This window comes from Monodelphis domestica, chromosome 5, assembly GCF_027887165.1.
Source record: "Monodelphis domestica isolate mMonDom1 chromosome 5, mMonDom1.pri, whole genome shotgun sequence".
In the NCBI taxonomy this organism is placed as follows: Eukaryota; Metazoa; Chordata; class Mammalia; order Didelphimorphia; family Didelphidae; genus Monodelphis; species Monodelphis domestica.
Genome location: NC_077231.1, coordinates 218590930 through 218735108, shown reverse-complemented (window position 1 = coordinate 218735108; position 144179 = coordinate 218590930). Strand labels below are relative to the sequence as shown.

Here is a 144179-nt window from a genome sequence, read left to right as displayed (position 1 = left end):
CAGGGAGAAGTTGGAAGAGACTGAATCTGTAGGCTGATATTTTTTAGTCTGGATCATTCTCTTGCTACTGCAGAGCCAATGTCCCTGTCTTTTGAAAAGGAAAGATCATAGAATTCCAGAGCTAGAAATAGAAGGAGTCCCAGAGGCAATTTTGGTCCAATTCCCATATTCTATGGACGGAGAAACTGAGGTCTAAATTGTGACTTGCCCAAGATCACATCAGGAGTCATTGATAGAGATGAGATTTGAACACAGGTCCTTTCACTCTGAATACAGTATAATTTTCATGTGACATACTAAGAACAGGTCGGAACAGTGTAGCCCTTGGGGACTATTGTTCCTTGGATGGCTTTCCCTATGTGTTTCTTTATTCTGTGTGTGTGTGTGTGTGTGTGTGTGTGTGTGTGTGTGTGTGTGTGTGTGTGTGTAGGTACCAGACTCTCCTTCCAAGCTGAGGTCGTAGGTCCAGAGAACTCACTGAAGTACTTGGAAAATGAGAACTCTAACAGCTGTATATAAGACAAAACCTTCTGAGCCCTTCTCTCTCAGCTGTACCTCCATCAGAAGCTCTGAGACCACATAGTACCATGAGCATCATGGAGGGTTTTATGGAGGGTCTAATGAAGATGATACAAAGATTGAACAGCTGCAGAAACATCAGGGGGTAGATGGTCAGTTTGTGGCACAATGGGAATACAGGTGATCAGGCAGCTCCACCACCAGGGCTAACAGCTGCTTCAGTGTTACCTCTGGCTGAGCTCATCATTGGGTTTTTTCCCCCCTCCATCTATATTTCAGGGGCAAAAGGAAGGGTCACTAACCTCCCTAGGTCAGTGGAAGCTGGTCATTAAAACACAGCCATGGGGAGATAGGATGTTGTAGTTGAAATGGTTCACTTTAAAGTCAGATGCCAACTGTAATGATCCTGGGTATGTGCCTTATTTTCCCTCAAACTCTTACTAGCTGTGTGATTGAGCAAAACACTTAACCCTTTTGGCCTCAGTTTCCTCATCTTTAACACCCTCATTGTATGAATGTGGAAATTTAACATTGGCCTGCACCTTTTTTTTTTGGCATTCCAAGATAATCTTTGGATTTTAAAGGGAAAAAAAGTTTAATTTTAAGATTGAAGCTACATCTGGGTTTCTTCCCCCACTCCTTTACTGAACAAGGGTAGAAACAAAACTTTTTGTTTATCTGTCTATAAACAAGCCTCTTAAGATAGTTTGGAAGAGAAAAGTGGACATGTGAACTATGTGGCCATTCTAAAGGTCAAAGTGTGAAAGCGTGACTCGTAGCATCCAGAAGACCTGCCTCTTGTCCATCCTGACGTTTGAGTGTTCCAATCAAAGAGTCTTGGAAAAGGGATGTCATGAAGAGCATAAATGGGAGTAAATTGGAATACAGGGAGGAAGTAGGGGCTTTCCCCCTAGGAACCCAAAGTGAACAGATGTGTGATCCTGGCTCTCAGAAGGCAAGGCAGGCAGCCATCTGTAGCTAGTCCCTACTCCTCTGGACTACTTTTTATTATTTAATAAATAATTATGAATTAAGGTTTGTTTCCAGAGAGTTTTAACCATAGCAATAAGGAAGATAGACCTAAAGAAGTTAAGTGGAGGAATATTCAAGATTATTTAATTCAAAGTGAGTTTTTGTTTCCCTGTCTGAAAAATGGGGATAATAATTATCCACTCAATGGATTAGAAGACTCAAATGAGGGGGCAGCTGGGTAGCTCAGTGGATTGAGAGCCAAGCCTAGAGATGGGAGGTCCTAGGTTCAAATCTGGCCTCAGACACTTCCCAGCTGTGTAACCCTGGGCAAGTCACTTGACCCCCATTGCCTAGCCCTTACCACTCTTCTGCCTTGGAGCCAATACACAGTATTGACTCCAAGACGGAAGGTAAGGGTTTTTAAAAAAAAAATAAAAATAAAATAAAAGAAGACTCAAATGAGATCTTGTATTTATATATATTTGTATATAAGTTGACTATTGATATTACCCTGATGAGGAAGTATAGTGTACTATTGTAGTCATAAAGACTGGAATTCAAGTCTTGCCTCTGATCTGTGGTAGGTTGGTCTCTACATGGGGACCTCCAGTCCTATGATATCAGAGATCTCAATAAACTCCTCTTCATCCCCAAATTCCTATTATTACCCTATTTAGCACTCAGTTGTTATTGGTGTTCAGTCATTTCAGTTGTGTCTGATTCTTTGTAATCCCATTTGAGATTATCTTGGCAAAGATACTAGAGTGGTTTGCCATTTTCTTCTCTGGCTCATTTTAGAGATGAAAAAATCTGAGGCAAACAGCATTAAGTGACTTGCTTAGGATCGCACAGTTAAGTATCTGAGGCCATATTTGAACTTGGGTCTTCCTGATTCCACACCTAGTGTTCTATCCACTGCACCACCTCAAGGCCCCTAATTAGCACTTACCTAATTCAGTTATGCCAGTCATACTTCCTCTGGGACCTCAACATACTTTGGTTCCAACTGAACCAAAAAAAAAATAGAATAAGATATCATGGCCTTTGGAATGTGCCCATTGCCCTACCTCATCTTATACTCTGAAGGTGTGAAATTGAGCTGGTACTTCCCTTAAAGAAAGGCAGCATAGGAGTTGCAAAGGTTGCTCACAGTCAGTCAACTGGACAGTCTCTTGATCATTCCCTGGGGTTTCCATTTTCTAATTCTATTTATTTTATTCCCATTTAAGTAAGATCTAATTCATATTTATGTCTGTCTCCAGAGAAAGCCATAGGATGTCCAAAGATACAGTATTTTCGGTTCAAACATGCCCAACAATATTATAAAGCCTTGCTACGCTTTGAAAAAATCATCATAGGAAGCCACTACTAGACAGACAAGAAAGTTTTGAGCAGCTGGGGATTATCTAGCTACTGAAGGGTTCTCAGGGTTAGTGATGGCACATACTACAGTCAAGGACTCAGAGGTCTTGATCATTTACACTAGCACTAGCTTTGGACCCTTTTGTGGGACAATAGAAGTAACCTTTGAGAAAGCATGGAAGAGAAAGAGGGGTACCATTTGGGGTGATCTGGAAGCCCCAGGCATTCCAAACACAGCAGTAGTAGGACCACTGGGGTTGCATTTTCCGTACAGTATTCTTGGCCATATGGCCCCTTGCTATAGGAAGTGGAAGCTTCACCTCAATTGGAGACCAGAGCAAGTGCCCTCCCCCAGATCTGGCTCACAGTGTTGGATACAATATGATTGAGACTTTTTTGGAACAGGAGTCCAAATTCCAGGTCCATGAGGAAAGGACACAAGTGATGGTAAGTCCAACTGGAACTGATAGGATGATGGAACTGACCCTAAGCAAGTTGTGCTGAGGTCTTGAGTATAAGGATGAAAAGAAATTCCCAAGGGATGGGGCATTTAAATGCAGGCCTCTACTACAGAGGTGTAGGAGCCAGAAATTCATCCTCTGTATAGGCTCCAGGAATTACAAAAAGGATAGAGGCAATCATTGGAGTGTCCCTTAGAACAATTCAAGTATTTAAGAGGAAAAAAAACAACAACAAAGAGTTGTAGAAGAAAAGATGAGTGCTGGACAAGGAATAAAATAGACAATTATATAGTCCTTTAAAATTTGCGGAAACACCCTATCAGCATTTTCTCATTTGATTTGAGAATCTTTCATAGGAGCTAAATGGATTCTGTACCCATCCACCCTTAGCAAGGATCACACAGAGAGGCAAGGTTACTCTAGCACTCATGGTCATTGAAGGCTCATGGGACTTGCTTTTGACAGATTGTCCCCGATTTTGCTTGCCTCTGCACATGGGCACCTATCCTGCCGGTTCCAAAAATTATTCCCCACCTCAATCCCCCATTCCTGTTCCATTTGCATGCCACACCTGGTCCACATAAGACCCCTGCCACAAAGCAGATGGTACGTGATGTGATGCCTACCCTGTTTTCTATGTGATTAGCTAGCATTCTGTTAACTGACTGACTTACAATTTTGTACTACAATTAGTGCAGCTTTATGCCCTGACTGGCTTTCTTGTAACAGGACAGCAGGAGACAATAACACTATAAGGAAAAAGGACCCTCAGAGACTCACAGACCAAGTGTGAATCGGGAGGATCAAGGATGAAGCATGCTAACAACTTCCTCTGACAGAGAGGTGACAAACATGTGGTGAAGAATGAGATCTATATCTTCGGTGGAGGCTAATATGAGTATTTGTTTTGTTATAAGAGAAGGTTTGTTGTTGTCATTGTATTGTTTTAAGCTAAAAGGGGAGGGAGGGAGGGAGGAAGGGAGGTTAGTGGCAACGACACCAAAAATTATATTTTATATCTAAGTGTCATTGAAACTCTTCTAAAAAATGCACAGGAATACCCAGTGGAATTGCGGTTGGCTATGAGAGGGGAGGCAGGAGGGGGGGAGGAAAAGAAAATGATCTTTGTTTCCAATGAATAATGTTTGAAAATGACCAAATAAAATAATGTTTAAAAGTAAAAATAAATTAATTAATTAATTAAATTAAATTAAAAATGCACAGGAGAGATCAGAGGAGCTTCAGAGGGAGACAGAAGAAGCTTTGAAACAAACATGTTAAATTATTATTAAGCATTATTTAAAAAGTAAGTTACACATAATGGAGATTCAAGGTTCCATATATAATCCTCTCTTTTTCTGCTCTTTGTACATGGAGGGTTCATTTGTTGGTGTCTGTCCAGTTCAGAAGAACAAAATGAGAATTATTCAAACCAACCAGCCCAGTGGACTTGATTTGAGAGGCTCTGCTAGAGTGCTCTGTAATGTCTGTTTAGGATCGGATTACTTGAGAATGATAAAGGTCATGTGGATCAAGTCTATGACTTTCAATGATTCAGGCTTTTAAAAACTACATTGAAAAAAGCCCAGCACATTCAGCCAGTCGCTGGGGTTGTCTCTTGGCTTGAGAGTGGCTCTGTTCCATGGCATGTTGCTCATGTCCGAAGAGCATTTTGCTGTGGCATCACAGGCGTAACACTCTCAAGTTGCTGCTAAAGACTGTAGCTCCTAGAGCCATTGAGTTAGTTGTTCAAGGCTGTAATCAGAGGAGGGCCCATTCACACTGTCTCCATTTTCTGGGGGCACTGACAAATATCTTGCCAGGAAGTCTCCTCCACTAAGAAGAGCAGTTGTGGGAGATTCAGGCAAAGGAATACCTACAGTAATAATGTTCTAGTGTAGTCTCCCTGTCAGACAAGTCCTTCCTTGGCTCAAACCCACACTTTGAGTAAAAGTCCAATTGGACTAGTGTAATTGGCATAGTTAGCACTTGATGCCTCCATCAAACTGGCATAGCCGCTACCATCACAACCACCACAAGGAGGAAAAGATCTTAGAAAGGGGATACAGTTACCACAAAGTAAGGGCATCTGGGCTGTAGAAATGGTGAACCAGATAACCCTGGGTACTGCACCAGCCTCTTATGCTCTGTGACTGGCTGCAAGGTTGCTAATAAAAAACAGAGAGAGGTAAAATTTCTAGATTGATGCTTGTTAGGCTGCCAGTTCTATTGATATTGTAAAGCTGTTCGTTTTTAAAAGGAGGCAGTCAGATGAGATGTCTGTATGAAAGAACAGTCCAGTTCAAGGGGTCTTATGGTCCTTGGGTAGATTTTTCTCTAGTTCCCTATATTTCTCTTCTGTGTATCCTTGAGGAAGTTCTGTGTGCCAGGCTGGTCTGTGAATTCCCTGAGGTTCCAGGAAAAGAAAACATCAAAAGGTTTGGGCATTGATGAATCTGAGTCACAAGATCAGCAACAATGTGCCCTGAAAAGCATCAAAGCCTTTCCCTATTTATTTTCTTTGCATACACCTATAAACATGTAGTGATCTTCCCAGTCCTTAAAGTGTTCTCTCTACTTTTCTACTTGTATATAATATTCTCTCATCTCTCTCTTCCCTTTCATTGCCAAACTTCTTGAAAAGTAATCTGTATTGGGGCAGCAAGGGAGCATGGTAGAGGGAGAATCAGACCTTGGGTTGGGAGGACCTGAACTCAAATCTGGCTTCAGATACTTCCTATCTCACCACCCTGGGCAAGTAACTTAACCCCATTTGCCCATCCTTTGTCACTCTTGTCTTAGAGCTGTTACTAAGACAGAAAGTAAGAGTTTAAAAAAAAGAAAAGAAACTTGTGTTTTCTGAATCAGAACCAATGCATGTATGAGCTAAGAAAGGATTTTCTTTTTCAATGATATAAAGTCCTGTTGGCATTGTAGAGTTAGGCCTGTGAATTTTAGTTATTAAGAGTTTTCATTATAGGGGATTTCCCCAGGAGGTACCTAATCAAAGTTAACACCTTGTTAATAGGACTAAAAGATATGGCCTTTGCTTTGACATTGAAAATGTTTCCATTTCCTTAACCTGCTCATAGGCAGCAACTGAGGGCAGTTGGTTGGCACAGTGGATAGAGTACTTTGTCTGAAGTCAAGAAGACTTATCTTCCTAAATTCAAATCTGGCCTCAGACACTTCCTAGCTGTGTGATCTTGGGCAAGTCACTTAACCCTGTTTGCCTCAGTTTTTTCATTTGTAAAATGAGTTGGAGAAGAAAATGGCAAATCACTCCAGTATCTCTGCCAAGAAAACCCAAATAGGATCACAAAGAGTCTAATGCAATCCTTTTTAGAATTGACTACAAAGTATTGGTTCCAAGACAGAAGAATGGTGAGGGCTAGGCAATGGGGGTTAAGTGACTTGCCCAGGGTCACACAGATAGAAAGTGTCTGAGTCAAAATTTGAACCCAGGACCTCCTATTTTGGGACCTGAATCTCAATCCACTGAACTACCCAGCTGCCCCCCCTAGGGGAGCCCTTTTACTCTAAGTTGTCTAGATTGTCATTTCTGGAATGCTCTCCCAATTCAATCAAGTCATTATGGCAGCCTCTACAGAAATAATACCAGCAATGTCAGATGATGCAGGAGCTGGTATTTTCACTGCTAAAGTAGAACTTTTCTAGCTTTATCCTGCACTACTCTATACTCTAGTCAGTCATACTATTCACAACTTGTCTTGCTCACTAGCTCTTTCCCATGTAAATGTCTTTGCTCTGGCCGCTGTGCCCTTAAAATGCCTTCCCTGACGCACCCATAAGGTTTTACCTGTGGAAATTCTATCCACTGCCAAAGACCCAACTCAAATATCATTTCCTCCATGAAGACTTTTCTAATCCATCCAATCCACAATTAGTTTTCTTTGCATGGAATTGCATGGCTTTTCGTGTTCAGCATAGGCTGTTCTCAGGTTCCATTTTGAATTATAGCTCTTTGTGGGAGAGGTAGTGCAGTCCTACCTCAAACGCATCCTGGTTGTATGCCTAGACAAGTTAATTATTTAACCTCTGTCTACTTTAGGCAATTGTCTCAGACTATATACATTGGAGAATAGCTGGAGAACTGTCTCAGGAGCAGGGGTTTTCTCACCAAGCAAACTGGGGTTCATGGACCTCCAAGGATTCCAAGGATAATTTTCATGAGATCCCTAAACCTGAGTGTTGAAAAAAATGGCGTCTTCATTTTTGCTAACCTTTAATGTCTTTCAAGTATGAATGTTAAAAAAAAAATTCTGAGCTTCACCAGACTGCGTAAAGGGGTCCATGAACAACACAAATTTAAAACTGACTGTGCTTTAAACCAATGAATTCTCAGGTCTAGACCATCACCATCACCACCAAAATGTTATTTATGTATCAGACATTTTCTTTCTAAAAGACCTTAAGTTCTATGAGGGCAAAGATTATTTTATATAATCCTTATATCTCATCTACTCCCAGAGGCATTTTTAAATTTAAAATTTTTTATAATAAATATAAATTTAATTTTTTTATTTCTTTTTTTATTTGAAAAATTTGTATTTAATTTAGAATATTTTTCCATGGTTACATGAATCATGCTCTTTCCCTCCCCTTGCTCCCCCATAGCCAATAAGCAATTCCACTGGGTTTTACATGTGTCATTGATCAAGACCTATTTCCATATTATTAGTATTTGCTCTAGGGTGATTGTTTAGAGTCTACATCCCCAATCATATCCCCGTTGAACCATGTGATCGATCCTATATTTTTTTCTTCTGTGTTTCTGCTCCCACAGTTCTTCCTCTGGATGTGGATAGCATTCTTTCTCAGAAGTTCCTCAGAATTATACTGGATCACTACATTGCTGCTAGTAAAGAAGTCCCTTACATTCGATTGTGCCACAGTGTATCTGTCTCTGTGTATAAGGTTCTCCTGGTCCCAGAGGCTTTTTTAAGCCTTGGAATTGCTGGGTCCCAAGCCCATAAGAGCAGTAAGGGCTATGCAACTGGGGTTAAATGACTTGCCCAAGATCACACAGTTGAGGCCAAATTTGAACCCAGGACTTCCCACTTCTAGGCTTGATTCTCTTTCCATTAAACCTGTTAGGTAACCCCCTACTCCAGTGCCTATGGCAGTTTTTTAATTGAATTGATTCAAACAACAGTTCTACAAACCAGTCAATTATGCCAGTCCTAAAATCTAGCACTTTTAATAAAGTTCTGATGAAGCACCCATATTAAATGTCAATGACTAATTCCACAGAGTTCTTGCTGGTGACAACATATTTGTAAAAATTGGCTTATTATTAGCTTCCTGACAATTGATTGTCACTGATACTCTTCGAGACCTTCGCTATTCCCATTCAGGGGAATTTTGAAGGAAACCTACTCAGTTTATGACTCTTGCTGTTACCAGTGTTTGTAATGTTTCATGGAAACTCAGCCTTCTAGGATTCCAGAGGTAGTGTAGCATTAGGGGAAAAAATAATATTGATAAGTTTTGTTCCTATGACACCAAAATTTTCCATATATATATATCCCTTCCTCCCCCCTCCCTCCCCTACCCAATGAGCCAGCCCTTCTAATGGCAGAAAGAGGTAGAGCAATGGGGCTTAGGGTCAGAAGGATGTAAGTTCAAATTTGGCCTCAGACTCTTATTATCTGTGTGATACTTACCCTTTTCCTGCCTCAGTTTCCTCAAATGTAAAGTGGGAATAATAATTGTTTCACAGAGTTGTGAGGATCAAATGAGATATTAACAACAACCAAAACAGTGCCCGACATATAGTAAGCTCTTAATAAATGCATGTTCTTTCCCTCCCATAGAAAAAAGAGAAAAACATTCAGCAAAATCAACAACCATGACAATATTTAGTACTATTCCACAACCAGTCCTCTACTTGTAGAAAGAGAAAGAGGTTTCTTTTCTCTGCTGTTCCCCAAAGGCCACGTTTGGTAATTATAATTGCATTGGGTTCAATTCTAGGACTTTTTTTTCTCTTTATTTACATTTTTGTAGTCATTGTGTGCATTATTTTCCTGAGTTTACTTGTTTCAGTCTGTATCAGTTCACATGTCTTCCCTTGCTTTTCTAGTTTCATCATATTCATTTCTCATGGCCCAGTAATATTTAGATACATTCAGGTACATAGTGTTATAGTTTAACAAATTCCTGATTGTGGAATCAATACAAGGTCAACTTAGAGAAAGACCTCAGGTGGTCCTAAAATTATTTCAATTTTAAGTCTCTCCTTCCATAAAATGATTAATATGGGAAAATTATGTGATTGCACATGTAAAATAAATATATATCAGATTTTTTACTGTCTGGGGAAGTACAAAGGGAGGGAGGGAAGTGGAAGGGGGAAAAGAATTTAGAACTCAAAATTTAAAAAAATGTTAAAAAATAATAACTGTAAAAATATTTAAACTAGGTATCTGAGTAGAAAGGAAAATATGGAATCTCAGGGTCAAGTTTTGCCCTCTGAAGCAATTACACTATTGGTACCAGTCTTTGCCTCTATGGGTCATATACAAATCATGTCATTCCTACTTCAAGGAGTGATTTCATGGGTAGAGAGAATTTCTTCTGCCAATGAAAGTTGCCATCCTCTTAGCAACTTATAGTCTTAGAAATATGCCACTGGGAGGTGAGGAGAGGCACCAAGATAGGACAGTGGATACAGCAGCATGCCTGGAATCTGGAGGATGTGGGTTCAAATTTGACCTCAGATCCTTCCCACTTATTTGACTCTGGGCAAGTCACTTAACACCATTTGCCCAGCCCTTGCTTGCCCTTCTGTCTTAAATTTGATATTAAGACAGAAAGAGGTTGTTGGTTGTTTTTTTTTTTAAGTTGCCTAGGGCATTGAGAAGGTAAGTGACTTATACAGGAGCACAAAAACAGTGTGTCAAAAGTTGAACTTGAACCCAGAACTCCTTGGCTTTGAAGCCAGTTTTCTATCATGATGTGCCTATAATATACCTACTTCAAAAGCAGAATAAATTCTTCCTGTGACTGCTCACTTTTGTACCACATTTTTCTTCCCAAAAGGCTGAGTCATTTTTTTTCCTGATGGAAAAGACAATCTGTCGTGCCCAACTTGCTGGTAATGAAATGAGTTCTCGCAAGTCTAACAGTTCTGAATCTGGATTTGTACCCTTACCATGACAAACCAGTTCTTTTTAAAAGAACTTTTAAACCCTTTTCCCTTGGAATCAATACTGTGTATTGGTTCTAAGGCAGAAGAGTGGTAAGGGCTAGGCATTGAGGGTTAAGTGACTTGCCCAGGGTCACACAGCTAGAAAGTGTCTGCATCCAAATTTGAATCCAGGACCTTCCATCTCTAGGCCTGGCTCTCAACCACTGAGCCACCCAGCTGCTCCTAACAGAACAGTCCTTAACCACAGACTACCACAAAGGTGTCCATGGCTTCTTCCTCAAGAACATGTCACCCACCCAATGCAACTCTGACCTTTGATCATCACAGGAGTCGAGAAGTTCCATAATGCCCTCTATGACTGAGATGTTATGTTTGTGCTGATAACAAGCCCCCTGTGGGACTCTTTTCTGAGGATAGTAATTATGTCAGCATGTACGCAGGCAGCTGATTCCACTTTTGGACAGCTCTAATTGTTAGGAAGTGGTTTTTTTTCTCTTCTTTTCCTGACATCAAGCCTAAATTTGTCTCTTTGCATCTTCCACTCGTTGCTCCAGGTTCTGCCCTCTGGGGTCTAGAAGAATAATTCTAATCCCTCTTCTGCATGGCAGCCCTGTAGGTACCTGAGCAGAGTCATCATGTTTTTTTAATCTTCTTTCTCTAGACTAAATATCCTCAATTCCTTCACCTGATCCTCATGGCCATAGAACAGATTCAGGGTACTCCATCATCCCACTTAGTTGCCCTCCTCTGCTTGATCTCCACCTTCTCAATGGCTTTTCCAGATGTGATCCAAAGAGGACATAATACAGAGAATCCATTAACCTGTTGTTCCTGAAAACTATGCCTTTCTTTTCTTTTCTTTTTTTTCTTTTTTCTTTATTTATTTATTTATTTATTTTTAATTTTATAGTATTTTATTTGATCATTTCCATGCATTTTTCATTAAAGACAAAGATCATTTTCTTTTCCTCCCTCCCACCCCCCGTGGCCGACGTGTGATTCCACTGGTATCATATGTGTTCTTGACTCGAAACCATTGCCATGTTGTTAGGATTTGCATCAGAGTGTTCGCTCAGAGTCTTTCCTCTGTCATGTCCCCTCAGCCATTGTAGTCAGGCAGTTGCTTTTCCTCGGTGTTTCTACTCCCTCAGTTTGTCCTCTGCTTATGGATAGTGTTTTTTTCTCCTTGATCCCTGCAGATTGTGCAGGGGCATTACACTGCCACTAATGGAGAAGTCCATTATGTTCGATTATACCACAATGTGTTTGTCTCTGTGTACAATGTTCTCCTGGTTCTGCTCCTCTCGCTCTGCATCACTTCCTGGAGGTCGTTCCAGTCTCCATGGAACTCCTCCACTTTATTATTCCTTTTTGCACAATAATATTCCATCATCAACATATACCACAATTTGTTCAGCCATTCCCCAATTGATGGGCATCCCCTCGTTTTCCAATTTTTGGCCACCATCTTTTTTTTTAAACCCTTACCTTCTGTCTTGGAGTCAATACTGTGTATTGGCTCCAAGGCAGAAGAGTGGTAAGGGCTAGGCAATGGGGGTCAAGTGACTTGCCCAGGGTCACACAGCTGGGAAGTGTCTGAGGCCTATTTTGAACCCAGGACCTCCTATCTCTAGGCCTGGCTTTCAATCCACTGAGCCACCTCAATGCTTCCTGAAGCCATTTTTTTGAGTCCGTGTAATACTTTCCATTTCTTCCTACTGAATGCTATTTTACTAAATTCATCCCCATGCTCCAGCTTGTCAAGATCATTATGGATCTCAATCATCATCCAAGTTTTCAGATGTTCCACCCAGCTTGATGTCATTTGAAAATCTGATGAGTAGGCCTTCTCTGCCTATATCCAAGCCATTGATAAACATGTTAGTCAGCACAGGGAGAAGCACAAATGCCCAGTGCACTCCACGAGAGACTCTTTTCTAAGTTGGCATTCAACCTTTAATGATTCCTCTTTTAAGTTCAGTGAGTTAAGCAGTTCTGAATCCATGTAGTCTGCACCTCCCCATCTTTTCCATAGGAATGGTATGAAATACTTTATCAAATTCTTTATTAAAATCGAGGTGAATCATTTCAACTGTATTCTTTTGTTTTATTACTTTAGTAACTGTCAAAAATAAAAAGGGAAACAAAGTTAGTCTAATGTAACCTGATTACTTTATCATCCCTTAGAGAACATGCATGGAGGTTCCTCCTCTTCTGGAAGAGTCTCAAATTTGGTTTTAGCTCCAGGGGTACAATTGTCCTTTTCCTTCTTTTCCTCCTGTATGGGCCATTAAATCACTCTCCACTCTCCTGACAGCTTCCCTCATCACCTGTTTTATTGTATTTAAGCTCAGATATAGGGCTCTCTATGAGCAATCTCTTTTCTTTCCAATTCATTCTTCTTGTCTAACCAAATAATCTTTTTCATACATAGGTTGCTAAACAGTCTTCAGTTGCTCCCTATTGCCCTTAGGATTAAATGTAAATTCTTCTATCTGTCATTTAAGATCTTCAGTAATCTAATTATATAATCACACAATCCTAAATTTATAAAGCACATGAGAAGCCATTCAGTCCAACCTCTGTCTGGACAAGAATCTCCCCTACCTTATAACTGAAAAGGTGTGAATCCGTTTTTCTTGAGTAAGAGGGGAAATCCTTATCAGGAGCAGCCTATTTCACTTTTGAGCAAGTTTTTCATTACCTCAAGCTTAAATGTGTGTCTTTGCAACCTTCACCCATTGTTCCTAGTTCTGTTCTCTGGGACCAAGCACTCTTTCCAGGGAGTATAACCTTTTAGTTCCCTGTTCCTAAATCTCTCATCTAAGCCAAACATTCCCAATTCCTTCTTTTTGTTTAGCAAAAAAACCCCAAACCCTACCCTTCTGCCTTAGAATGGATACAAAGTATGGATTCCAAGGCAGAAGAATAGCAAGGGTTAGGCAACTGGGGTTAAGTCACAGTGCTAAGAAATGTCTGGGGGCACATTTGAACCCAGGACCTCCCATCTCCAGGACTGGTTCTCAATCCACTCAGCCACTCAGCTGCCCCTCTACTACTATGGCATTTATGAACTGTTGACTTGTACGACTTACCTGGCCTCGGACTCATCACTGACCAGATCCTTGTGTTTAGTGTATGCTTCACTTCCAAGGTCCTGGCATCCTGCCTCCTCTTCTCAGCCAACTGCTGCCCATGATCCAATATGACAGTAAACTAAGGCTATCCCTCCAGTTCTCAGTTGGGGAGCGCTATAGATAGACTGACCATATTTTCTGAACAAAAAATTGAAACATATGTACACTGAACCACCTAGCTGCCCTCCCCAGTCCTTTCAATTGATCCTCAAATGGCATGATTAATCTCCAGGCCTTCCACCCTTCCATTTGCTCCCCTCTGTATAGTCGGATTTGTAAATCAGACTTAAAATGTGGCATCAAGAGATGAACATGACACTCCTGATGTGGCTTGACCAGGTCAGAGCTAGCACTCTTACCTCTCTAGTCTTGCCACTAAATGTCTTCATGCTATCTAAGACCACATTGGCTTGACAAGGTGCCCTATTAAACTGTTGACTCATATTCTAGCTCTCACTCATGTTTCTTGGAAAATTGTGGATCTAGCCAATGAAGGAATTGGTTTTTCTTTCTTCTTTTTTATAATGGGGTGGAGGGTGGAAAAAAGAGACCTGGTTTCCAAAAGGAAAAAAAAATCTTAAATAGAGAAGTTGGTAAAAATTGATAATAATGATAATAATAAATTTTAAAATAAAACAAAAATAGAGAATTTGGGGATTACTACAGTTGTGAATGTAAAATGGGGATGATGATAGTGCTGTAGTGAGGATCAAATGAGATATGATCTGTAAGGCACTTAGCACAGCACCTAGCACATGGTAGGTGTTATATAAAGTTAGCCACTAGTTATTATTGTGAATACACTTTCAGATGAGTGTATTTCTTTCACTGTATTGTTAGTTTGACAGGATTGTTTTACTTTGCTACAAGAGAGCGTTCATGGCATGAGGGTGATCTGAACATATTTGTAATAGAAAACAAAACTCATCAATAATTTTTTTTTTTTAAAATCTTAAATCTCAGAGAACTTAAGTGACTTGCTAAGGGGCTAACCACCAAGTAAGAGCCAAGCTGCTAATTGAAGCCTAGGCCTATAGATTCTTTAGCTCTTTCCACCAAAACACACACTGTGCTTCTCTACTTTGGCTCCTTTGTATAAATATGCAAATTAATTGTTTTAACAAAGGACTAGTATGGTCATATATTTATTCAAGGAGCATGATCGTTTGAAGAGAGGAAGAGCCTGATACTTGCTAAAATTTAGACTGTTAACTGGTCAGACCTAGCATTCTCAAGCCTAATCTTTTAAAAAAATAATCTTGGTCAAAATCCTGTCTCCCTAGATGTTGTTCACATAATTTATTTTTTATTCAAAGATATTTTATTTTCCCAATTATATGTAATAATACTTTTCCACATACATTCTCTGAAATTATATAATCTCCCTCTCTTTCCTCACCCTCCCACTCAGAAATATTACAATTTGACCTGGGTAATACATGAATTATCATGCAAAACATATTTTCATATTGGTTATTGTTCTAAGAGAGCACTCATATAAAAGCAAACCCCAAAATAAAATAGTAAATAAATTTAATACTCATCTAATTTATCATGGGATTTTTTTCAATCATTACCTTCCAGCTTAGATCAACACTAAATATTAGTTCTAAGGAAGAAGGGAGGGAAAAGGTAGGCAATAGGGGTTAAGTGACTTGCCCAGGTTCATACAGATGGGAAGTGTCTGAGGCCACATTTGAACCCACAACCTACCATCTTGAGACCTGGTTCTCTATCCAGTGAATCATCTAGCGGCAGCCTCTTTATTTTCTCATGAGGCAATCCCTTAAACTCCTTCAATTTGTTGGGAGTATTTTTTCTCTGTCATTTTCAGGGTAATCACTTCATTACTTTTACCAAATTTCCTTCCATGGAGATTACATATACCAAAGTATATGGAAGTAAGGTGTCTTGGCAAATTACACCCAATGATGGGGATATGTATTCTGTCCAAAAGTGGTATACAGGGTGTCCCAAAGGTCTTAGTGGAGTGCTAAGATATTAAAGCTTAAAACTGCAATAAAACTTTAGGGATTCCCCATTTGACAAATTATAACCAATTTGTCAAAAGCAAATGCTATATTTCCCTCACCCCAAACCCACCTTTCTTCTGAACTTCCCATTCCTGCCAACAGCAATGCCATATTTCCAAACAACCGTATTCACATTCTGAGAGTCATCCTCAATAACTCATTCTCTCTCACCTCACACATTAGTCGATTGCCAAATCGGTACAATTTTGCTCGTAGCACATCTCTCACATCTGTGCCCTTCTCTCTGCTCCCACAGCCACCTTCATTCAAGCTGGTGTTGCTTTTTGTCTAGACTAGTTACATAGTTCCTTAGTTGGTCTCTGACTCTAGTTTCTCCTACCACCATCTTTTCTCCACAAAGCAGATAAAATGATATTCCTAAATCACAAGTATGTCCATGCCACTTCCCTTCTTGATAAACTCCCGTGGCTCCCTATTATCTCTAGACACATACACATGCCTCTGTTCAATGAAGCCCTTCACCTCCTGAATCTAATCTACAGTCTGACCTTATTCTAGAGAACTCTCCTTCTTGCACTCCATGTTTCAGCCAAACTGGGCTGCTTGCAGATTCTCAGAGAAAGAAAGTACCATGTTCCCTCTCTCGATGATTTTGCATAGGGTGCCCCCCATTCCCTCCTCATGGATGCCTCTGAGAAGTTTTCTTCAAAGTTCAGAGTTAGAGAGCTACCTTCTTCTTCATGAGATCTTTCCTGATTCTTCTTGCTAAATATTACTTCATATTTATTTTGAATATATCTTGCATATATTTATGAATGTACATATTCTTTCCTCCAATGGAACCTCAACTCCATGAGGCAGGAGACTCTGTGTGTGTGTGTGTGTGTGTGTGTGTGTGTATACCTAGCATCCAGCATGGCGCCTGGTACATAGTTGGCAATTAACAAGGAAATTGTTTAGTGAATGATTCATAGCAAGTGACAATCTCACTGGAACAGAGGTTTAGAGCTGAAAGGGACCTTTGTGTTCACCTAGTCCAGCCGTTCTCAAAATGAGCTCCAGACCCCTGGGATCTCTGAGACCTTTTAAGGGAACCTGAGAGGTCAAACTTCTTTTCATCCTAATCTTAAGACATTTTAATTTCTAATATCATGAATATTAAAAGATTGAAACCACCTAACCAAAAAGTTCTTTGAGGTCCTCAGTCATTTTTAGGAATGCAAAGGAATCCTTAGACCAAAAAAATGTGAAAACCAATGATTGAATCCTTCCCACTCTTTTTACAACTACAGATAGGAGGGGACAGCTGGGTTGTTCAGTGAATTGAGAACCAGGCCAAGAGATGGGAGATCTTAGGTTCAATTCTAGCCTTAGATACTTCCTAGCTATGTGACCCTGGGCAAGTCACTTCACCCCCACTGCCTAGCTCTTACTACTCTTCTGCCTTGGAACCAATGCAGAGTATTGATTCATCTGCCTTGGAAACAATACACAGTATTGATTCTAAGATGGAAGGTAAAGGTTTAAAAAATATACAAATAGGATCATAGATTTAGAACTAAAAGGGATCTTAGAAGCTAGTGGGTCCAAACATTTTTCAGATGAGGAAACTGAGGCATAGAGAAGTGTTTTGCTCACACAGCCAGTAAGTATCTAAAACAGGATTTGAATGCAGATCTTCCTATTCCAAATCCAGTGCCCTATTCTTTATACTACACTGCTTCTCCAAATGACTTCAGAGGTGTTCTTGCTTTATAATGAAGAAACTGAGCCCCAGTTTGGAAGTTGTGACTCCACTAGTTATACAAGTAATAAGTGACAAGGCTGATATTCAAACCCAGTCTTTGAATTCCAAATCTAGTGCACCATGTTTTCAACAGCACCATGTTGCCTCCTTCAGAACTTCTTGCAAAATAGAAATGACCATGTATTTATTAAGTATACTTAGATCCTTAGATAGGTCCCACTCTTTGAGACCCCATTTGGAGTTTTCTGAGCAGAGATACTACAGTGGTTCATTATTTCCTTCTCTAACTCATTTTACAGAGGAGGAAACTGAGGCAAACAGGATTAAGTGATTTGCCCCAGGGTCACAAAGCTAGCAAGTATCTGTGGTTAGATTTGAACTCAGGAAAATTAGTTTTCCTGACTCTAGTCCTGGCACTCTATCTACTGTACTACCTTATATTTATTCCCCAAATATCTGACAACTTTGGTTCTTCTCAATTTCCCCACTAATACAACAATCCTAACACTTTTCATCTTTTGTAGTTCTCTCCACACCTTCCCAAAATTCTCCATCCAGTCTCCTAGTCAATTTAATTTTTTAATATTTCAAGCAATCTGTGCTACACAGAGTCTGTATGTTACCTCTCCCTCTCACCACATAGCTGACTGGCTTACGTTTCCCATCTTTCCTAGCCATAAATTTGCTTTTAGGCCATTTCTTATGCATCATTGGTAATACACTACAGCCTACTTACACCCAAGACACGTCTTTCCATTGCCCTTTGGATAACCTGCAATTTTTAATCTTCAGAGATTGTGAGGTTGCAAGATTTTCAGCCATAGAATATCACTGGGAAAAAAATATTACTATGAAAAATGTGGGCTTTTGTGTCAAGGAGCATCCTGAGAACACTGGAAGCCCTGCACAATTTCCCAAGTGAAATCCAGTCTGATTTCTCCTTCATATTTACGCCTGTCTCATTCACTGTGGCTCTGTAGTGCCTGCATAAGCCATATATCTCGATGGCCTCACTCACCAGGCTGTTCAACCTGCTGCCTATCAAAATCAAAAAATATATATATATTGCCCGCTTTCATTTTTCTTTTTACATTTTTTAAAATTTTTATCCACTTAGTTTTTAGTGTAGTTAGTCAATTTAATATCTTTCATTTTGTTTGAAGAGGCTTTGCAGTGTTAGGAATGGGAACAAAGGGAAGGAAACAATCCCTAATACCCACTACAGCTGTGCTGATTTAAGCCCTTTCAAATATTATCTCATTTGATCCTCATAACAACCCTGGGAAGTCCAGTGGTGCCTTGATACATGAGCACCTTAAGTCATGAACTGTTTGAGACATGAGCAGTGAGGATTGGATTTTTTGCTTTAAGTCAGGAGCAGATATTTGAATGGCCCGAGGTGGATGAAATAATCAGTGCAAGGGAGATTAAGGAAATGCTGAATATTTGGGGAAAAATTAAAGGGTTTATTGAAAAGGCACACCCAGAAAAAGTTGCAACAGGTCATGCTTTGGCACTGTGTGATGACACTTGTTTCATACATTATCAAGATGTTCTGAAAGGGAGGAAGAAACAAACTTCCATGGAAAGGTTTCTGGTGAAACAGCCTCTAAGTGAAATGGAGGAAAGTGTGGCAAAACAGCCAAAATTCAATGAAGAAAATTATGATAATTAAGTAAAGTAAAAAAATAGCAATTAAGTTTAGCAATAAAGTTACACATCATAAGAAATGTATAAGGTCAATTTTGCATTTAAATGTAGCATTATGTGTGTAGAGAGTAAATTATGTTAAGCAATAGTGCACAAAATGAAAATCTTCTCTGCCAGCACCTTTGCCTGACCTTGAAGGTAAATAACATTTTACAAGCAAGTTTATTTCTTTATATTCTTCCTTTTCATCTATAACTATATTTATTTGTTATTTATAAAGTACATTTTTGAATTTAAAAGCATATGAAACAAAAATTTCATGTGATTTGGGGGGCCAGAATGGATTAATTGCATTTCCATTTATTTAAGTGGGGAAATTTGATTTGACACGAGCAAATTGAGTTACAAGCTTGACCATGAAACAAATTAAACTTGTGTGTCAAGGTACCACTGTAAGTATAATTATCCCCACTTTACTGTTGAGAAAATGGAGGCAGAGGTTAAGCGATATCATCTTCCTCCTCATCATCATAATTTTAGCATTTATTTAACTCTTCAAGGTTTGCAAAGTGCTTTACAAATTTCTCATTGTTACATGTTATAACCCTGATTAGATTGCTCACCATATCCAGAAAGGGGGAAGGAAGAGAAGGAGGGAGACAATTTGGATATTATAATTTCAGAAAATGTATGCAGAAAATTGTATTACATGTAATTGGTAAAATAAAGTATCTTTAAAAACAAATATGTTATTTCCTTAAAATTACCCCTTAATGATGATTATGATCCCTATTTTACAGCTGAGGAAACAAAGGCAGAGAGAGGCTAAGGGACTTCTTGAGAGTGATATTGCTAATAGGTATCTTGGACCAAATTTGAACTCAAGCCTTCCTGACCTAAGAGATCCAGTGCTCTAAACTCTATACAATCTAGCTGTCTGTGTTTCACTGTATTTCATGTTACTAACAAAATATTATCTGTGACTCAGAGTATTTGGATACATCATCAAAAGGGAATCTTCTTTGACTCACTAGAATGAATCAACCAAGTATTTGTTAAGCTTTTATTAAGTTCCCAGCACTGTGCTAAGAGCAAGGAATACAAAGCCTAGGAGGGCCCCCTGGAAAAGTGTATTTTCTGCTTTGTTCTATATTCTTAGAAGTACTTTCCAAGCAAGTTGTAGTCTCCCCTTCTACTTCTCTTTTCTGATTTGGGGATAGATTTGTCTATCTGCTCTCTCTTGAACTATAGTACCATCCATCTTCCTTCTATATATGTGTCTTCTTGGAATAAGAATGTTTTTCCTGTTAGAAGTTATTAAAGCCAGGCTGCTTACTTAGGAGATAGCTCTAGTAATGTCCTGGGAGATTACTTAACTGATTCCATAATTCTGTAACTGAGCAAATTCCCCTCTTTTTGATGAACAATAATTTATGTAATTGTCTTCCAGTTAAAATTTCTGCAAAGAAACCAAAGCATATTCTAATATTATAGGTTTCAATCCTGAGAAGATACAAATAGATTGCAATTTTCACTAATGGAAGAAATACCCATATTATCTATTCATGTAAGAATCCATTGATGCTTCTTCATAATTTGTAGGTTACTGAGTTATTGAAGGTTATAGTGTCAGATTTCAAGTTCTGACAGGTTCTAAAAAGGTACAAATACTTCAGATATAGGCCTAGGAAGAGACTATCTCAGCTGTCTGAGGACAAAGCAAACTAAAGCTGAAGAAATTCATCCCTAAGTGAGATATAGATAGAAGTGGCTTTAGAGTCAATTCTCATTAGTCCTCTTGGCTGGAGAGGAAGGTTTTGGTGGGATGGAGGTAAGGTACCCAGAAATCTCAGGTTCCTTTTACTCTAATTCTCATGGCTAGGCTGGCCAGTTGATATTTGTTTGCTTTAAAAGTAGATGAAATCCTCCAATCTACCCATTATATTTGTATGAGCTTGTTTTTTTAAAGAAATCAAGAGTAAAAGGCATTCATTACAGTTAGTATCCAAGATGAGACAATGAAATTCATTGAATCAAAGAAGTTAAAGGATGGAAAGGAACTTAGAGATCAGCTAATACAATTTCTCTACTTTATAGAAACTATCTCAGAAAAATATGATTTTGTGCCCAGAGCCTTTGCCAAAGGTTACTATCAAATACAGGGCAGCTAAATGGAGCTGTAGATAGAGCACCAGGCAAGGAGTCAAGAAAACTTGAGTTCAAATTCGCTATCAGACAGTAACTAGCTGTGTGATCCTGGGCAAGACACGTAATCTTGTTTGCCTCAGTTTCCTCATTTGTAAAATGAGATGGATAAGGAAATGGCAAACCACTCTAAGTTATCTTTGCCAAGAAACCCCCAAATGGGGTCATAAAGAATCAGACATGACTAAAATGACTGAACGACAACAATGAACAAATACACAGCAGCAAGACTCAGGTAATAAATAACAACAACTAACATCTATCTAGTGCTCTGTGTAGTTTGCCAAGTACTTTACATACACTATTTCATTTAATTATCACAAAAGCCCTCTGAGAAAGTGGGAGCTATTGTTATCATTTTACAGGTGAGAAAACTGAGGCTGAGTGATATTGAGTGACTTGCCCAAAGTCCCACAGCTAGTAAGTGTTTAAGGCAGGATTTGAACTCAATCTCTCCAACTTTAATTGCAACACTCCAGCATCTGCTTGCCTCGGGTGACAGATGTTCTGACATTAGAGTTGCCAACCAGTCAAGATTTCCTACCAAAGACAATTGCTTCTTACTACCCTATTGTGTTATGTATTTTTTAAATTTAGTTTCAGCAAATCTACCTGACTGGCAACTAGTCAAGTACACATGAATATGATAGTAATATTCTTGTTCTTCTCATCTTTTATTTTATGGAAGTCAGTTAGAAATAACTGGGACAAATTATTATTCTACTATCTTTTTTTTTAACCTTTATCTTCTATCTTAGATACTAAGTACTGGTTCCAAGGCAAAAGGCTAGAAAATGGGGAGGTTAAGCAAAGTGCCCAGGGTCACATAGCTAGGAAATGCCTGAGGCCAGATATAACTTAGGACCTTACCTCTTCAGGCTGGCTCTCTAACCACCGAACCACCTAGTTACCCCACCTGCTAACTTTTTTGTCTATTATTTAGTGGACTATTGCATAGGTAGACAATGATGATATGCGCCCTGTATGGTTCTCACACATTTTGATGTCCTATGCTACGTCTCTATATTTCAAAAGCTTTTCACTCCACATAGCTTGGAAACTATGAGTATTTGGCATGGTGACATATTAAAAATATTGTTCATGAATTCTTACAGATCAACATTCTTAAGTTTTATAGATCATGTCTGCATTGTTGGGCAACAGTTTTGACTTTGTTAATGGTCTAGAACAAATGATTTGCACAATTCTCAAGGAAGACCATCATCACATCATCATCACGTTCTCCTTTTTGTTCTTTGGAGTTCAGATGGAAATGGTTTGGGGATAATTCACTGTTCTTCTCTCATTTTAATATTCTGTGGACTCTTGGACAGATGGATAAAGTAATAGCTTTTTGCAGTTGAATAAAATTCTAGGATATAAGATTATCTATGAGCTCATTGAAAGCATCATTGGTACAACTCCCAAAACAGACAGGATGCTGCAAATTCTATGGACCTCATCCTGTTCCTACACAATACACATATTTTACTTATTTTGTTAGGTTTTTATCTTGTTTTATTCTATGTAGTTTAGGAGATTTTGAGTATTTGGCATGGTGACATTTATTAAAACTATTCTAAAGGTTTCATGGATTAATACTTTGCTTCCAATAAAGTTTATTTTTTTCTTGAATTCTCAAGAATATTTTTCAGTCTTTACTTGAAGTATTGAGATTGGCAGCATAGGGAAAGCTTCTGATGCATAATTCTAGCCATCTTAGCATATCTTATTATATTTTAAATAAGTGCTGAATTTTTTAAGCAATACGAAATCATGTGCTGGAGCCAGCTCTTACCTTAGGAAAGTCATTGTTAAATTTTCACCTTTTTATACTTTTGTACTTTGGAAATTACCAAATGCTATTTTTTAGGGCTTGGTTTATTGTTTTTCTATTTGTCTACACTTTATAAAATGAAAAACAAAGAGCACAGAGGGAGAAAGTAAAAGAAATGAGAAAATGTTAATGAAGCAAGTTAAATTTAAAACCATTATGTGTACAATTTCCCCTCAAAAGCCAATTGTTAAACATTTACCAGTACATCCCTGGTTGTTAGTGATATATTGAACAGTTTCTATAACTTCTATCATAATATGCATTGATTAAATTTGTACTTTTAAAGACAACCCATCTACAATTTCTAGTGGCAAAAATCTGGTCCTGAATTGCCATAATGAACTCCATTTCCACAAACAAATCTGCATAACAGACATTTGTTCAATGACTCTTTGTCTACATATTGTTGGCTGCATATATGCAGATGTTACCCACAGCAGTTCTTTCGATTCTGCCCTTGCATCTTAGCTATCTCATTGGCTTCACCAGGAATTAATTCACTTTTGGTTATCTTTTAGAGTCTAAAATTTAGACAAACTCAATGCCATATAATTGATATATGCCTAAATTTATTATTATTGTGGTAGTTGTTATGCTGAGAGTACTATTGCCAAAAAGTTTGTATGAAGCCCTTACTTAGAATGTATGGTGAGATCTGTTTCCAATTTTGTTAACATAAGCTACTGACACACAATGAAAGTACTTGAGTCTTCAGCCCCTTTCCTGTGTACTCACTTGCCCACTTTGGTGGTCAGTGCCATCTGCACTGAAACATTTCCAGCATGTGGAGTAGTAGTATTTCTGATTTGATCTGACTTCTTGCCTTTTATGGGACCAGAACATGAAAGGGTGCCAGCCACTGTGCTATATGCTATGCCACGTTGATCATTAAGATGGTTTTGAATAGGACCAGCCAACAATCGTAGGTTACCCTGTCTGTTTCTATGATTCTTAGGGGCAGTTTAATCATACGGACTAGGGTGCTCACTCCTTCAGAGAGATTACCAGAGCCCTATTCATCGGTGCTTTAAGATTCCAGTCAGGCACTCACTGCTCCTATGATGGTTTCAGGATACATGAAATTCCCTTGGTTGACATTCTCTTATTTTTCTCCCCCTCCTTCACTTGCTGCATCCATGGCATGGACAGTGGGTTGGATTTTGAGGGGAGTTATTATTTGTCATCATTATTACTGTTGTTGTTAATAATAATAGTCCTACCCAGACTTTTTTCATTGTCTTATCATCACTGTGGGGGCCATAGAGTCCAGGTTGTTTCCACAAAGGGAGCCAGATGGAACAGTCTGTGAGTAACATATGATCAGAAGGGAGATTGTCCCATTTCTCTTTAGGACAGAAAGAGGAAAACAGAAATTGTTCTGCCCCAAGTGCATTCCAGGGAAGGAATCCATATGATAGGGGGAGCAGAGGGGGCGGCGCTGATCTACAGCTCTATGCTATTCTTGACAACTATAGAAATAGCTTCCTCTTTTCCTTCTACTCACCTTGGATTTAGATTTCTGGCCAGGTATGCTGTAGAGCAGAAGGACTGTGGTTCTGGTTAGGACATTCAGCATTGCTGCTGCTGTAATGGTCAAAAACATGACCATCCTGTGAGTAGCAGGTTGTCAATGATCTCTTACTTGACAAACATGATGGACTTTTTTCAGGTGTCGTCCTAGACCGAGCTGCTGCAAATGACACTGTTGGCACCTCCTGCATACATATGTCACCTCTCTGAGCTTTTGTGACATTATTCTCTGATTTTTCTTCTCCTTGTCTGACTGCTCTTTCTCAGTCTCCTTTGCAGAGTCATCATCCATGTTATGTCCCTAATTATAGGTGTTCCCCAGCATCTGCCTTGGGCCCACTTCTCTTCTCTCCCTTCACTTTCAATGACCTCACTAGTTTTCATAGATTTAATGATCATTTCTATATCAATGATAGATATCTATAAATCCAGCCCCAATATCTTCCTTGAACTTTAATCCTACACCATCAATTACCTCCTGGACATTTCAAAGTGGATCCCCTAGAGCAGTACTCCGGGAGCTGCTCTGTTCCCCCTCTTTCCTGCACCAGAGGACATTTTTTGCATGTCCTTTCCCTCTGTCCAGCAGCCCAGAGAGAGCACTTCCTCCTTCTGCTCTTTGGGGTAATGCTCAGGCTCACAGGCAGCTTAAAATTGCAGTCTAGGCATGCGGACTTAAAAACCTTTGCCAATGTTGCCCTAGAGGTATTTTGGACTCAATATGTCCAAAAGAGAACTCGTTATCTTTTTCTCCAAACTCATCCCTGTCCCAAATGTCCCTATTGCCCTTATGGAAGGGGAAAGATCATGGCCTGAGAGGAGTGAAACTGTCTCCTTGCTCTCCTTCCACCATTGACTATTACTTGTCTTTTGTCATTTTTGCCAGTTGGCTAGATATTTAGTGAGACTTTAGTTGTTTGGGGAGATACTGAACATCTCCAGATCCAAATCCTAGATCATTTCCCCCGTATTCCCCAAGATTCTGCCTCCTTTTCCTCTCCTTCCCAAAAAGGTTGTTAACATAACAACTACAAGTCAATGTTTATATAGTGCTTTAACGTTTGCAAAGTGATTTACATGTGTTATAATACTTTATTCTCCAAAACTCCAGCAAAGTAGGCATTGTAAGTATTACTCTCCCTATCACAGAATCTAAGGCCAGGAAAGAAACTTAAAGGTATCTGTAAATAGTATACAATGTCACTTAGCTTCTCCATATGGAAATGTGTCTGGTCAGAAGGGTAGGATATGGTGACTCATGTGGTCTTCAGTAATCCACCCAATGTGAGAGATCTAGACTTCATGTATCTGGGACCTTTTATGCCCTTGGAGGAACAGGATGCTGCATCAGAGAACTAAGGACCAATTAGATCCCCAGGGAAGCATTATCTTTTTTTAGATAAAGCTTTAAAAAAAGTGGGGTGGGTGGGTGGGATGGGGTTTCTAGAGGTCATTCTTCTCTCTCAGAATCTTCCTTTATAACACAGAATTTTTTTTAAAGAGTAAAATGAGGTGAGACAGGCAGTTGGCTCAGTAGATTGAGAGCCAGGGCTGGAAAATGAGATATCCTGGTTTCCAATCTAGCCTCAGATACTTCCTAGCATTATGACCCTGGACAAGTCAGTAAACCTCCAATTGCCTAGCCCTTACTGCTCTTCTGCCTTGGAACCAACACTTAGTATTGGTAAGAGTGAGAAAAAAAAATCAAGCATTGAAAAAAAAAATCTAAAATTAAATAAAATGCTCATGGACCCTCACCTCTCCAAAGAAGCAAGGGGAAGCATTTTCTAAAATATGTCTTCGTTGAGGTCAAGCTTCTTCCTTGTAATTTCCTTAGAAGTTACTAGTCTTAAGAGGAACAACTCATACCTGGGTGAGTTTAAATTCAGTGCCCAAATGAAAAATAAGACGATGCCAGCATCTTCCTGAGCCATAGGCTGGTAGGCAGGTTTGGAAAAGAAGCTGAAATGAGCTGGCAGAAAACCCCCTGAAATTTGGGGAGTTCACATCAAAAATATTCCAGCAAAAGATGGTAAGGACAGCAGACTGACTGCCAGAGAATTCATCAGTAGCAGCTGTTCTGATATGGGCTCATCAAGTCACCATTGGCCTAGAACACAACTCTACCCAGAATGTTTTGGAAAACTTACACCTCGTTGGTTTGATAGGCATATGGTGGAGGTGGCTATAACGCCAGCATTCTCTCGGTTCAGGTTCAATGTTGAAATGAAATTAGACATGCATGCGTCACTGAATGGTTAATAGAAGGAGGTTTACTTTGCCTTAGCACAGCAAGGCTATGTGAGTGGTATACAGTGTCACTTAGCTTCTCCATCTGGAAATGTGTCTGATCAGCAGGGTAGGATATGGTCATGGCTATGGTGACTCATGCGGTCTTCAAAAAAGCACCCAGGCTGAGAGATCCAGACTCCATGTGTCTGGGACTTTTTATGCCCTTAGATGATCAGGAAGCTGCCTCAGAGAACTGAAGACCAATGAGGTCCCCAGGGAAGGTTTATCCTCCTTTTAGACAAAGCTTTTCCATATTGGAGGTAGGAAGAAGACTCTGCATCAGGAAAACAATGGTCCTATCACAGCAGACTTCCTGGATTGTCGGAGATCCATCCAGTATTTATTCTTCCCTAATTTCTCTCCAAACCATCAAAGAATTAGAAATTCTACTTTTTAAAATAGTAACTAAATGAACCAAATCAGTAAGCACTGTGATTTTATATACATATATATTCAAGAAAGTCTAAGAGCTAGAGAAGATGGAGAATCACAAGCTGAAGAAACCTCATGATTACTCACACACACAAAATCAAGCAGAAAAGCTGAGCCCATATTGTGAACAGCTAGAGCTGTGTACACACATGTCCGTGTTGTGTGGGCAGCACAGATGGTGGTAAGGGCTCCATTTCTAGGGTGACAATTCACTGAGGCAATGCTGCTTGTAAAACCAGTGAGACAACACTAGTTGCACCATACAAGAGCTTGTAGGATTGTAAAAGCTATCAAGGTCATTTCTTAAATGCCTAATCGCAACAATAGCCACAATAATAGACAACATCTCTATGGCCCCACCAGGTTTGCAAAGTGGGGGATTTCATCTTATACTTTGGTAAGACTTTTCACAGTCTAAAGTCACAGATCAGAAAAAAAGTCTTATTAACTCTATGAATCCCAGATTGTGTGTTTTAATTGTTTGTTCAGAAAATATGGTCAGTCTTTCTATAGTGCTCCCCAACTAGGAGCCAGAGGGAGAGCCTTAGTTTACTGTCATATTGGATCATGGGCAGCAGTTGGCTGAGAAGAGGAGGCAGGATGCCAGGACCTTGGAAGTGAAGCATACACTAAACACAAGGATCTGGTCAGTGATGAGTCAGAGGCCAGGTAAGTTGTACAAGTCAACAGTTCATAAATACCATAGTACTGGGGTGGGGGTGGGGGGCAGCTGAGTGGCTGAGTGGATTGAGAATCAGTCCTGGAGATGGGAGGTCCTGGGTTCAAATCTAACCTCAGACACTTCCCAATTGTGTGACTTAACCCCCACCTTGTAGCCCTTACCACTCTTCCACCTTAGAACCAATACACCTTTTTGGTTCTAGGATGGAAGGTAAGGGTCATTCATGTATAAATAAATAAATGTCGTAGAGCTTAACAAAACCAAATCAGCAGCCAAGAGATCAATGGCAGTGAAGAGCAAGGCTGGTAGTCCAATGGTCAGGCAGACAGGCTGTCATAGTAATGGAAATAGTATAAAGCACTTTATGGTTTGAAGAGCTCTCCAAATATAATATCATTTCATCTACACAACAGTCCTGTGAGCTAGTTGGCAGCTAGTATTACGAATATTGGGGTGCAGGGAGACCAGCTGGTGAACACATGCAAATCCAAACAACAAAGACAGAAAGAATATCAAAAAAACATATTGCCTTGCAATAAGGTGGCCCAAGAGATAGAGTGCCAGACCTAGAAATGGAAGGTTGTGGATTCAAATTTGATCTCAGACACTTCCTATCTGTGTGACCCTGGGCGAGTCACTTACCCTTTGATTCTAAAAGGATGGTAAGGGTGGGTTTTTTTAAGCATATTACCCATACACAGAAAGCATATACTGATGAATGAATAAATGAAGACCTACTATTAATGAGGATTATAAAATGCTGGCTGGAGAGTAAGGTGGGTGGAGCATAGCAGAGACATTTCCCTGGCATTTGTGATGATTATGCTATTCATATGCAGCAAATTAACTGTTGTAAATTTTATTTCATTACAATAGTCAACTCCATTCATATTATCTCAGTCTTCAGAGCATGTTTCCCAGAGAGAGTCTGATCAGATGCTTTCAATGTAGTCACACATATTCATCGCCCCAACTGGATTACAAACTGCACTAGGGCAGGGATACAATATGTAATTCTTTTCAGTCCCTATCTTGGGGTCCCTTTCTTCTTTTTTCTTCTTTTTAAACCTTTAACCTTCCATCTAGTATCACTTCTAAGCAGAAGAGTATCAAGGACCAGGCAATCAGGGTTAAATGACTGGCCCAGAGTCACACAGCTAGAAAGTATCCAAAATTGGATTTGAACCCAGGTCTTCCTGACTCCAGGCTCTATCTGCTGTGCTACCTAGCTGCCCCAGACCAACTGGGTCAATGAGACATCTCACAAGCCAGTGAACAGTGACTGGATGCAGGGCCATTGGTGAGCTAAGCTCCCCTGGTCTTCCTGGAGGCAGAGGCAATGCCCAGTTGTTCTCTTCTAATTAGGTGTCTTACCCATTTCATCCTTATCTGGAAATTCTGCTGAGTGAAATAGGTCTTAGCCAATCAAGAGGAAGAAATATATGAATAGGATTTTCCTGCTGGCTAAACCTAAAAGAGGAGCATGGTAGATAGAGAGCCAAGCCTGGAGTCAGGGAGACCTGAATTCAAATCCAGATATTGGCCAGCTGGTGTGACCCTAAGCAAGTCATTTAACCCCTTTTCCTTCAGTTTTCCTGGAAAATGAGCTGGAGGAGGAAATGGCAAATCACTCTCATACCTTTGCCAAGAAAACCCCAATTAGAGCCACAAAGAGAAATGACTGAAATGGCTGAACAAAGGCTGACTATTGACTGATGATAGCACATACATGTCTGCAACAAGTTGGCTATGTTTCCTTATTTTTTGTTCAGGTATCAGGACCATAGAATCATGGATGGGAAAGTGGAAGGGGTCTCAGGGACTGATTGGGGTCAAGGTACTCATGGAACTGTGGAAGGATGAGTCAACCCCTCTAGGACTGTTGGGAGCAAAGAAACTGTAATGCAGGTTAGGGGTAATTGGGAGTAATTTTGTCCCCAGGGAGCTTGCTCTAAGATGTAGCTGAGGCCCCTTTGCCAAGAGGAGTATGAAAGCTGTTTTTAAGATTGCTGCAGGGGGTCAACTAAATAGTTTAGTGGATAAAGAACCATATCTGGAGACAAGAAGTCCTGGTTTCAGATGTAGCCTCAGACACTCTGAGACCCTGGGCAAGTCACTTAGTCCCATTTTCTTAGCCCTTACATTCTTCTTCCTTGGGGTGAATACTGGATTCTAAGACAGAAGGTAAGAGTTTAAAATTTAAAAAAAAAGAGATTGCCAACTATCTTTCCTCTTCCTGCTAGAAGATCTTGTGTCTTTATCTTTCTGAAATACTTCTAACGCTTTGGGAACTGCTTGTATTTGGGAGTATTAGAATATTTTTAATAAATGGATTTGAATTTTGAGCTCTGAATGACCTACTGCGATAACTGCAGATCTGTAACCAGGAAAGAGCCATCTTGTCCAACCCTTTCCTTTTACAGATTAGGAAACTGAGACCCAAGGAGGAGGTCAAATGATTTGTCTGAAGTCACAGGAAATAGGCATCAGAACTGGGATTTCAATCCTGGTCCTCTGAATCCATAGTGAAAGCTTTCTATACTGTACCATGCTACTGATGCCCCCGAGAGCATGGGTATACCAACTTGCCAATTCTCTAGGACTTCAATTATTTAATTATTTTGACACCCAGCCCTTAGAGGTGAGGTTAGGGAGAGTACTGAGATGAATTAACATCTCTCCCTAAATTTACGTGGCAAACCAGAACTAAATTTCAAATTGTATCATTTTCTCTTTTTAGTGTTTTCTTCCCTTTAAAGACTGTGGAGGGAAGAGAGGGAATAAACTCTATAGTGTTGGGCGCTAATTTCAGAGAAGGAGGTTCAATAGAAGAGTTAATGACAGGAAAAGAGCAAGTGACTCCTTGGAGTCAGCTCAAGGCAAAATTATTTAATAAGCCAACCAATGTTCTAGGCCTCCAGCTTCTTTTTATGCCCGAAATGAGTCTCCTTCTCCTATTCTGAGAGTGGAGGACTCATGTTTTTCTGGTTCTCAGGTTTTTCACTCGCTACAATCTACTAATACAAGCTTCAAGTGAAACCTTCCCTGGGCTATTTATGTTTAAACAGGGATCAAGAACTTTAAACTAAAGGTTAATGGAATTTAAAGTATTAGCTTACCAGAAGAGGGATCACTCAGCGAACCCACCACTGGATACACCTTCTTCTGGAAAGGTAGAGCCTCAAATGAAGACAGAATCCACAGTGTTGGCCTGGCCATCAAGACCAGTTTGCTCAAACAGCTGCCAGACTTGCCTGTGGGCATCAGTGAGAGGCTCATGAAGATCCGTTTGCCTCTCAGCAAAGACCGGTATGCCACAATCATCAGCACATATGTCCCTACACTGACCAGCACAGAGGAGACCATAGAGCAGTTCTACTCTGACCTGCATGCCGTCCTGCACTCAGTGCCCACAAATGACAAGCTGATACTACTGGGAGACTTCAATGCCCGCGTTGGCCAGGACCATGAAAGATGGAAAGGAGTGCTCAGCAAACACGGCGTGGGCAAAATGAACAACAATGGCCTACTGCTACTCAGCAAATGCTCAGAGTTTGAACTCACCATCACGAACACTGTGTTCAGAATGGCGAACAGATTGGATGGTGCATCCATTCAGAATGGATGCACCCACGATCAAAACAGTGGCATCTCATTGACTACATCATTGTATGCCGGCGAGACATCCAGGATGTAAAGATCACCAGAGCCATGAGAGGAGCTGAATGCTGGACAGACCACCGATTGGTTAGAGAGACTCTACAAATGAGCATTGCACCTTGCCATCCAAAACGCGCCCAGACAGTTCGTGCATTTTACAACGTGAGTCGTCTTAGAGAGCTATCTTATTTGCAAACATTCCAATTCTGCCTGGACGACAAGCTGTCTGCCAAGGGACCACTCACTGGAAGCTCAACCAAGAAATGGAACCAGTTCAGAGACGCAGTGAAGGAAACATCAAAGGCAGTCCTAGGCCCAAAACAACGCAACCACCAGGACTGGTTCGACGAGAACAACACTGCTATTGAAGACCTATTGAGCAAGAAGAACAAAGCCTTTATGGAGTGGCAAAATAACCCAAACTCTGCTCCTAAAAAGGACAGATTCAAGTTTCTCCAAGCCACGGTGCAGTGTGAGATCAGGAAGATGCAAGACTGATGGTGGGAAAAAAAGGCAGAAGAAATCCAGCGCTTTGCTGATACGAAAAACTACAAACAATTTTTCAGTGCCCTCAAGACTGTCTATGGGCCATTAAAACCCACCACCACTCTCTTGCTATCCTCTGACGGTGACACTCTCATAAAATATAAAAAAGGCATCAGCAACAGGTGGAAAGAACACTTCAGTCAGCTTCTCAACCGACCCTCTTCAATCAACCAAAGCACCCTTGACCAGATCCCCCAAAACCGCTCCATTGAACAACTTGACGTCCCTCCTTCAATAGAGGAAGTCCAAAAAGCCATTAAACAAATGAGTGCAGGCAAGGCACCCGATAAAGATGGGATCCCAACCGAGGTGTACAAGGCCTTAATTGGAAAGGCACTCCAGGCATTCCACATAGTGCTGACCAGCATATGGGAAGAGGAAGACATGCCCCCAGAACTCAGAGATGCCTTCATCGTAGCCCTATACAAGAACAAAGGCTCAGGAGCAGCCTGTGACAACTACAGAGGCATCTCACTACTCTCCACTGCTGGAAAGATCCTCGCCCGCATTATACTCAACAGACTCCTGTCATCTGTTTCAGAGCAGAACCTGCTTGAATCACAATGTGGCTTCAGACCAGATTGCAGCACCATCGACATGGTCTTCACAGTGAGGCAAATGCAGGAAAAATGCCTTGAGTAGAACCTGAGTCTCTACATTGTCTTCATAGACCTGACAAAGGCTTTCGACATAGTGAACAGGGACGCATTGTGGGTGATCCTCAGCAAGCTCGGTTGCCCAGCAAAATTCATCAAACTGATGCAGCTCTTTCATGTCGACATGACAGGGGAAGTCCTATCTGGTGGAGAGACTTCCGATCGCTTCAACATCTCCAATGGCGTGAAACAAGGCTGTGTCCTCGCTCTGGTGCTATTCAACCTATTTTTCACCCAAGTATTACGACATGCTGTGATGGATCTAGACCTGGGCGTCTACATCAAATACCGACTGAATGGCTCACTATTCGACCTTCGCCACCTGACTGCAAAAACAAAGACAACAGAGAGACTCATCCTGGAAGCTCTCTTCGCAGATGACTGTGCTCTCATGGTCCACCAAGAAAATCGTCTTCAAACCATTGTGGACAGGTTCTCTACCACAACAAAACTGTTTGGCCTGACTATCAGCCTCAGCAAAACAGAGGTGCTGTTCCAACCTGCACCAGGGAGTCCAACTAACCAGCCGTGCATTACAATCGACGGCACGCAGCTTTCTAACGTCAACACTTTCAAGTACCTGGGCAGCACCATCGCCAACGACGTGCCAGGATCCAAAAGGCCAGCCAGGCCCTTGGGAGGCTGCGCTGCAAAGTCCTCCAACACAGAGGTGTAAGCACTATGACGAAGCTCAAAGTGTATAACGCAGTGGTCCTCAGCTCGCTCCTGTACAGTTGTGAGACATGGACACTTTACCAGAAGCACATGAAACAGCTGGAGCAATTCCACCAATGCTCCCTCTGGTCAATCATGAGGATCCGATGGCAGGACCAAATCACCAACCAGGAAGTCCTCGACAGAGCCAACTCCACCAGCATTGAATTCATGGTCCTCAAAACCCAGCTACGATGGTCTGGACACGTCATCCGCATGGACCCACAGCGAATACCAAGGCAGGTATTCTATGGTGAACTGTCAGCTGGACTCAGGAAACAAGGCTGACCAAAGAAAAGATTCAAGGATCAGCTAAAGTCCAACTTGTAGTGGGCTGGCATTAGACCAAAGCAACTAGAACTCGCTGCCTCTGTCAGAAGCAGTTGGCGAACCCACAATCACCATGCCGCCACCACCTTTGAAGATGAACGACATTGACGTCTTGCCACTGCGCATGAATGCCGACACCAGGCCATAACTGCACCTCCCGTAACAACTGGCGTCCCATGCCCCACGTGCCACAAACTCTGCGCCTCAGCCTTTGGACTCCATAGCCACATGAGGGTACATCGTAGATGAAACTGCACAAAGACAATAGTCATTCTCGATCACCGAGAGACTACCACTACTATTAGCTAAGGAAGAGAAAGGGATTTAGGGAAACTCCCTTTGTCCCTGAAATCCTTCAGCAAGGGCAGCTATCTGCTTACCTGACACATAAAGCTAGTCCTGGTATTCTTCATCAATTCTGCCCCAGGGAGGGAGCTTCTGGTCTCTAAGCCCACCCAGAATGGCCTCCTATGCAGTGATCTAACACCATTGGCATCTACTCCTTTTCCTCCTTGATGGAGAGAAGATAGGGCAAGAGGAGTCTATGATAATCCAGTCCCAAGAAAGAGACTGAAATGGTGGCCTTTGAAGCAGTGCTTCCATGGGGATTTCCAAGGGAAGTGTGTGCAAAAATGAGTATGGGACTCAGTCTGAAATGACAGACTTCTCCACAATCAAAACTTTACCAGGAACACATATTCCTCTCCTAGGAATTAGGTTGTTCTGAAAGGACTGTCTAGATTCCTTCCCCACTTTTTGTAGAGGACTCAGTTGTTCCAGTCCCTGGGGATTGACTTTTGGCATCTGTGTGAGAAAAAGCTTCTTCTTGATAGGATATATTAATTTCAATTTAATAAATCTTTATAAGTGCCTTCTATGTGCCAAGTACTGGGGACTTGATATATGTATACAAGGTAGCCCTAAACAGGTATCAACTATGGACATGGAGATCTCATTAGAAGCAGAGTCAGAAATAATGGTAGCAAAAATCTTTTAGAATCACATTCGCTTTCTATGCAGGTCCTTCCTTATCACCTTATCTTTCCAGATAGCTATTTTGGAATGATCTGGATCATCTCTTCCTTTTAAAAGGACTAAAATAAACAGCTTCAGGGTACATTTTCATGGACTGGAAGGATCAAAGAATCATAAATCTAGGGCAAGAAGGGATCTCAGAGATCCTCTAGTCCAGTAGGGTCAAACTCAAATAGAAATCAATTCCTACAAGTCTCATATTGACTTAGAAGACCACATTATCTCTGTTGTATTGTCTTTTTATTTATTTTGTTAAACATTTCCCAATTACATTTTAATATGCTTTAGTTGCCTTATAAACTTCTGGTTATGAGTTTAATATCTCTGATCTAGCTCAACCCTCTCATTTTAATAAAGAAGAAACAGACTCAAAGAAGCTAAAGTACTCTTACCAGATCACACAGGGAAGAAGCATTGAAGGCAGACTTTGAAGCCAGGTCTCATATCCTAAGATCAGTACTTTTTCCAACATCCACACTGCCTCCTCTAAGGTGGAAAGACAGTCAGAGAGAAGGTGGATGCCAGCAAAGCTCAAGAATCAGTTGGAGATGTCACAAGCAAGAGCTCAGATCCTGAGTGGGGCAGGGTGGGGAGGCAAATGGCTACAGACTTAAGAGTAAGTCATTTTTACCTGGGAAACAGAGGTCACTGAGTGATTCAGGAGAAAGTAATAACTTTAAGAGATCTTTTGTGTCAAGGGTGAGACCGTAGGACCTGGATATGAAACAACAGGGAGTTAGAGGCATTCTGGGATAGAGGCAGGAAAATGCTACTTCTGAGTCAACTGGGACTCAAACATCAACCCTTCATTGTTCAGCTGTTGTTCAAGAGGCTGTTGAAGCCTCTTGAGGTTGAGTTCAAGACTCAAACAGGGGGAGCAAGAATAGGCAACATTGACCTCACAGAAAGAAGAACTTATGCCTTTGGCAGAGGATGAATAATAATGGCACAATTCTCACATAAATGCAATATTGCAAAAACCCCAAGTGATCACAAGTCATGGTGGATGATAAAATTTCCTAGAGGAAAGATGGTAGCCAATCAAGAGGAAGAGGTCTCTTGATACTCTTGAGCTCTTATATGTTTTATAAATTTATAAATTTATAAATATAAAATATATATAACACATATATACATACATATACCCACACATGTACATACATAAGCAAAGTATGTAATACACATATGTATATGTACACACTATGATGTATACTGATACACGCAATTAAACCACTTCTATATTTGAAGCTTTGGGAGCTTGAGTGGCTGTAAAGGAAACTGGTGGTGATCTTCAGAGGAATACCAGTTTCTGGAGGTCTCAGATTCTACTTGTGTAGGGGCTATATGATCAATCAGTGAAAGATCCCCAAAGTGTCCCCGATTCATCTTGTCAGAAGAATGCCTCTGAAACAAACATTAAAAAGCTGACTAATTAGGAGCAACTAGGTGACTGAATAGATAGAGAATCAGCCCTGGAGACAGGAGGTCTTGGATTCCAATTTGGTCTCAGATACTTCTTAGCTGTGTGATCAAATCACTTAACCCTAATTGCCTAGCCCTTACCACTCTTCTGTCTTGGATGCATACTTAGAATCAATTCTAAAACAGAAGGGAGGTTGTTGTTATTATTTTTAAGCTGGTTAATTAGTTTGATATTTCATCCTAAAGTTAATCTTCAATTATCTGTGCTAATATGGGGGAATGGTAAAATAGTAGATAATCCAAAAATCACTTACACAGTAGTATGACAGTTTCTGATAGAGTAGGAATAATAAAAAATAGCTCAATTTGAGCTCAATAGCCCAAATCATACTTAAGTTGTTATAAATTGCTTTTATATACATTCTCATTTTAGTATCATCGCCCCCTATAAGTAATTATTATTCATATTTTACAGGTTGGGAAGGGAAGGGAAACTGAGGCTAAATAGCTAAGGCTCAATAATTCTTCTGAGGTCACACAATCAGTGGTCAAGCTGGAATCACAGAATACTGGAGCTGGAAAGGAATTCAGAGGTTATCTCCCCATCTCATGCCTAGAATTTTAACCCAAGCAATTTGACTCAAAGTCCTGTATTTTTTCCATTTTACAATGGTGCCTCTTGGCCACCCTAAAAACATAATAACCGAATACTAGAAAAGCTTGATACAACACAATTTACAAGGTAAGTATTAATTTTATTCCATAAACCTTGCTATTTAAAAGTTTCCTTTGTATTTGATTTGAATATCCAATATAGCATTCAAAATAAAACAAAACATTGTTATCTTATATCTCTCATTTTGTCTGGTATAAAAATATATTAAAATGAATCTTCTTTCCTAGAATACACACCTGTTGACACTGGGAGTTAAGGTCATCGAGAGACAACTCAAAGTTTAAATGTACTATAAGCTTCAACAAAACCTGATCACTCTGAAGAAGAAGCTTTTGGTTCTGAACTGTTAAAACTTTCTAATACTTGCCAAAAAACAGTGTTCCTCTTCCAAGGTTAGACAGCGATCTCTCGTGGTTTATGGCTCCTGGATATCTACAGGGTTATCCCATTCCAGGAATTCATGTCCATAAATACTGAGAATGAATTTCCACCTTTGCTTACCCTATTGAGAGAAACCTTGTATCACATGAGATATAATGATCCCTTAACATAACCTGTACTCCTGATTACTCTCCAGGGTACCCATCCCACCACTGAAAGTTTCATCCAGTGTTGTTGTGAAGCAGTCTTCATCCATTCTCTCCAGAGAGACTCTGTGCACATTGATCCTACTCTGTCTTCCTGTAGAATAGAGGGCAGAATCAGGGCCTCTTCCTCTATAAAACTACACTGTCTTTTCAGTAGGGACCTCTGATTATCCATTTCAGGCTGGAACACTGGCCTTTATTGTGGTTTGGGATAAGTAAAAAGTCAAGATATTCTTGACCCATGCTGGTGAACCTATGGCACACTTGCTGGAGGGGCTGCTTTCTCCCCCTCCATGTACACCTGAGGACATTTCTCCCATCACCTGCCCCTCTGCCCAGAAGCCCAATGGGAGTGCTTCCTCCCTCCCCTAGCTAGAGTAGGGATGGGGGTTCACATGTGGCATGACGGTTGCTGTTTGAGCACTTGGCCTCTAAAAGGTTCACCATCACTCTCTAGGCAGACAGACTGTTAAAAATGTGTATAATTTGGAAAGGGGGTAGGAAAGTAATACAGTGGGAAAACAGTACATATAAAATTACTGAATTTATTTCACAGAGAAGGGATGAAGGGAAGGAGAGTGGGAGATGGTGAAATCTAAATGTTTTACCATTAAATCAATACTATCTATCTCACGCTAAACTAAAACCTAAGTTCCTAAGGACAAGTTCAATAGGGAACCAAAATCTCACAGATAGAGAGTCCTTGGTAAATCAGATACTGAAGTCCCAGGTGTGATGTCCACAGATGGTCTCATCAAAGAAGAAAGGTCAGCTCTCTATCCACTGTCCAGCAGAAGACTGAAGATAACTTCTCACTACAGTCAGTAGATATTCAAAAGCCCAGTAGCTTCATGGATGGGTTTCAAGATGTCTCAACCACACACCCTTTCTCCTTCACCTCCCAGATTCAGAGTGACAGTTGGGGAACTTTTCCTAGGAGTTCTGACTCAATCAGGCTCAAGAAGATTCTGATCTCAAGCTCCTGTCAATCATCCCTTGCAACCTTTACTTCCCATTGCTACAAGACAGAATTGATGAATCTAGCAACTCAAGTAAGAGACATCTACTGTAAAAACATCAGTCTCACAACTTATGGAGCTTTCTTAGTGAGTCCTGGAGAATGCTAGAATAGCTATTCTTTAAGTATAGATTCAGTCTTGGGTTAGGGATTTTACTGGGGTGTCTCCACCGTGTGTGTGTGTGTGTGTGTGTGTGTGTGTGTGTGTGTGTGTGTGTGTGTGTGTGTGTATTTTGGGGAAGGGGGAGTGCTTAGCTATTACTTTATGTTGGATTAAGGTTACATTGTATTTAATGTTTGGGGTAGCTCTATCCAGATAATTTAAAAATTAGTTTCAAAAACTCTACAATAATTTATGAATGTAACTTCCATGGTCATAGTTGAAGGCAAGAAGTGTTCTCTAGTAACTGTACTGAAGAGATTGGAGATCTATGGAAGATCCTGGGGAGGAGTATTAAATAGTAAAAATGAAAAAAGAACAGAATCTGCAAAAGTAATAGGAAGAGGCAGATGGATTCATAGTCTATAAGCAGAAAAGCAGTTTGACTCAGCTTTGATTATAAATTAGTCAAATGCAATGTAAATCAAAAAGATGCAAAGAAGACTGCAGTTACTTGAGCCTGAGGGAGATTTGCATCCTTTTTTTCATGGATGAGAAGTACCTTGAATCAAAGCCCTATATCTTTCATTTCTAATTCTATGATAGTGTGAAGTCACCACAGAGTCCAGCAGAATAGTTTGGAAGAGAAGAGTGTTCTCTAGACATTTATATCCAGCAACCTCCATCCTCCATTATTTAGAGATCTACGGACTTTTGTACCATATGATAATGGGAAAGATACTCCATTAAAGATCTGCTTGTATGCCTCCTCATGATTTAGAGATGATCCTGGGTTCTTAAATTAGGTCAATAAAGGTCCTCTTGGGCCCTGCCAGGTCATTCAAATTGGGGCAAACAAAGGACTATATGTCTGACATCCAAAGATCAGCCTAGTTACTGAAGCTCATCACTGGGGGCTGGCAGCTAAATGGATCTCTTGATTTTTTTTAATGTATCCAACAGTTCACAAAGATTATCTAATAAGGTAAGGAGAAGTTGAAGTCTGCAACAATGGAGGGTGTATGCATACTGATGAAATAATAGATCCCTGAAATATTGAAAGAGACTACAGGTAATAATAATAATAATAATAACTCCCATTATATTTGGATATAAGATTTGAGTAGGTAAGAACACTGTAGTGTGATAGAAGAAACCAGTAGGCTCAGGCTCAGTATACAGCCCTCAGATAAAACCACTTCAAAAATGTTACAACTCTAAATATATATATATTAAGAGTCTAAATAAATCTAAATATAAATTGTTGCCATGGTCATTCTTCCACTTCTCTGGCTTCTTTGGGCAAGCAAGGAGAGGATCAGGTTTGAGGATGCCAGTAATAGAATGCCTAAATGAGGAATGGATCATGGAGGTAGTAAAAAGGCTTCAAAGTGTTATTTAGTGTTTGTTCTTGGCATGTGTCACAAGTGACTGTGAAATGGAATACTCCAAGAAGGTCCAAGACTTGGGCAAGGCCAGTGAGGCATGACAGAAAGTATGGAATACCCTCAAGCAGTCATAATCAGGTGATTATTACTCGAGACAAAAGGAGAGACAGGATACCATGGAGGGAGAAAACAAAGACCAATTTAAAGCCCTGGAATGTCCAGATAGAGAAAATCGATATAAAATCTAAGTAAGCAGAATGGAGAGCTAGACTGGGGGAAAGACCACAAGAAGAAGCAGAACTTAAATGTATACTCAGAGAAGGATGCCCAAAGTTCAATAATAGGCTGGGGGGGAGGGAAATTAATTAACATGGAATCGAAGTATACAAACAAGAGTAGAACTCCAAAGACAAGTATAAAGTTATAGACTTAAAAGGGAGTACAGGTAGGAAGATTACAAAGATTAGCCACCTACGAATATAACTAGGGTTTGACTACAATGTCTATTTGCCCACTGCCTGGTTTTAAGCATCTTATTGTGAGTAGATAAGGATAATCAAATATGTAGAATTGAGAGTACATAATTCCCTACTCAGGTGACTTTCTTCATTCTTCCTACTGATATTACATGCATTTGTGGAAATGTGTGCCCCAGGACTATATGGGGAAATGTCCTATTGTTATTACTATGCTGATTTAAACTTTTGCTTTGAACTGATTGTGTCCTCTGGTGTGCTGGTCAAAACCTGAACACATTGGGAGGATACTTAACATATGGTTTTGAGTGAATGCAGATCACAGTATACCTTGAACTTAATAGCTTGGGGACAGGAATCAGTATGTGGTGGCATCTCCAACTTCTCCAAAAAAAATATATTAGCAAAAGTCATTCCATAATAGATAAATGGTCAAAAGATATGAACAACCTTCAACAGAAAAAAATGCAAATGTAAACAACCATAATTTTTTTTGTTTGAAATCACCAGTAATAAGAGAAATGCAAATTAAAACAAGCTTAAGGTTTTACCTCAAAACTACTAAGTAGCCAAATTTCCAAAGGATGGAAATCATCTATGTAGGAGGATCTATGGGAAGACAAGAACATTAATATCCTGTTGCTGGACCTATGAAATGGCATAATCACTATGAAAAATCATTTGAAATTATGCGAGAAAGTCACTAAACAGTTAAAGTCTTTTGACTTAGCGTTACTACTACTGGATACTTTTATGCTAAGGAGGGAATAGTCCTTAATACCAAAATATTAATAGTAGCTTTAATTATGGTAACAAAAAATGGAAATAAAGTGAATGCCCATTGACTGGGCAACATATAAATAAGTTGTCATGTATAAATTAAATTGAATATTAATTATGTTATAAAAAAGTACAAATATGGGAAATTCTGAGAAATTTGGGAAGACACATATGAACATAGATCAATCAATATGTTATTTATTAAGGTCTTATCATGAGTCTGACATTGTTCTAGACACTGGAGATACAGACAAAAGTGAAACAGTCCCTGTCCTTAAGGAGCTTACATTCTAATGAGGGTTGAGAGGGACAATATACATATATGTGTATGCATAGAGAATATGCATATATGTGTGTACAGAAAACAAAGGAAAACATGCAAGGTGCTGTTGGAAGGAAAGACACTAGCAGCTAAGGAAAGTAGGATAAACATCATGCAAAAAATGACACTTGAGCTGAGTCTTGAAAGGGATTTCAAGGGACAGAAGGGGGGAGGGAATACATTCCAGGCATGAAGAAAAACTGAGGAAAAAGCAGACATGAAAGATGGATTTTTGTTTGTGAAACAATAACATCAACAAAAAGGCCAGTTTTGGTGGGGGCTCAGAGCATTTGCAGAAGAAGGCTAGAAAGGTAGCCTGGGGAAGGACTGTAAGGAACTTTAAATGCCAAACATAGAGATAATAAGGAGCTTCTAGAGTTTATTGAGTGATGTGGTTTTATGATCAGATTACTCCTCTTGGAAAAATCACCTTAGCAGACTTGTGGAAGATGGATTAGAATAGGGGATAACTTGAGACAGCAGGACCAATTAGGAGGTTATTGCAATAGTTCAGCTAAGAAGTGACAAGGCACCCAACTCATTAGGCCCTCAGATTACGGATGTGTTCATGGAGCAAAAAGGAAAGAAGCAAGAGATGATGGGGAACATATGAATTGGCAAGTTACTGGATTTGGAGGGTAAGAGTGAAGAGTTATTAAAACTAAGGTTGTTAACCTGATTGATTCATATGACACAGAACCCTAGCCAGAAATAAGAAAGTTCAGGAAAGGGGTAGGTTTGGGGCAAAAGATAATTTTTTTTAATGCTAAAATGAGCTGGATATTGAAAAACAATTATAAGTGCCCAATAGGCAGTTAATATGGAACTGGAACTTAGTAGAGAGACTACTTAAAAGTACATGCATTGCTCCAGGAATTATTTACATAGAGATGACTCTTAAACTCATGGGAACTGATGAGGCCATCAAATACAAGAGCAGAGAGAGAAAAGAGAGAATGGTACAAGACAGAGCCTTAGGATGCATCCAAAGTTAGGAAAAGTAGCTTTGAATAACAATCAAGTAAAGACTAAAAAGATATCATTGGACACAGAGGAAAGCCAAGAGAGAGCAGTGTTATGAAAACCCAGAAGGTCAATAGTGCCAATGCTCTAGAGAGATCAAGAAGAAGGATGGTTGAGTTTAAGACTTTAGACCTGACATTTAAAAGAGTTCTGATAATTTTGGAGAAGTAGCTTTAACTCTATAGTGAGGTTAGAAGTCAGATGACAGAACCTTTAGAAGAGAAGAAGTTAAAGCAATGAGAGTAGACAGCTTTTTAAAGGAGATTGGTTTAAAAATGGAGGAGAAATTATAGGACAAAAGCTGGTAGGAATTACATGGTCTAGTGACCCTACAGTAGTCTAGCATTTTTTTTTTAAGGATGGGAGAGACTTGGATGTATTTATAGACTTCAGGTAAGGAACTTATAGAAGGAAATTAGAGGTGGGGAAGGAATACTAGGGGATGGAATCTGCTGGAGGAGGTGGGAGGGTGTGGAATTAAGGGTACATATCGAGCGATTGGCTTTAATGAAGCCACCTATTCATGAGAGACTGCACTAAAGAGCTAAAGCAAAACAAGGTAGAAATAAAAGAACAATATTCATGAAATAAACAGTTGACATTAAGGAAATTAACAGTAAAAGTTATCAGAATTCAGAGTTATATAATGACCAGTCTTGATTCCAGAGGGTTCTTGATGAAACATACTTCTTTCTTCTTGAAAGAAAGGAGATGGACTTTGGATACAGAATCATACATGCATTGTCAGAGGTTGTTGATGAATTTTTTTTAATAACCTCTTTTTTGTTTTTGTTTTTGTTTTTGTTTTTGTTTTTTGCTACAAGAGAAAGTTCTATGAGAGCCAGAGAGTTCAAATGATGTAAAAGAAAACTGATTGAAAAAAAAAAAGCTCCCGGATAACAAATTCATCTTGTCTGATGGCCAAACCCAGAAATCTGGGGGGAAAAATCTTTAGCTGCCAGAAATCCCAAAAGGCTAGCACCAGTTTCTAACTTCCAAATCCAAGCACTCTGGACATACTGTAGTGGATAGATTAATCAAAGAAAATACTAACAATGAACATTAAATATTCTGCCACAAGTAATTTAAAGTAACCCAGGTTCCAAAGATACCTCAGAGTTTCCCAATGCCACTTAATATCCAGGAATGAAGAGTCTTCTACCAGGGAAGCTTTATTCAAACTATTCATTCTGTGCCACTCCTCTGCAGGATCTTCCCTTGACAGTGGCTTATCTTACCCTCACAATGTTGTGGGTAATAATTACTAATAATTATGCAGCACTTATTATGTGCCAGATACTGCTCTAAGTACTTTACAATTATTATCTCATTTGGTCCTCACAAAACGCTGGGGGGTAGGTGCTACTATTATAAATATTTTGCAGATGCAAAGGTTAAGTGACTTGCCCAGGGTCACACAGCTAGTAAGTATCTGAGTCTATATTTGAACTCAGGTCTTTCTGACTCTAGGTTCAGTGCTCTAAGCATTGTACCACATAGCTGCCTAAATATGGTACTAGGAGAAGCCCCAGTTTCTCTGCTAGTCATAGGAATTATTACACATCTTTCCTATAGAAAGCAATAAGGATTTTTTCCTTATTAGCACTCATCTTCTTTGTTTACACTTACTTTTCAGACATACTCAGAGATGCATCCAGCAGTTAGGGTCTTTTTTGTAAGTTTGGCATAGTGACATCTTCTCTTCCTTGGTGCATACATTCATCCAGCATCTCACCCAGGAGTGATTTATAATTTATTGTTGCTGTTCAGTTGATTCAATTATGTCCAACTCTTCATAACCCTGTGGATCATACTTTTCATGGGGTTTTCTTAGCAAAAATACTAGAGTGGTTTGCTATTTCCTTCTTTGGTGGATTAGGGCAAAAAGAGGCTAATTGACATGCCCAGGGTCACACGGGTCAGAGGCCAGATTTGGACTCACGTCTTCCTGACTCCAGGTCTAGTGCTCTATCCGCCAAGCCACCTAGCTGCCTCAATCTTTATAATACTCTCACGGAAATACACACCATCATTCTCCATAGTTCCCTTTCGATGACATTTATATCTGTCATATTATGGACAAGATGGCTATCACAGATGCTGGCTTTTTAACTCAGAGTGATCTGTGTCTGAACCCAACTCAGTTATCCTTCCAAGCCTTCTAAGAAGTAATGTTTCATTCCCAAAGAGCCACATGCTCTCTGCCCAACCATCTTAGTATTCTGCAAATCAAGCCCAACACAAGAAGCAAAGAGCCCTCAACCATCACAGTGGGTAACCTGAGAAACACTTTTGCATGTATTTCCCAAAGCCACAGGATCCAGTCTTTAATAAAAATCTAACAAACTTGGATTGCACTGTAAGACTATAGGTATTTCGGATTCTATAAGATGAATTTGTTCTAGTCAAGTCTAAAGGGAGCAAATGGCAAGTCTGAGATGACCGCTCACAAGTAGAAAACTGGAAGTCAGGTGGAATCGGTAACATAGAGACTTCTGCTAGTTACCTGCCCACACAAAGAGTTCTCAGAGGTAATAAGGATAAGAAGAGTGCTAGGATAAGAAGAGTCCAGAGGTTAGAACTTCCTAGTGCCTAGCAATCTTACTCACATATGCACAAAAGTAAGAGTTCTAGACTTGAAGTCCTAAGTTTGAATCCTGATTCAGCAACTTACTAGCTGTGTTACTCTGGATAAATTGCTTAATCTCTCTCAGCCTCAGGTTCTTCATCTGTAAAACAGGTAGCTAGGGGATTGTGCAGCTATGTTTCATGGTAGAGTCAAAAAGACTCATCTTCCTGAGTTCAAAGCTAGCCTCAGCCACTAACTAGTTGTGCCACCATGGACAGGTGACTTAACCATGTTTTCCTCAGTTTTCATAAGATGAATTGGACAAGGAAATGGAAAACCACTCCAGTATCTTTGCCAAGAAAACCCAAGAGTCAGACATGACTGCAAAATGACTGAAAAAATGAGAATAGTAATGGTACCTAGCTCACAGAGTTGTTATGAACATCAAATGGAATAACATATGTAAAGTGCTTTGCAAATCTTAAAGCTCTATCTAAATGTTAGCTATTATAATTAAAAGAAAACCTCCTTCATCCACCCACTCATTAATTATTAATTAGTCCATTAATTATATAATTAAGTCACATTTTGTACATAAAAGAGAGAAATAAAATTTGAATGCTAAAAATGAGCTAGATGTTGAAAGGAATGTAGAAAGAAGGTCCTTAAGTAAAATGTAGAAGAGTATGTTTTGTTTATGTTAGATACTGACTCTCTTGAATGTTTAACTAGAGGCTAGATATAATTCAAAAAGCTGTTGCAATCAGTGTCCATCAGCAAATAAGAAACAGTGCTTCCTTTTATTGGATCATAGGTTTAGACCTGGAAGGACCTTTAAGGTCATCTCATCCATTCCTTTTATTTCCCAAATGAAGAAATTGAGACTTAGAAAAATGACTTGACTTGCTTGTATACCTTTTTGCCCATGAAGAAGACATCACAAAGGAACAAGTTGTAGGTTGAATTAACAGATGACAGGCAGGGAAACACTTTAATGTAGGTAGGAAAGCACATTTCCAATTTGAGGCTGACCTGGGGAAATGGGATCCCATTTCACTAAATGTCTTCTCCAGACTGATTGAGCAGATGAAATGAGTGGGTGGGTGAGCATCCACATGACCAATTCCCAGAATGATGATGATGATTACTACAAAATCAGAGCACTACTAATTAAAATATTCTCTGGCTTGAAAGACCAAATATCACAAAATAGATGTTGTCAGAGCATAGTCATGTGATCCCCTTTCCCTCTTTGCACATATTAGTGGTGCCTATTTATCTCTTTGTACTTTGGGGAAATCCGTATTCCCTTCCTCTTTCCATAAGGTTTGGAATGATATCTCATTGGAACAGTGGCAAAGTAACAATAATTAGAGAAATGGGAAGGGGAACTTGTCCCCTGTCCCTGTAGGTGCAGAAATCTTCCTATGATCTTTTATCCAATGGAACTTAGAATATTCCATTTCTCAAGCAGCTCTTCTCCAACATAGTAACCTAGGGTTATTCAGGATCAGAAGCATGGAGTGGATTGCTATGCAAAGGTAAATCAAAGCCTGCCATCCCCAGTACCATGACTTCAAAGAGGGCAAGATGTTTGAAGCATTTACCATTATTGCAAAAAAATAGGAGGCAAAGAGAATGAAGAAGGAGATGAGGGTCTTAAGAGCCTTGGTGTGAGCCTGGAACCTGAAGTCCCAGAGGCCAGAATCACTATGTAGCATCTTCTTTTTGTGCCTTTCCAGGGAAGTGATAAGGAAAACCATAGAGATGAAGAAGATAGCTGCTGGAATTGATGAAGAAATTACTTTCAGAGGGAAAAAGTAATATGTTTCCAATTGTCTTCTCAAATTTTCCATAGTAGAATTCTCAGATAGAAGACTCCTCACTGAGTAGATATAATAGATATAATAGTTACCTATGAAGAACAGGAAGGCAGTAAACAAGCTGATGCCAAAGGAGCCAAATAGTAGCCAGGTCACAAACCTAGAGATCCTCCATTTCAGCCAGAGGACAACAGGGTCAGTGAAGGTGGTGATTTTCACACAGTAGAAGACACCGAGCAAAGCAGAGGACCATAGAGAGACAGAGTTCAAGAAATCCCAATGGAAGGATAAGTACTGATGTACAGGGTTGTATGGGAAGACCATCGGATAGAGCAATACATACAGGTTTTTTCCACATACCCCCCACTGCAAGAGGAAGCGAGAGGCACTCAAGCAGGTCAAGATCTTATTAACTGGAGTCAGTGTCCCACACTGTGCCCATTCCCTGCCCAGCACTACAAGGATATAGCCATTCTCCACAATCAGTATCAGACACAGGAAGAAAAAAAAGGCAATTAAGGTAATCACGCCATTTTCAAGCTTTATGTCTCCTCTGAACATTTCTAATGCTGACAGCTTAGCTGCTTGAATCAGGAGGCAAATCTTCAAGGGATCTTCTGGTTAACCTCCTCTGAAAAGATTGTTGTAACTAGAAGTGAACTTTCAGTTACCCTTCTTCCCAAATGCTCAGGTTAGGCCAGAGAAGAGGATGCAGACAATCTGATGAGAGGGAAGGAGGGATTCTTTCACCTCAGAATGGATGCAAATCTCCCCAAGATTCAATTACCAAAGTTCTCAGTAAATGCCAGTGATTTGCCTACCCTTCCCTCTTTCATCCCGGCTAGTCAACATCAGCAGAGATATGGCATGAGGGTATTGGGTACAAAATCCTGTACATTGGAAAATTTTGCTACTTCTTTATTGCAACGCTATAGTGCCTTCTCCCACAGGCCCTCACACCTGGCCAACTCCTGTCAACATCTTCCAAAATCTTACATTGATCTCTGTCTCCAATGATCTACCCCTACCTCTTTAACATGTTTCTTTGGATTGCTCACATTCATGGTCCATAATGCTCCTACTTTCTCCTAGCATAACAAATATAAGAACCAAGGATAAACCAGAATCCAGTTCCTTTTAATGTTCTAACAAGGAGGGAAGAGAACATTCTCTAGAAACCTAGCCTTTCATTATCTTCTCCTAGAAATGGTCTCACCAGATTTTCTATTGTAGGGGAAACACAAGACTCACAACATTCATCAACAGAATCACTTAAAATAGAATTCAATAACTTTTGTTATGACCTCTTCAGGATGTTGAGGATTAAGCTTCATAAAAACATAAAGGAGTATTTGATATTATCAGATAGGCATAGCTACATTTCACATCTGCTCTACACATTATCCAAATAGCTCTCAGTCATTCTACTGGTGATCTGATGAAGGAAGTCATCTTCCTGTCAGTCAGCTGGAGCTGACTCTAGAACCCTCAAGACCACCTTCACATCCCTCTCAAGGTTATTCATTCACCAATTCAAGAAAGGAAATGCAAAGTATTAGAAATAGCCTGGGGTCCAGCCTCAAGTTCCCCAAGTGGAAACCCCTTACTCTAGGCCAGAAAGCACACCTCTTGGTTTCCTGGTGGTGGGCAATGGGTACCAAATATTATATATCTGTCAGACTTCATTGTTACTTAATTTTGTTGATCTGCTTTCCCCACCTTTTAAAAACAATTCTTTGTTACCAGGTATGGCTCAGTGAGTAAGAGAAATAAAGGGATACATTAAACAAATTTTAAAACAAAATGCCAATAAAATTTTTCTTAAAAATTAAAAATAAAGTAACTTCCTACAGTCTACAGGGAAAGGAACTGGAACATGTATGCCCATTGCTAGTGAAGAGAATGAGCAAATACAACAGCTGTTTCTCAGTACTTCTTTAAGGTTCCATGGATCTTCCAACCCACCAGATACATGAACTACATTGACAATATTACTCCAATTGCTCTGATGGCAATCATACTAGGGAGACCTTCCAGCTTGGAATTGAGGAAGAAGGAAGATATAGAAGGCTTGGCTTGATTATGGTAAGATGAAAGCTTATCTGAACATATAAGTAGGTAGTATAGACCTATGGACCTCCAACCAACTATCTAAATCAAAATTTTCTAAGGCTACCTAGGTAAGATGTAGATAATGTATTAAAGATAACAAAGTAAAAGAAATTCCCCAATGAGATATGCCATGGTTTTCTTATTTTTATTTACATTTATTTATTTGTTGTGACTCCTCCTCCTCCTCCCATATATATATATATATATATATAAATATATATATATACATGCATATGCACATACAACTAGGTCTTACTTATTTCTATTTACCATTTTTTTCTCTGAAAGTGGACATACACAAGTCATTCTTCAAATAATATTTCTATTGTTGTATATAATGTTCTCTTGGTTCTGCTTGCTTCACTCTTTATCATTTCATGTAGATCTTTCCATGTTTTTTCAAAATTAACCTGCTTGTCATTTCTTAAAATGCAGCAGTATTCCAACACAATCATATGCTAGAACTTGTTTAGTCTTTGGGGATGCATTGTGGGAAGATGGCTGAATAGGACAGAAGATGACCTCAATCTCCAAATTCCTCCACAAATAATTTAAAATAGTGTCTCTGAGTGAACTTTATATGCTCAGGGCTTTCTTATGAGAGAACTCTGCCACAGTGAGGTATATATCTTTTAAGTAACTGTTAGGTATGGCCTGGATCTGCCCCTCCTATTCAGTTCCAGCTAGGTTGCCTATTTGCCCTACCTGGAACTATAGTGTCCAGAAGGAGCTGGTCTCTGTGCATGGAAATTCAATTAAAATATAATTAAGGAAAATATTTTTGGCATCTTGGCCAAGATAATATTTTCTCCATTTTTATATAATGAGATGTTGGTGTTAAAGTTCTTTGATATTGTATAATAGTTGTTGGGATCCTTCATTTCACAACTGAGAAGATTGAATGAATAAAAGTAATGACCTCCAGAAAGAAAAAAATGATTAGGAAGTTAGGAAGACCAGATGTAAATCAGGAAATCTAAGAATACTCAGGTAGTAGTAAAGAGGAGGCATGGGGAAAATTCAAGCAAAAGTTCTTTTTTTTTTAATCATGAACTACAAGATGCATGAATTGGAGACTCTTTAGCCATTCAGAAAATTAATAATTTTATCATAGAATCATAGATTTAGATCTGGAAGAGATCAGACATATCTAGATATCTAGACAGACAGTCCAATCCAACTCTCATTTTACATGTAAGCCCACATCAATGAAATATCATGCATAGATATAAACTGAGATGTCAGGTTTGTACTCAGACTATTTGATTCCAAATTGAGTGCTCTTTCTATTACAACACAACTACAAAAGTCATTAAGTCATTCCCCTAATCAAAGTCCTTTGATGCTTCTTGGTTTTCTGAAATTTAGGACTTTAGCTTGCATGCAGGTCTCCCAAAATCTGGTACAACCTAACTTTCTGGCCTTATCAACTAGTAATCTCCATCATATGCTCATTTCCAGTGAAATTGAATTGTTCTTTGGCCATAGGACATACAAGCTTCTGCATCTAAGATTATGTTCGTGCTAGCCCCTAAGCATGGAATGCCTCCCACGTAAATTTTTAAAATTCTGAACATCCTTCAAGACTAGGTTCAAATAATAGCTCACATTTACCTGATGGCTCTAATGTTTTGGAATTATTTTCCTCACATTAATGCTGTGAGGTAAGTAGTTCAACCATTACTACCCATATTTTATAGAGGAGGAAAGTGAGGCAGAAAAAGATTGAATGATTTGCCCATGATCATGCAACTAGTACTTCTAGATTTGAACAAGTTTTCCTGAATTCAAGACTGGTGCTCTTTCTATTATACTTTGTGCATTTCCAATTATTTATGAAGCTTACCCAGATCCCCCTCTGCTAAACAGAAGGGATCTCTCCCTCTTCAGAATACTTATTGCACTTTGTACTTCTTTTTCACAAATGCCACAAGAGTAATTGCATTCAGCCTCAAAATGCTACAAAGACTCCTACCTCAGTAACATCCACAGTAACGATTAAGAGGTTGATCTAACCCTAGAAAACCATTATATTTACATGAATACAGCCTAAGATTGAATTAGCTTTTTTTTTTAAGACTATTATATCATACCATTGACTCATATTGATCTTACAGTCCACTAAACCCCAGGGTCTTTTCCCATGAAAACTATAGGCTAGCCACATCTTCCCCTTCTGGTACCTATGCAATGGATTTTTTTAAAACCCATATGCAGAGACCTTTATATTTATCCTTGTTAAATTTCATTTTGTGACATTCAGCCCACCATTCAAGCCTACCAAGACTGAGATTCTCTCTCAGAATATGCCCACAGTGAGTTCAAAAACAGACTGAAATTCTTCTTATGTTCCAAAATATTCAGAGCAGCCCTTTTTGTGGTAGGGAAAAACTAGAAACAAAGTGGGTGCTCAATGATTGGGGAGTAGCTGAAGAAATTGTGCCATATTGAGTGTAATAGATAGAACGTTATAGTGCTAGAACAATCTATATGAGTGAGGACTTCAGAGAAATATGGGAAGACGTATGAATCGCTACCCAGCAAAGTAAGCAGAACCAAAAGAATAATGTAATCATGACTAGAGCCTTGAAACACCTGGCTTCACATCCCACCTGTGACATTGCTAGCTCTAAGTTATTTCTGGAAACCTTAATTTTCTCATCCATAAAATGGGCAGGTCATAATAACTGCCAACATCTATTTCACAAGGTTGTTGTGGGATTCAAATATAAATATGCACAAAGTACTCTGACAACCTTAAAACTCTATATGAAGTCTATGTTTACCATCGTTGTTATTCTTATTACAGTATTATACATAAAATCAACATTAAGGGACAATAGAATTCTGACCAGTCAATGCCCTGGAGAATGAGTGATGAAGTGGGGTTCAGTTTATAATTTGGACGGAGGTTGTATGGATCTAGAATGTATTATTTATTTTTAGAAGAGGAGGATATATATTGGTTTTTCTTCAATGTTTTCTTTTGATAAAGAGTCCCTTCAACAAATTTGAAATATGCTTAACTTTCACTCCCCATCCATTCAGTCTTGGGTTTGAATGACCTTTGCCTTTCATATAGCCTAATAAACTTGGGGTGGAATCATTCCTTTGCCCCATCCTCCCCCTCTGCCATGCATACATAACCTCTGTCCCTCTTCCAGGTCCTTCCCCTCAGACCTGAGGCTGGATTATCAGTCATTAAGTACTTATAGAACGGCAACACCGACCACATTACTTCTGCCCAGGATCTTGTTAGGAAGATTAGAGTGAACACGTACAGAACAATAAACGAACAATACAAAGCAGCCTATCATTATCCTGATGTATATGTCCCAGATGTAATCTTTGGAAGGAAAACAAATGTATGGGGATCTTGGGGGCCGAGGCCCTAAATCATGACTTTGCTTTCACCCCACCCCCCACCCCCTTCTGCATCTCTCTCTCCTCCAACAAAGAATCAAAGAATACTTAAATGTGCAGCCACCTGGGGCCCCCAGACCCAAACTGGGAATTTGTATTCCTATTCCACGTTTTCCCTGAGGGGACCCACACACACTCTCAATCTGGGCAAGGGGACTGCTGGAGGGATGGGCATCGGGACCGTGGGAAGCAACTGAAGGGGAAAGGGAGAGACGGAGCCCGAGTCATCCAAAGAACCCACGAGCTAGATAGAGCATGGAGCCTGAAGGGAGAGCAGGAGTGTGAATCTGGGTGCAGGTAGCGGGCAGGGGGCAGAGGGCGGGGAGAACCAGGGAGCAGCCAATCCCCATACCCACCCCCTCCCATCGCAGAGGGAGCTGAGCGGAGCGGGGCTAGGGCGGGGGGAGCCAAGTGGCGGCGGCGGCGGCGGCGGCGGCGGCGGCAGCGGCGACGGAGGCTACTGGAGGGAGGGATGGAGGAGAAGGGAGGGGGGAGCGGAGCCGGAGCCCAGAGAAGACGGCGGCGGCGCTGCAGAGCGGCTGGGGCGGCGGCACGGCCCCAGGTGCTCCCCCCAGCGCCCGCCCAGCGCCTGTGAGGGCCTCGGCCCTGGCCCCCCGGAGTCATGGGCTGCATCGGCTCCAGGACTGTGGGTGGGTACCGCGGCGGGGGAGTGGGCGGGGGCTGGGCTCAGCCCCTCTCAGCCTGCTCCCTCCGTTTTCCCCCTCCCCCATCTCGCTCCCCTTCACCCCTCTTCATCCCTCTCTCCATCCTTCTCTCCCTCCGCCCCCTCTGTGACTCCATTCCTCTCTCCATCACTCACCTCTCCCTTCTGTTTCCATCCTCTCACTTCATCCTTCACCTCTGTTTCTTTTCCTCTTTCTATCCCTCCCTTTCTCATTCTATCCTCCCTCCCTCCAAGCCTCTGTCCCTGTCCTCATCACTCTATCAACCTCTCTTATTCTCTCCATCCCCCTCCTATAACCCCTATTTCCTCATCTCTTCATCACCTTGCCTCCCTCCCTGTCTCTCTCTATTCATCCTCCTTTCCATTTCCAAAATAGTCTCTTCTAACTGCTGTCTCCCCTCTGCTTCTTGTCTCAGTTTCTCTGAATCTCTTTTGGGTTTCTCCCCCACCCTATCTACTTCTCTCTCTCCCCTCCATCTGTCTCCCTATGTTTTGTCCCCTTCTTGTCTTGCCCTCTCTTCTGCCTTTTTCTTTTTTCTTTTTTTTTCCTCCCCCAAATTCGCTTTGTTCACGTGCATTTTCCTCTGGGGCGGGGGCGGGATCAACCCTGGGGATTCTGTTACTGAGGGAGGTGGGTGGGTTCCTTGTCCTAGGGGAATGGGGTTGGGAAGAAATGTAGGGATGGAAGAGTTTGTAGGTTTGGGAAGGGGTGAGGAATTAAGGGGGAAACAGAGAAAAGACAGCACCTGTGTCTGTAGGGGAAGATTGGGTGGGACCCTGACTTCTTGTACCTGGGGGGGGCAGTGAAGAGGAAGGTTCCTCCTACTCTTCTCCCTCCCCTTGGCTCCTGTCTGGTCAGAGATCTCCGGAAAATTGTCCCCATATCTTTCACACAGTTTGGCAAATAAGTCTAACCCTTTTCCTCAGCCTCCAAATTGTTCTCACCCCCAATTCCTAACTTCTCCCTTAACTATCCCCTCCAGTAACCTCAGGCTGAGAGAATAATCCCCAATATTACTCACTTCCTAATGTCCAGAAGCCTGGTTTCTTTGACACCTGATTCATTTCCATGGATACCCCCTCCTCCTTTACCCTCACCTCTTCTATCTCTCCCCACTTTCCTGCCCCCCACATCTCTGACTCAGCTCTCCCTATTGCTACCCATTCAACTTCCCCTTCTCTTTCTCTCCCACTCTCCCCACCCCTAAAGGTCCCTATATTAAATAAGCATGTTCCTGGACTTGAAACCCACCCCAAATTCTCTCTTATTCTCCGAGGTTGCTTACTCCTACACACACACACACACACACAAATACCTCTCCTCACACACCCAGACCTACACACCTTGCCAAGGGGCTCAGCTCTCCTTACTGGCTTTTTTTGCCAATAGCTCTATCCTGTGCAAATTAAACTAACTACTATCTTAAACTGAATATTTTCTCTTTTCTGCTGAGACCTGCCCCCAACCAAAGGGTTCCAGTGGTAGTATCAGAGCCCCAGACAGAGCTTCTCCAATAAGACATGTTTCCAGCTATCCCACTCTTTTCCCCTTTTCCCAACTAGGAAACTAGGGAAGGACTTTGATTCTCCATGCACAGTCTCCCAACCATCCCATCCTTCCTCTAGCTTCCTTCTACCTCCTTCAGGGCTCTACCTTCCCTTTTCTCCCAACCCTTAAATTTCTTCCCATCAATCCCATTCCTCATTAATAGCTTCATCCTGCCCTCCCCAAGCCCAGGCTGAACTCCTCTATCCTATCCTTTGCACTGACCACCTCATTTCTGTGTTCACCTCACTAGTAACCCCCTACTGGGAAAAAAGTAGCCAATAGAAAGCTTTCTCTATGAGTTATGATAGTGTGCTCTGTTTAGCTCACCTGAAGCTAAAATTGAACTTATTGTTATTACTATTGGATGTTAGGAGGAATAAGGACAGTAAAAGAATAATAAAATAGAGGACTACAGAGAGGGGATGGGGATTGTAAGGCATAGATTTTTCAACTGTCGGGGGCAAGGGTTGGAACTTGTTGGAATGGGGATTTTGAACCTTTCTACAGCAGTAGGGCTGAGCTGGTACCAAGATTAGATTATGTGGTGGTACCAGATGGAATATGGGGGCCTAGAGGCTGAGTTTTGGCCCCTGGCTGCCTCTAGGGAATGAGGTGATTGCAGTGGATTGGAAAGGTCTGAAGGATGTTGACCAAATCAACATGGACAGCACCAGCTCCCTGCATGGGAGTAGCATCCACCGGCCATCCACTGAGGTGAGGCCTTCACCCCACCCCAACCCCACCCCAGGTGTTCCCTACCTACCATGAACTTCCTTTATGTCTCTAGTTCCCCTCTGAGATTCATGCCTTGAACCTGTAGTATAGTCTCCTACCCCTTCTTAAGCCTTTCTAGGCTTGACCTAAGAATCTCAATTCCTTTGCCCCAAGAATGTACAACTTACTACCCTGAAATCCTCTAGGTTAAGACCTCTCCAGGAATGTTCCAGAATCTCCTTGCTCCCAGGGATCCCCCAGGCTCTCATCTTAGAATTTAGACCAGCCTCAATCCCCTCTCACCACATATGAGTAGCCCTGATGTGGAGTAAAGAAGGAGTTCTGTGGAGGGAATAATTCTACAGCCCTCACCAGCAACTCTTCAAACAATATATTCTCTTATTATGTCTCCTCACAGCAAACTCGAACAGATTTCTCTTGGGATGGCATCAATGTGAGTACTTGTCCTGGGGTCTTCCTGGCCTAATAATACTCTTCCCTTCTAATTTCCTTCACATTTTCCTCCCCTCCTATAAGAGCAATTTACCCTTACCTCTCCTCGTCCACTCCTATCACCAAAAACCCATTTAGGATTCTTGAGTTCTATTTTCAACTGAGTCCCAGTGAGGAGTATGGGACCTTCTGCCTCTACTTATCCTCTCTCTTCTAAGTATGACCCTCTTTCTATCCCTGTCACTCCAGTAGTAAGATTCACTGCTCATTTCCCATTCCATTTACCTCTTAGCCTCTCCCTTTATACCTTCTCTACCTGGCTCAGTCTTTCACATGTAAATAAAACACATACACTCTACTTTTTGATTTAGAAGTCTTTTCTTTTCTTGGGAAAATTTTTATTCTTGGGAAAATATCTTCTCTCTACCTCCTTTTCCCTAATACTATAAGTCTCATATTCCTTCCCTTGGGCACCTACACTTTCTGCATGCATGCCACTACACACACACACACACACACACACACACACACACACACATTTTATCTAGCACTGACACTTATTAACAAGGTGACTTTTAGGAATATTATTTAACTTCCCTGACTTGTGTTTTCACCTATAAAATGTGGATAATAATATCTTACATCACAGGATTTTTGTGAGAGCACTGTGTAAACCTTAAAGCATTACATAAATGTGAGTTGTTATTATTGTTCTTGTTGTTGTTGTTTCTCTGCACCCGCCCTCAGCTTTCCATGGAGGACACAACCTCCATTCTTCCCAAGCTTAAGCGGAACTCCAATGCCTATGGTATTGGGGCCTTGGCCAAGTCATCTTTCTCAGGTGAGACCCCCCCAGCCCTGGGATACACATAGCCCCATCATACACAAGGAACCCTCCTCCTGACAACCACATTTCCTTATCCTTGGTACTTATTACTTTCTCTGTCCATTTTCTATCTGGACTCCCTTTCTGAGGCTTGTACCTCTCCTTACAGCCCTTTGAGAAATCGTCCCTCATTGATAGTGCCCTGGAGTAGTCATATGTAATAGGGCTTCACTGGTTGGGGCTATGGGTTATGGGTAGTTTGGAGAGCCTGACTGGGGGCTTGGTTAATAGCCTGGAGGGAATGGGGACCTTTGGTTTCTTAGGGATCTCACGTAGCATGAAGGACCACGTCACAAAGCCTACAGCCATGGGGCAAGGTCGAGTGGCCCACATGATCGAATGGCAGGGCTGGGGGAAGGCTCCAGCTGCTCAACCACAGCACAGTCATGAGTCTGTTCGAAGGGATACAGATGCCTACTCTGATCTCAGTGATGGCGAGAAGGAGGCTCGATTCCTTGCAGGTATTCTTATCCTCAATCCTGAATACACTCAACCAATTCCTGGGCCCCAGAAATGTGTTACTCTTAAGTCCCCCTGGACTTCTTATCCTGACCTCTCCAATTTGAATCCTCCCACACTGGGGCTGATCCTATGCAGTGACAGAATTATATGGAATATGAGTACCTACCTGCCCTAGAATATTGCTTCTGGACTTCCATTTCCTCCATGTGACTCCCTTGATGTCCTATATCTGCAAACAAAAACAAAGGTTCTTCCCAGAAAGCACTGTTCAAACACATATTATCCAAGGAGTAAGGAGGATAGTGGTGATCCTTCACCCATTAGTGTGTTGTCACAAATTAATTTATTAAACTAAATAGTTGTGACAAGAAATGGTAGGCACTGAGAGTAGAGTCCTGAGGGTATGAGATAGAGGACAGGCAGGTTTCAATTGGCAATGGAATGGGAATGGGAATCATACCTGTGTACTTTACTAGTTGTGTAATCTCCTTGGGAAAGTCACTTTACCTCTGTACCTCAGTTTCTTCATCTGTAAAATGGAGGCATTGGATGAGATGCTGTCTAATGTCTTTTCTGGTCCTATAATCTTGTGATCCTTGGGTGGGGAATATGGGGCACCAGCTGGAGAGGAAATGCCAGAATAGAAGCCATAGCACAGGGCTCTGAGCCTTGTTCAAGGGATGAACAACCTTAGAGGGTTGGGTCAAGATCCTTGGATGATGGAACAGCTATGGGAATACAAGTATCGGAAGGAAATTGATTCAACAAGGGACATGGCCTAGCAAAATTAAGTTCCTCACTTTACAACTTTCCTTAGAGTCAGGACCCCCAACCTCACCTAGTCCTTAGAGAAATTCCCTCATACTCCTCCCCCCAACTATTACAACCTTTGAAGTCCCGCCATCTTGATTCACCTACAGAATCCCTATTGAAAACTTTGAATTGTGATCTGTTAGGAGCTTCTCACAGCAATTTCCCAATTCCTATTCCTAGAAGCAGTCAAACATGAACTCTTTATTGTCCTCACTCTCAATTTCTCGGTTTTATCGCCCTAGAAATCCCTTTCAGTTCCAACCCTTATCTCCAGGGACCCCTTACCAGAAGCATCTATCCTTTTCTCTTAGAATTTCTCAATTTCAATTCCTAGGAATTTCCCCACATTTTTATGCCTATTTGAGAGCTTTATTGAGGTGACCCAGCTTTATATCTATAGCTGAAAGTAAATTCTATGATAATTCATCCTTTTTCTTCCCTAGGGGTTATGGAACAGTTTGCTATCTCTGAGGCCACACTCATGGCTTGGTCTTCCATGGATGGTGAAGATATGAGTGTAAATTCTACCCAGGAGCCACTGGGATGCAACTACAGTGATAACTACCAGGAGCTGATGGAAAGTCAGGGTAAGAGAACCATAAACCTATATCTTTATACTATAGATCAGAATCTCTTCCTGGCTCCCAAGACTTCCCAAACCTTGTCAATTCTACCCAGAGCTCAATGGGCATTCTGGTTCTTTTAGTTCTTTTTACTTCATTGCCCCCATGTTTCCCCACATGCCCTCCATGTTCCTCATGGCTCCCTGTCACCCTATTACTTTCCTGCAATGTGTACAACTTCTTCTTCACCCATCCTTCTCTTCACAGATGCCCTAGCCCAGGCCCCATTGGATGGATGGCCACATTCCTATGTATCCCAAGGCATGTACTGCTTGGGCTCCTCCGATGCTTGGGAGGCAAGTGACCAGTCTCTCATAGCCTCCCCAGCCACTGGTTCCTACCTTGGTCCAGCCTTTGATGACTCCCAGCCCAGTCTGCATGAAGTAGGGCCTTCTCAACCTCCACCTGGGAACTTAGCCCAGGGACCCCAGCCCTTACTGGGAGGAGACTCTGACTGGGCTCCAGGAGTGGGCGGAATGGACCCAGCAAGGGATCTGCCTGAGAAGAGGCAAATGCCTGCTGAGGAGGAGGAAGATGCAGGGTGCCGAGATTTGGAGTCCCTGTCTCCTCGAGAAGAGCCTGAGGCATCTGCTGCCCTCAGCCGGAAAGTATCAGACGTTACATCCTCAGGGGTACAGTCCTTTGATGAGGAGGAGGGAGAGGCCAACAATTAATTCTCTCAGATCTTTGTGCTCCTGCCCTCCCCTTCCCAACTTTACCAGAGGGGTATGGCTGCATCAAACATCCTGAGGGCAAAGAGGAGCAGCACAGCCAAGGCAGGGCCATTGGGCAGTGAGGGACCTAAGAGTTCCCAACGACCCCAGGAATGGAAGGCATCAGGAAAGAAATCATCCATGCTTAACATGCAGAGACTATGGGGCTGATAACTGAGACAGAGACACAGCTATGTGGACTCGGAACCTTGAGCAGATAAAGAATGTCAAGGCTGTGGCTGTGGTGCATGGGGCCTGCAAATACAGATCCTTACTGTAGATGAAGCCTGAGGCAATGGAGATGGATACCACATCTGCAGAGAATAGAGACTGGCTTGGGAATAGAGAGCCTGTGGATACAGATTGGACCTCAATTCTTCATTCCCTTTAATTTAGTCTTCCAGGCCTAGGCTCTTGGCTGCCTAGATGCCTCCTTGCCACCCTCCCAGTATGGCTTATTTTTCAGACTCTGTTCATCATGGCCATGGTCGCTGCTTATTCCTGCCCTGAATAGATCACCTGGGCACTTGGCCATGACTGTAGTGGATGCCACTTCAGGGGGCCTGCTTTTGGAGTGAGTGTAGAAGCTACCTAAAGAGAGGCTTGCTAATGATTGTGTGGCTCTCTCTTTGGAAGATAAAGAAGATGCCTTTAGACAAGGAATGGGCATCAGAGGTTGAGGATCAATAACGTGTTCGCCAGGACACTTGGACACATCCAGTTGTGATTCATCCAGGTAACAAGGACATCTTGGTGGAGGTCAAGAATGTGTCCTGAGATAGCACGTGCTGGATCTGGCTCCCTAGATCAAAGACCCATGTGGGAACTTGGCATCTGGGATGGAGAACATGCTTTGGTCAGAAGTGAACCTAAGGCTCTAAGGGCTGCCCTAACTGGGTTGGTAGCTGCAGCATTGATTGGCCTTTGGTGTCTGCCTTCTCTTCTTCCCTTCCCATCCCCACCTCCTGCTTCCTTGGCTTCTGCCTGGGTAGCCCATCCCTGGGCAGAGAGGTAGGACATGGCCTCAGTGTACTGACTCAGGTACCCTGGCAAGGGGGCTGAGCTTTGGGGCTATGTCCCCCATCCATTCCCCTCTCTTCTCTGGAGCTGTTTACACTTTTCTCTTTGCCTTTTCTACATTTTTATATCTTCTTGGGGACTCAGGGATGAGTGAGATGGTGGAGTTTAGGGGGACCCAGTATCCAGACTGGAGTGGGGTGGTGTTTGGGGATCCAGTCTCCAGACTGGAGTGGGGTCATTTGCTGGAGATAGAGGCAGCATAGTCACTTGGCAATTCTGCCCCTTCATCTAGCACCCCACAGGGTGCTATCCATATGGCTTAACCCTTCCCACTCCAGACTGATAGGCAGTGGATCAAGTGTCTCCCAGCATAGGTAGGAGTCTGATGGTGTGGCACAACCTGCAGAAATCATCATTCTCTTATACCCCCATTGTTTAGATTGCTCTGGGGCCCCTGGGGTCTACTGTGGGAACAGTCTGAGCTCTAGGACCCAAGATTTTGATAGGTAGTTCAGACACCTGAAAGGGAAGAGTGGAGAATAAGGCAGCTTCCAGTGAACTGGACAGGTAATAAAACTGGCCTCTGCCCTCCTTTATCTCCCTTGTTCTGTACTGTCACACCCCTGTATACCTCCAGTGTGTCATCCATTATGTAAATCCTTGGCAAAAGGAGGCACCCTGGAAAGGGAGAAAGTCTAAGGAGTCAATTCCTTCCCCCCTCACACCCCACCTCACACCCCCAGCTCCCCAGATACTAGCCCTTATAACTTGTCCTCTTGAGTGTATATGTCTTGCTGCTATTGAAAGGGGATACTTTTTCCAGTTGCCCTAGGCCTGGCTGAGAGCAGAGCTCCCCATAAGGTCCTGATTATCTTCTGGAAAGGGGGGGGCTTGGGATGATTGTCTGCCTATCCTTTGACCACCCTTTCTACCAAGCACATGGCAGAGCTGGTTTAACTATCTCCTCTGGGGTTGGAGAGCTTGGTTGGAGGAGAAGGAAAGAGAGCCCCTCCCATAACATATCTTGGGGATCTTGTAGGGATGGGTTTCAGTTCCTGGAAAACCAAGAGGTATTTGAGTATAAGTGACCAGGCTCCCAGAGGTATCTGTAGGAGTACATTTCCAGGAGCCTTGGGAAGTACCACCACCACCCACTAATCCTCCCTGCTCTTACTCTCCTAAAAACTAGTCTTCTATCCCTCCTCTCCAGCCAAGATCCAGTGTTTCTCCTTGCCCAGCCTAGTCATTCCCATTTTGTTCTGGACCAAGTCTCCCTTTCTGTCCCTGGGCCTTTTGGGATATAGGATCCTCTGGGTCCCCAAGGGAGTGAGAGGCCCACCCTATGTGAAGTCCATTTCCTGCAGTTCCTTTCTAGTTGAGGCCATTGGGAAGGAAATCAAGAGGGTTAAGGCTCAAGCCTTCCTCCTGGCTAAACCAAATAGCCCATGTTGGGGAGGAAATTCCAAAAGGTGAACTGATAGGTTCATCTCTGAGTAACGGAATGTCTACTCAGGGATGCTAGAAGGGGATCATTGCAGGCCAAAGGGCAGGAAGGTATCTGCTATTCTGACAAGCACCCCCCACCCTCCTAAAGGAGGAGACATAGGGAGCTGGACTGGGGTCTCTTTAGGACTCATAGGGAAAGGGGGAGGATCTGCCCCTTGATTTTGCCTGGGGGGAATGCATGGGGGGTTAGACTTTTTGTAGGGGGGAGGGGCATGTGCAGAAGGGAGGATGTTGGGGGTGGGCTTCTGGGGTGCTTTTCTTTGGGGGGCCAGATCTTGCAGCACGCTTTGCAGCAGCTGGGGGCTGTTTTTTTATATTGTGAATGAAATTGCTCTTGCTAACGATGGGGTGGGAGTGGGGCATTTTAAATATTCACTTTACTCAACAAGGAAAAACCCACACCATCATTCACCACCTCACCCTCTCCCCTCCTCCCCATCCTTCCATGAAGGAGGGAGTCTTCCTGGGCATGTTGGGGAGGGGCAGGAAATGAAGGGGACCTTCCTCCATATACATACACATCCTACACTTTCTGTCTTCCAGTTCTGGGGAACATGCACTTTTGTGGCCAGTTTTTCTTTGCATGTTTTCTTAATGTGACCACCCTTTCCAACCCCAAGAGAGATTCTATGACATATATCAAAGAGAGAATTATATATAGATATATATTGCAGATTATTTAAACTCAGACTTGCTTCAGTATTGAAGTATATATATGGACATGGGGTAGGAGTGGATATCCTACCTTCTGTCTTCCCCCTTCTCCCCCACCCCCCAGCTCCCTCTCCCTTAGGGAGAGGGGGCTGCATTTTGTGGTTTGCAGCTCCTTCTCTATACTAGGGAGTTATAGGGAGTAATGTTCGGGGTGGGCCAGAGGGTATGTTCACTGGCACTAAACAGGATGTGGTCTCATATTTTGGCTCTAGCTGTGTTTTATTTGGCAGAGGTGGGGTGAGCCTGAGAAGCCACCAGCTGAAATGGGGGACAGCTGGATGTTCAAACTGAGAAGGGGAGCTGAAAGCAAGGGCATCTGGGGGACCTCTAGATGTCTTGGGCATTAACCATAACTTGTGGCTGGCAGAGGAGTGACTGGCTAGTGGCACTGAACACCAGCACATTAACTGTTCTTAGCCAAAGTGGGAAGGGGGCAACTTAATGACCACACTATCTGTGAAGACTCTGGTTTTAGGACTGCAGCATGGAACCCTGGCCTCAGGGTTAGGGGAGTCTGGTTCTAATCTTGGTTGTGGTACTAGCCAGCTGTGTGACTTTAGGCAAATCATTTAACCTCTTGAGCTTTTGTTTTTTCATTTGAAAAATGAGGTTGGCTGGGAAAGGATGGACTAGGTGATCTTTGAAGTCCCTCCCAGCTCTGATATTCAGTAACTCCACAGCTTGAGCTGGGTGGCTTCCAGCACAAAGGAAAACTAATGGATGACCCTCTAAGATATCTTTGGGATATGGCAAATTGGGGTGATTGCCCTGCTCTCTGCCCAGGGAAGATGTTAAGGGTGACTAGGCAGCTGAAGCAGCAAAAGGCTGTGGGTGGGAGAGAAAGTGGTGGCTGTACCAGCTGGTGCTTAAAAACAACAACAAAAACCATGAAGCTCAGGCACATGACTGGGGGGACTGGTGCTGGCTGTCTGACAACAACAGCCTCCTCCCCCCTTCTACACCACCCCTCTTGGATTGCATAATGCCCTTTTGTGGCATCTCTTTCTTCTTGAAGGCTGTCCTTGACATTCATTTGAACCAAATTTATCTGAATAAAAAGTGTTGGCACCCAGTGTGGTCTGCTCCACCCTCCCTTAGGGACAGCTTTAACTAGAGGGCCTCAGTAAATTTTTGAGTGTTATCCCTCCTTCCCTCTCACTCTCCTAAGAGCTAGTTAACTCCCTCCCACTCTACACCCCCTGCCAAGATCCATGCTCTGTCTTTGCCCAACCTGTCATATAAAGTGCACCATCAACACCCGCATTCCTTCTTGGATCCCAGTGGGAAGCAGGTGGGATCAAGTGAAAAGGTAATGGGGAAAGAACTAATAGCAGATGGAATTCTGCAATTTGCAGGTTTATTGAGAGGATCCCAAAGGTGTCCCCTCTCCTTCATTTTCCAATAATGAACTTGAAAGAACTTCTACCATTCCAGGCCCCTCAGCCTGGTCTCAAGGAAACTGAGGCATAGATATATGTGGGAAAGGGGAAGATATGAAGATCTTGGGACCAAGACCACCTGGTCAGGATTCAGGTGGGGTGGATGAAGGTGACTGGGGCACTGATCATAATTATTTCTTTTTTTAAAAAACATAACTATTTCTTGATTGGGTTCTGATTCCTCCTGTAAGACTATTATATCTTCACTAGAGAACACAGGGACCTTCTGTGACTTAGGGTCCGTTACAGATGATGAGGTTGCTGAGTTGGTTGGGTATCAAAGGGTCAGTTCATCCTCATCCTCTTCATCAGTGGATCGAAGGCTGGGGCCTTGTAAAATGTCAGTCAGATCCTCTTCTGGCCCTGAGGTTCCCCCTAGCTCCAACTCCTCTAGCTCCCCTTCTGCAGAGGTTGGGGCCAGGGAAGGTGGAGGGATAGGGGAAGGTGACTCTGGAGTTTCAGGGTAGGCTGGAACCATCCCCTCAATCTCACCACCCCCAGTGCTGTCCTCTGGAAGGCTCCAACCATCAGAGGATAGGGGTGGCCCCCCTGTATCCTTTCGGGAAGTAGTAGTATTCCGGAAACTGGCAAGGGGGGGTCGCAGCTGGACTCCTGACTTGGTGTGCCCTTCAATGGCTTTTTGTAGCTAGAGAGTGGTAGGAAGTGAGAAGAGGGAAAGGATGTGGAAAAACAGATGGATGGAAGAACAGTGACAAGGAAAGGGAAATGGGAAGAAATAAAAATAATAGTGAATAAGATGGAGACCAATAGGGTAGAAACCAAGAGAGAGCATTATGAGCAAACCATGGATGGAGAGAAGAACAGAGAATACCAATCCATACATCCTTTCACTTTTCCCCTTCCCTAATTAATATTCCTCCCCATCACCCCCTCATCATTCCCTCCCTCCTTGATTTAAACTAGGACCTAGGCTATCTTCCCAACCATTATCCTATGAACATGTCAGAACAGATCTAGAGTAAGGAACTCTGCTCCCTTCAGGACCACGGCCAGGTAACAGGACCATTACTCTATCAAGACTCCCTATCTCAGCATTGGCAGTGGGAGAGATTAGTTCCCCTTAGGAGGTATGGGAGGGGGGAAATGCTGAAGGAACTTGACAGCATATTGGCACATTCCCTGTCCTCATCACTCTGCGCTTTATGCCCCCAACCCAGACCCTGCACCTCATCCCATTCAGTTTTAGAAAGAGATAGATTGCATGCCACCATTACCTCTTCCAAAGCCAAGACACCCCGGAGTTTCCCCATGCTGGTCACATAGGCAAGATGGAGGCCAAGTAGTGAGAACAATGTGTGAGTCTGGGTGGAAGGATCAGAGAATTAGGGTAGGGCCAATAGCATGGCAACCTTCCATGCCTCCCCCCAAAAGGTTCAAAAGCTGTAGCTCTTTTTCCAGTTTGCTTCTCCTCCCTCCTCCCCCACCAAATGAATGGTTCTGCCATTTTCATCCAGGCCTGAGAAGTGACTTTGGGAACCAAGGGAACTATTAGAGGAGGTATTCGGGTTTCACTTTGTGCAGAGATGTCCGCTCCACCAGCTGGAAGGGAGAGGGGTCTATGCAGCAGTAATCAAAACAGACAGGTTGGTTCAGCTGCTCCTGTTCCCAAGCCTCGATCTGTAGGTCCAGGAAGGAGAATAGGATGTCAGGGAGTCACCATAGCAGCCAGCTGTACCCCACTCTCATTGCAGCAGAGTTCCCTGATCTACCTACCACAGGAAAAGCCTTCCTGGCCCCAAGACCCAGCCTCCTATTTCACACAATGGTCACCTTTAAATTTGCTGATATTCAAACTCTTTCAGCCCGTGGACACTGTCCAAGAAAAATACTACCCTTCTTTCTTGCCTGGAAGCAGCTAGGTGTCTCTGTGGATTAAGCCCTGAGCTCCAAGTCAGGAAGACCCAAGTTCAAATCCAACTTCATGCATTTACTATGTGACCCTGGGCAAGTCACTTAATCTCTACTTGTTTCAGTTTACTCAACTATAAAATGGAGATAAAAACAGGTCCTACCTCATAGGATTGTTGTATGGATCAAATGAGGTATTTGTAAAAAGTACCTGGCACATAGTAAGTGCTTAATGTTGATTTCCCTGCTCCACTCCATTGATTATTTGAGAACCCTCAAACTAACCCCCTTTCTGCCTCTGTAGAGTCCCTTCAACCCCTAGATCCTGCTTTAGACATTGTGGGGCAGCAAAAAAGAGTGGTGGACTTGGGCAAGGGCCTGAAATCTGTCTCTCTTCTACTTATGACATGTATGACCTTGAGCAAGTCACTGAATCTCTTTGTGCCTCAGTTTACTCATCTGTAAAATGAGGATGTTGAACCTCTAACATCCCTTATAATTCTAGATCTATGATCTGAAGGAAAACAAACAAACAAGCAAGCATGAGACTCAGACTTTTCCCTGAAAATAAGCCTTCTAAACACATAAGGGCTGGCACACTGGGTCACCCTTTGTTCTAGCTCTATGTTCTTATGTCTCTGACAGTAGCATATATATTTGTGTAAGAGAAAACTATGAGACTATCCTTCTTCCTTATGTTATATAATTCACTATAGATCTGCCTATGAATTTATTTGGAACATGGCAGTGGGAAGTAGTGGAGAGTTCTGATGTCTGAATCTGAAATGCCCGGCTTTAAGTCTCACCCCAGACACGTACTGACTCTGCAACCCAAGGAAAGTCGCTATTCCTCTCAGTGTGCCCAATAATTTTCTGGGACTCTTAAGTTACAAGGCAAGGGCTGCCCTACATTGGTCGAGGCAGTTTTCTCTAACAAGGAAATCAAGGGCTGAATATGTATGTGTGTCTACATATGAAGCAGAAAGAATATATGTGACGATAAATCTAGAATGTATATGTATACATATATTGCATACATATGCATATATGAACATAGATTTGCCTACTTATATGTATAAATTGTATATATTACAGACACACACCATATACAGAACCAGTATGATCTATGAGGGGCATGGAACTCCTAAAATCTGCTATCCACTGAGTAAAATTAGATGTCATATTGTTTGCCCTAAACACCCTCTTTCGAGTTTCTGGGGATGCCCCCCCCCAATATCTACTGTTTAGAAGGGTTTGCTAAGGAGGTCCACATTCACCCAGAATCACAGAATTTGAGAGTTGGAAGGGATCTCAATGAGAATCAAATGCTACTTGGACACTAAAGGAAATTGCTCCCTAAAATGAGCCCCAGTATAATGTCACCCTATCCATGTCCTTCATGATTTAATAAGATTTGTACTGTATTACCCTCTTAGTCTTCCTTTCCAGTTGTGGAATTCTAGACTTGTCGAGGGTCCCCCGTGGCATCACCTGCCCCTTCTATTATGTCTGTCTTGCAATGTGACAACCAAAAGTACACACGAGATTCCAGGCGGTAATTCAACATCCATCCAAGGATTCACTGAACATTTGGAACATGAATTCTCTCCATGCAAGGCATTGTATCATTAGGCACCAGGGGTGCCAAGGTGGAAAGTGACCCATTGCCTAGCAAGCTAGGGTGGCTTACCATGTGTTTAGTGCAATAGTAGGCTCCCCCAAGGAAATACCCATGATTCCCTAAGCAGGCACACTGAACAGCACCTTATAAATAAAGACAATGAGGCAGCAGAGAATAGTACAAAGAGCAAGAGAATTCAAGTCATGTGACTTGGATTTTAGTTGATGCTCTGCCATTAGGTAACTGCATGACCTCAGGAAGTAAGAAGATGGAACTAAATGATCTCTTGGTTTAACATCCTGAATATGATTTTTTTTTCCTCCTCTACTTTAAAAAGCTTAATGTCATTTGCAGCTTGGTGACTCAATGGATAAAGAGTCAGAAAGACCCAAGTTCAAATCCTGCCTTATATACTTCTTGGCTGTGTGATTTGGGGCAAGTCATTTAACCTTTGCCTGCCTCAGTTTCCTCATTTGTAAAATGTGATGATAATAGCTAGCTAATAAATTGCTAAATAGTAAAATGGAATAATAATACTACCTCCCAGATTTGTTATGAAGATAAAATGAGAGAATTTGTGAAGCACTTTTAAAACTTTAAAATAATATAGAAATGTTAGCTATCATTACCACTGATTTTGGAGTTCTCTGTACACTTAGCTGTCTAGTTTGTTGTTATTCAGTTGTTTCAGCTGTATCCAAGTCTTCATGACCCCATTTAAGGTTTTCCTGGCAGATGCTAGAGTGGTTTGCCATTTCCTTCTCCAGCTCATTTTACAGATGAGAAAAATGAGGCAAACTGGCGTAAGTGATTTGCCTAGGGTCACACAGTTAATAAATGTCTGAGGCCAGATTTGAACTCCAGAAGATTCATATTCCTAACTCCAGGCCCAATGCTCTCTCCACTGTGTCACCTTTCTGCCCCTACCTGTCCATATCATTTATTAAAACTTGGACTAAGACTGGCTACAGAACTGATCCTTGACTACTTATGATGTATTCTTTCAAAATTCTTAAGTGGAAGTTATCCTATGGCCCCTGTGATTTTTCTCTCTCTTGCTTACTAATTTGTCAGGAATTCCCTTTGCATTTACAACTATTTGGTATAATCCTTCCAACTTGTCCCTTTCATGGGCTACTTTGGGAATGGGAATCTCCCTAATGCTGTCTTGAGAAAACTGACCTGTTAAGGATTCATTGTCTATCTACTATTCTATCTTTTGTCATTTCTTGGTAAACTTTCTAGACTATGATCATTAAGTTGTCCCCACTCCCTACTGGGCTTCTTCTCTTTGGGGGATTCAAGGAAGAGATTAGAGAGGGGACAGGACATTTATTAAGTGGGTATTACATGCTAGGCATTTTGCTAAACATTTCTAAACATTATTTCAAAGAGCTTGTTATTGATTTTTGGAGTCATTTGAAAAGTGCTCCTCATTTCTTTTTGGGCCTGCTGTTTTTCTAATTTGAGACTGATGATGGCTTCAGAGAAGGGTAATTCTAGAACCCACTTATACATTCATCTGAATAGAGAACATTTATCCTCCCTTGAGTTTATTCTTTTGAGGAAAATGTCTTTCCCTCCATTAGTAATCCAAGATTCACCTCTCCTTCAAACCAAGCACTTGATACTCTGGTCCTCAAACATATTATTTTAGGCTTCCAAAAAATTATTTTCAAATAACAGAATCCATGCTTTCTGTAGGCTACCTTCTTAAATTCTTCTTTTTCCATTTTTTTTCTATTTCCTGGATTTTATCAGGGTTCTTTTTTCCCCCTAAAACTGAATAACAGAATGATGGATTTTTAAAAAATGTTTCTGTCTCTCACCAGGATGTTAAATTCCATTGTGCTATTATCACTCACCCACAGTTACCTCCTGCCCCAGTTCTTATTCACTATTCAAGACCAAGTTCAATATATATGTGGATTCTAGAACTATATCTCCCTGGAAGTTATCATTTGTTGTGTCCAAAAGTCTTAGCTTACATCCCCTCCTGGTGAGATGTTCCACCAAGCTGTGTTTGGGTAATTCATGTCTCCCATTATTATTATCTGGCCTGATTTGCCAGCTCCCCACTATCCTAATTCTTCCTGAACTAAATAAAATACAACAAAATAAAACAGTTTGGTCTAACTGGAAAGACCAGTAGTCTTTACAGTCGTGACAAATTATTTGAGTCACGGCTCCAACCCTTGCTATTATTAAATTGGGCGAGTTACTATAACTTCTCTGAGTCCCAGTTTCCTCATTTCTAAGATGGAGTCTAGGTAGTACAGTGGATAGAGCACTGGGCTTGGAATCAAAAGACCCATCTTCATGAATTCATCTACAACCTCAGATTCTTTCTAGCTGTGGGTCCCTGGACAAGTCACTTAATCCTGTTTGCCCAAGTTCTTCATTTATAAAATGAGCTGGAGAAGGAAATGGCAAACCACTCCAGTATCTTTGCCAAGAAAACCCTAAATGGGGTCACCAAGAGTCAGATACAATTGAAACAATCCAGCAACAACAAAGGTGGCAGTAATATTTATACCATCTACCACACAGGGTTTTTGTGGATAAATTACTCTAAAAACCATGCCAAACAGCAAGTGCATCTTGTAGTCAGTCAAAAAAGACTCGAGAAAGGTGGAACAAAGCAAAAAAAAAATTAATGTGGAAGACAAATGGACCTTTCTGACTGGAAATGAAAAATGGCCCTTACAAAAAAAGCCCTAGAAGTAAAAATTTAGTATATGATAAATATTTTCTTGTCTTATTCTTTTTCAGTCACTTCATGATGTCATTCATTTTGGCTATTTTCAAAGAAGTCTGGACATCTAGTTGGTATTCTGTGACATTCTTATATTTTCATTCACCTCAGGCCTGGGCAATTGGATAATCACTGAGCAAAGTACCACACTGCTAGACAAGTTTGTTAATACCTAGGTGGGGCACATGAATTTTCTCTGGCCTGGCAAAATGACTTTCCTAGAAGTCATTCCAGGCGAGGCTCAAGCAAACTGGTGTTTGCTTTTGTTGCTTAGCATCAATGATGTGCACAGGGGCTCAAGTGAGGCCATGAGGAGCAGCTGCCCCATTCCCACTGGCAGTAGCATCCCAAGTATTTCAAGAATGAGTTTTGTCAAGTGGCAAGAAAAAGTGGTGATGGTGGAAAAGGTTGGATAGAAGAATGGATGGGAGCTGTGACCCTCTCCGGAGCATTGACCCTATCTGTCTATTTCCTGGCCCGCCTCCCTACCCAACAAATGTTCTAACAGATTCCTAGAAGTGGGTAGTGGGATAAATAGATTATGAATTAAGTGAATTAGCTGTAAATACAGAAAGCACATAAGAATCTAGTCTTGTGCCAAGTATATGATTCCCAAATAAAAGATCCCATTGTGTAGAATGTCTATGAGCACAAGACAACTATCCTGGCTATTGTCTCTTACTGCATCTTATAATAAAAGTAACTTTCATTTTAGGGTCTTCCCCCTAAGGGACAAAACAACATCAAGCCTGTGAGCTGTGACCTACTTTGATCTATATTCGAGTTACCCAACTTTTCAGATGCAAAAAGCCTGGACTTGGAGTCAAGAAGCCATTTGTTAGCTGAGTGACATTAGGAAAATCCCTTAAATTCCCTGAGCCTATTTTTCTTCATCTGTAACACAAGGGAGTTGAACAGATGATCTCTAAGGTACCTTCCAAATCTACCATCCTCCCAGGATTGGTGTAAGATACAAATGACATATAGAAAGCATTTCCCAACCTTAAGGCACCGTATAAATGCCAGGCATTATTATTGTTAAGAACTTGTAATTTTGTGATTATTTCCTTCCATGTCACAACTGTCACTCATTAGTTGGTCTAATGATAGCAGATCATTGGTTAGTCTCAATTTTCTCCTCTTCTTCATTCATTAAAATTTCATTAAAAGAAGCAGAATGTTAAGGGTTGGCAAAGTGATGATCCTCTTGTACTCTGCCCTAATCAGGATACAGTTAGGGTATTGTATTCAGTTTGGGTACCAAACTTTAGGAAGCTAATACTAGTAATGATACTAGCTCTCACTTACACAATGCTTTAATTTACAAAGCACTTTATATGTACTATCTCATTTGATCTTCACAACAATCCTGGGAAACAGACGTTATTATTATCCCTGTTTTGCAGATAAAGAAACTGAGACTAAGAATGGTAAAGGAAGAAGCAAGTAGGTGGCTCAGTGGACAGAGAGCCAGTCTTGGAATCAAGAGGACCTGGGTTCAAATATAGCCTCAGATTCCTTCTAGCTATGTGACCCTGGGCAAGTCATTTAACCTCAATTTTCTAGCCCTTACTGTTTTTTGTTTTGTTTTTGTTTGTTTGTTTTCCTTGGAATCCATAGTTATATTGATTCTAAGACAGAAGGTAAGGGTTTTAATAATGGCAAAATGACTTACCAAACTCATATAACTCTCCAGGCAAGCCTTTAAACCCAGGTCTTCTTGACTCATGGATCCAACTTTTTTAATTACTGGACTTAGTTGCCTCAATAACAATAATAAATAGGGGGTAGCTGGGTGGCTGGGTAGCTGGATTGAGACTCAGGCCTAGAGATGGGAGGTCTTGGGTTCAAATCAGGTCTCAGACACTTCCTAGCTGTGTGACCCTGGGCAAGTCACTTAACCCCCATTGCCTAGACCTTACCACTCTTCCATCTTGGAACCAATACACAGTATTGATCTAAGACGGAAGGTAAGGGTTTAAAATATAATCATAATAAACAACATTGATATAGATCTTTAAGGTTTATAAAGCACTTTGCATGTATTAATTATGGACATGGATAGGCTTGAAAGAATTCAGAGAAAGGTAACCAGCAGTTATGCCCTATGAGGGTTGGTTGAAAGACCTGGATATGGTCAGCCTAGAGAAGAGAAAACTTAGGGGGAACATGGTAGCTATCTTTCAGTTGTTGAATGACTTTCACCTCTAAGAGAGACTAGACAGGCCTGTTTTGATTGGACCCACTGGACAAGAAGGGCTCATAGAACAAAGGATAGAAGTTAGGAAAATTTGGGATGGAGGAATGGGCTGCCCAAGGGGGTGGCAGGTCCCCCCTCGATAGGGGTCTTAAAGTAAAGCGTAGATTGCTGAAGAGATTTGTGTCAAAGGTTTGGGCTAGCTGGCCTTTGTGGACCTTTCCAAAAGGCGAGGTTTTGCTATCCAGGTCCTCTTGCCCACTCCAAACAATTTTAGTTTAAACAAAACTCTTTTGGCGTTTAAGTTATTACCATCTACAATCTGGTACCATTTGGGTCTAGGTCAGGTCTTTATCAGTTATACCGCTATAGGATTTTATCTGTTTTAGGTAGACAGGGCTCCACCTGCTCCCCACACCCCCAAACAAAGGGTTGGAACAAAATTCTAACCCTTCTCCCAGTCCCATAGCTTCTTTGCTATGTGAAGACTCTGAGACTGCCTGTCCCTAGATTCCTACAGGTAAAGCTGGTGGTACTTGTAGATTACAGTGATCTCCAGATTGTAGGCGCTTACCTAATTGCCTATTGATGGCCTCTAGGTCTTCCCTGCTAAAACCCCAGCATCAACTCATGGACAAAAAAGCAAGGTGCAAAAACAGTGGACTAAGAGTCAGAAAAACTGGGTGTTAATACTGCCTCAAATACCTATTAGCTGCGTGGTCCTGAGTAAGTCATTTGACATTTCCAGGCCTTAGTTTCTTCATTTATAAAATGAATGGGTTGACCTACAAGGGCTGCTTGAAGAGGAAGAGTTTCTTTGTCCAGGTTTCCATGTCTCAGAAGAGAAAGGAAGTCAGTGCAAAGGAGTCCTTTTAACTTTCGCAATCTTCCCTTATACCACAGAGAGCACTTATCCAAGCCTTCCCCAGATCAGCCCTCTCCCCTTCCCAGGAATCCCAACTAGAAATGATGATGCAATTCCTTTCCTCCCATCTGGCTAGAATGAGTTCCTCATTGCCATAGGAGGGGCTGGGGATGAAAGGAAAGGTTCTATATTCATTTAATCATGGGAATGGGGCATATATGGATAGTTTAATATTATCTTGTGAGGAAAAGTAGTGAGGTCGTATATGGAATTCCAATCCTAATTCCCTCAGCAATAAATGAATTGTTTGTTTATAAAAAATAATAAAGGAGTTGGACTCGATGACCTCTAAGGTCTAAATATAATCCAGTGCTATATGCGATGGGAGTCTTGTCTTTATAAACAAGGCATCTACTGTCTGTCCCTCATTTCTCCAGACAGTTCCCCAGCCCTGTGCCAATAGGCTTGTCTCTCTCACCCAGCCCCCCAGTTTCTACCTCTCCCCATCCAAATACCTCATCTTTGCTTATAGAGAACTTAATTTTTTTAGGGAAAGATCTTTCATGTTTATTGACACATTTGATCCATACAATAAGCCCTGAAATGTGCAAGAGGAGGACTCTTGTTATTTGGATGAAGAATAGCCAATTCTAATTACTCTGTGTCTGTGTATGCCTGTGTAAAGTGGGGATTTTTTTCCCTTTCTTTTTTAAAACTGTAGTGATAGAGTTCCTGAAAATCACTCCCCAAGGATTACCTGAGAGATGAGTCACCAAAGAAAGCTTGGGTGGCAGTGGACCATGGCAGTAGGCCAGCCAAGCCCTGGGGCTCTCAAAAGAGAACAAAGTAGGAAAATAGCCCTGGACCTGAGAAGTCTCTCTGGGCATGCAACATAATACCATCAGGACTTCCTATGGCCCCATAACAAGTAACGTAGATGCTGTTGTCTTTTTTTTTAATTAAAAAAAAATAAAATCACAGGGAGGCTAGATGACAAATGTCACCCAGATAGTGATCATAGAATACAAAACACAAATCTCTTGGTTTCCAGAATTTTCTACTTATCCATGATGACTCCTGCCTTACTTCTTATCCCTCACAAACTTCTCCATATCCCTCCTCATCTAGTGGTATCCATATTATATACTTACCTCCTCAGGTGGCATGTTGTCCACTAAGTCAATGGGATCCTAGAAGAGTCAGATTTGGGGTTACTCTCCCCTCCAGCCTAGAGGGCCACCTGTCTCCACCTCAAGATCACAGCGCCCTTCCCCCTGAGGGATGATGCCATTCTCCCCAAGGGACTGCCTCCCTCTTCTTATCTCTGACACCCTCTCTCATAAAATCCCTCAGAGATTTCCCTTACCTGAAGTGTCCTCTTCTTGGAATGGAAGTTATTTCCTAGTAAGCATCGAAGCAGGGACCGCAGGAAGGGAAACCTTGGGCCTAAGTAGAAGGAGTCAGGTGGACCAGAGTGGGAGGAATGGCTGATACTGGTCTTAGGGCTTCCCCTAGACCATCTAAGGTCCTTCCAGATGATGCTTGCAGACATCTGTCTCTTAAAGTCACTCTCCCACTTCTGCCATGCAGACATCCCTTTCCTATTCCCTGACAACTTCCCTGATACTACATCCAGGGCAGAATTCCCCCTGGAGCAGGTGGAAGTGCTTGGGAGTAGCCCCAAGGAAGATGGAGTTAGGAAATAGCTGTTCCTTACCTGTGGCATCCTGGGCTTCAGGTTGCAGCTTATGGGGGGGCAAGGGCCCATTGGGCTCCTCAATGGGCAAAGGAGCAGTTAAAGGGTGAGGAGAAGGTGGCAACTGTAAGAAATAGAAGAGCAGGTTTCAGCAAGGACATATGCATATGCACACATCCCCTAGAGGGGTCCTAATCTATCCATCCCTATGCCCACATATTTCCTGTCTTTCTTGTAGCCCTCATCTACATCTCTCACCACCACCTCCAACCTAATCCTCTGAGGAATGTTAAGTTTTAGAAATGCCAATCTTCTAGGTTCTAGCTCTAGAGATCCCTTATTAGTCTCTAGCTCCTATTCTCTTAGGTATGATCTCTCTCTCTCTCTCTGTCTCTGTCTCTCTCTCTGTCTCTGTCTCTCTCTCTCTGTCTCTCTGTCTCTGTCTCTCTGTCTCTGTCTCTGTGTTTCTCTCTTTCTCTCTCTCTCTGTCTCTCTCTCTGTCTGTCTCTCTCTGTCTCTGTCTCTCTGTCTCTGTCTCTGTCTCTCTCTCTTTCTCTCTCTCTCTCTCCCTCTTCCACCTTTTGCCCTCAATTACCTTTTTTTAAATTGCCATGACCCTTCACCCCCAGAACAGAAAGAGGAAAAACCAATTCTATTTCTTTAGCCCTGTAGACTCACTTCCCTTTCTGATTCTCCTCTCCCTCTTCTTCCCCCCATGCCTCCCTACTTAGGTCACCTCTGTCCTCCCGTTGATATCCTCATCCTCATCCTCATCCACAAAGGCAAAGGACTGTGGCCGGCCCTGTATTGAAGGGTTCCTGGAGAGTTCTTGACCAGTCTGCTTCACTTGACCATTGAAGGGCAGTTCTGCCATCTTCCTAGCCATCTCTTGGGCTTCTCGCAATCTCCTCTCAGGGCACAAGTGACGCCGAAGTAGGGACTGCAGTTCTGATCGTTCCACTGAGCCCAGTAGGATCATTGAATCTAATTGGGAGAGTCATGATTACCAGGAGGCCCTCCATAAGTCTGGCTAAGTTAAGAGTAAAGGAAGCTGGGGGCATCAAGTTGACTCAATGGATTGAGAGTGAGATGGGAGGTCCTGGGTTCAAATCCAACCTCAGACACTGTAGACACTGGGTAAGTCACTTAACTCCAATTACCTACCCCATACCATTCTTCTGCCTTGGAACCAATACACAGTATTGATTCTATGATGAAAGGTAATGGTTTTTAAAAAAAGGGGGGGGGGTAGTGGTAAAGGAAGCCCAGCTGTTCCTCTTGTGAGTCAAGTTATATCTCTTCCCTCCTAAAAAAAAAATCTCCCACATCCTATAGGAAAAATTTTTCTGATTAATTCTATCCAGCTCCAATGAATACGATAGTGGAAAATATACCAGATTTAATGAACTAGAAGGTCTTTAAAACCTAGCTCAATTTCTTGAACATCTCTCTGGGTCTCAGTTTTCATTTTACCCTCATTTCAATTGGCATAAAACGTCTATGCACTTTCAAAGTTGATGTCCATAGTTCTATAAACATATACACTGACTGCAACAATGTCAATAGAAAGAACTACAAAATAATACAAATTGAATGTTGCAAATTACATAGAATAAACATAGTCCTTAAAGAATAAATCTGAGAAGACCCTCTCCATTCCTTTGCAGAGGTAGGAGGTTTACAAGAGTGGTACATTGCACATATTATCAAACTTTTTTTTTTAAGTATTAATTAATTTTGCTGGGGGGTTTTTTAACTCTCTTTCCTTTTTCCTTTTTTTTAATTAAAAAAAGATTTTTATTTGGATGACTCTCTGGGAAAAAGGAAAGGGATCCTGGAAGAAATTCTGATGATGTAAAAAACAAAAGATATTGATAAAGTTTATTTAAAAACAAACAAACAAACAAAAAGAAAGTGAGGTCTATCAATAAGACAAATGTAAAATCATCCAACAGTAAAAATCATTAAAAGATACTAGTAATGAATTCAGGTTTGGGGAAGACAGCAGAACTATGCTAACATATATTTTAGAATTATAGAATCATGTCTGAATGCAGACTGAAATATATTATATTTAGTTTCCTTCCTTTTTTAAATTTGAGAATCCTTCCAGAAAATGACTAATACAGAAAAAATGTTTTACATGATTACACATGTAAAATCTATATCAGATTACATACTTTCTCAGGGAGGGGAAAAGGGGCAGAGGGAGGGAAGGAAGATCAGAAGAAGGGAGAAAATTTGGAACTCAAAACTTAAAAAATGAATATTAAAAGTTATTTTTACATATAATTGGGGGAAATAAATTATTTTTAAATTAATTTTAAAAAAGAATTATAGAATCAGGACTTTAGAGATGCTCTAGTCCAACTCCCTTGCTTTAAAAATATGAAACTTAGTCCCCAAAATCTCAAATGTGTCTTGCCCAATGTCATACAGATAGCAAAGTGTCAGAGTTGTGATTTGAATTTACCTAGGCCCTCTGGTGTGAAATCTCACAAATTTCCCACTGTATAACACTGCCTGTCTTGGTATTTGTCTTCTTGTGTTTATATCCTACCTTTAGACTTTTCTCCCTAAATATGGGGGGGTTTCTCCATTGATTGAGGGGTTCCACAAGGAGAAAAGATCATATCTCTTCCATTATAATAAGAGTTATTTGATTGCATCCTTCAATCCCAGTTTGTTCTCTAGAAATATGTCTCTTTCTACTGACCTGTGGAGTCTACTAATGGTAAGGTCTTTACAGTAGTGGCCTGAAGCAGGGTTTTCAAGTCCCGGTAAGTGCAGGAGGCTGAAACAAACTTCACTTCTCGTACCATGATGTCCTCAACAAAGATTGTGTATTTGCTGCTGAGGAAGAAGCCATAATGAGTGAACTCTCTGGCTTCATCTGTCAAGTTTCCATGCCAGGCTATAAGATGCCTTTCCTAATGTTATCTTTCCCCTTCCTCTGAAGAACTTTACCATCATAAGAGTTCAAGAGCTGGGTCTCCTTCTCTTGAATCAGAAAACCAGAATCAGTTCAACAAGTACAAAGAATAGCACTAGGGTGTATCTGACCATAACTCCCATCAATATTTATTTCCCCACGTCTGGGCTCTGCAGTGACATGAGTCAAAGAACAAGAGTGATAGATACTTGCTTCACAATGATAACACAAGGGAAGAAAGACCTTGGACCAATCATCAAGGTCACATAATGACTCTACTTTCAAGAATCGACTAGCCACTCCCCTGAACTCCCTTCACTGATTAACTGATGTGTATATTTTCTCACTATCATATACAGAACAATCTTTCCCTCCTAAAACCTAGTTTTCATAAAATCTCAGCTGTTCATGGCAACCCCAAAGTCCTGATCAAATCACTCTTGGGAACGTAAGGTGCAGAGCACAAGGGGCTGCTCAAATTCTTCTCTGCCTCTGATATCCACTGTGTTCTACTTTCCTGATGATAATGAAATCACTTTTTCTGTCCCAGACCTAATCTAGTTCCCACCTAGGTTAACTGGACAGAAAAAATTCCTCACCTACTCTCTGCTTCTTACCCCCAAGTCCCACCATTCCCTCCCACTTAGTTACTCACTCTTCCTGACCTGATTTGGCTCCAGCCTAGATCAGGCAAATATGGCAGCTTCTTCACCTGGATGATGCTGTCATAGAGTGAAGGTTGTAGGCTTTGGGCTACCATGTTGGCCAGGATGACAGCCACCATCATAGGCAGAATGTGGGCAATCTGGCCAGTCAGCTCAAAGCATATTACTGCTGTGGAAACCGTGTGAGATACTGCACCAGTAAGTGCTGCTGCCCCTGGATTAGGAACATAGAGATATCATATTGGTCAATGTTGTCCAACTCTTGGAAAAATATGGTATCAATCTTTCCTTCTGCCCCTCCCCTTCAGTAGAGGAAACTAGAAAATGGGTCACTTGGAAAATATGAAGATACCAAAGAAGATAAGCAAGCAAACACTGATGATACAGGAGAAGGAGGAAAGCATGTTAAGAATCATCACTACAGACAAAACTGGGGCTCATGAGGGACATAGGAAGGGGCATCAGAGGGGTGAGTACAGACGTGGCTGGTATTTGTGTTCCTGCATGAGATCTGGCCTGAGACAGTTTGGAAGATGGGTATTACAGCTCTGGAAGTTGCATGGTCTTGAAGCAGAGAATTTTTAGCAAATGGGGATTTTCATAGCATCATGGATCATTAAAACTGATGATTATTTAGTCTAATCCACTTCTCCTCCTCTCTTCCATTTTACATCTGAGGGCACTGAATCCCAGAAATTTTAATTGATGGGAGCCTCTTACAGAGAAAAGCAAACTTAATTTAGAGTCAGAGGACCAGGATTTAAATCCCAGCTCAGTTTATTCCTGCCTTTGTGGATCACTTAACCTCTCTTGGCTCTGAGTTACTCATCTGCAAAATGACCAGAGGACTTCTAATATCCTTTCCAGCCCTAAATCTATAATTGGTATGATCACATTTAGTAAGTTGCAGAGCAGAGACTTGAATTCTGGCCTCCTGTTTCCAGAAACTCTACATTTCAATGCTTGGGAAGTGGGGAGAAAGGAGAGAGGTCCCACTGATAATGATGTGTTGTCCTAGTTTAAAGGATAAAATTATTAGGAAAATCTTAACAAAGATGGAGACTTTAGAAAGTCTCACCAATGACAGTGAAGTCACTGGGTTAGAGGAACTAAGGAGGCATATAGAGAATGTCTCCCTTATTAGGACACAATCCCCAAGTTAGAGGAGCTGTAGAATTATTGTTCAATAATAGTTCCTGGATGAGGAGCGTGGAGGCGTCTAATTGCTAATGACACAGCCCTTGGGTTTAGTTTAGAGTATTTGATTGTGTGTGGAGGTGGGGAAAGCAGGGTAGGAAAGAGAGTGAATAGTCTCACCAATTACTGCATAGCCCCCAGGAAGAATCTTATAGATAATCCCATCAAATAGGATCCCATCAGGGAATAGCATGGCCATAATTTCTCCCACTAGTCGCCCAAATGCTGCCCCTGGGTGAGAGATGAGCAGAGTATTAGAGTCTTTTTAGGAGACCCCAAAGCCCCTACTCCCTGGATTCCCAGAATCAAGCCAACCCTTCCTCAGAGTCCAAAAGCTCAACCCTGCTCCCAGAATCCCAAATCAAGTGTTCTATCACTCTCCCAGAAACCCAGACTCCTGCAACCCTTTAAGGACTCACCTAGCACAAACACAGGCATGAAGCCCCCACAGGGAATGGGCATAGTAGTGGCCACAATGGACATCCAGAACTGGGTCAGATAGAAGTATCAGAGCATGGAGAGAGTGGCCTCCTCCCCCGAAGCCAAGGCAGTTTTTTCCCTGAATCCCTGGAAGTTTCCCCCTTTCCCTCCTTCAAACATGTTCCCATTTTTACTGTCTAAATTCTCAGGAAATTAACATGTTCATATTCCTACCTCCGATCCATATGGCTACGTGATTGTGGAGAGGGGAGTGGAGAAACAGAGTTCTAGATTTAGAGACTCCTCAGGTTCTACTCCCTAATTCTATACTTTTCTCCATTCCTCAGCCTCCCTTTCCCGAACCATTCCCATCTTGCTCGTCAGGAAGTTCCCCCCAATTTCTAATATATTTCTCTTGGTTCAAGTGACTATTTCCCACATGGAATTAGGGATGGATCTGGGAGAAAATGCAAGAGGACCAGGAAGTGGTAGTTCCTCTCTCTTCACCATAGCTCCAAGACTAAGCTAGTCCTTAAATGTTCCTTAAGATCAGAATGTTCACTAGATAAATATTGCTTAAAGACTTAGGGCCTCCCTTTGCCCAGATCTGTTCTATACTTCATGAAACATGCTTTTAGCTCTAAGGTATGAACAACCCTAATGACTTTGTGAATAATTATATAACCAATTTAGATCTGATATGGTCATTTGGTAAGCAGCAAATTGTACTTTACAGTCATACATCATACTTGACTCCTTAAAGGGCAACAAAAGCCCTTAGTCTTGCCACATTCTGTCTTTTCAAGAAGGTGGGAGTATCAGACTGAATTATCCTCCATCACCCTTCCCCTATCCCCATACCTCTGAGTGGGGTGATCTGGGAGTTAGAAGAGCAAAGGAATGGTACCTTCATGATAAAGAAGAGGAAGATGACGATGATGACGCTGACCTGGGGATGGATCCAAACAGCTGAGCGGCCCAGGCTCTGAGGGTCACCTACATGTTTCACCCAGGTGTGGTTGTCAAACAAGGAACTGATGGCTTCTCGGGGCATCAGCTATTGATGAAGGGGAAAAGTCACATGAGAGAGAGGTCCCCTGAAAGTTAGCCCCTTTCTCCAGAGAGCAGCTACCACCTCCTCCCAGGGAGCTAATCAACTCTTAACTCAGGGTCAAGGCAAGTCTCTTCCCTTGGGCAGTGACAGGGATGAGTAACCAGGAACCCCCTGGGGAAGCCTTGAATGCTTGCCCTTTTCCAAAAGAGAAGGGAATAGCTATAGCCTGAGCCCCTGATCCTGAGCATAGGATTGGCTGGCTTTAGAGGCCCTACCCCAGTTTCCCCACAGCTGACCTCTCCGGCCATGAACTGGCCCATCCCTGGGGGGAAGGTAAATGAGGCAATGATGAAAGTGACAATCCCTGGGTACAGCAGGCGGCTGCAAGGGAAACAGAACTGGCACTTGCCCCCAACCCAGCCCCCCTCCCAAGAACTCATTCCTCCACCTCACCCCAAAATCAGAGAAGTTTAGAGTTGGGAGGGTCTGGGTTACAAAAGGAGACAACCTGCATTCAAAGAGTTTCTCTCCTCCCCAAAATGACTGAATTCAAAAAGGACAGAGGTTATACAGGAACTGGATTGGGAAAGAGGGAGATACCTCTCAGTTCTGCCCATCCTCCCTCCTTCCTCTCCCTCCTCCCTCAACCCTGAAATATCAAGTCCCTTCCTGGCTAGAAATCCAAGTCCTACTGTGGAGGTGTATAACACCCTCCAGAGGCACTGAAGGAGTGGCTTCCCATTGGGGTGGGGGGTGGGGCATGAGAGGTGGCAGAAAATAAGCATGCTTGGAAGATAGGCCATTAGAGAGCCATGACTCACTGCTTAGCAAGGAACTGGCTGAGAGCCTTATGCCTTCGGACTCCCAGCATAACCTGTCGATGCAGATAGACAAACACAGCACCCAGGAACCCACAGCAGATCCTGAGAGGAGACACGAAATTAGGTAGATGAAACCTGAAGAAAGAGATCATAATACTTCGCTAACCGCTAAAGGGAAGAGGCATCAGGCTTTCCTCTTAAGACCCTCCCCTCCTCCTGTGCTGAGCTGTCTCCTTCTCAGTCTACTTCTCCTCCATCTCCCTCCTCATTCCTTCTTCCAATTAGCCACACAGACCCAATGATGGCGAAGGCAGGAAGTTCTTGTAGGTCAAAGGGAAAATCCATTCGGAAGTTGGTTCTAAACAAGGCTGTGATGGTAACTGTAAGGGAATACAGAGAGGGAAAGAGGATACAAAAACAGGAGGCAGGAAGATGGCTAATGCCAGGGCTACTAAATCATTTCCCAAGTTCTTTATGCCTCCTTCATACTCACCCCCCATTCTCATTGTTTTCTCCTGTGCCTGTATCTCCCAGATTTATGAGTTCTTTGTTCCTTCCTTCCTATCATTATTAACATATTTGTCCCACATATACGCCTCACGAGACTACCCCTGACCCTCCTCCCATTGCCAATATCCATGTCCTATACCCTACTTCCCCAGGCCTGCCAGCCTTCCCCTCACCCCCTTTACCAGCATCTTTGTTCCACACTGCCAGGACACGGAAGACAAAGGCACTGAATGTAGCTGCAAAGAATCCTCGCCAGTAATTCCGGACAGCAAAATAGGTAGAAGTAACCTCAATGCTGAACAGCACTCCTGTTGAGTCATGGGGTGCAGTGTCAGCCCAGGGCAAAATGAACCGACAACTTCAACCCATAACCCAAAGGATTTTTCTGCTGTAAATGTGGATATTGAGGATGGAGGAAGAAGCAGCAGCCTTTCTAAACTCTAGGGTTCCTAGCTCTATGCCAAGCCACGCTGAAATTCTACAAATCCAAACCATGGTACTGCCCCAAATGCAGGACTGCTGTGAGCAGAACATGGGGGTAATAGCAGCTGTGGACCCATTCTTCAACACTCAGTTGGGATGGATGTCAGCTATCTAGTGTAGCCATAGCCATACTCAGGTACTGGGGGCCACTCGCTCATTTAGAGGCACACCACACTTTCTCCCCACTTCAGTTACATTTTCCATAGTATTTCTCGCCAAAATGTCCTACTTATGCTCCTAACTGCAATGAGGGTGGTGAGGAAGGAAGAAATGGTGTTTGGAAAGGAGTAAGAACTTTTTCAACCAACCCTCTGTCCCCAATCTTTGGGATTTCATGTTGGTCTGAGAGAAATAACTAGATAAATCCTCCAGCAAAGTGGTAAGATTCTTTGAGATACACACTTATATTCTTAACAGAGTTCTAAAGCCAGAGTTCCAGAGTTATGAGGATTCTACTGAAGGCAGTTATCAGGCAGAAAACTCAAAGCACCAATGGGGGCAGATGAACTAGGGCAGAAGTTGGATGAAATGACTAGGAAAACCCTCCTTTATTATATTAGCATGAAAGGAATTTTATTTAAAGTGACCAGAGAGTGGAAATTCCAGACTCTGGAAAAGAGATGGAAAGAAGATGAGAGGAGTAAAATGGAGAACAAGGTAGGGGAGAGAGGACGGAAAAGGAGAAGGAGGGACTTGGTGGGGAGGAAAAGATGATGCTGAAAGGGAAGAAGAAGGGAGGGGAGGAGAAAACATTTTAAGAATTTAAATGAAAAAAACTCTTTGGCAGGGATGTCCAGGGTCAGAGGAATACGGGAGAGGTGAATACCACAAGACAAGCATAGGCTTGTCTTTGGCCTGTGCCAAAGAAAGGTGGGGCTCCCAAGCCAAAATTTAGTTATCTAATCCCAGGGTAGGAATACTAGCAAGAGTGGAGACAGGAACAAAATACAAGGCTTGGTAGGGAAAAATCTAAGAAAAGTTGGTGATGCCAACACAAGAGGCAAATCACTGAAACTACAACAGGATTTTCTGAAAAAATCTATAGATGTATTAAGAACAAGGCAAAGATGAAAGAAGATGCTAGCCCTTGATGAAATGAATTGAGGGTAAACTCGTAATAGAGACCCCAAAGGCCCTTTTTAGTGTTCACTTTGCTTCTTAATGTCATCTTTATCAAAACTGTGAACTGAGACCCTGAACAAGAGTAGGTAGAAAAACAAGGCTAACTCTAGAAAAACATGTGAAGGAGGCAAAGTCTGAAAGAGGCAGATCATGTAGTATGCTTGGTAAACCTAAAAGGATGGGAGAAGAAATGAGGACTACCGAGAATCCTGCTTTTCACCCCTTATGCCCCAGGTAGCAATTCCCTGAGGCCCGTACTAGACCTGGTTCCTGAAAGCACCATGGGATACCTTGAAACCATTCATTCCTCTTTCTTCCTCCTGCCCACTTTCCCCCAAATCATCAAACTTTCTTCAGTCTACCTGGCTTTGAACTAGTTAATAAAATAAAATAACTCTTGTGAAGAGGATAGTGTCTTCATTTACTGTTGTTTAGTCAGTATCTGACTTTTCATGACCCATTTGCATTTTTCTTAGCAAAGATACTGGAGTGGTTTGCTATTTCTTTCTCCAGATCATTTTACGGATGAGGAAACTGAGGGGAACATGGTTAAATGACTTGCCTAAGCAACACAACTAGTGTCTCAGGCCACATTTGAACTCAGATCTTCCTAACTCCAAATCCAGTCTTCTCTCCACTGTACCACCAAGCTGCCTGTTGTTCAATCATTTCAATCATGCCCAACTCTTCATAAGCATATTTGAGGTTTTCTTGGCAAAGATTCTGGAATGGTTTGCCATTTCCTTCTCCAGCTCATTTTATAGCTGAGGAAACTAAGGCAAATAGGGTTAAGTTTAGGATCACACAGCTGGTAAGGTATCTGAGAACAAATCTGAACTCAGGTCTTCCTGATTGCAGACCTAGTGCTCTATCCACTGTGCCACCTAGCTGTGCCTTCATTTATTTCCCCCCTTTCAAGTAACAATTGGATTTTAAATAAATAAATAAATAAAACCTTACTTTCTGTCTGAGAATCAATACTAAGAATCAATACTAAGTATTAGACAACTGGGGCAAAGTGATCTGCCCAAGGTCACATGGTTAGGAAATGTCTGGGGTCATATTTGAACCCAGCATCTCTTATCTCTAGGTCTTGTTCTCTATCCACTGAGTTGCCTCCATAATAGAATTTTAACAAAGTAATCTAGTCTAGTGGAAGGAGTATTGGAAAATAATCCAAGTTCAAATCTTGACTTTGCTATTTACTTATCCCCATGACTTTAAGCAAGTTACTTTTTGTTCAAGTTTCCTCATCTGCAAGACAAGAGGGTTAGCTGTATAAGGTCTGTTTCAGCCTCAATAGTCCATGTTAATTTTGAATCTAAGGGGAGAGATATCCATCAGGTCAGTGGTCTGTCATGATATAGCGTAGTAGATAGTGTATTGAACTCGAAGGTCAGGAAGGGCTGATTTGCAATCCTGCCTCTGATAGTTCTCTCACCATGGATAAGACTTTTTGCTTCCCTGGGACTCAGTTTCCTTGTCTGTAAAATGAGAGAGTTGGATTAAATGGTCCCAGAGATGCCTTCCAGACCTAGATCTATGACTTCTATGATCCTAAGACATCTAATCACAGTGAAACCTGCTGCCATCTAGCCATAGGATGGAGTTCTGGAGAAATCAAGTCCTTCCTTCCTTATTGGCAAGAAAGGATAGCCTGTCTATTCATAAGTGTTCCCTTGGTCATGTTTGCCAACAAGCCAGCCTGGATGATATTCCTTTCCCTCTGCTCACTTCCGAGATACTTCTCCTGCTATCAATCATTATGTGCATTCAGAGGATGAAAAACACCATAGAACATTAGCCTGAATTGATCATAATTAGAAAGGTGCTCCAGAAATAAAAGGAATGGGAAATGGTTTGGGGATCAGTCACCATTTGGGATTATCCGGCTGCTTTTATCTGGGAAATCAAGAAATGATATTATCCTAAACGTGTGTGTGTGTGTGTGTGTGTGTGTGTGTGTGTGTGTGTGTGTGTGTGTGTGTGTCTCCTAAGGGTGATTTTGTTTCTCTTTAGACCATCAGTGATGTCACTTGTATCAGTGTTCATTCTAGGGCCATGAGGCATCTTAGCATGCTTCTCAGAGTTGACAGTTGGATGCCTCCAATATCCCAGGCCAGGAATAGCTTGCTGCAGTCTGTGTCTCCCCTATGGGCTGGGTCTTTGCCATGTACTAATCTACAGGAAGGAAAAGAGCATTCCTTGCTCATTCCAGCGGGGGAAGGGAAAGAGAGAGGGAGGGATCCTTATGCAGAGTTCTTGTTAAAAGGCAAATTTCTTCATTTCAAAGGAATTCAGCTGATTTTAACAGTTAAAAAAAAAAACCAACACTACAACGACAAACCAACAAACTCCATTCCAAAAATATTCTTCAGGCCCACTACATAGCTAAAAAATGAATGCCAGCTCATGTGGAGATAATAGGAGTGTTGAATTCTAAGGGATTTAAGGAAATTCAGATTCACTGACAGATACTAATGCCTATAATGATTGAAGCTGACAACAGAAATGCAAATAGAACCTGGATTGATGGATTTTTTTTCCTTCTGGACATTAAACAGCCCTTTTTAGTATGGAATTTTTATTTCAGTATGATCAATTTGATTGAAGAATAAATTAATAAGGCCCTACTATGTACAAAACACTATGAAAAGCAACATGGCATACAGTGGAAAGAGACAGTCTTGGAGTAAGGAAACCCAGGGTTCAAGTGCTGCCTTTGACACATATGGAGGGTGGGACTCTGAGCTAGTAGATTACAGTGGGGTTCTGGGGCGAGGGAGGACACTAAACTATAAGTTGCAGATTTATGTCGCTAAAGAGGTTTTCCTTGATGGAAGTACCCAATACTGATAAAATCATGAAACTGAACAAGAAAAAAAAATGTACAAAAGACTCTCTAGGCCCTGGGAGGAGCATATTGATACGTGATGTGGATCTTTGTTCTTGCCTGGGTATTCCCCATATGAGCTGTTATTCATTTTTTAACAGTATCAGAGCCTTGAGAATATTTCTGAATCTGAATTGTCATATAATTATTATTAGATTATTAACATATATGCACACAAATACATACAGATTTGTCATTCTCTTGAAGCTTTTGTCTTTAGCATTCCTCTCCAGATCCTGTGCACCTTAGCCATTTTAACCTTGGGAATACTGGCTCCCTGTCTGAAAGCACTGATTTCATTTGCATAATGGAAAAGATGCCTCATAAGGCTGACATTTTAGACGTAGAATCTTAAGAGCTGGAAGGGACCTTAGAGATTCATTTAGTCCAACACCTCATCCTCTGGGAACATGTATCTTTTTTCCCCTCCACTGTTTTGTTCCACCAACTTGGTATTGTTTTATCACTCTCTTGCAGCCCTGCCCTCTCTTCTTTGAAATTACAAGTAAAAATCTTACTGGAAAGAATAATTTTCCAAAGAAATGTCCATTCTAAAAAAGCCTATTTCCCCCTGTCCAATTGGATGACTTTGGCTCTGATTGCTATTAAGCAAACCTGTACAAGTGCTTTTATTATTTTTTTCAGGGTCTCATTGATTAATCAGTTACTTGATATGAAGAAAACTTGAATGAGTACTGTTTGCTTAATAGGTGGGGAAAGAATTAACCTCAGCTCTTGAACTGTAAGTAATTTATCTTTCAGTCTTCATCCAAGATGTCTCAAAAATTAAGCAAAGACCACCTAAATTCCTAAATTCTTAAAAACTAAATGTAGTGCAATTTGGAAGCCAAGAGGAGAAAGCTAAGTCACTTAGTCTAGTCTTGGCACACAAACTGCCCAGGGTTCTTCCTTGAGGTATTGCTGCCAGGGAACCAGAGCAGAATTCTGGGTAGGGATATAGAACATCAGGCTGGGCCATTTTCCCTTGCCCTTCAGTCTAAAGAATATATGTCCAAAAATAAGGTAAGAAAATCTACCTTTGTTCCTGAATGCCACTGGTGAAAACTTTCAGAGGAAGGAAAGAAATATCTAGACAAGGGCCAAAGTAGCCAATGTGAATGAAAGTGAAAAAAGACAATGACTCTAGTTACCTAAGAAGATCCCAATGGAGCAGGCCTTTCTGGCTTTATATGTTTAAAAGGTTAATAAAGAGGTTGATGGCCAGCTGTTTTTCCCTGGCTACTGAGGACAGAACAGGATTTATATTGTAGCAAAGAAGAACTGAGGTTAGGTAGAAAGAGGAACTTCCTGTTAGTAAAAGGGTGTGAGTCATTAAAAAGCTGGCAAATTTCCCTCGAGGACAAGCAATATAATAGCAGTTCTAAGGGTAATTATGGCTAGAAGCTGGGGTTGGGGGGGGTGGAATTGTTGACTTTTAAAGGGCAGCAAGGAACAGGGGACCCTGCAAGAAAGATGTGTGGGGAGTCTTTATTCCTGGGAATGTCTAGTGTGTACCTATACTGTATAGCTTTAAATTTATCTATCTACCTGTCTGTCTGTCAATCTCTCTATCTGTCTGTCTGTGCCTGTCTATCTATATATCTGTCTGTCTATCTCTATCTGCCTATCTATCTATCTATCTATCTATCTATCTATCTATCTATCTATCTATCTATCCATCTATCTATCCATCTATCTATCTACCTATCTATCCATCTATCTATTTATCCATCCATCCATCCATCCATCTATCTATCTATCTATCTATCTATCTATTTATCTATCTATCTATCTATCTATCTATCTATCTATCTATCCATCCATCCATCTATCTATCATCTATGTATCAATGTATGTATGTATGTATGTATCCATCTATCTATCTATCTATCTATCTAACTATCTATCTATGTATCTTTGTATCTATCTATCTATCTATCTATCTACCTATCCATCTATCTATCCATCTATCTATCCATCCATCTATCTATCTATCTATCTATCTATCTATCTATCCATCTATCTATCTATCTATCTATCTATCTATCTATCTATCTATCTACCTATCCATCTATCTATCCATCTATCTATCCATCCATCCATCCATCCATCCATCCATCCATCCATCCATCTATCCATCCATCCATCCATCCATCCATCCATCCATCCATCCATCCACCCATCCACCCATCTATCTATCTATCCATCTATCTATCTATCTATCTATCTATCTATCTATCTATCTACCTATCCATCTATCTATCCATCTATCTATCCATCCATCCATCCATCCATCCATCCATCCATCCATCTATCCATCCATCCATCCATCCATCCATCCATCCATCCATCCATCCATCCACCCATCCACCCATCTATCTATCTATCTATCTATCTATCTATCTATCTATCTATCTATCTATCTATCTATCATCTATGTATGTATGTATGTATGTATGTTATGTATGTATGTATCTATCTATCTATCTACCTCTCTATCTATCTGTCTGTCTATCTATCTGTCTGTCTCTATCTATCTGTCTAGATAGTATATGCACACTAGATAGTTTTAGGTATGTATATGTGGACACCCACTACCTATCATACATAGAGTGTGCATACACATACTTACCCATACACACACACACACCCATATACACATACAATGAGGTGATAGAAGACGGGAAAGGAAGTTGGAAACTCAAGTTAGAGAAGGAATGGGGGGGGGGGTTAGTTTGTCAGCAATCACTTGCCTCCAAGTGGTGTTCCAAAACAACAGCCCACTCCCACGGCACAGCCGACTGTCAGGATATCAGCATAATAGTATGGCTGCTACTGGGGAAGAGACAGGTGAAGGGACAGATAGGAGAGATGAGAGGGAAATGGACAGAAAGACAGACAGAGAAAGCACCATTTGGTGAGGAACCTGGCAGAATGAGAGACCATTGTCCCAGGGCTGGGGCTGCTTATAGTGGCCCCAAGGGGGCCCATGACCATAAAAACTCTACTACCCCAGGTGGGAAAAAATCAGCAGATTGGACAAACAGGAAGTGGCCTCTCCTAACCTACCCCCAGAAACAGGAAACCATATAACTACTCAGGAAACCTAGGGAGATTGGAGAGTGGATCTGTAATAAGCAGCACCCTTCACTGTTTTACCCATTGAAACATCAGAACAGGACCTGACATTAGAGAGGGACATGGAGTGACTTCAGATAGGGCCAACACTCTTGGGGTTACAAGAAATAGGAAGCCCCTTTACGCCACCCCTTAGGAAACACTGTCCTTGGCTGCAAGCACTAATGCCACAGCCTGAGGTCCGTGTTCCATCTCTGAATGGCTAACCCCTGTCTCGACCCCATCCCCTGCTTTGGCAATCAAGGGTTTCAGAAGACCATCTTCTGTGCCCTAACCCCAAAGTCACATCCCTTCCACCACCCCCAAATCTTGCTCAAGCAATGCAATCAGGGTAAGGGAGGAAGTAAAACTTGCCTCCAATGGGGGCCGCAAAGCAGCATCCCACGCCCACTGCACAGGCGGACACCAGGAGATCAAGCTGCCCAGGCACGGTCTGCAACAGAGAAGCAGGCATGGCAGGGCCGGCCAGGAGAGGGGAGAGGGGCCAACATGAGGACGGGTCCACAAACACAGGAGGGAAACAGGATGGAGCTGAGAAGGGGCAGCACAGAGGGGCTGTGTGGGAATGACATGGCCTAGGGGCACAAGAGAAGAGAGGACAGACTTGGGGACAGGCATGGGATAGGGCAGAGGAAGGATATGATGGCTGGAAGGGCCATGGATTTTGAAGGTTAAGGCCTGAGTTAGTGCAATGCCCCTTCCCTCTCCCCCTACACTCCACCTAGCATCATGGCCAGCCCAGAGCAAAGGCGATGCTTCCCTCCCCATGACTCTATCTATATCTGGCCCCATTAAAGCAGCTAGCCCAAGTCCCCTTTTCCAAACTGGCCTCCTACTCATCCTACCTCCCAGTCCTTACCTCATACACACCACAGAACATAGACATGAACTTGCTGAGGACAGCAGCACAGATACTAGCAATGTGCACAAATGGGCCCTGGGGGAGAATCATGAAGAAGAGGTCGGAGGTTAATGATGGACAACTATCCAGTATCCAAGTCCCACCTCAGCTCGTTGGCCAAGTTTCCCATTATGCCTCGTGTCCTTAAGACACCCCACTGGCCTCAATGCCACTCCAATTAGGTCCTTCATGCCTCCCTGACACCCCCCACTCCAAACACACACCCCAACTCACAGATCCCCTAGTTCTTACTCTATCCATTGTGCCTACCTCTTTGCCCACAGGGATGCCACTTCCCAGTCCAGCAGTCAACGCAATGACCTTGGCTACAAAGGCCTTGAGGGTGAGATATTCCTTTAGAACAACCCCACGAAGAATGGTCTTCATCTCAGGGATTCCTGAGCCTATACACAGAGAGGGAGCAACTGGGACAAGGCTGACCAGGAGACCAGGAGAAAGGAATAAGGGCGAGGGAGTCTAGTTATGAGGGACCAGTGGAGGCTGGTAGGAAATGGGAGGGGAAAAGCCCACATTAGATTCAGGGGAACTGGGAAATGAGCTCGTGGAAGTGGGGAGAAGGAAGAGACCTTATTCATGGCCTATAGATCAATGAGGTAGAAGTTTTGGGAAAACTGAAGTAAAAGACTGGTGGGAAGATCTCACCGACAGCCTGTGGGGCGATGAGGTGGCAAAAGAGGGCACTAAAGAGGATGAGGGTGAGTGGGAATGTGACCCAGGCCAGGAACTGGAGGGCAATGTTGGGCTTCATCTGATAGTATGTCCACTTGTAGGCTGGGGAGGGGTAGACAGACAATCAGATATGTAGGAAAGATAAATAAACAAAGATAGATTGATAGACTCATCTTGTGGCATTATTTTTCTCACCCATGATTTAAGTTCATCTTGGATCAGAGACCCAATAAACATAATGAACAATCAGAGACAATTAGTGCTGGAAGTGATCTTAGAATTCATCTTGTCCCCTGCAAGCATGATGAGGGAACTAGAAGAACAGGGCAGTCTCAAAAAGAGACTTAGGATATAAGGACCAGGAGAGAATTGGGGGTCAAGTCCTAAAACGTTGTGGGCAAGGGGTCAGACACACCCTGCAGACTCTTGGCACTGACATAGTCCATACACCAGCTAACCAGGGCCATGACCAGTCCCAGCAACACCAGGAAGATCCAGTCCTCTCCCAATTTCCTTCGAACAATCTGTCCCATGCGATGGGCACAATCTAAGGGGAAGGAAGATCAAGGTGGATCAGCTTCATGAAGACCACTGGAAGAGTCCCAAAGGTCCCTCCTAGGTTTTGCCTTCAGCATAATTCTTTCTTTGATGCTAAAGAAACCTTATTGGTGTTGTGGATAAAGAATTGTGCATGGAGTTAGGAAGACCCAAGTTCAACTCTGCCATCAGTCACTTATTAGTTAGATGCCCTAAGATAAGTCAGTTAACTGCTATTTGCCTCAGTTTCCCCAATTTCAAAATGAGGATAATAATAGCACTTACTTACCAGAGTTGTAGGGAGGATCAAATAATGATTAAAAAGATACAAAGAGATAATAGTTATAAAGTGCTAGGCACATAATAGGTGCTATATAAATGCTAGCTATTTTTATATTGTAGTGGGAAACACTGAAATTTCTATCAAGAGACCTAGATTCTAATCCTGGTTGTGACACTTAGTTGGATGACTAACTTACCCCCAATTTCTGTACCTCCACTGATCCCAGAATCCCTTCTGCCTCAGTTCCCACTACCTTGGCATTTGGAATGGTGATCATCCTCACTGCTGTCCACGGCAGAGCCAGGGGTCATATGCCTGGGACTTGCCATGTTCTTTTCCTTGCTAGAGAAATCCAGTGGCTGCTCTGTGTGGTCACCATAGATCTAGTTAAGAGAAGAAAGAAATAAAGTAGTTTCTGTTCTTCACCTAAGATAAGGGAAAGTGATCTCAAAGCATCCCCAGCTGTAAGATGATACACTTGGTTGAGAGAGGTGTAGGGAATTAGAATTGAGAGCAGCAGAGAAGTTCAGCACACATACCACCATTGTCCAGTTCTGGGCTCTCTATTGGCCTCCCAGTGTCCATGGTAGACATTCATAGTCAGGCACCCACTGGTCCTCAAGCAGTCAGGACAGTGAGCCTGGCATGGGCTTGACTCATCCATTCCTGTTGCACTAGCAGCAGTAGCTGCAGCAGCTGCACAAATCTCTTATTTCCTCTGAACTGGGCTCAGGTGCCCTTCCATATTTGTTCAGGTTCTTCTTTCTCCCTCCCATCCTTCCCTCAGGGGAAAAAAAGAGACTTATAATAGACCAGAAGGACATTGTGAGAGAAGCTGATATAGCAGGCAAGAAGTAGGGCAACATTGGCAGCTACTGGGGCTGCCGGTGAGCTTGGTACTCAAGTAGTCATGCACTGAACTCTCTGGGACCCTAAGATCACAGCACCCCACTCTGAAGAAAGAAAGAAAGAAAGAAAGAAAGAAAGAAAGAAAGAAAGAAAGAAAGAAAGAAAGAAAGAGAGAGAGAGAGAGAGAGAGAGAGAGAGAGAGAGAGAGAGAGAGGAAGAGAGAGAGAGAGAGGAAGAAAGAAAGAGGAAGGAAGGAAGGAAGAGAGAGAAAGAAAGAAAGAGAGAGAAAGAAAGAAAGAGAAAGAAAGGAAGGAAGGTGAGAAGGAAGAGAGAGAAGGAAAGAAAGAAAGGAAGAGAGAGAGAAAGAAAGGAAGGAAGGGAGAGAGAAAGAGAGAAAGGAAGAAAAAAGAAAGGAAGGAATGGAAAGGAAGAAAGAAAGGAAGGAAGGAATGGAAAGAAAGAAAGAAAGAAAGAAAGAAAGAAAGAAAGAAAGAAAGAAAGGAAGGAAGGAAGGAAGGAAGGAAGGAAGGAAGGAAGGAAGGAAGGAAGGAAGGAAGGAAGGAAGGAAGGAAGAAAGAAAGAAAGAAAGAGAGGAAGGAAGGAAGGAAGGAAGGAAGGAAGGAACGAACGAACGAACGAACGAACGAAGAGGAAAACACAAAACTCAGTTCATTGGACAATTTGGAAGCAAGTAAGAAGTCCATTTCACCACCAGGAAAACAGCAACTACCTAGGCATCATCATCAGCTCCCTTCTCCCCACCTCATACAGTTATCCTTTTGGCCTGAGATCTGTCCTTCTGAGTACTTCCCTGATGATGGAAATTTTCTAATGTTATCAAAACTTTTGCATAACGGGTGAATGAGATGAGATTGAAAATTAGTACCTTTATTTAGTTAACTATATAGGCAACAATGTACTTCTTCCACTTGGACATACAAATCTTTATTTTATTATTTTATTTATTTTACTTAAGGCTGGGTCTCCCTATATTACCCAGACTGCAAATATAGCAGCCACTCATAGATCTGATCCCACTACTGAAGGACCAGAAAGCTTTCACCTACTCCATTTCTAACCAGGTTCACTTCACTCTTGCTTGGTTGGGGTGGGGGAGTTTGTGGGGGAAGGAAAGGGGAAGTTAAATAAGCATTTCAATCCTGGGTATTACCATTTTAATGTTGAATTTAGTGTGGACCCCAATTGGTTTAGTACACTGTAGCTCAGACCTCCTGAGCTCAACAGATCTACCAGCCTCAGCTTTAACTTGTACTAGGGATTACAGACACACCGATATCATTGTAAGGTCTTTTTTCAGTTATGATAGTTATTAAACGAAGTATCAAAAGAAGCTGAATGTAGAACCAGACCTTTGTACTTCTGCATCACAAACTGTCAAACCAAAAGATCTTCAACAATAATGAAGTTAATTCAATCAATGATATTTTAATGAAAGCAAAATATTCTTGTACAGTTAAAGAAATCAAAATCAAACAAAAGCTATTTTAAAATACGAGTATCCCTTACACATCATGGGGGTTAGGGGCATAATGCCTCCATGATCTGGAAAATCCATATAAGATTTTCTGGCTCTTCCTCGGTACTAGAGAAAAAATCTAAATGTTTTATTTTTCTTTTATGAGGTGTTAACAATACCTTTAGAAGCGTTAATGAGTTATTTTACTTTTGAAGTTATCTACATTTCTACCTGTGTTGTCTGCTTTTTGTGTTTTCACAAACATTTTTTTCTTAACTTTAAAAATAAATTGTGTATATTTATGGTATTGATAAATGTTACTATTACACAACACTATATACATATATATTATGCATTTTTTAGTTTCTTTTAAACTTTTTCTGAGTTTTTTTTCTGCTGGCCTTCTCATGTTGTCAGTGGCTTCTGCAAATTCCCATTTAATTTCTTATGCTGACTCTCAATATATTGAAATTTCAGTGGAGTAGAAGGGATACCTGAAATGTTTGTTGATCTCATTCTCATTTCTATTTTGTGTACATTTAAATTATTATTATTAGAATTATTAGAATAGCTTATAAATATACATGCATTGTCAATACGTCCTCCTTTTTTTTAACTGAAGAAGTATGCAATCAGAAAAATTTGTCATTGTTTTAGAGAACAAAGACTGAATTGTTTTTGCCTTTGGACCTGTGTCACCTAGGATGGTGCCTTGTACATGGTGTAGAATTGAGATAGATGATTGAGGGCTCGAGATAAAGCCACCTATTGAAACAGAAAGAGGTTGAAAGAATAGGTTCTCCAGCCCACGAAAAGCAGGCATTGGTAGTTGGGCCATTCATCCATCTATGCATCTTTTATTCTCTAATACTAACCCTTTCTCTGTCTTTAACTGTCCAGTCTTACCTTTTGCCCACATCCTCCTCTCTATTTATTTCATGTCTTCTGGGCTCTGCCTTTCCCACCCCCACCTTCGTCCATTTGTCACCATCTTTTGCCTATCCATTCTTCTTCTTTGGTCATCCATCTCCCAAATTCTTTTTGCTTTGGCATAAGGTGGCAATATATTGAGTGCTAGGCCTGGAGTCAAATTGACTGATCTTTTTGAGTTCAAATTTGACCTCAGACACTCTTTAGATGTGTCACCCTAGACAAGTCATTTAGCCCTGTTTGACTCAGTTTCCTCTTCTGTAGGGAAGAAAATGGCAAACCCCTCCAGTATATTTGCCAAGAAAAGCCAAATGGGGTCAGGAAGAGTCAGACATGACAGAAACTATGAAACAATAAGAAGGCAGGAAGTGTTGGGTGCTGGAGTAATTTTTGTTGTTGTTTCTGGTCCCAAATACAGAGAGCTGTGAGTTCTAACCAACCATGCCAATTAGCTACTTTTACATGTAATTTATGTATGATATTAAACACAGAAAACCACCAAACCCCACTCCCTTCAAGACCCTTCCTCATCTCACTATCCTTGCGATACCCTACCAGACTTAAAAATTATGCCCTTTTTGTTTTGGTGTATACAGCCTCAGTTGTCCTACCAAGGCAAAGAGAGTACTGCATGGGTGCACACACCCTGGCCCACTTCCCCATTTCCACCTAATCTTTCCCATCCTTCTCTTTGTCTGTGGATCCTGGTGAATCAGTAACTCAAAACAGGAACAAGTTTCTACCTCTATCAATGCACTTTTCCCCAGAGCAAGATGATCAGAAATGTACTAATGTATGGGAGCTTAGAGCAAGGATCTCCTTAGCCTAGGAAATCTGGACCCTAAAGGTCCCACTCACTAACAGATGCGGTGAGGTCTCAGAGAGGGACTGAGGGAGTTTGTCCCACAAACCACATACCGACAACCCCGGTGTCAAGCATGTTCCTGATGAGGAGGGGATACAGATCCTATGATGTGCCTCCTGCAACCACCCATCTCTGGGAGCAGGGTGAGTTCAGGTCAGCCTGGGGTAGGAGAGATCAGGTTTCACAATAAAAGCCACAGAGTTTGGAAACTTAAGCTGGAAGACCTAGACAGGGACACAGGGCATCCTATTTTCTGGACTGGGGTTAATTACAGGGGCAGTGCCTGCTTCTGCTCCCCCACCTGGTGCTCAGACAGCAAATCCAAGGCTGATAAAACTGAATCCACTTCCCCTAGTTAGCTGCCTATCTTTCTTTGGCCCTGATGCTTCATTTCCCCTGGGTCTCAGGCTGAGGGGGAGGTAGGTGTGTACAGGAGGGAGGGAGGGTTGACATCAGACCCTGGGTGGGAGGAGATTAAAAGAGCTAAATATGTACCCCTTGGCTCAGTGCTAACCCCAACACCAAGGAAGAGGAGGGGTAGAGAGGACAGGGAAAGGGAGAAATTAAAACTCCAACCAACTCCTTGGCTTGATTTTCAAGGCCTTTCAAAATCTTATATCACTCCACCTCTTTTCTTTTTTCTTTTTTTATCCTGACTTTCTTAGTAACAACTCTAAGACAAAAGGGCAAGGGCTAGGCAAAATGGGTTTAGTGACTTGCCCAGGGTGACACAGCTAGGACGTCTGAGTTCATATTTGAACCCAAGACCTCCTGACTCCAGACCTTGGTGCTTTATCCACTGTGACACCTGTCTGCCCTTCACTCTCTCTTCAAAGGTCTGCTTCACTACTTAGCAGCTTGAAATCTCATTTGTGGTCAGACCAGGCTCCACTCTTTTCCATTAAATGTCCTGCTTTTTCCCACCCAGAAGTCTTTCTTTGGGCTTCTCCCATTGCCTGAAATGCTTCATCATTGTCCCAGCTTAAGTGGAACCATTCTCCATGAAGCCTCCTTTAAACCCATAGAATCAAAGAATTCCCAGAGTAAAAGGCACCATGGGAGCCATCTCATCTGTACTGTTGATAATGGCTCAAAATTAAATGGTTCTTCACTTTATGTTTACAAAGAACTTTGATATACATGATCTCATCAGAGACAACTGTGTGATAAGTAGAGGTAAGTATTTATTCCAATTTTACAAATGAAGAAACCAAGGCTCAGAGGTCACACAGCCAATAAATACGAGCCCTGCAGCCTCTGCCAGTTCTAAAATACCATTACACTTTTAGTTGGCATCCCAGATTATCACTTAATTATATACTGTCTTGTGGGGTTCTCTAATACTTAAAATAGGCTTTTCTTGTCTCTCCCATTAGATTGCATTGTCTTGTGGGACATAAAATGAGCATTCAAATATATTTTTACATTCATCAGTAAAAGTTGCCCCTTTGACTATACTCTGAGTCCATTCCCTGACATTAGGGCAAATTTTCTAACCAATAACTTTCTTTCCTCCCTCTTGCACATAGTAGTGACCTTACTACATCACTGATCTTTTTGCATGTGCTCCCACATTTTTCAGAGTCCTCAGGAAGCCCTGAGAAATTCCCAGAATCAATGACTATGGGGGATTTTATTTCCCATGCTACCTGGACAATCTGCCTTCTTTTGTTCTCAGATCTTCCTTGATCCCCTTCAGTCCAAAGTGGCAAAATGTCCTATGAGATAAAGTACTTCTGACTTTTCCTCTTTTTTTTTTCTGACATGTTCCCCAAATATCCCTCATTTAACATATTTTCCTCCCTTGTTGATTCCCATTTCCACTTTTCTTTTCTACCATTTCCTGCCCAGTTTATCACCTTCCTTATTCAATCAAATCACAATTCCTTCTCCCAGGAAAATTTCACAGCTAAGTTGGTTCCTCCCACCTCTCCTGATTTTTTTCCTTCTTCTGGGTATACCCATCTTTGCTCTGACTGTCTATCCTAGACTTCCTCTGACCCCTCTACCTTCAACTGCTGTACTAGTGAACATTAACAGTCCATATTGATGGCTCCCTTTTCTAAATCCCTATGAGACTATAGCATTCACTTCATACTGATTCTGCCTTGTCATCTTTTTCTTCATATATATCCAGCTTCTCTAAACTAGACTGTAAGCTCTTCATGGATAAGGGTCGCATGTTGGCGTCTTCCACAGCATCAAGTGTAATGCTAAGGATTTTGTTGTTATTCAGTCATTTCACTTATGTCCAATTCTTCATGATCCCATTTTGTGTTTTCTTGTAAAGACACTGGAGTGGTTTGCCCAACTCACTTTACAGATGAGGAAATTAAGGCAAACAGGGTTAAGTGACTTGCCCTAGATCAACACAGGTGGTCTGAAGCTACATTTGAACTCGGGAAGATGAGTCTTTTTGACACCAGGCCCAGCACTCCATGCACTGTGCCAACTGGCCGCCCTAATTAAGGCTATAGGTGTTTGGCTATAGGTCTTCAATCTATATCCCTCCTTCAATAAGGCAAGAGTTTGCTACACCATCCAACATTATGTATCTGAAATGTGGCCATTTAACTAGTTCCTCAACCTTCTCCACACCTGTTTTATTGGGGTGGGGGTGATAGGAAGTAAAGGTAGTTTCTATAGCTTAAGTACATGTGTCTGCATGATTGTAGGTAGGTGTAAAGGCAGTGAGCACACCTACATGTGGGTAGATGTAACCACACCAGCAGGGATATTTCTGCATAATTCAGAAAGTACGCTGCATGCATGTGTGTGTACGAATGCCCCAATGCGATTCAGACTATGTTCTAAAAGAACACAGATTGGGAAATGAACCCTGATGTGTACATGGCGGGATGGGGGCCAGGGAAGTCAGAGAACATACAGTCAGGGGTCTACAGGTAAAGATCACTCCTATCACATACATATTTGCCCTGTTTTAGAGAATTCTATGGGAACACACTTGCAGGCATGTTCCTCTTGGTCTCAGCAAATCCATCTCTACGTCTGTGAGGCAGAATAAGGCATCATTTTTAAAACTAGTTCTTGCTTTAAACGAGATTAATATCTTTCCACCTTTTTGCTATGGTCTCTCCTGTCTCCTAGCTCCTAGTCTGTGCCCAGTCTCCTTTCCCCCTGCCCCTCCTGAACTGCTCAAGTCCCCTCTCACCTAGCACCTTTGATCTTCGCTTTCTTTGTCCCCTTTCCCCCGATCCCCAAAGCCTCCTCTCCCTCCAGCCCTCTGTCATACCTGTGTAGGATGAACGTTGGGTCGAGGGCCTGCATTCCCCTGGGGCCTGTGCTCATGGATCCCGTTCTCAGAAGGCAGGCCATAACTGGTGCAGTGCTCAAAAGAGACATACTGGTACTGAGGGGCACTGCCCCACCAGCTGGATTCTCCCCCCGGTCGCAGTGACCCAGAACGGTCCATGTTCCCAGCCTTGGGCCGGGCCCTGGCCTGACTGGCCCCCTATTCCCCAACAGCTCCTTGAACCTCACCTCCTACTTGGCCCCAAGGAGTCTAGGGCAGCATGCCCACCCTCCTGCTATTTATAGTCCCCCCCTGTCACATGACCCCCCACTGCCACATATGATCTGCTTGGGGTCGAAGCAGGTGTGAGGAGGGGGGAAGGGAAGGGCCTACAGGGGACTCCCCCAGAGGAGTCCCCTTCCCCACCCCACTGCCAAGTGCCTCCTCCAACTTTACACTTCCTTCCCTTCGCCTCTCCCTGCCCAGCATCCCAGCACAGGATCACAGCCTCATCACTGGAGGGCCAGTCACCCAGTCCTCCCTACCTCCACAGCAATCTCTTTTCCAGCCTCTCTCACAATCTGCCTTGATCATCCAGTCTCTGCCTGAATGCTTCCAGCCATGAGGTGCCACCCACACAAAGACAGTCCTTTTCACTTGGGAATAGATTCTATTGCTGGAAAGCGTTTCCTTCTATCGAGCCTAGACCTGTCTCTCTGATTAGGAGGCCAGGGGGATGTCTTGCTTAGAACATTCGTCCCTCTAATCTACTCCACTTCCTTCCCTTTGGGGGGAGATGACTGCCTAGACTGGTCTGAGCATCAGTGGATGGATGGCATCTGGTCAGACACTCACCTTGGAGAGGAGCTGGTGCTGCTCTGTCCCCTCTCCTCGCTGCCCCCTCCCCAGCCCTCTGGCTTCCCAAGGCCTGGACTCCCTTTGCAGCATCTTCCCTCTGTCCATCCTTGCTGGTCTGTCCCTCTGCTCTTCCACCTTTATAAGCTTCTCTGGAGTCCCTAAAAGCTCTTGACACTGATGCCATTCCCATCTCCTGCTTTTATGTCCCTTGAGGTGTGGCATGCCCATGGGAAGCAGAAGGGGAATGACCTTGGGCCCAATCTCTCCAACATCCACGGCTGATTTATGAATGTCACCTTCTCCCCACTATTAGCCACAGGGGGAGGGGCTGAGTTCTCAAAAAGCTTGTGGAATATCTATCAGTTATAGAAGGAACAGGAAGAGAATATTCAGAGAAATAGGATCGAATTTGGATTTTGAAAAGTAGAGATGAGCAAAAGGGGTTCTAAAACAGGAATAAGTGATCCTCAGGGGGTATGGGAATCTATAAAGGGGTCAACTTCTGAAAAGCTAATTTCTATTTCCTATTTTATATGTACTATAAGATATAAAATTTTTATATTCCATATTGAACAAGGGGTACCAGGAGGGTCGCTAAAATCCAGGGGGTCAGGGCCTAAAAAGTTGGGAACCTTTGCTCTAGAGTGGACTGATGTTTTGGTAGGACACACACATCTGGGTCTACTCATGATGAACCTGACAGAAACAGTAAGAGATGATGCAGAAGCAAATGATGCTATGCCCACTGCAGCCCAGTAAATGTCCTGGGATAAGGGCTAAATGGAAGAAGCTGGAATATGCCCTCCACCTCTGCCTCCCCTGAACATTTTCTCTTCTGCTTCAACTGTCACCTCTGCATTCCCCTAATTACAAAAGAACAGGTAGCCTGGACTCAGGATGATGGGAGGGCAAGGCATAATATTAGGAGGAGCATAGGAAATGGTGCATTACAAAAGTAACACAGGGTTCTGGGGATGTGTGTTTGGGTTTGTCTCAAGATTCTGGGATGGCATGAAGGAGAAATCTAAAGGTCTAGCCTTTAATTGAACTCCGGCCAAGGTGTAGTGAAACTGTAGAGTTAGGGGAGGGAGGAGAAAAGAGTGGGTCCCTGAACATTACCAAACATTCTATAGCAACCCAGAGACCCCTGTCACAGAGGCATATATGGAGAAATGGGTAGAAGTGGGCAGGGACATGGTGGTGACTTAAGGAAGGTGTAGACCATTATTCAATGAAGTTTTAGAAACAGAAAAGCTTCTTGTCCTAGGGAAGAGTTTGTTCTGGCTAAAGATATGTGTGTATAAAGTATTTACTTCATACAATATACATATCTCCATATAGAAACACACACACACACACACATATATGTATTTATAATCCTACATGTGTATGGCAGCACAGCATTGCTTCTGAAGAGCTTGGCAGCCTCCTAGACAACTGCCTATGATTAGTTACCTCTCCAGTTTTGAGCTGGAGTCAATAACTGAAGGAAGGAGTCAAGTACCTGAATAGTTCATACAGGTATTAACCAGGCACTGACTTCTTGGATTGGAATAAAGGGCAGGAAAGTTTCTGGGAAATGAAGCAACTTCCTGAGTTTCCAAGAGGCAATGATGAGTGAAGAGCCACAAGCTCTATATGGGTTTGGCCAAGGTCTGGGAAGACAGGATTCTGAGTGGGTTAGGGATCTAAGATTAAGGGGCTTGTATCAATGTGGCAGGGATGCTTCAAAAGTTGAACTGTTGAATTAGGGTATTTTCCTAACCAAAAGAGCTCTAGTGGAAGGGATTCAAGAGAAATGTGAAAAGGAAAGGATTTGTGTGTATTTTTGTGTTAAAGGCTGGAGGAAAGCCTGAGGCTTATAAGTAAAGAAGTATAGAATTTTCTCAGGTACGGTCTGAGAAAATGTGAATGAGAAATATTGTAGGATAGAGAAAAAGAGTTGAATTGGAAACTTTCTCTCTGGCAAAAGACTGAGATAATTAAAAAAAAAAAAACTTAACCCTCTGTCTTACAATCAATACTGTATATTGGTTACAAGGCAGAAGAGCAGTACAGGTTAGGCAAATGGGGTTAAGTGACTAGTCTATGTTCACACAGCTAAGAAGTAGCTGAGTAGGTTTGAACCCAGGGTCTACCATCTCTAGACCTAACTCTCAATCTACTAGGCTACATAGTTGCCCCCGAGGAATGTTATCAATGGTACCACTTCGCTCTGATGTCTTAAGATTGGTTCTGTGGGCTTTGGGGGATGGAGCAAGCACCTCTCCTTTTATTCTTGTCTGGCATGCTCTCCTATACTTTTGCCATTGCTTCTCTCACTTCTCAGCCATTAGGTACTAAAGAAGAGAGTAGGGAGAAAAGACCTCAGTTTTCAAAGGCAATCCTTTTGGAGGAAGATGAGGAAAGAGATGGCAAGGGTTGTAAAATCCAACCTCTAATACCCTTATCAAAAGAAGTGGGGGAAAAACAAAGAATAATCAGTTCAGGGACAATTTACTCATTTTCTATCGTGTGTCTCACTACTAAAAACAACTTCATTCTAAAAATTACTTTCCATACTCTAGTCTTGTCAACCTTGTTTCATCCCTCCTACTTTCCCACTGACCTGCTGATGCCTCAAACTATCTTGGGAGTTTTCCTTAACTCCACCTCTTAAAATCTTAATGTCTGCTTTGGGACATTTCTTTTACCCAAGGAATTCCAGCCTCATCTTAGAAACTGTAAAAAAGGGACAAGAGGAATTTCATTTTACAAATTGCCAATAAGTAGTCATCTAGCTTTTGCCAAATCACCTCCAGAGTAAATGGAATCCCACTGCCTCCCAGGACAAGCTATAATACTTTTAGAAAGTTTGTCCTTATATCAAACTGAAATCTTCATGTCTCCTTTCAGCATTCTCTACCCAGTCTACTTTTCTCCTGTTTAATACCCTGAGTTTTTTCCACCTATGCACGATATAAACTCAAGACTACTTAGGAGCCTCTGGTCTCTCTAGTTTACCAGTGACTATCACCTCCTTAATCTTGCACATCATGTATATCTGAATACAACCCAAGATATTTTCAGGGCTTCCTTCTTGAATACAACCCTTTTGAATCCAAGTATAAGACTTTTCATTATCCATGTCAAGTTTCATAGCATCAGATTTGGTCCAGCTTTTAGCTTATCAGGATCTTTTTGGATGTTGATTTTGTATTTCAAGTTATCCTTCCTTTGTTATCTGAAAATGTGGTAAACATAAATATGCTACTGACAAATACATAAAACAGTATAAATACAGATTGCTGGGGTATTCCATTAGTGATTTCCTTCCAAGCTCATGCTGAATCATTAATAACTATCTTTTAGGTCAATCTCCTTCAGCCAATTTTTCCTATTAGTGATTCCACTGGGTTACGGAATGCTTTTTTTTTTTGAGGGAGGGCTCTTTCACATGACACTCTAGCTCCTTATCTTTATATTTTTTTCCCCATCACTGTTCCACAAATTCTCTATAATCTATTACCACGTTAACAACCAATTTATTATTCTTATCATTCTACCCACCTTCTGCTTTACCAAGGTCACTAAAGTTCATTCCCTTTAATCCACTCTAATCCTGGCTCTGATCCCCAAATTAGTTCTATTTCTATATAATTCACTCATTATTTCCTACGACTATAGTTCTTCCTTCAAGTATATATCAAGACCCCAGCTCTTTAAAGGATCATGCCCAAGTCAGATTGAGAAATGGAATCCAACACTAGACCATTAATTTATACACCTCTAAGAAGACTAATAAGACTTATTGAATCTACCTGACCCACTAGAATATCTACTGACCTGCCAAATTTCCTCTGATTTAATTGATAGGGCATTGAATGCTTGATGTACATGGCCACAGTGGTTGAATTCAAAGATGAGGTGTAATCAGTTCATTATCATAAGAGGTTTTTTTTTAGTTTTTTTTTTTAAAGTTCTGGAGGCAACATGTAAGCAAGTAGTGAGGTAGATTCACAAGGAAAATGAAAGACTTTAGGCATCTGATTAGCCATGAGGACAGAGGTAATGGTGACACACAATAACAAACATGAGTATTTATTTGGCACCTGAAAACAATACAAAACCCTGGCAGTGGGGAGTGGGGAGAGGCTCATTTCCAGATTCTTCCACATCACAGGCTTCCACCCTAGGCAGGGCTTAGGCAGATAGGCTAGGATAATGAATACCTTCCCTGGAGGGCCTCCACCCCAACTCCAATCAAAAAGTATTTACTGAGCACCTATAGGCCCTAGCATGGTACAGGGCACTGTGGGAGATAAAAGTATAATACGTGGTCTCTGAATTTACTATGTGCCCACACTACAGGGGCCACAGACTTATGACACAATCACTGCCCTCAAGAAGCTTATAGTTTCTTTGGGAGGCAATAAGATCATCAAATAATCAGAACACAATTAAGTACTAAGTTATGGTACTATTAAGTGCAAAGAGAACTCAAAGAAGGCTTCATTGAGGTGGGAATTGAGCTGAGCCAAACACTAGGTAAGGCTTTATATAGGTACAGGGTAGAAGGGAAGGCATTAAAGGTGGGAATATAATAAGAGCAAAGGCACCATAGAAAAAAATGAACATAGAATACTAGCTAGAGAGGAATAGGTGGTGCCTATTGGGGAATATAGGAAGAAAAGCTGGAATATATCCAGTGAGGTTAGATAGTAAAAGGACATTTAAAAACTAATCAGGGTTTAAGAGTCTGTAGTTTCTTTAGTAGGGAAATAATTTAGAAAATCAGTCTAACGGTAGCATACGGATTAGATGGAGGTTGAAAGACTGGAAGAATAGATACTGTCCAGGAGGCCGTTACAGTAATCCTGGCACAAAACATGGAAAACCTAGACTGGATGGAAAATGCGAATAGGGAGAAAGGCAGAACATCTAAAATGCAGAAAATGGGACTTGGTGAAAGTTCAGGCTAGGAGACAAAGGAAAAAAAGAATTATTCTGAGGTATCATTCACAAATCCATTCTCCATTCTTTCTCTGTGTCATCCATTTCAATAGGAAAACACAGAGGAAAGTAACCATTTATGAGATCTGGGAAACTCCCTGGGGGAGGAATAAGTCACCTTAATAACTTGAATAAGGGTAGTTGTCACCATTCTCTAAAGTTGGGCTGGAGTATATTCAGAGTAGGTGAATAGAGGAAGACAGTCCCCTCCTAACAGGGAGGCCTTTACAGTACTAAAAAAAGGAGAATGCATAGGTCATTACTGCAGATACAGTGTTTTGAGTTGTGCTTGGCCCTCTCAGGCCAAATAACTCCCCTTATTAAAAGATATCCATTGGGTTCTCAAAGACTAAGCTAGTGAAGTACAAGTTCTACTAGGCAAATTCTCATGGAGCTGGAAAGGCTTTAAAAATGGACCCAGTTGATGGTTCCCATGTCTATTATCCAAAGAGGAATCTAGGTAAGTTTCAAGAGAAACATCACCAAGAGAAGCAATTATTTTTGGCTAGGTTGATTCTGGACTGTCACTTACTAAATTAGGGAGGGGCTTCATAATGTGACAGTGGAAAGAATGAGCACTCATACTAAAGAAATAATTGATTTTAAAAGTACTGAATTAAGTAGTAAAGAACGTCACCCAAAATATCCCTGAATGGCAAGGGAAGTAGCATTTGAAAATAGAAAGGATAAAAGGTGGAGATCATCAAAATGGCTTAACTCATGTAACAGAGACAATGATCAAAGTGCTATTCACAATAATCCTGGTGGTAAAATCAATACCCACAAGAGGCTAGGGCTGGGGCTTGGTAGGGTATTCAATATTAGTACTTAGGAGTGAAGCTCACATACCTCTTACCCCACATAAAAGTATTGTGTTCTAGAACTACCTGCCAGACTCCCTTATTGTATACCCTAAGCACTCTTCTTGGCAGTGACTCTGACCAGGGATTGCCAAGAAATGGCTCTAGTTTTACACACAAGAGGAGCTGGCCTGCAGGCCCCATCTTCAAAGTGGAAAATAAAAGGTATGTGAAACCAGCCTGGGAGAGTCCCATTATCCCTGAGGGGGAGGACAAAATGGTCCATTCTGAAGAGGGACAGTTCATTTATGACTCCTGTGGTCTCACTCGGGTTGTTTGAGAAGATGGGAGCTCATTGTGTAGGGGGATGTCCTGGGAATAAGTAGAGGTGGCGACAGAGGGTGCTGGAGTACTCAGACATCTCCTTACTTCGATGAAACTCTGTACCAGGGGCATAGCCTTCTCGATCCTTGATAAGTGCATTAACCTGGAGAGGGAGAAAATTGTTAAGTCTCAAGCCAAAGACTTCAGGCTTTTTACAAAAGCCACCAAAAAGCAAGGAAAGCTCTAACAGGAAAGGAAGATAAGGGGGAAAAGAAAGTAGAAAAAATAGAGGCAGGGCAAACTGTGAAGATATGCAGAAAGCCAAACAAAGGGAGACTCGCCTTAACCAGCATGTCTGCCACGTGCATATCTCGAGCCCTCTCAGAGAACACTTGGGTCAGGGCCTCAATGTACCAGGATCCCCGCTTGGTGTTGCGCATGGCAGCTGTGCCTACAATCAGACCAGGACTGTGTTAGAATAGAGAGATCCTGGCCTTCAGGCTCATTACCCATTCCATAGTCCCTTCTGGAATAGTATCACCTTAAGCAGGGGACCTGAAGACTCCATTAACACTTCCCTCTCCCTTTACCATAGCTCAGTGCCAAAAGCACTAGCTTAGTGTCTGGCCCATAGCAGCTGCTATCTAAATGCCTATTTCTTTCCTTTCTCCTTTGTTCTAGAACCCCAAGTACCTTTGAGGCACGCATAGCCACAGATCATGTCAGAGCGTGTGGGCAGTCGCATTTTCAGTATCTTTTCTTTGCCAGCATCACTTTCCTCACACCCTGGAGAAGCCACATGCTCTTTCCCATCTCGAAGGTCTACCCCTCGGTCTGTCTCATCTGGAGGGAGAATGGACAGAAACAGCATTATCTCTCTGGGCCTGACAATGAGAGACCCAATTTTTCCCTCCCATTTCAAGAGGGACAACCACTGCTGGCTGCTGCCTCAGTCAATTTGTGCCTGATAGATACAAATGCAACCTCCTGAGAGAACACAAACAATTGTGAGAGTCCTGAGATCCTTCCAGCCCTGATAGGAAGGAAGGAGTGATTTGAAGTACTGAGTAAGATTCCATCCAGTGGAAGGGACTTTAGGAGTCATCTAATCCATCATCTGCCTTTGGACAGAAAGGAAAAGCAGCTGCTTTTAGCACAGGTCTGAGATGATCCTGCCTCTTGTCTCCTGGCTTGCTCTAGCAGAAAGAGTTTCTGGGTCTCACAGTATTTCGCTCTTAATAAGACTCACAGAAGAATGAAGTTAGCAAAATTGAGGAGAGATGGGGTAAAAGCCAAGAGAGTCATTCCTCAAGTAAAAGGGTAAGTGGGTGAGATTCTAATTACCACAGAGGCTGTATGTATACTTACTTGGTTTCTCCCTAGATATTTTATGGAGAATTTGGAAGGTGGACTCAGAATGGGCACATGAATGTATTCAAGAAGAAAAAATTTTAAATTACATTCCATTAAGTCAATTACTTGCCAAATCTTGTTGTTTCTATCTCCACATCTATCCCCTTGGCTCTACCCATTTGGTCATCACTTGAAACTACAATCCTCATCTTCTCTTGCCTTACTATTTCCAACAGTCAAGAATTGGCTTCTGCCCCACGACTGTCCCTTCTCCAATCTGGTCTCCACCAGCTGCCAAGTGAGTTTCTTAAAGCATGGATCAAACTATAACAGTTTCCATTACCTTTAGGGTTAAATAGAAACTCCTCTATTCAGTGATTAAGGCCCTTTAAAACCTAACTTGATTTTTATCTGCTCAGCCTCATTTATATTCCTACACATCAATCACACACTGTAAAGTCCAGTCAAATGAGTCTTCTGACAGTCTCACACACAGTATTCCACCTTCCACCTGTGTCTCTGCATTGGCAATCCTCCAGTTCAGAATGTTCTCCACTTTTCACCTCCATCTCTCAGAAACCCTGGTTTCATTCAAGGTTCAGCTTAAGTGCCACCTTCTGTATGAAGCCTTTCTTGATCCTCCCTCTTTTCTTCCTATATCAGCACTCAAGTTTAATTTACCACACCGCTGCGTATTTGCTTCTGTCTTGTCAACTGTTTTCTCACTTTAGATATGTCTATCTCATCTCACAAACTATCTGATAAGTGACTTGAAGGGAGAAATCATGCCTTCTTTTCTATCCTAACAGTGCTTAGCATAATAGGGACTTAAAATAGGAGCTTTCATTGGTTGGAAGCCATGTAAGAGTAGAATGCTCAAGGTCTTGGCTCCTAAGAGAGCTGAAAAAACTTCATGCAGGGGTAGAAAAAGGTTAGGATGCAGTGAAGTAAAGGAAAACGAAGCACCCCAGGTAGCACTATGGTCGAAAAGCTGGATAGCACAGAAATGAGTGCCTCTTGGGTCCCCTGCACAATGTACGGTAGTTAGGAAAAGGGAAGGGAGTTTTAAGAAAGAGAGAAGCAGACAGGAAAGGAAGGGAAAACAGTTATAGATGAGTGGCAGTTAAAGGGGAAGAAGGAAGTGAGGCAGAGATGAGAAGGAGAGGAACTTTGTTATTCACTCCTCTCATGCAAAGAGAGACTATCTCAGAGTTAAGAACTGAAGTGCAGAGAAAGAGAGCTCCAAGAGAGAAATGAGGATGCTGATATAAGTGCCCTGATGAGAAGATATGGAGATGCAGAATAGAGAGCTGACCAACCTGAGAGCCATGGGCTGCCCAAGTCCTAGCACAGCCCATGCAGAAGGAGAGACACTTACAGAGTGAGAAAGGCGGTGGCAGCAGTGAACAGAAGGGGGTGCCCATGGGATCCGATAGCACCTGAGAGGAGCAAACAGGAAAGTGAGAGCTGGCATGGGGACTGCCCAGGAGTCACTACCCAGGCACTGGGCTGACTATGGCACTCACCTCCACGACAAGCCTGGATAAAAAACATCTTGGGCTTGTTCTGCAGGTTTGGGCAGTTGGCATTGTCAAAGAGCCGAAAAACCTCTTGGAGCTGCAGTAGAAAAAGTGGATGAAGCAAGTGGGTTAAGTAATCTTCAGTACTGTACTTTTGGAATCCCACAATACATAGAACAGCTGTTACAATGTGAAAGGGGGAGAGAAGTGAGAAACCCTAGTTTCATTAGTTTGTGTCCAGAGACGCCTGTACCTGGAGCAGCTTGCCATCTACACCATAGATGCCACCTTCTATGCCATGAGAGAGGAGGGCAACCATACAGGAATCTGTGCTCTGGTGAGCTGACAGCTGTGCAAACCTCTGGAGATTCTCCTGCATCTTCTGAAAGACAAGATTCCCACATAAGTTACTATTAAGCAAGACTTCTGGTGAACCCACAATTTAAGTTTTTCTTACACACAAATATCTCAAAATGTCCTTTTATCACCTGGGAAAAGTATGTTACTACTAAGACCATTTTACCTTTACCCCCAACTAATTGAACTCTTTCAAAGACTTTTTATAAATGTACACTTAGTGATAAGGGTGATCAAGTGAAAGTGTGTGGACTACTACAGGAAAAGCACAATGAGTATGTGAAATCTCATATTAAGTGCAATACATTATTTTTATGGTGTATTCTAGTAGGGAAGATGTTTTTGTATACAGCAAGTTGCCAGAGCATATGGACATCTAGTAAGCATAATTTTTATAGGAAGAATTCAGGCTGAGGAGTTAATAATAGCATTCAAAAAAATTTTCCTCAACCCTAACTTATATATGTTCTTCCCTCCAAGATAAAATAGATATATTTACCACAATAAACTAGTACCAGGCCCCAGGGTCCTCATTCATTTTCTTCCTAACAAACAGACACAGCACTGCAATCTCTCTCTCCTTGGGTCAACTTCACCTGACATCAGAAAACATTTTACAACCACCTCAAAAAACTCAACACACATAGGAAGCTGTCAGAAAGAATCAAATAAAACAAAAGGTACAAGGTTGTCTCTTCCTGTATTAATCTCCCTACAAATTTCCTTTGATATCTTCTCTTACCTATTTTCTATATAATATTAAAGCTAAATACCCTCATCGATAATTCAAAGAAGTTATTGATTTTATATCATCTCGAACTTAAGATTTATTGATAATATCAAGCTAGAATTCAAATGGAATTTGTGTAAAATATTTTTTTGAAAAAGAATATCTAAAGCAGCAGCTAAAATGATCTAGTTCACATAAATAATTAAAGAAATACTTAAGGCAGCAGCTGAAAAATAGAGGGAAAAAATGGTTGAAAACAAGAGCCAGGAATATTAGCTTACAAATTACACTATAAAAATGACTGAATTTTCTTAACATAGAAATTGGCTATTACTGTGTACTAATAAAATATCACCAGGAAAAGATTTGTTATTTATAAGGCATATATTTGGAAAAATAAATGGCACTTCAAGGAAATAATCAAGTCCAGTATAAAGACATACATACCACTGTTCTCTTGCCCTCTAGTGGAAGGTGAGTGTAGTAACTGATATAACCTAACCTGTGGGCTAAAAGTAACTATAAATGCACCCTACCTCCTGAATGGGCAAGGAAAACAGAAAAGACCTCTTGATAAACTAGACTGTCTCAAAATCAAGGTGGCCTTACTACATTGATTACTATTGTTATCACATGTTCACCTGGACCTGGGGTTGTCTGCCCAAATAATGACTTCAAAGTCAGATTGACTGATTTTGCTATTGCATTCCTTCTATTACCAACTTGGATTCTTGCATATTCCTTGAACTCACTGAACTCTCCCAATAATAACAGTACTGATATTTAGACACATCAAATCCAATTTAAATACATTACATAAAATTTGGACTGGTAGTTTAGTTTAAAATGTCAGATTCTAAAGGTATTAAACTTACTAGAAAGGAGATATGGTTAATTTGATGGCTTGATCTTCTAACAAGAAAAGTTTAGAGGCACAAAAATTATCAAAATATGTGTTTTAGATCCATGAGAGTTCTTGAAAGAAAATGAAGAGTAGTTTTAAAAGTAAAAAGAGAAGTTTATGAATTAGTTTGTAGACAAATAACTATACAATAGAAATTCTCAGCAGACATCCTCTGATTTATGAAAATCCCACAAACATCATAAGAGGTGAGCTTCCTTGAGTGACAAGTGACCTCAGAATTACTGTTTCCTTATTAGTAACCCCTGCAGTTGGGTCAGGGAGGAGGAAGTTGCAATCTTCTTGCTACTCAATTTCAGCCTTGCTGCAGAAGCATTTTCTCATAGAAACAATGTTACATATGGTGGTCAGATTCCATAAATGCTTGTTTGACAGGAAATGGGGAAAAAAATGAAGAAACAAACAAAAAATAAAGATGTCAACTCAAAGATAAAGTATAAATGAAGCTAAATTTTAGCCATATTTATAGCTTAAATACTTTTATGGAAACTGGAAACACCATTTATAACAATTGTTTCTATGGGAAAGTATGCTCCAATTCCAAACATTTGTTGAATAAGTGAAATGCTGAATGAAATAAAATTCTGGAAATCAACTTGTCTGTCAATTAAGAGATGCTTATAGTTGCTGAATTTAGAAACATTTGGACATTGAGGAAAACACAGAAAGCAAAATAATTATAATTTTGGAGTGTGAATGAAACTGCTTATCTTTGTCTTTCTGGTTTTGTTTTAAAAATTAAATTCCTTAAGTTATAAGTGAATAGATGCATTTGAAGTTTTTCTTTCCAGAATTTTACCCAGTAAACTCCTTGAAGCCAGAAATTGTTTTCTTTTTTGTCTTTGCAGCCTTGGGCCTTTAGGTGTAGCTAGATATAAGAAAGATGTTAGCTTTGGAACAAGGAAAACATAGGTTTGAATACTTCCTCTGAAAACATATTGTCAGAGGTAAATCACTTAAGTTCTCAGTGACCTAAATTGCTCTGCAGATTATCATAATTTAAAAACCAACTGCCTACCTGCATTGTTGGAAGGAGTCTATTCAGCCCTGACCAAAAAAAAAAAGAAAAAAAAGAAAAATTCCTATATCCTAGTACCTATAATGGAGCAGGCAATTAATGAATGCTAAAGAATGAAATTATTTTAATAAATTTAAAATATATGCATCTGTGATACTTATGATTATACTATTATTATTAAAAACCAGGACAACTAAAGCAAAATCCACCATAATTATTATCCAGAAATTTATTTCTCTTTTTCAAAGGCCTTAGATCAGAAATTTTTCATTTTTCTTTTCTTTATGCATTTTTCTTACTATCTCCTGAAAAGGCAAAGAAAGTACCATTAATATATTTGATGGCATATACACATACAGCTCTTATTAATGCATAGTATGTTTAAGGAATTAATAATTAGAAAGGGTACTAGTAGATTTGTAACTTATTAACTTTGGACACTTACTTTATGGTAAGTTTTAAATGAATAAATGCATTTGAAGCTTTACTTCTTTCCAGAATCCTACCAAGAAAACTCTTACTTTACCGTAATAAAAGGAGAATCTATTACAATTATTTTATGTGAAAAGAACTACTCCTAGGGAGTCACTTACCAAGAGAAATTCTATTCAGATACAGGTAATATTTTAGAAAAAGCTGTTAAAATTATGGCTTATGGTTCACTATGGTTCCAACAAAGGATATGAATATTTGGTCCTTATATCTTAAGTTGTATAATGAAAGAGAAAAGGAAAACTTTTTACTCTGAAACTGATCAACATGTGAATAATCCTTATGTTGATAGATTCAGTCTCTGAATTTCTGAATCAAGAATAGACTTGTTTGCTCTGAACAGCCCTCAATATAATTTAATATTTTACACATTTTAAAATTTTATTGCTATCAAATATTGTTGCAATATTAAATTACCTAGTTCATATAGATTACGGATTGCTGCAACTTCCTCTTTGCTTCTAAAGCCCTGTACCTGAGAAGTAATAAAAGCCTAGTTAAAGGAAATATGAATTTCATTTTGTAAAGAACTTTAAAGGTAGGATAACTGATATATTTTTAAGGGTGACCTTAAAAAAAAAAGAGTACCCTAAAAGACCTGGTAGATTCTATAATTCCCAAATAAAACACCTATGTTAAAAGAAAAAAAAAACTGTAAATCTACATAGCACTTTTATTTGGGTTCTAAATATATGCCATGTGATGTTAAAAAAGTATATCCCTGAGTTTGATATTTTTAAAGAACAGAAAACAGGTTGATATGGTAGACTGGTTTGACAAAGTTAAAATTGGAAAAATACCAATACCTCCTCTTAAGTAAACAGCAAGACCCTAAAATTACTGATTATGAATTTAACTCTCAATCATTTAAGACTCATTTTTATTGGTATTTTTTCCCTATTTAGGAAAATGAAAATCCTTTTGTGAAAGTGAAGTATCACAGGTACTATTAAACTAATGCACTACATACAGGTTTTTTATCCCTCTAAGCTGAAAGGTTATCCCTCTAAACTGAATATATGAGTCGTCACATCAGCCTACAGATTAACACTAGAATGTTTCTTTCTTTTTCAATAAATACTTTTCAAAAATTATTTTTTTTCTGGTAGAATGAGCACATATAGCTGGTAAATCATGAGTTGTTTCTTTTCCTTGTCCTTATCCTTAAAACAAAATCAAGACCATACTTTTAGCAAAGTAAAAAAGTTTGACTTTATATATGGAAACTATGATAAAGTTATACTTATGCTAACAAGAACAGGTAGATAAAAATTGACCTGTTAACATAAATATCACTTAACTGAATAAGAAATTTCCATTGTGGAATGAATAAATAAATTACAGTCCAGGAATATAATAGAATATTATTATGTGGTAAAAAATGAACATGATAGACACAGAGAAGCATGGAAAGATTCATATTAACTGATACAAAGTAAAACAACTATCCCAAAGAGATAATAAGGAAAAAGACTTGTACAAGAATATTCATAGTTGAGCTCTTTGTGGTAGCAAAAAATTGGAAAATGAGGGGATGCCCTTCAATTGGAGAATGGATGAACAAATTGTGGTATATGTTGGTGATGGAATACTATTGTGCTCAAAGGAATAATAAAGTGGAGCAATTCCATGGAGATTGGAACAACCTCCAGGAAGTGATGCAGAGTGAAAGGAGCGGAATCAGGAGAACATTGTACACAGAGACTGATACACTGTGGTACAATAGAACATAATGGACTTCTCCATTAGTGTCAATGCAATGTCCCTGAACAATCTGCAGGGATCTAGGAGAAAAAACACTATCCTCAAGCAGAGGACAAACTGTGGGAATAAAAACACTGAGGAAAGGCAATTGCTTGACTATAGGGGTTGAGGGGATATGACTGAGGAGAGACTCTAAATGAACACCCTAATGCAAATACCAACAACATGGAAATGGGGTCGGATCAAGGACACATGTGATACCCAGTGGAATTGTGCGTCGCTATGGGAGGGGTGGCGGGGGGAGGGGGGAGAAAATTATCTTTGTTTCCAATGAATAATGTTTGAAAATGACCAAATAAAATAATGTTTAAAAGTTAAAAAAAAAAGTAAACAACTACAATAATGTTAATTGAAAGAACACTGCAAAAGTGCAAAGGACAAATCTGGCTTAAAAGAAGAGGAATGAGAAAGTATCTTCACTGACTCCTTTGCAAAGAAAGTGGGAGGAATGTCCCACAGTCATGGAATACTTCATTTAATGTTATTTTGATACATTGGCTTTGCTGAATTCCTCCCTCCATTTCTTTCTTTTATTCCCTAAATATGTTCAAAAGAATGGGTCTCTGGGAAGGATTCAGGAGGAAATAAAGGTTATGTAACAATAAAAATATTTTTTAAATGTTAAAAAAGAAAAAAATGATTGTGGAACAGTTAAACAGAATTTGGTATATTCATATAATGGAATATTATTGTTCTGAAAGAAATAATGGCTGGGTGTGGTGATACACTTCAATAATCTCTGCTTCTGGGGAAAACTGAAACTGGTGGATCCTTTGAGCTTGTAAATTCTGATGAGGTAGTACTGCTAAAAACTAAGCAAGTTAAAGCATCTGTGCCAATCAGGAAAAGTTTGCTTTTATATTTGTTTTATGGCTAAAAATCAAAGTTAAGTTGGACCAGTATTACGAGGAGCCCAAGGTTTATATGAACTGATATGGTGATATAAATATGCATAGGATACAATATATACTTATTACAATAATATAAATGGGGAGAAAAAAACAAAAAGAAATGGAACAATGTATAATTATAATGACTGAACTTGGGCCTGAAGGGGAAAAAAAGCACTTCCTTCCCCCTTTTACAGAGATGGATGACAACTGGTGTGGAATATTGCTTACTCTCCAAGACACAAATGACAGATTTTTTTTTTGCCAAATTATTCCACCCTTTCTCTTTTGAAATTCTTTATTATAAAGGATGGTTCAATGAATAATGGAGGGGAGAGGTTTATATTCAGAAATAAAAGTGAAAAGCCTAAAACATGAAAATAAGATAGTTTTTAAAACAAATATTATTAAATTCATTTGAATACTTCAAAGAATGTTATTTTATCTGATGATTTTGTTTCTACTATTCTAACAAAGCAGATTACAACTCCTCTAAAACTTGATCTTTATGAATTGCAGTGGCTGAGAAAAATCATCACTTATTGGTCAGACTCTTCAAACTTAATTCTCAGGCAAGTCTGTGGCCAGGCATTTATAAGAAAGCCTTTCAGTTTAGTAGGATCTGTGCACTACTGTCATCTTTGAGAATCTCCAGGCCATGAGACACTGACCAGGACTTTATTTGCATTTCACAAATCTCCACTAATTTAAAATAACTAATATCAGAATCTATAAGCAGAAGCAAGTGATGCTATTAAAGATGGCTTGGTGACAACAAGGACTATTCAAAAAGGATAAGAATTTTTCAGTGTATCCTTTAGCACTATTCAAGGAGGGAGGCATTTGATTCTAGATAACAATAAGAACATATAACTAACTTTCCCTTTTCTCTGTGCTCATCAAATAACTGTTCATTACTTTAGTCCTCTATGTTCACCAAGAAATGAACTCCTAATAAACTAGTCTTGATTACTGGGGCAAGTATACCTTCCAATATAAAAGAATGGGCATTCTGGTTTAGAAATCACTCTCTTCTGAGTTTGATCAACACGAATCAATCCCACAGGGCATTGTAACCCTGTTTAAGTAACCCTGGTTAAGCCTGAAGCTATAATCTGAATACCATATGGAGTCAAATACATGGCCCCACTAAGGACACTGGTACTCTATGAAAATGATTCTCAAGTAGCCAATTGGTCTTACACATCCTTTACTAAACTACAGTAATATTGGGCACCTGAGTGGGGGAGAGAAAAGAATTCTTACAGGAGAGGCTAATGTACATAGTAGCAGCAGAAGCTCTAAAGGGAAGGTTTATATCTTTTATTCAATCCCTTAAGCCCTCATATATTTGGTTCTAAGATTTTTTTCCTATAACCAAATGCAAGGCCCCTTCCCCCCTTTCTCAGGTAGTACCTGTGCAGTCTGGTCACGCAAGACATGAACATCATAATCTAAGAGCTTGAAGAGGGTCACTAGGGAACTGTGGTCCACATCCCCACCAGATCGGAACTCTAAGTCTTTCTCTCCATTGAAGTGCACATTGCTCAGCACCATTGCTAGGCCACGAGGTCGAGACTGCAATCTGTAGGCCTGTGTAGGGAAAGGCTGGGTTAGACTGCAAAAACCAAGACCAAATAGCTATCTAAAAGTAGGAACTATTTCTTCCATAAGACTAGGAGCTCCATGAGGATAGGGGCCATATTTGATTCTTTTTTCTCCCTCATCCCAATGGGTCTAATAAGGAGGGGGGGTGGGGATCTGCACACAAAGGAACTCTCAATAAGGACTACATTTCCAGGAGAGGGATCCCCTTCTTCTTTCCCATATCCTCAAGTCCTTCTCTAAGACTCACCAAATGCTGGTGTGTTTGATAAAACTCTGGAGTACAGGGTTTCACCTGGAGGCTGGGAGGTCCATCTCCATTGTCCAAAGAATGTTCCATGGTCTCTGAGGCAGAGACAGGCAAACAGTTTTCAAAATCCAAGTTTAAACTCAGCACTGCAAGAAACTGAGAATAGACTTAATCCTTCCTATCTCTGAGAGAGAACAGCTTTAATTACTATAGTTAGAAGTTGAATGTAATTTCCTTTCTCATTCCAGAATAAGATTAGTTTTTATTAAGCAAGATTCATAGGTGCAAGGATCAACTGACTATGGGAACTTCTAATTCACAGAAGTTGGGAAGAGGAAAAGATAGGTCACTTTTCAAGGTCATGGTAGGTGAAAGTCTACATGCTAAACTACCAACCACCTCACTATTGCTAGGGTAGGGGCCACACCTGGTACTCATTCTAACAAAAGCTTTTTTTGGTTCCTGGCCAACTAATTAAAAGAACTGTCTTCAGCACATGGGAAAGAGGAGGCTGGTGCTCACAAAGACCAAATAAGAAATGGGAAGTCCAACTATCACTCCCTCCTCTGAATCCTCACCTACAGACAGGCGGAGTTGCTTGTGAGGGGGACAGGAATCACACACTGGGAGAGGGAAACTTGAGTCATAGTCACAACCCAACTGTAAGAAAACAACAGTTACCATGCTAAGTCTCAGAGACATGCCAGTCACAATAACATCTTCTTTCAATATTCCAAATCCCCCATTGACAGTTCCAAGACTGCTAATAAAAAGTTCATTTGAAGATCCCATCCCTCCACCCCCCTAACTCCCCCAGCCTGAAACATCACATTTTCAATTCCCCATACTGGTGGCCGTAGATTCTGAAAGCTGTAAAGGGTTCTATGCAACAGATCCTCCAGGTGCCCTTGCTTGGTTTCCCGTAGGGCATCACAGAAGGCTTCAAAAGCATGGGGACCCCTCTTGGGCAGCAAGTTAAGGAATTCCACATTCTGGCTGAAACTGCCCACTTTGGCCTGGAGCAAAAAAGAAGATAAAAAAAAGTAATTATATTTGTTTAACCCATACCACAATTTTTTCCCCCCTAAGAGAACAGCTACCTCACACTCCCAATAATGTTTACCAAACTGCTTTTCTTCTTTTTTTTTGAAATCTTTTTTATAAGATATGGCTCAATGAATAAAGGAGGAGTATATCTGGAAATAAAAGTGATGTAAAAACAAAACCTATTACATTTTTGTTAAGAGAGTACTCACCAATCCAACTCACCAATATTTATTTATGGGAAAATTGAGTTTAATCCCATCCTTGCTCTTGAAACCTTATACTATCTTTAGTATCCCCTTTGATAAGGTCATGTCCTCTTTTCCTTCCTGTTCATGGCTTGTGTTCCCCCTCCACCCTGCTCCCCCAACCACCCCAACTATTTTTCTCTCTAACCTATGCATCTGCAACCTCCAGCTACCTGGATAAGTTCTCTCATCTCTAGGGTGATGATATCCTTTTCCAAGAGGTGCTCTAAGAGTTCACTAAGCAACAACTGCTTGGCCAACACAACTCGGTTCTTCTTCAGAGCTTCCTGGTGTTCCTGCTCCATACCCCAGACTCCCAACATCCTATAGAGGAAAATGAAAAGGAAAGGAAATTGTTAAGAAAATGTGTCTTTTTCCCTTCCGGTGGGTGGTGGGTGGAGGGTAGAGTAGAAGGAAGGAATTGTGGGGAGAAGAGGCAGAGGAAGAACACAGAAGACCAAGGCTAACAAAGCCCACATTTTAAATACACTTTATTCAAATTTGTTTTAAAATCAAGTTTGTACTATAAGTAATACAGTTCACTCAAAGCTATAAAAAAAAAAATATGCTTGGCCTTTTAAGGAATTCAGTTAGCCCAGAACATCAACTCCATTTTATGGACTACTGAAGTCTATACAGAATGCAGTTTGATAGAGGTGTATTTATGTGTACACATATACACAAATATATGTATATGGGAGGAAAAAGGTTTCAGTGTTAAGAAAAATTCAATTTCTTTGGAGGATTCTGTAAAGAGAGGTAAATCTTAATTTAGGAAAAGCACATCATTAAGTTAGCAAATTTAGCAGACATTTCTGACTGAGACTGCCAAACAGAGATTTGTTTTTAAAGGGCCTAAGTAAGAAAATATGGTAAGTTTAGACACAGGCTGGATAATTTCATATTGAAAACTGTTTTTAAGTGAAAACAATATCTTTGGCCTAGTTAAGCTGATGAAACTTTAACTAGGTTAAAAAGAACTCAAAGGGAACTGAAACTGTTAGAATCTAGCAAGAGGGTGACAAGAAAAGACTGTGACAGGAGGTGGTAAATCAATGTTACTAAGTGACTTTATAGAAAATGACTTTGTAGAAAAATAGATCTTTAAGGTTTGTGGGTCTGATTGATACAAATTTCAAGACAGTAAAACTATTCAGTCACATTATCAAAAACCTGGCAACTAATACATAGTGCCTGATAGTGGTGAGACCTCCATCTCTAATAATGTTCTGAACTAGGATCTTAACCTTCTTCATAATCCCCACTCCTCTGCTTCTCTTCTGTCCCTCAACCTGTCACAAGAAGACTATCCCTGCAGCCCAGGATCATGATGGGCTCTGCACTTGGCCAATGTATGTCTCTCTCAGAAGATACTACAAGGGTAGACTAGGCTATATCAAATCAACAAGCATTTAAAAAAATAATGTGCAAAAGGCAGCTAGGTGGTTCAGTGGATAAGAGTACCAGGCCTGGAGATGGTGGTCCAGGGTTCATATCTGGTCTTGGATTCTTCTTAGCTCTTTGACCTTGAGCAAGTTATTTAACCCCAATTGCCTAGTCCTTACCACTCTTCTGCCTTGGAACTGATACTTGGTATTGATTGTAATATAGGATCTGAGGGTTTAAAAAAAAATTTATGATCAAGGTACTATCCTGGGTGCTAGAAGGAAAAAAAAGAAAGGTGATAAATAGTTCTTGTCCTCAAAAAGCTCACGTTCTACTGAGGAATAACACATGCAAGTAAATAAATAAAAAAAATAATCTGAGGAAGGAGAAAACACCAACAACTACAAATATCAGAGAAGGGTTCCTATACAAGGCAGAACATTTAGTTAAGCCCTGAAGTAATCTAGGCTTTCTAAGAGGCAGTGACAAGGGAAAGAGTACATTTGAGACCTGGGGAATTGTTTGCTCAAAGAGAAGTTGAAAATGGAATCCTAAGATGAAAACATAAATTAGGCCAGTTTGGTTATAATCTAAAGTGCACAAAGAGGAACAGTAATGTGAAATAAGTTGAAAAAGGTAAGCTGGAATCAAAATGTGAAGGTCTATATCCTTGAGCAGGGGAGTGACACAAGTGTATTGAGCTTTAAAGATTGTTTTGGCAATTTTATGAAGGATGGGTTCAAAAGCAGAAACTAGAAACTGGGAAATAAATTAAAAGGCTCTTGCAAATGGTCAAATGATCCAAATAAGAGGAGAGAAGGGTTTGATTTAGGTTGGTAGCAGTTTTGAGTTGACAGAAGGTCAGATTCAAGAGAAGCTACAGTGATATAATCAGTAAGACCTGGAACCTGATTGATTGCATAGGAAAGAGGTTAAAAGAGAATAAAAGGTTAAGGCAAACACAGAGGTTGAGAGGTTGAGTAACTAGAAGGAGAATAGCATCCTCCAAAGGAATAGCTGTTTGGAGAAAAAGGTGGGGCTAGGGTTTGGGTGTAGGAAGAGAAGAAATAATATATTCTATTATAGACATGATGAATTCTAGATGCTTATGAGACATACATAGTAGAAATGTCTAAAAGGAAGTTGGTGATGCTCCAGGAACTCTATATCACCTTTTGCATTGGGTGTAGATATGGATTTGGGAGACAATAGCACAGAGATGATTAATGAATTCCAGAGAATAATGATAACAAGACAAAAAGACAGAGAAAATAGAAGGCCTGGGCAAAAGTAGTAGGTAAAATCAAGTTAAGAAGGGGCATGTATGATTATCCAGCAAAGGAGACTGAGGAAAATCTGTAAAACAAGCAGAAGGAGAAGTGAGAGGACTATTAAAAAAGGAAGAAAAACAGAACAACCACAAAGAAGGGGTCCTCAGTTGTATCGGAGGCAGCAGAGGTAAGAAGGAGGAGGAATAAAAAAGGGGCATCAGAAATTAAGAGGGAAAAAATGATTGGCAATCAGTGGTAACTTCTAGGAGGCTGAAGATAAATGACTGAAATGGGAGGTGAGAAGCTAAAGCAGAAAGTGCAGTTGAGTGTTTCAAGAAGACCAGCAAAGAAAAGAAGATAAAGGTTGAAAGCATGAAGAACTGGTGGGATTAAATATTCTTTCCCTTTGCACACCACATTAGTAGACAGATGCTATAACAGGACTGTAAGTAAAGATACCACTTCTTTTGTGTGTGGACAGGTCAGTGGACTTTCCTATAGATTCCCAGTAATCCCACTTGCCCAAAGCACGAAGGAAAGGAAATATTTGGCCCTCTTAAAAAAATTAAGCCTTTATAATGGTGCATTAGTCTAGTTCCTAGTCAAGTCAACATGCTTTTATTTAGCAATTATTAAGTGCTAGGCACTGTGCTAAACACTGGAAATACACAGAAAGATAGAGACATTATGCAAAAAACTATGCAAATAAGATACATCAGGATAAAATAGAGATAATCTCAATTTAAAGGCAATAATACTAACATCTCAAAAATTATCTGTGTTTTAAGGAAAAAAAATCACACAAACGAGTTCTGCAAAAGTAATTTTGCAGAGAACCAACATTACTATCATCCTCAAAGTAAATTGATGATATAGAATAAGACTGATCCAAATGTAGGCTTTCCAAAATTACTCACAGTGACTTGGAATGTTAAACCACTTATCTAGAGAGGGACATAATAATTCTTTCTAACATTCAAATCCTGCTACAATATGGGGAAAGTAGACTGCAACATTTACCCCAGAACAGCTTGACCAAAGACCTGCCAAAGCATCTTCAAAAGGATTCTTAAAAATGTGAGTTTGTTATCTGGGAAGAAGATAACATCAAGCCATTTATTAATAGATACTGACAATAAACAGGTAATTTATTGTAGAATGTAGCCTATTAAGTTCAGAGAGATGGATAAGTTGGTGATACAAAAGTCTGGGGTAGAGGGTGGGAGGGCAACTATTCATGTAAGGTGGGCAGTAAAAGATGATGAATAAGTACCACAAAAATTTTAATCCCATAGCCCCATATTTGGAATCCCTTCTGCATTTCTCTGACATTATTTTCCTTAAAGCTCTAGTGGAAACTTTCCTGTACTAGGCTATAAATTCCTTGATTTATAGGAATTAAGTCTTATTTTTTTCATACCACCACCAAATAATAATGTTTCACTCAACATTTCTTTAATGGGGACCAATTTCCTCAGTGAAAACTTCTTTGTCTTCATTGATTACACTAGCTCTCAAAATCACAAAATTATAAAACTTTTATAAGAAAAGGAGCAAGAATTTATTTTTATTCCACACATTTAGCACTTAGCTATAGTATTCCAAACTTCTCATGAATTAGGTAACCCAAGAGTTACTTAGATTTAGCTAGAAGGGCCCTTAAAGACACTGAATCCCCAAAAAGGTGGAAGTTATTTACTCCAGGTCATACAGGTAACAATAGCAGACATAATAGTTAACCCTGAGTTTTCTAATTTCATTGTTCAGGACAGTGTACAGTAAAGTACTCAAATGCCACTTAAATATGCTGACTTGAAAAATGAACTGTTAGGATAGCTAAGTGGCACAGTGAAGAGAGCCAGGTCTGGAGTTGGGAGGAGCTGGGCTCAAATTTGATCTTAAGACATTTCCTAGCTGTATGACTCTGGGCAAGTCACCAATTGCAGCTCTTGTGTCTTATAGCTAATACAAAGTATCTATATATACATAAAACTATAATATATACTTATATGTATAAAATATACTTATAGTTGATACTAAGTAAGGGAATTGGTATTTGGAAAGGAAGTTGACATAAAAACAAAAGATATAGATTAAAAATGTAAAAACAAATGTTTATCACTTAAAAGACATGAGTCTTATATATAGCTTTTCTGGGGTTGTTTTGCTCTTCCCCTATAAAATGAATAGCCTGGATAAATCTCTAAGAATCTTTCCAATTCTATAAATCTGAAAGGTCCTAAAGAGTGCATGAACTATTTTTTCTTTTTAACATCTTTAGATAATTGCATTTCAATATTACCAGTTTCCTTTGAAATCTTATATATTTTGCAGCATTACCCTGAGCAGGGGTCCAAAAGATCCATGACACCTCCCCTCCAACAGATTAGGAATCCCTGACTTGGGAAGTTAAGGGCTCAACTGCACAAAAATCTCCCACACTGGACACCTGAAGGTAATAGGAACTCATCACCTACCAAAGAAACCCAGGAGTTCTAAAATGTTCAGAAGCTTTTAAACGGAGAATGGGGCCCTCATCACATCCCCATCATGCCCGTGCCTGATACATCACTTACAAGAATGGTAAGGACGCCCACTAGTCCTCCACTTACCCCACGTGTACCCCGCCCGGCCCCGACCCTCACACAATTGTTAGCAGTCTAGATGGAAGTAAAACAGGCCCAATAAGAGCCCCTCCTTCCCAGACTTGTGCCGTGGATCAGCTGAGGTCAAGTTTGCAAAGCACTTAGGGCAGAGCCTTGCACAAAGTAGGTGCTTAATAAATGCTCATTTCCTGCCCGCCTGGAACGGAAGGGAAGGGGTGGGGGTACCCGGATGTTAACTTCCAGGTGGGACTGGCTCAGAACCCCACAAGCGCCAGCCTTTCTCACAGGGAAGGGGCGGCGGTCCCCAGGTCAAGGGTCAGGGATCAGAACACTCTTGGGAGTTGGAGCCGAGGTTCAGGGAACTCCGCTGGGCTCGGGGGAGCGATCCCAGCCCAGGCTGCTCAGCAGACGGGAGAAATCTGTGCCGTCGCGAGTCCCACTCACCTGCGTCCCCCGTCCCCGACCGTCGACACCCCTCGGCTGAAGGCTGGGCGGGCTCCCGCGCGCGCCTCCGCCATTTCCCGCCTTTCTCAGCCTAGGGAAGAGCCGCCCACTCCACAAACAAATAAAACGCCCCATAGGGGCCAGCGCTCCCGCCCCCGACCCTTTCTCTTGCTCCTCCTTTCTTTCCTATGCTGAACGCGCCTGCGCGCGGCCATTTTCACCTCGCCCCGCGACCAAACCTAAAGCTATAATAGAATTCAATCGCCGCCTGACGTCTGGCGCAGGCGCAGAAGCGCCCTGCTCCGGCGGCGAGCCGAGCTCTGGCCCTCTCCCGGAAGTAGATCGAAAATCTCGGTGGGGGGGGGGGGAGACGGAGGTGACGTGCTCCCACTTCACGTCAGGATTGGATCGGTTGTAGATTCCCGCGGAAACAGACGTATTAGTTCGCCCATCCTAAGACTCCACCCACTACCTCCTTTCGTAACAATAAGTTTTTTTTTTTTTAAGTGACAGTCAACTGAAACCTGCTTAATAAATTCCCAGAGCCTCACCTCAACCACTCCCACTTTACCTAAGCGAAAACTGAGACTCAGTGATGACTTTGTTTAGCTCTAGGTCCTACCGGCAAAAAGCAAAGGACCTTGAGCTGTTCTTTTTAAAGACCATTGAGCTTTATATCTCGTTTCGGATATCAGGGGTACCAAAGAAAGAATGAGGTTCGAGAGTGTGTTGGCAGCGAATTATTAAATTTTCAGTGGGAGCATTTAAATCTCAAATTTGCAAACGCGATAATACGAATTAAACTTACGTTTTTGCTGAAAATTATGGAGAGCCGGTTGTTAAACATTTATCAGGATACCACCCCCCCTCTTTCATTTTCCAGATGAATAAGAAGAGGAGTTATATTTCTTGAAAAGCAAAACAATTAGGGTCTCTAAAGGAAGCACGTGCCAGGCAAGTCAAACTACTGCCATCACTCTGATTCCCATTTCCCCTCAGACTGATAGAGATCTTGCACCCAAGGGTACCCCTCAAAACCACCAGACCTGCTTCCTGCTCATTCTCCATAACCATCATTGAAAAATTATTCTGGAAATGGGGTCCCACCTTCCTCATCACCACCAGCAACAACAAATAGGCACAGGAGTGGGAACATTCCTTGCCTGCTTCCAGCCCAGTCCTCATGGCCATCATTACCAAGGCAATTTATACTGAAGAAAGTGCCAGCCATCCAACCTATCTGTAATCCTGCCTCACTCAGGGCAGGCAAATTGACAGAGATGAAGCAGCTAGCCTCTTCTCTCCCCTCCCCTTCCCTCCCCTTCCCTTTCCCTCTCCCCTCCTCTCTTCTCCAATTAAAACGCTTACCTTCCACCTTAGAATCCGAATTAGTTCCAAGACAAAAGAGCAGTAAAGGCTGGGCAATCCACATTATGTGACTTGCCCAGTCACACAGGAACTGCCTTTAACCACATTTGACCTGAAGATCTCCCTCTCTGCCTGGCTCTTCATCCAACAAGCCACCTAGTTGTTCTAGCATCAAAGCATTCTAAGGAAAAGACTGGAGGCAATATGTACTGAACAGTTTAAACCACCACTACCAATATATCCCTTAACAGGACACTGAACCTAAGAGCCTTGGGAATGACAATGCTTCCAACCCAGTGATAATTCCTGGGAAGCAGCGCCTGTGAAGATGCAGCCTGGCAATTCCTCCTATTGGTCTTGTAAACACAACTGTTAGAGATCTAGAAATTTTTTGTCCCCAAAGTCCTTGGCACTTTGAAGTGGTTCAGTACCAGAAACGGATACATAATTTATTAGTGGAAATAACATTAAAGAAGAGGCATCTGGGGGCAGCTGGGTTGCTCAGTGGATTGAGAGACAGGCCTAGGGATGGGAGGTCCTAGGTTCAAATTTGACCTCAGACACTTCCTAGCTGTGGGATCCTGGGCAAGGGACGTGACCCCCCATTGCCTAGCCCTTACCACTCTTCTGCCTTGGAACCAATATACAGTATTGAATCCAAGACAGAAGTTAAGAGTTTAAGAAAGAAAGAAAGAAAGAAAGAAAGAAAGAAAGAAAGAAAGAAAGAAAGAAAGAAAGAAAGAAAGAAAGAAAGAAAGAAAGAAAGAAAGAAAGAAAGGAAGGAAGGAAGGAAGGAAGGAAGGAAGGAAGGAAGGAAGGAAGGAAGGAAGGAAGGAAGGACTAAGAGACTTTTCCATCTCACTTGCAGCTAAACTCTTTTATATATGCCATCTTCTCCATTAGAATGGAATTCCTAGAAAGCAAGGATTGCCTCATTTTTTCATTTTCATCTTCAGAATTTAGCACAATGCTTTATACTAGTAAATGCTTAATGAAGGTTTTATTCATTTATCTAGTTAGTTAACTTGCCAACTATTATCCCAGTCTGAGTTAGAATTCAGGTTTCCAACCCCCGCCCCCACTTTTTTTTCCCTTAACTCCCTTTTGATGCAATATGCTGTGTTTTGATTTGGCTTCCTGACTCCAGCTGTAAAGGGCTTATGAATCTTCTAACCTCTGAGCCAAGAACACATAGCTTACTAGCCATGACCTTAACAGAAGGCCTCCTCCAGCTTACCTTGGAGTAATAATAATAATTACTCATGTCTATATAGTAATTTACAGTTTCCTTTCCTGAAGTCCACTGCCTATGAACAATTAATTCTAAATTCAGATATATACTCACTATCAGATGAATTTTTTTAAACCCTTACCTTCTGTCTTATAATTAGTACTGAGTAAAGGCTAGACAATGGCAGTTAAATTACTTGCTCAGCTAGAAAGTATCTGAGACCAAATTTGAACTCAGGACCTCTCATCTATAGGCCTGGCTCTCAATCCACTGAGTCACTTAGATGAACCCTAGATGAATTTTTTTAATAACTCATTAAATCATTTATTATAATTTGTATAGAGCTTATATATGCATACATATAAGGCTTAGAAAATTCTTAAAAATATCTCATTTTATTTTCACAACAATCATAAAAAGTATGTGCCATTGTTATCCCTATTTTACATATGGAGAAACCGAGACAGACAGGTTAAGTGACTCATAGGTAGTAAGAATTTACTTTGGTTTTCCTGACGAGTCCAGCATTCAGACATCTTCAATTCAATTTGTCTAAAACTGAACTCATTTTCTCCTTATGTCTCAATTCTATCCCCTTGTCTAAACTTCCTTGTTTCAGTCAAAGGTACCAGCATCCTTCCAGGGTTTCAGGTTCATAATCTCAGAACTATTCTGGACTCCTAACACTACCTTACCCCAAATATGCCAACATTTACCAAATCTTAGCCATTTTTACCTCTAGAGAATTTCTATTAACATTGACAAGATGTCTGACATCAACATATTCCTCCCTTTCCTATACTCTGTAACCTAGCCAAACTCCATGTCTGGCTCATGCTTGGAATGCATTCTCAAATTACCAGCACATCATGATTCCTCTTTTCCTTTAAGTAACTCATTCATCATCTTCTTCAGGAAGACTTTTCTGATACCCCCCAAATGCTAGTGCTCTCTCCATTACCTTGTATTTAATATATATGTATATAGATGTATGTGCATTTATATTTATATACAAATTATGTCTTTTTATGCTTATACACACAAATTTTATATGCACGAGTGTATATATGCATACAAATTATATATATTTATTAACATTATGATATATATATACATATTTTCATATGTATCCTCCTCTATTAGAATATAATCTTATTGCAAGTAGATGTTTTGATCCTCTTACTTGTATCACCAGTGCCTCATATAGTGGTATATAGTGGTTAACATAAATATTTGATTGAGTGAGTGAATGGAAGGACAGCATGATAATTAAATCATGATATATTGACATTTATAGTTCACAAAGCACTTTACATGCTTTTTTCTTGTTTGATCTTTACAACAGTGAATTAGTTAACACAAGAAGTATTCTGATTTTAAGAAGGAAGAAACTAAGGTTTTATGATACTGAGGCTAAAACTGAATTTAATAAGATACCATTTAATAGAGTTAAGTGTGGAATTCTCCTCATGGCTACAAAAATCAAATAAAGAAGCAAGATATAAGGATTTGGTGTTTTTAAAAAAGACATTTATGAATCTAAGGGGTCAAGAAGTTGCATAAGTCAACAGTATGACATAGCAACCAAAAAAGTTAATGAAATCTTAGATTAAATTAATAGAAGTAGACTGGACAGAACAAGGAAAGTAATAATTCTCTGTACTCTGCCCTAGTCCATTCACATCTTGAGTATTATGTTCAGTTCTGAGTACAACATTTTATGAAGTATAGAGTGAGAAAATTGGAGAAGGTGTTAAAAGTACTAGCTGAAGAAATAATGTTTAGCTGGGGAAAGAAAAGACTTAGGAAGCATGTTAGGGAGAACATGATGGCTCTCTTGTTAGTGATGGGTTATAAGGAAGAAGAATGAGAGGAATTCTGTCTGGTCATAAAGGAAAGAGAGAAGAAATAGGTGGAAATTTGAGAGAAGCAGTTTTTGGCTCCGTGGAAGGAAGAACTTTGTAAACAATGAGAATCGTCCCAAAGTAGAGAGGGCTGCTTCATGAGGTGGATTCCCATTCACTGGAGGTTTTCAAGGAGAAGCTGACTGACTTTTTGTCAGAGATATCATAGAAAGGATTTCAGCTCATTTAAGGTTGAACTAGCTTACCTCTGTCTTCTCTCCCTACTGCAACATTTGGTTATTAGGTGACTTGTCCAAGCTCATATTTAGTGCTAAGAGTTGGGTTTTAAACCCAGTTACTCCAACTCCTGGTCCTTTTTGGGAAATTAGAGGATGACTAGTAGGATATGCAGCAGTCCCACTTCCCTTTTCTTATGATTTCACCAGCTACCCCCATCATCTAGCTTTTTGTAGGGGAATGTTGGTTATGGGATGATGATAGGGAGAGGCTGTTTGGACCTTGTCATTGTGGGCACAGAGCCTGGAGACAAAACAGAGGTGCCAATCATATTATATCTCTGGGGAGAGGAAAACACCCTGATGCCCTGCTCATGTGATCCAGATGAAAAAAAATCACTGATTGTTAGATCTTACATATCCAGGGAATAGAAGTTTAAGGAGGTGTCCAGCCCTCCTCATAGAATACACTGTCATCTTCAAAAACATTATCATCATTGATATCATGGTGACCAGGTCTGAGTTCATATGCTGGCGGTGGAGTAAGAGGCTCCATACATGGTAGACTTTGCAATGGAGGTGTTTCAGACTCTATTAGATGTCTTGGAAGTTGGAGATTGATTGGGGTGCCCAAAGAGCCTTCTGTCTGGGTCATTGTACCTTCTGACCTCCCCTGCCTGTCTGTGCTGGCTTCTGTGAGTCCTGCCAGATGGTTAGATTCTTCTTCCTGAAGCTGTGAGAGAATCACAGTACTGTAGGGTGGGGGCTCACCCAAATCTGCATTGGGGTCCTGGGTCGATGGTACCACAGCTTCTTCATAACTTGGTACTTCGAAGGCTTCATTGTCCCTGAGAAAGAGATAAACAGGGTCAGTACTTCTCTGACGAAGCCCTGGGAGATCCTTGGGATTGTCTTACTTCCAAATGATCCCTTTTGTTAGTTCTTCCCCTTTCTGAGCCCACAGTGACAAAAGTCCAAATGGGCTTCCCCTATCGTCATCCCATAACCAGCCTTTCCCTACAAAAAGCTGGACAATGGGAGTAGATTGGTAAAAGGGAAGGGAAAGGAAAGTGGGGCTGTTGTATACCCTTCCTGCCATTCTATATGCTCACAAAGAGAAAGTTTAAAATCCAACTCTTATCATTGGCAATGCCCATGGCATAGAGAAGCAGGCCACCTGTATCTGAGACATGTGATCAGGGTTGGTGGAAAGTGCCAAAAGCATAGTATAGATATGCCTCCATTCATTCTCATTACCCCTAACTTACTGTGCTGAGCTCAAGGCCCCTGTAGTTTCTGTTCTTATTGCCAGGAGTCTCCATTCCATGAAGCAAGAGAGAAGGCAGAGAAAGAAAAGGAATCCACCTAAGGTGAAGATGAGATAGGCAACAAATATGATTTCTGGCTTCAGGTGAAACAGGGCAACCCCTATGAGGATGAAGATACAGCACATGAATGCAAATAGCTTCGCTTGGTTCCCCCATGATAGACATGGCAACATTGCCCCTGCCTGGGCTCCTGAAAAAAACAGAGGCAAAGGAACATTCAGAGAATAGAAGAGCATAGAGAGGGAGAAACTAATAGGATGTTAGAACTATGTTAACTAGAAATTAATTTTTAACTGTAAATAGTTCAGATAATATGCTTGTTTACTTCTGTTGTACAGAATAAATAGCTTTGAAATGAAAAAGACAAACAATTGCTATGTTTACTAGTTGAGTCAGGATGGAAAGAGAGAAACTTTTGGGAGGGTGGGGGAGAGAAGTGGGAAATGGTGTCAAATACCAGGTGGACCAAATTCTGTATTATTATACTCTTATTAGTAAAGGACTGGGTCAGATTTCAGGGGATTCATGAACTTTTGATAAGAAACAAGTTACATATTTCTTTTCACTACCCACTAACTGAAATTTACCAGACTGCCAAAGGGAGCCATGACACAAAAAAATGTTAAGAACTCCTGTTTTGTACCAATCACACTATGGGAGCACAGCAGAAAGCTAAGGATTTGTATGTCTAGAGTTGATGACATAATCAATATCACAGAGAAGACAATAACCCAGAATTCTTTTCTCAGTCCTGACACTGGGTTAATTGTATCTACCCCACTGATTACATTGTTGAGGCTCTGACGTTGCAGGGCTGGTACCCCTTGTCTCCTTTCCCCTAGTAAAGTTTTCCTTTTTTTTTTCTTTTTACAATGGTCCTCTTTATTAAAAAACCTTTCCCATTTGTTAATTCTACATTTTTCCTCCACTCCTAGGACATGCAATGACAGAATAGGCCGCATTCATAGGCTACATATTAGGTATACTTTTCCTAAAGTTGTAACATGCAAACTCAATACATTACAATTACAAGGTAACCTGCCTAATTTCCACAGGAAATATGTAGAAACAATTTTTACTTTTGTTTCTCCGGAAAGGTTCCATTCTCCTGACCTTGAATGAATTTGTATCCTCTTCTTGCCTAATTTCAAAAAAAATCTGTTATCTCCCTTACCCACTAAGTCCCTTATTGAGATGTGTTTTTTTTAACTTATTCATTCATTTAATTGCATAGCATATTACAGACTCTATACTTTGTTTTAAAGTTTTCCTTGGTAGCCCCTATCCTCTCTACCTTCCAGTGCTCTGGACACAGCAGATATTGCCTCAGGCCTCAATGCACACAGGCATCTCTGGAATCTAGGTGAGGGGGGCCCAGTGTCCTTACCCTATTTATTCCCTGTAATACTACCCCCCCCACCTCCCACCAACAAAAAAATGCCAATTCCTCCCTCCTTCTTCCCAGTCTCTGTCCCCTTCTGATGGGGTTGTCTTCCCCTTCTCATCCCAAGACAGTCAGGCTCCACCTACCAGGACAAAACAACCCAGATTCTGGGATACATGATAGGGAATCTCAGAAAGAAGTAGGACACATAGAAGCTCAAACCCTTTCTCTGCTCTCATCCCCAAACGTGCCTATACCCCCTTACTCCAGAATCTTTCTTGAGGTCAGGATCCCTAAGTCTCCACCCAGAATCTAAAACAGAAAACCTTTTCCTTAATGCCTAGGTGGGATCCCAGCCCACTTTGGTATTCTATATCCTTCCCCTCCCCACTCATAAAGCCAAATCCAGGAGCAGCAGAGTCCTTTGGACAGAGAAAGGGGCCAAGAAAAAGAGATGGTTACCTCCCCCATCCCCCAAGTTAGAGGTTCCCTTCTTTCTTCATCTTCAGCCACCGGGATCCGATCCGATAGGTAAGCATACATCCACTTGTCTGGGGCAGTCTCCTCTGAAATCAGGAGGTTTTAGGGGAGGAGTCTGCCAGCCCCACCCCTTTCCTCTGCCCCAGTTCCTAGGGTTCTTATCTCTGCTGGAAACCCCTACTTTCCCCCCTTTCTTGAACTCTGACATTCAGCCCAACCTCTGTGTATAGCTCTCCTATCTCCACCTCCACCCTCCAAGAGGCATGAAATGGGAGTGGCTTCTCCACCTCACCTCCCCAGCTCTTTTGCGCATTGGGGCAAAGTGTCCTGGTTCTCACAGTAGTCATTCCCTAACTAATTACAGCAATCCAGACCTGTTTGACCTCCAGGTTTCCTGGGTTTAGCCCTTTACAATAGTGAACATTGCCCTCTTCAGACAAGGGCTGGGGAAATCCAGCGCTCATTCTTTGGTCAATCTGAAGGGAGAGAGAGAGTGGAGTGGGAAAAGCCTGGAGCCCTCTGTGCCTTGAGTGCTTGCAGTCCAGACCTAAAAAAGAAAAAAAGATGTCTTACACTCTAGGAATGATGAATGTGGAAGAAACTGGGTTGCCGAGGGCCTTAACAGCTTCAAGAAAAATGTCCAACTAATACACTGCTGGTGGAGTTGTGAACTGATCCACAAATTCTGGAGGGCAATTTGGAACTATACCCAAAGGACTTTAAAAGACTCCCTGCCCTTTGATCCAACATCCACTAGTGGGTTTGTACCCCAAAGAGACAATAGGGAAAAATATGTGTACAAAATATTTATAGCTTTGCACTTTGAAGTGGCAAAAAATTGGAAAATGAGGGGGTGTCCCGCGAGTGGGGAATGACTGAACAAATTATGGTATCTGATGGTGATGGAATACTATTGTGCTCAAAGGAATAATGAATTGGAGGAAAGTCCATGTGAACTGGAACGACCTCCAGGAATTGATGCAGAATGAAAGGAGCAGAATCAGGAGAACAATGTACACAGAGACTGATACACTGTGGCATAATCAAATATAATAGACTTCTTTACTAGTAGCAATGCAACGATCTAGGACAATCCAGAGGAACTTTGAGAAAGAACACTATCTATATCTAGAGAAAGAACTGTGGGAACAGAAACACAGAAGAAAAACATATGATCAATCATGTGGCTCAATGGAGATATGATTGGGGATTTTGACTTTAAATGATTGCTCTATTGAAAATATGAATAATATGGAAACAGGTTTTGAACAATGACACACGTAAAACCCAATGGAATTGCTCATCAGCTGGGGGGTGTGAAATAGGTGGATATTCTTGATTGATGGGTTTTGATGGCTTTGTTAATAGTGAGATACCAAGTTTTGAGGGTTTTTTGGTAACCCACAGTGAGGAGGCCCTGAAAGCCTCCTCACAGGGTCCAGTATGCTTCTCAGACTTAGATTTCTAAATCAGGGCAAGGGTTTATTTTAACCACAGTAAGATGGAAGGGAGGATTAAGGGATCCCACCTCTACAATCCCTGCAAAAGGGTTTCTTCTGGTCTTCCAAGCTCCTTAATTCCCTACTCTGACTGTTCATAAATCCAGGCTACCTAAGTACCTGATACTTATAATCCTCAGATAACTTTTGGTAAGATATATAGTTCTTCAGAGTAGTTTAGGGAGAACCCTTTCTGAGTGGGCTCATCCCTATCCCGCTTCAGCCTAAGATGGCTTCAGGACTTTTCTCATAGACAGTTTACTTGCTTGCCGGCAGAGATCTTCAGAGCAGCTGGAAACACTCTGGCAGGAGGCAGGAAACACGAGTGGATGACAGGGTATGAAGGATTGATCCAAAAATGAACAACAGAGTTGATAGCTTCAGCTTCAAGGGGACAGGAAACCAAACCCCTCCTAGGCTCACAAACTCTTCTCTGTTTCCTTTTCTCCAACCCATTTCTGCTTTTGCCTCATTAGAGAGGTAAGAAGGGAGAGAAAGAACACAAATCATGTAACCATAGAAAAATATTCTAAATTAATTAATTAATTAAAAAAAGAAAAAGAAAAATATCCAGACTTCCAGAGTTAAAGATTGTTGGAGTGTCTCTACTCTCCCTTGGCCAGGGTATATGTCTGAGATAGAGGGGAATGATGATGATGTGATATGATTCAGTGGAAAGAACCCTGACTGGAATCAGAAAATTGAATTTGAATCCCATCATAGGATTTGAAGTCTTGCTACTTGGTACCCATGTGACCTTGGAGAAGTGATCATGGGCCTCAGTTTCCATCCATAAAATAAATGAGTTAGACCAAATGAGTGCTAAGGTTCCTCCAAACTTCTAAATCTATGATTCTGTGATTCTGTCAACCTTTTGGATTAGTAAAGAAATAAGATGAAGGCTAAGGGAAGTTGAGAGTGTTGAGAACTCAATTGAATTGTGTATTCTTCCTCACCTCCCAGGCTTCTTATCCCCATATTCATGTATCCCCATATTCAGTATTCATTGCTGGTCTCTAAGAGACTACAGGAGGGAATCTTAGGAAAGGGTACTTTGAAGGGTGTATATCATCTAAATGAAGCAGAATTAGAGATGGTTGAGAAATGGAGAGGCCAAGGAGAGGGGAAGCCCATGGAGGGAGGAAGGATCCAAAGGCCCTAGGACTAAGGGGCTGACTATCTCTTTGTGAAATGCTATGCCAGTATTAGGTCTTATTAGTTAAAATGTCAGGGGTCCTGATGATCCCTATATGTCTCTCTCATGGAATGGGAAATGGAGAGTTGGGGCTAGTATTTCCTTAGCTGTTTTTTACTTTATTTATTTATTTATTAAAAAAAAAACCCAATAACCCTTACCTTCCATCTTGGAATCAATACTGTGTATTGGTTCCAAGGCAGAAGAGTGGTAAGGGCTAGGCAATGTGACTTGCCCAGTGTCACATAGCTAGGAAATGTCTGAGGCCAGATTTGAACCTATGACCTCCCATCTCTAAGCCTGGCTCTCAATCCACTGAGCCACCCAACTCCCCCCCCCCCCAGCTATTTTAAAAAGAATTTGAAACAACTAACTGTGCCCTTTTCATTATAGATAGGACAGAATTCCTTTTTACCTCCCCTTGTCCAAAACTCCTATTTCTAAACCCCACTTCCATTCCTGACCAATCCTTGACAATCTCTGGTTCACTGCCCAACACACTCCAGCCTTCATAATCTTAAGTGAGTGAGGAGTGGGAGGGGATGGGGCAGGAGGTGGTAAAGCAGATAAACCTGAAAAGTCTGGACTAGGAGAAGAAGGGAGAGATTGGCTCACTCCTTCCATATGTTTGATTCTGCACCTCTTTGTTTTGGGGTAATTTGTTGTTTTATTTTAAATTTTTGTAGGTATATGCTTGTCCATCCTTTTGTAGCATAATCTCTTGTCTCATCTCATACAGTTCCTTCTTACTATGTTGTAGGGAAGAGACTCCAGAGAAATTGTAGATCTGGCGGCTCTGTCAGTATGTTTGATGAATGACTGAAGTGACTAGAGGATTGCTTGTTTTTTTTTTTTTAAACCCTTCCCTTCCATCTTAGAATCAGTATTGTGTGTTGTTTCCAAGGCAGAAGAGCAGTAAGAGATAAGCGATGAGGGGTGAGTGACTTGCCCAGGATCATACAACTAGGAGGTATTGTGACAAGGAAATCACTTAAAAGACTGATATATATTAATTTAAGGTCGCCAAGGAATTCAGCTATGTAATTCCTAAATGAAACTCAAGTCAGCAGTCAACCTTTTATGGAGTTTTTAATTACAAACAGGAGGAAGAAAGGTATTAGAGAGAGAGAGAGAAAGAGAGAGAGAGAGAGAGAGAGAGAGAGAGAGAGAGAGAGAGAGAGAGAGAGAGAGAGAGAGAGAGAGAGAGAGAGAAAGGGGAGAGAAGGGAATAGGGCTTAAATACCCCTTCTGTTTAGGCTGGGCCAAAAGGCCCAAGCTCTTAGATAGCTGAGGCAAAGAAAAGAGATCAGTCCCTATCACTCACGTGACCAAAATGGAGAAACAGTCTCAGGGGCCTCCACCTTCAGCTTCCTTCAGAGCAAGCTTCTCAGAGCACAACCTCTCAGAGCAAAACCTCTCCAACCAACCCTTAGTCCTCAGACCCCGCTATCTTTAAGGAAACCATCCAAGTTCCCTCCCCTCAGTTCTCACATCTACCAATCACTGTCCATGTCTTCCCTGTGCCAATGGTGGCTCTAGCTTAACCCAGGACCGCCCAGAGGTCTGTGGCTTTGCGCATGTATGTTGAAGGTCATATTCTCAAATAATTAAATCTTGATCCTTTGCTACAGCCCTTCCTAAATCCTGTTACCCTGAGTAGGGTGGAGATTGGAATAATTAAATTTTGATCTATGCTGCAGCCCTTTCCATTGTTCAGCAAAAAGGTTTCTGTCCTAAAGTAATCTTAAGAAGGGAGGAGGAGGAACCTCCCTTGCCAATGGGGTTCACATTCCAATGGTGAAATTTCCAACATTCACAAGTCTAATAAATTTTAAGGTTTACAGTATCTGAGGCTAGTTAAACCTAGGACCTCCAATCTCTAAACCTGGTTCTTAATCCCCTGAGCCATCCAGCTTCCCCAAGATAATCATTCTTTAATTTCAGGGGATTAGTGTGAAGATCACTGGCTTTGAACTCTCTAGGCCCAAGTTGAAACCTAACTCTCCCACTTACAAGTTGCATGATCTTGAACAAGTCACTTAAAGTAGGGCTCAGTTTCCTTATCTTTAAAGTGAGAGGGATTATCTAACAATCTATGATTGAATAATGCAGAGAAAAGTGCAGATGGATTAGGGAGTAGGGAGTAGGAAGTGCTCAGCAAGACTGTCTCTTCTGCCAGGTACCTGACTTGTTTGACCATCTTCAATTCCAGTACCATCTGTTTGTATCTGAGCCTGAAATTTCTCTGTAATAATAGTAATCTCTGACAGTAGCCATCAAGGCTCTTCTTCTAATTTTGTAACCTTTGGTAAGTTGCTTTATCTGTTTGTGCCTCAATTTCTGAGAATGGAAAATAAGAAGGTTGAACTAGGCAATTTCTCAAGTCCTTTCCAGCCCCAAATTCTATAATTTTATGATATACATTCATTCATCTCATTTATTAACAAGTGAAACAAGGTTAAAATGAATTTCAAGGGCATTAACACCAAGAAAATAAATTTGTGAAAGGGGAGGGATGTGTGGAAGAATAGAAAGAAAATACACAATGATCTGATTTAAAATAGGTGGATGTAGAGAGGATGAGGACTGCTTTAGGTTGATTCTACTTTATCCTAGCACTGGTGTCCTCTTATAAAGTACACTATGCAAAGTGATCTCAAGGCTTGATATAAGGCTGTATCCTAAGGAAGAAGGCTGCTTGAACCTGACCCTGTTTCCCATTTTTTGTTAGTTTCTATCCCTTAAGTCTTAGCTCCATTATTCCACATGTACAAGGTTAGTTTGGTTCTTGATCTGTCCTTCACTCCCAGTCACCCCACACCCCTGTTCCTTCCCCTTGCCTTCAACACCCTTTATCAAATATATAGAATCACAGAAAGTCAGAATGGGAAGGGAGCTCAAAAGTCTTCCAGTATAACCCACTGACTAAAAAAAATGCTTATATACCATACCTGGCAAGTGGTCAGTTAGCTTTTGCTTAAAGATTTCCAGTAGAAGCAGATGGTGTTATCCTTTGAGATGATCTCTAATTGACCCAATCTACAGCTTGTTTGTAGTTATTTACATGTGGTTTCCCCTATTAGACTTCCCTTCCCTTTCCTTTCTTTGCCTTCCCTTCTCTTCCCTGGGGCTAAGAAAGGTTCAACACCTAGCACTTGGGAAGCTCATGGAACTCTGAGGCCCAAACCAATTGCCTGGGACAGGGGTTACACTAATTAAATTCTTGCTTATTGATATCAAGTCCAAATTTCCCTCATTCTGTCCTAGGAGAAGTCATATCTCTCTTAAATCTTTTCTACAGAATAACCATTTCTAGTAACTTGAGCAGATCTTCATATGACAGACATGTTCTCAAAGCTCATTATCTTCCAGATGGCTCTCTTCTATTCAATCTCTGGTTTATTAGTGTGTTTACTGAAATATACTGACCAGAATTGCATGCATTATTCTAGTTTGTCTTTTGTTTCAAACCATCTTCAAGCCTTCAGAAATTAGGAATCCATTCCTGGCTCCTTCCTCTGATAGATAAGAATCTGGCCTTAGCATTTAATAGCAGTTGGACCCTGGGCAACTCACTTACCCCTTATTTGCCTCAGTTTCCTCATCAGTAAAATGGGGGTAATAATAGTACCTCCTTTCCAGAGTCATTGGGAGGATCAAATAAAAAAAAGTAAAGTACTTGGCATAGAAAATAGAAAGCACTATTTTATGTTAGCCATAATCATCGTCATCTTGCCAAGAACCAGGCCACTTTCTGCAATCCCCTCTCCATCCCCATCCTCCCCAACTCCTTCTGATATCTATATGTCATCTTCTCCCATTATAATATAAGGTTTTTGAGGATAGGGGCAATATTGTTTTCATAAAGGTTTAAAATGTTCTTTCTATCTGTATCTATCCATTCCCATTTCTCTTTGATTTTGAGACTTCCTGACTATTCCCCAGTCAATCTATAATTGAATGTTTCTTCTCTCTCCTATCTTCTTAGCCTTCCTACTATTTTCTTAATTCTATATGTAGCTTTCATGGGATGATCACTCTTCTCTCTACCTGCTATTGCCTCAATTTCTTTCTTCATTCTTCAGTTTCCAAGATGATTTGATATTTCCTGATTAATTATTAAAATTAAAACCTCTCTTAATAATTAATTAGCTCTGAACCTCCAATCCTGTTCTAAATATTATTTAATAAAATAGAAAAAGTTCCCATAACTTTTTTTGTCTTTCTATACTTTTTACTTCTCTCCCCACTATCAACTCCTTACACTTAAATATCAAAATTACTGACAATACAATTTATTAAGGACACAGACAATAAACCAAAGACTTTAATTATTAACAATATAGTGGTTGTGGATCACTTTTAACCATATGCTGACTTCTAAATTTAGGAAACACAATCTCCCTATTCATCACTCTGAGCATGTCAACTAAAGTTACTTCTCAATAACTGTTTCTTTACAAAATACAAATTAATTTCTCTCAACAGAGAAGTTATCATAGTACTTTCTTTCTGAGTTGTCACTGTTTCTCTCTAGTTATTGCCAGGAGCCATCAGATCCATGCTGTTTGACACAGTCACAGGTAGAATCTGGGGACTACATAGTGGCTCCCAGGAAGGATGGAAATACCCACTCAGACTCCCCTGTGTGACTCCTCTCTTACTAACACTCCCTATTATTGGAATTGTTATGATTACTATCCTTATTCAGCTTCAAGGAAACATAGAAGAATAGCTGGGGGCTATTACTAGGGCCTTTATAGTGTTAGTAGTCTCTTAGTAACCAAGGATGAAGTTTGTCTTTGTGTGCTTTCATCTGTGATGTAGATGAGTGTGCACAAAAAAAAAAAAAACCAAACAAACACTTGTGCGTGAAGGAGATTTAAGTGGAAAAGTCGATGCACAGAGACAGTCCCACTCTCTCGGCATTAGAAGCCTGGGTCCAGTGGCACGAAAAATCGTTACACCTGGAGACGTCCTCAGCTTCATTGGATGGCCATATTGTCTTTTGTGCTCCAACACGCCCTAAGTACTTCACAGTGCTTTGCTGCCTCACCATCTCAGCCGTTGAACCTTCTTATTAGTTTCTTCTGTTTGTTCTAAGGGAGTGTAATTGTTGTAAAACTATCATCACGCTGAGGAGTTTGAAAGAGTCCAGAAACTGTTTCATCCAGCTAACACTTGGGATCATAGGATCTTGGACCTAAATTGGAACAGGTAATCTTAGTCCTAGAACTGGATCTTAGAACTAGAAGAAATTTCAGAGGCCATCTAGTTCAATTCTCTCACTTGACAAATAAATGATTTGCCTGAGGTCACATTGGTAGTATGCATTAGAGGTGGGATATGAACTAAAAATTATTTTTCTTCATTAAGTGAAAATATAGGGCAGTTACTGGCAATGTCATTGTACTGTTTTGCAAAGCAAAATGGAAGTGAATGGTAGGTTATGGGCATTATCGTCTTATAAAACAGTTAAAAGCAATGGAGGAGCCAACTTTCATAAAGTTTGTGATCAACTAAGATAAACCATGCCAAGAAAACAGGATCATTGATTGAGAGCTGGAAGAGATCTTAGAGGTCATATAGTACAACCATTTAATTTTCATAAATGAAGAAACTGGGGCCCAGGGAGAGCTAGTAATATTCCCAAAGTCACATATTTAGTTAGAGATTGAATCTAGACTGAAGTCAAGTTCTCTGATTCCAAATACAGTATTACTTCCAACATACCTGCCTGTCTTCTGAATTTTATAGTTGAAATTGAAAAAGGAACAAGTAAACAGAACATCTACTAGGTTTTCCAACATTTTTTTATAGTAATCTATAGAATCTCATATAGATTACCAGGAAAATCCCACTCTTACATGTAATGACACAGAAATTCCCCCTAGAATATTGCCAAGAGATTCTACTTACAAAATCAAACCTAAGGACTCCATGTGCCTATTTGGATAAGGGATTGTAGATGGGACCCTCTTAGGTATAAACCCCCAACAAAACTGTACTTGGATCCTCCACTTCCACATGAAGGAGCTTACATAATAGAAGGTCAGGGACAACAAGCTTCTCTGATCCAGAATGTCAATATAGGACAATGAAAAAAACATAGAGAATTGCCTTTCATGGAAAGATTGTTATGTTCCACTTCACCGAATTGTTTGTTAATTCTGTAGGCTAGGCAACATGTCAGGGATACCTCAGTAAAACATTGGAGAATGAAAGATTGATATTGGAACAACACTTGGACTGGGGTATGTTGATTATATCTTTTGAAGTCTGATTGATTGTGTAATTGGTTGGTGTAACAAATAATTATTCTTAGCTTAACCGAATGTCTGGTACCTCATAGGTCAATGAGGAAGTCATCTCTAGTTGAGCTACCCTGTGATGATAACACATATATCTTCTGCAAAGCACTGCATCTTTTGTTAGAATTTATGGAATCAAAGAATATAATTATAGAATGTAAAATGATTTTGTAAAAGTTAATGTATGACAAGGATGTATGTTGAAAATGAAACTGTGTGCCAAATGTATGTGTAACCATTGAGTGTATAAAAATAAGTCAGTATGAGCCAGGGCAGAGTAGTTTCTGTAATGCCTGGCTGCAGGTAAAGCTTTAATTGACTCTCACTTCTCTCTCACACCTCTGACTTATTTCTCCTGCAAGGGTCCCCTGGATCCTCCTGCAAGGGCTAGATCCCTGCAAGCTATCACACTCAAAAATTTTTTCCATAAACACTTAGAGATTCCTGAATTACAGTTATAGAAAAACTGGGCAAAATTCCTTTACAAAAAGAATATCTATTATTTCTGAGGGTAGCCTATTGAAACTATTGTATAAGGTGTCATCACAGAGCTGGAAAGTAAAAAATATATTTATTTTGGAATGGAAGTTGTACCAGGTGGCTTCCAAGTTCTTTGCAAAATGGTGAATATAAAATAATACAAAAGCCCCCAAGTTAGCTAAGTTTCAGGAAAAAATATGCTACAAAAAAGGGCTTTTTCCTGGTTATATTGGAATTTCAACAAGAACAAGGTGTAATGATGGGGAGTTAGAATGAAGGAATGACAGTTGGGAACTGAACAAGGACTTCTGGGAAATTATCCTGAGTTGCAGGGTCTTGAGTGTGGAGACACAGAAGGGAGTGGAAGGAGGAGCTGTTTCTCAGGGCCATTCAAGTCACCTTTGGAGATTTCTGACACTGACAGAAATCCTAACATTGAGGATTCCTATTTAAAACATCAGTGGTTCCTGTCAAGAAAACTTAATTTCTCTGAAGACTTTCATTCCATGAACTATTTAGATACTAGACTCAAATCAGTGAGCAGTGCTCTACCCTTTTCCTATCTCTCCCCTGACTATGAGAAAACCTTTTACTTCAGTAATTAGTTTTATTTAGAAAGAGTTTTAGGGCAACCCAGAACCCCTCTAACCTTTACCCTTTGCTCCAATCAACAATTAAATCAAATAAGCAGTAAGATAGCAAATTTAATCTTGTTTATTTACATCTAGAGAGTAAGCCCATTGGCAGACTGTAAATCTTGAAATCTCTCAGACTTGTGAATGTTAAAAATTTCCCCATTGGGGAATTCTTAATTGGAACAAATTCCCTACTGAGAAACATTCCCCATTTTGATGTGAGAACTAGCCAGGATCAGAAATGGGAGGACCTCTACTCTACCCGTACTTAAGACTTCATCGATGCCAGTCAAGTTATTTCTTTTTTTTAAACCCTTATATATATACTGTATATTATATATATGTATATGTATATATATGTATATGTATATGTATATGTATATATATGTATATATATATATATATACTGTGTATTGGCTCCAAGGCAGAAGAGTGGTAAGGGCTAGGCAATGGGGGTCAAGTGACTTGCCCAGGTTCACACAGCTGGGAAGTGGCTGAAGCCGGATTCGAACCTAGGACCTCCCACCTCTAGGCTTGGCTCTCAATCCACTGAGCTACCCAGCCGCTCAATCCACTGACATATTTTCTGTGGTCAAATTTACTCACCCTCTCTTATATCTATCACAATTTATATCTTCCACCATTTTAACTCACTACAGTTTATGGGTTTCACTATTTTAAATCTCACAGACTCCATCTTGTTGCCAGTTTTTAAGAAGACATGACAGGGAGGCTTTAGGAGAGAAAATTCCTTGCTAAACAATGAAAGTACTTGGACCCATGCTTATAGTAAAGCAAGGAGTTCTTTGAGCCAGGCCTGTTTTTAGAATTGATACAATGGGATGCTAGGAACCTAAAAGGGTCGGGCAAGTTTTCTCTTGATGAGATTAGTTGACTCAGCTGTGTTTTCTCTAGTTCAGACTTACTGAGGAGATTGGTCGACACAGCAGCATTTTTTCTGATTCAGACTTACTGAGGAGATTGGTTGACTTACCAGGAATTTAGATGGGCAGTCCTTTTGGAAAGTGTCTACAGTGATTGGTAGATGTAGGGACTTAGG

The 144179-nt window shown here is 41.2% G+C and overlaps 5 protein-coding genes across 16 annotated transcripts; 1 reads left to right on the top strand and 4 right to left on the bottom strand.

Moving 5' to 3' along the window:
- Window positions 1-46762: 46762 nt before the first annotated feature.
- TAS2R60 (taste 2 receptor member 60) lies at window positions 46763-47680 on the bottom strand. Its single transcript, NM_001039856.1, is given in 1 exon segment — window positions 46763-47680. A coding segment is annotated over 1 exon segment (918 nt).
- Window positions 47681-53050: 5370 nt separating this feature from the next.
- FAM131B (family with sequence similarity 131 member B) lies at window positions 53051-63864 on the top strand. 2 transcript variants are annotated; one of them, XM_056799830.1, is made up of 7 exons: window positions 53051-53304; window positions 55493-55602; window positions 56021-56056; window positions 56803-56896; window positions 57205-57402; window positions 58660-58803; window positions 59047-63864. In XM_056799830.1, exons 1-7 carry the CDS (start codon window positions 53277-53279, stop codon window positions 59511-59513), a joined length of 1077 nt encoding a protein of 358 aa, XP_056655808.1. In that variant the 5' UTR covers window positions 53051-53276; the 3' UTR covers window positions 59514-63864. The 2 variants fall into 2 exon arrangements, with proteins under 2 accessions (XP_056655808.1, XP_056655809.1); XM_056799831.1 differs by lacking the exon at window positions 55493-55602 and having other exon boundaries at window positions 53052-53304.
- Window positions 63865-64132: 268 nt separating this feature from the next.
- Window positions 64133-100538, bottom strand: CLCN1 (chloride voltage-gated channel 1). Of its 5 annotated transcripts, none has more exons than XM_056799824.1 (23): window positions 100255-100536; window positions 93134-93263; window positions 92476-92607; window positions 92034-92162; window positions 91641-91774; window positions 91329-91406; window positions 90085-90163; window positions 83016-83141; window positions 82619-82703; window positions 82324-82425; window positions 81778-81883; window positions 81356-81505; window positions 80448-80517; window positions 80149-80259; window positions 78832-79045; window positions 77951-78087; window positions 75971-76218; window positions 75256-75358; window positions 74905-74984; window positions 74690-74728; window positions 65765-65869; window positions 65467-65553; window positions 64133-64877 (listed from the first exon to the last, which is right to left on the bottom strand). In XM_056799824.1, exons 1-23 carry the CDS (start codon window positions 100432-100434, stop codon window positions 64509-64511), a joined length of 2994 nt encoding a protein of 997 aa, XP_056655802.1. In that variant the 5' UTR covers window positions 100435-100536; the 3' UTR covers window positions 64133-64508. The 5 variants fall into 5 exon arrangements, with proteins under 5 accessions (XP_056655802.1, XP_056655803.1, XP_007504557.1 ...); XM_056799825.1 differs by having other exon boundaries at window positions 77951-78084; window positions 100255-100535; XM_007504495.2 differs by having other exon boundaries at window positions 81799-81883; window positions 100255-100535.
- Window positions 100539-105176: 4638 nt separating this feature from the next.
- On the bottom strand, window positions 105177-126517 carry CASP2 (caspase 2). 6 transcript variants are annotated; one of them, XM_056799827.1, is made up of 11 exons: window positions 126497-126517; window positions 119595-119745; window positions 118978-119145; window positions 118708-118789; window positions 118130-118275; window positions 117691-117867; window positions 110355-110483; window positions 110108-110198; window positions 107922-108071; window positions 107570-107679; window positions 105177-107391 (listed from the first exon to the last, which is right to left on the bottom strand). In XM_056799827.1, the coding sequence occupies exons 2-11, from the start codon at window positions 119742-119744 to the stop codon at window positions 107257-107259; spliced, it is 1338 nt and encodes a 445-aa protein (XP_056655805.1). In that variant the 5' UTR covers window position 119745; window positions 126497-126517; the 3' UTR covers window positions 105177-107256. The 6 variants fall into 6 exon arrangements, with proteins under 6 accessions (XP_056655805.1, XP_001366069.1, XP_007504553.1 ...); XM_001366032.4 differs by lacking the exon at window positions 126497-126517 and adding an exon at window positions 125129-125445 and having other exon boundaries at window positions 118130-118224; XM_007504491.3 differs by lacking the exon at window positions 126497-126517 and adding an exon at window positions 125129-125379.
- A 1586-nt stretch (window positions 126518-128103) lies between these two features.
- TMEM139 (transmembrane protein 139) lies at window positions 128104-133372 on the bottom strand. Of its 2 annotated transcripts, none has more exons than XM_007504488.3 (3): window positions 132982-133372; window positions 131076-131325; window positions 128104-130655 (listed from the first exon to the last, which is right to left on the bottom strand). In XM_007504488.3, the coding sequence occupies exons 2-3, from the start codon at window positions 131306-131308 to the stop codon at window positions 130244-130246; spliced, it is 645 nt and encodes a 214-aa protein (XP_007504550.1). In that variant the 5' UTR covers window positions 131309-131325; window positions 132982-133372; the 3' UTR covers window positions 128104-130243. The 2 variants fall into 2 exon arrangements, with proteins under 2 accessions (XP_007504550.1, XP_007504552.1); XM_007504490.3 differs by having other exon boundaries at window positions 131076-131172.
- Between the last annotated feature and the right edge of the window lie 10807 nt (window positions 133373-144179).

Bases quoted from the DNA above. Each gene is read 5' to 3' on its own strand.
- FAM131B (XM_056799830.1), top strand. From the start codon at position 53,277: ATGGGCTGCATCGGCTCCAGGACTGTGG. The intron at 55,603-56,020 runs GTGAGGCCTTCA...GTCTCCTCACAG, and splicing joins TCCACCGGCCATCCACTGAG to CAAACTCGAACAGATTTCTC. The intron at 56,897-57,204 runs GTGAGACCCCCC...TTGGTTTCTTAG, and splicing joins GGCCAAGTCATCTTTCTCAG to GGATCTCACGTAGCATGAAG.
- CLCN1 (XM_056799824.1), bottom strand. From the start codon at position 100,434: ATGGACCGTTCTGGGTCACTGCGACCGGGGGGAGAATCCAGCTGGTGG. The intron at 78,088-78,831 runs GTCAGGAAGAGT...CTTCTTCCTCAG, and splicing joins CTAGGCTGGAGCCAAATCAG to CAGCAAATACACAATCTTTG. The intron at 65,554-65,764 runs GTGAAACCCGAA...CCTTCCACCCAG, and splicing joins AGCGGACATCTCTGCACAAA to ACTCACACATTGTTCTCACT.
- CASP2 (XM_007504491.3), bottom strand. From the start codon at position 125,202: ATGGCGGAGGCGCGCGCGGGAGCCCGCCCAGCCTTCAGCCGAGGGGTG. The intron at 118,276-118,707 runs GTGAGGATTCAG...AGTTTCTTGCAG, and splicing joins GCAACTCCGCCTGTCTGTAG to TGCTGAGTTTAAACTTGGAT. The intron at 107,392-107,569 runs GCGAGTCTCCCT...CTCCCTCTCCAG, and splicing joins TGGCAGACATGCTGGTTAAG to GTTAATGCACTTATCAAGGA.
- TMEM139 (XM_007504488.3), bottom strand. From the start codon at position 131,308: ATGTTGCCATGTCTATCATGGGGGAACCAAGCGAAGCTATTTGCATTC. The intron at 130,656-131,075 runs GTAAGTTAGGGG...TCTCTTTCTCAG, and splicing joins GGGGCCTTGAGCTCAGCACA to GGACAATGAAGCCTTCGAAG.